This window comes from Lissotriton vulgaris, chromosome 2_1 (genome assembly GCF_964263255.1).
Source record: "Lissotriton vulgaris chromosome 2_1, aLisVul1.2, whole genome shotgun sequence".
Lineage (NCBI taxonomy): Eukaryota > Metazoa > Chordata > Amphibia > Caudata > Salamandridae > Lissotriton > Lissotriton vulgaris.
In genome coordinates this window covers 15,081,401-15,225,579 of record NC_141687.1, presented here as the reverse complement: position 1 = coordinate 15,225,579, position 144,179 = coordinate 15,081,401, and the positions used below count along the sequence as shown (strand labels likewise).

Below are 144,179 nucleotides of genomic sequence, written 5' to 3'. Positions count from 1 at the left end.
CCCATAGTCCTTTGGAGGCTGTTATTTCAAGCACACTGCAAAGATATTTGGATGAGTGAAACACAACTCTCAATATGTATCAATGTTTCTGATGGTATCACTAGATAGTGCACATTAGAATCCTAAACTAATCTTTCTTTTTCTCCAGTGCCAATCATCTATTGACCTGATCATCACAGAATACCTCTGCAACACCATCTGGGGAAGAGTGGTGGTCACTCTATGATTTATTCCCCACAGTTTTAGATGATAATTATCTGTGAGCACGTACTATAGTCCTCCAGGTGTTGTTTTCTGGAAGTGTGTGGAACATTCGTCTTCGCTCCTGTGGAATTGGTGGCGCCCGACAATACCTCAACAAACGGCTCACCTTCTACACCCCGAACTGCCAGCTCTGCTTCGCCGACCTCGCCACCGTCCCCAGCATCAGGAAAGGGACTGCCGGCAGCAGCTCATTCTCCTACCTCACCGCCAAGTCCTGGAACACCCTCCCCATTCTCCTACAACAGACCGAAGACCAACTAACCTTCTGGAGGCTACTCAAGACCTGGCTGTTCGAGTTGTATCAGCACCCCCCCCCTTAACCCCCCCCAATCGTGCTTTACAAATGTCCTGATTGATTGCTTGAGCCAGAAGTTCATCAACAACCACAGGTTCATCCGCACCTGGTTTTACGTACTGGCCCATTTTGGCCAAATCTTGCTGACTGATAATGTTTCTCCCTCTGAGGCCAACATATACTTGGCTGGCTGTATGCCTGCCTAAATATTGTGATCTGGAATGAAAATACCCAAGCATATCAATCTTCCTCTCCCCAAATGCTTCCAGGCTGACATCAGATTGCGTGAGAACAATACCACTCTTCCAATTTTGATGTAAGGTAACATCTGACAAAATGGTTATTGAAGAGCCTGATTCAGCCATAACCTGAATAGCGACATCCCCAAAAATCATCTCGCACCAGGTCCTTTGACCTTGCATACATGAACCGAATTGCACTCATAGTCAGAACATTACTAAGTTTTTCAGAACAACTGTTTATGTCTTCTGGGACATCAATGCCGTTGACCTTTGTGAATTTTTTCCCAGCATCTGCAAATGGCCAATTTTCTTACAGGACATGCATCTTATGCCAACTGCAGAACAATTGGAAACACTGCTAATGTGGCTTTAAGAACCATAACTGAAGCACACCAGAGACTTTCTAATAGGCTGCTTGGAAGACTAGTTGCCAATGTTGACTGGCAGAGATTCATCCTCAACCATGTGTGCACTATGAAGTGTTTGACCTTCATGAAGGGCTCTAAAGAAATCATGGCACCTTCAAATCTTGTAGCTATGTCAATAGTTTCTATTTCAGGGTTCCTGCAGCTGAGCTACCGTTCTTGAATTGTCATCGAGAACAAGAAAAAAGACAAATTAGTCTCGAATGCAAATGTCTGTGGTTGCGCCACAATCACAACGCAGCTAAAATCCTCAGAGCTGCAATATTTCCCTCCACACCCTCATCAGCTCTTTCTTTACATTTGAAAAGTTGTGGCGCTCAAGCACAATGGCGGGTTCTTCAGCGCGCTGAGGCTTCTTTGTAAGAAGTCCAGATCCACTGTACAAAATGACACCTTTGGTGCTGGTGGAAATGTCACCGCATCCACTGCAACAAGATCGTTTTCAAAGATCTTTACCACTGATGCCACTTAATTAAAAGTTTGCCAGGCAGGGGCGCAACTAGGTCTTAATTTCGGGGGGGGGGGCTAACATGGCAGATGAAGGGGCGTGGCTAATGTAAATCAATGGGGCGGAGCTAAAATGGCAGATAATCAGGATCGGTTATTGCTCAGGTCAAGCTGAGAAAAAAATGTGGTGAATTCTGCATTTGAAACTGGACAACAATTAAAGCACACATTTTTGTTAGTTTGGTGCATTGCCCCCCAAAACCCATACTCACCCTGATTCTTAAAATTACCCCTGGCACACCAAAACACATACCCACGCTGAACCCTAAAATTACCCCCCTCACACCCTAAAACCCATACCCGCCCTGAAATCTATAATTACCCCTGGCACCCCAAAACCCATACCCATCCTATCCCTAAAATTATCCCTCCCCGCCACCCCAAAACCCATACCCACCCAACACCCTAAAATTACCCCCTGGCACCCCAAAACCCAATACCACCCTGAACCCTAAAATCACCCCCCTGGAGCCCCAAAACCGATACCCGCCCTGAACCTTAAATTACCCCTGGTACCCCAAAAACCATACCCATGCTGAACCATAAATTCCCCCTTGCCCCCCAAAACCCTAACCCACCCTGAACCTTAAAATTACCCCAGGCACCCCAAAACCCATACCCATGCTGAACCATAAATTCCCATCTGGCACCCCATAACCCATAACCACCATGAACCGTAAAATAGCCCCCTGACATCCCAAACCCACACCTGCCCTAAACCCTAAAATTACCCCTGGCACTATAAAACACATACCCACGCTGAACCCTAAAATTAATCCCATGGCACCTCAAAACCCACACCCACCCTGAACCTTAAAATTACCCCTGCGACCCCAAACCCCATACCCATGCTGAACCATAAAATTGCCCCTGGCACACCAAAACACATACCCACGCTGAACCCTAAAATGTCCCTTGGCACCCCATAACCCATACCCACCCTGAACCCTAAAGTAGCCCCCTGACATCCCAAAACCCACACCTGACCTAAACCCTAAAATTACCCCTGGCACTATAAAACACATACCCATGCTGAACCCTAAAATTAATCCCATGGCACCCCAAAACCCACACCCACCCTGAACCATAAATTCCCCGCTGGCACCCCATAACCCATACCCACCCTCAACCCTAAAATTGCCTCCTGACACCCCAAAACCCACACCTGCCCTGAAACCTAAAATTACCCCTGGCACACCAAAACACATACCCACGCTGAACCCTAAATTCCCCCGGCACCCCATAACCCATGCCCACACTGAACCATAAATTCCCCCCTGGCACCCCATAACCCATACCCACCGTGAACTCTAAAATTACCCACTAGCACCCCAAAAAAAATGAACACTACAAACTTACACTACATTTGCATATTTGGAGGGGACTGTCCTCTTTGAGGTTTCTATGTATGTAAGTCAAGAACAACATTCACAGTAACCTAGATATGCAGGCAGTAGGTAATGCTGTGCTGAAAAATGCATTAAAGTTACTGGAACTTACACAAAAAACTGCTGCCTGCTCTTCTGATACTATACTGTGGAGTCTGGCTGATCAGCAGCACTGCGTCCTGGCATCTAGCCCCTCCCGAAGCTCTCACTGTGAAGATCAATGTGGGTCAAATTCACAGACAGCAGGGGGAAAGGGATGGCCAGTGCAGGTGAAGCTTTTCCTTTGTAAATTAATTCCTGCTGGCGCCATAGCCCGGGGTTTGCTGTCTGTGCACTTGTATGGAATACACATCTATACAAGTGCGCAGACAGCACACCCTGGGTTAAGATGGCAGCAGAAATTCCTTTACAAAGGAAAAGCATCACCTTAACTGGCCATGCCTTCCCCCTGCTGTGCACATCTTCACACCCCATGCTGACAACCCATCAAGTGCTTAGGGGAAATCCCTGCCTTCAGGCAAGGATTTCACCTCTGCGCCTCTCTAAAGGAAACACAAGAGGTCAGGGCAGGGGGTTCACTCGCTGAAACTATTCAGAGGCTGGCTGTCTGGCTCGGGCTGCTGGGCCTCTCAAAAATCATTAAAACAATCACATTCTAGGGGCGTGGCTTGGATGGCAACGAAGGCGGTCGCCTAAGTTCGAGAGCTCCGCAACCCCGGGGAGAAGAACGGCGAGATAACCAGCGATAGCCCTCGGTCTCCCACACGAAACGGAGGAAAGTGTGGGGGAATACTTAGAGCAGCGGAAGAGAAGAGCCTGAGTGAGCGATACAACGGCAAAATTAACAAAAACCCTACAATCGGGAAAGCGAAGTGAAAGCCCAAGATGGCGGTGCAATAAAGAGTGCAAGGAGAAGCCACAACGATTTGAGGAACATAAGGCGTATCCGGAACCAGGCTAAACGCGGTGGATACGGGTGGAGGACAATCCACAGCAGAGGCAGCGTACGGCTTGCACAGGAGAACAGAAGGCCGGACTCGCGCACAAAAGAAACAAACATGACCCGAAGATAAACAAAGGCGGCCATCTTGACCACAACAAGGAGGTGCAACAAACGGGGACAAGCCCAGCGAAGCTCCCCACCTGAAGGTCCACAACCGTGAGAACGCGTAAGAGCGGAGCAAGCGGCCATACACGGAGGCGGGAGAGGTGGTGCGGTAAAGCGGGAGTGAGGCGGGAGCTGGGGACAAAGCTGTACAGCGAAACACGCCCCTGCAACGGAAGCACGAGAGCAGTTCCCGGTTGGCGCAAGGGAAGCGGCACAAAACGAAGCTATGCCTGTCCCGTTTCACGCGGCGAGGCGCCAGTGAAGCGACCGGTAACACTGAGGCGGCGTCCATTTGGAACCGGAGGGAACTAACGGCGGCGGCCATCTTGGAAGGGGCAAGGTACACCGCTGCGGAAGCGTGCCCAAGCCCAGCCGACGCAAGGCAGGCAGGGGGAAAACGAAGCACTGCTGGTCTTCTTTGCGAGCGCCGTCCATCGAAACCGGGGAGCACCAAGGCAGCAGCCGGCAGACAGAGAAGTGCCCATCCAGAAAAGAGGTGAGCAAAAGGCGGCGGCCATCTTGGAAGGGGCAGAGCACACCAGGTCACACCACAGCAGACTGAGGCGCGGCTGTACAAACCAACGCAAGCACACCGCAACAAAAGGTAGCGCTAGCCGGGTATGCGCCAAAGCTTTGAGCACGAATAGGCACATGCGAGAAACGGACGAGCGACTCAAGGCGCAAGAAAGGGGTGGCTGAAGTGAGGCTGTGGACAAAGGCAGCCATCTTAGAAAGGTGTAAACCGGCGGGGGACACCATAAGAGAGGCTACCCACAGGCAGGCAAGCGGAGATAGCGGAACTTTCAGCCTCGGTGCGAGGGACAACTGGAGCGCAACCAAGCACCGGAACGCGCCACCGCAGCCTCCTAGGCATACAGGGAGGTATTCACCCGGCAACGTTCTGGCCACACCCTGCCACTGCCTTTGCGAGTAACAACGAAGCGGGCGGCAACAGAAGGGAAAGAGCGCTGAGACCAAAGACCAGGGATCAGCACCTGGCTCTGGACGGTAGCCCTGGCGTCCGGAAAAACCAGAACCAGGTTGATAAAGTGGCCAAGCAGGTTCACCTTCGGCAGCACTGTAAAGGCTGACACAGCCACGAGCACCAAAAACATCCCACCAAAGGGAGCACATCAGTCCAACCTGCAAAAGAAGGAGAGACTGTCCATATATCAAGGAAGAAGAGGTCTAGAGATGATGAACAGTGACACCAAAAAAATTAGGAAAGACCTGGAATCACCGATCAAAATGAAAAACCTGCAAAACACAGAGACTGCGATGGACATGCTCGTCAAAAAAATAACCGAAGCCAACGACCTGGCCAAGGCCACAAAGATCTCCATGGACAACGTCCAGCTAGAACTTACAGCCATACGTGCAGACCAGAACAAAATAGCAAGTAGAGTAGCGGAGACAGAGAGAAGGATCAGTGACATAGAAGATAAATCAGGCATCATGGACAAAGACATATGCTACATCTCCAAGGTCTCCAGCGACATGCAGAGAAGGCTCGCAGAGCAAGAGGATAAAAACCGGAAAGGGAACATCAGGATCCTAGGCATACCAGAAGACGAGGAGGAGGGGGCAGGCTCATGCGCGGCACTACTTGAGACACTGATACCCAAGCTGACCGGCATAAAATTTGAAAGAGCTTTGGAGATCGACAAAGCCTACAGAATCCCCGCCACAAAACAAGTGCACATGAAAGGACCAAGAACGATCATCTGCAAACCCCTAAGATCTAGCCACACCGATGCCATTTTCGCCTTCGCACGCAAAGGCCAAACCCCCATCTGGAAAGGCAAGAAGATAATCTTCACCCAAGACCTTTCAAGAGGCATGGTGGAAGCAAGGAAAGGGTTCCTCGCGCTAAGAGACACTATGAAGAGAGCAAGGATAACGTTCAGCTTTGTAGGTCCAGCAAGAATGAGGATAACAGACGGGCAGGACACACGTATGTTCGATGACCCAGCTGAGCTACGTAGGTACCTCAGGAAGCCAGAGCAGGAGGAGATGGAACAAACAAGTCCCGGAACGGCAAAAAGAAGAGCCTCATCAGACAGCTCAGAGACGGAAGAGAAGGGAGCAGCAGGCGGCAGATAATAATCTACCTCGGAAGAACAATATCTACCTCAATGGAAAAGAGACCTACCTCATCGGAAGAAGGAACTACCTCAACAATGGGAATAAGAACCTTGGACACTTTAAGAACACAGAACTTTCCTACCTTGCAGGGTAACACCGTTCTCATCGGTAAGATGGACTACCTCACATAGGGAACACAGGACCTTGGACACTTGAAAACCAATATCCTTTGCCTAAAATGCGCAGCACGGGAGGGTGGCTGAGATGGTCTCTTCTTGCTTTCTTAAGACCCGGGGGGGCGGAGGGCGGGAACCGTTGCTGTCGCACGTTTACAGTACGTTGACAGGGGGGAGGGGGGCGGGGGGCGGAGGGGGGGAGAGGGCCGGGGGGGAGGCCATGCAGCACGGACAATCATAGCCTGGTGGAAGCACTCTTTTTCCTTTCTCTTCTTTCCTATATCAACACACAACCCCTCATCCCATCCCACACCCCAGGGGGGCACCAATGACTGGTGGCAGTTAGCAAGCAAGCAAAGAACAAAGAGAAGCAACATAGATCCCTCTCTAAGGTATAGCGACAGAACTATCACACCATGACGACACCTGACACTATGGGCCAAGCACAGATAGCCTCGGACATAAAAATAGTGTCACTTAACGTCAAGGGCCTCAACCACCCCGTCAAGCGACGGAAAACACTAGACTACCTAAATAGACTGAAGGCTGATATATACGTCCTCCAAGAAACTAGAGTGTCCTTAGAGGACGCTAACAGGCTCAAAGCCAACTGGATAAGCGAGGTGCTATGCTCACCTGCAGTCAACAAAAAGGGAGGAGTCATCACCATAATCAGTAAGAAAGGGAAGTTCCAGGTTCACAACAATGTCGCAGACACTAAAGGGAGGAGGCTGCTCACATCTATCAAAAGAGGCGACGAAACAATACACATAGCAAACATCTACGGGCCAAACGCGGTGGACAAAAAATTCTGGGAGGACCTAGAGAGTGAACTAAGTAAGATCCCACTGGGCGAACTACTAATCACGGCAGGAGACATGAACCAGGCGATGGATAATGCACACAGACAGACATCCACACAGACCCAGCCACACCTCACAAGAAGAGAACACACTCAAAAACCTATGCACCAAACTTGCACTAGCAGACCCGTGGAGGCTACAAAACCCTAGTGCCAGAGAATACACCTTCTATTCGCACCCCCACAACTCATACAGCAGGATAGACTACATACTCACGTCCGACACACACACCTGACAGACACAACTGAAATAGGACCCATAACAGTCTCGGACCACGCACACATACCCCTCTCCTTAAGTGGCAAACATAACGAAACACCAAGCAGGAGGTGGCGCCTCAACAGTGATATACTCGAGAGCCCCGCCAACATTACCGAAATAGAGGTAGCGATCAAAGAATATCTCCAGTATAACGACACAGCAGACACAGAGGCTGCTACACTTTGGGACGCGCTTAAAGCAACAATAAGAGGGAAACTCATGAATATTAAGGCACGCATGAACAGGGGCAGGAACAAAAAAATTAAAGAACTGGAGGAGCAGATTAAGGAGTTAGAAAGGAATCACACGGCCAACTTAATGGACAGGAATACACTCACAACACTAACAAAGAAAAAATATGAGCTAAACAGAATCCTAAGCGAGAGAGCATCCACATGGATCAACAAATATAAATCCATAAACTTATGCTCGGCCAATAAAGCAGGGAAAGCCTTGGCTGGTTACCTGAAAGCCAAGCAAAGGCAGCACTCAGTCGCGGCAATCACAGACGCTGACAACAAGACACACACAGCGAATAAACAAATCCTCGAAACATTCAGGAAGTTCTACAAAGACCTATACACTGCCGACACATCGCTGGAGGCAGACGGCGGGGCAAGCCTGCTAGAGAAGCTCGACTTACCCAGAATAAGCGACGACCAGAGAGATGCCCTAGATCAAAACATAACCAAAGCGGAAGTAGGGAGGGCCATAGACTCACTAAAACCAAACAAGGCCCCAGGCCCGGACGGCTTCACAGCTACCTTCTATAAACAATTCCAACCGTTACTCAAAGACACACTAGTCAGAATATTCCAAGCGTGTGCGGAAAAAGGCAATATGACAGACTCAATGGCAGAGGCAAACATTATTGTTATCCCCAAGGAAGGGAAAGACCCCCAGTTCCCACACAACTACAGGCCAATTTCCTTAATTAACGTGGACTGCAAAATCTATGCTACAATCATAGCAGCAAGACTAAACGCACATCTCCCCTCTCTCATACACAAATCTCAGGTGGGATACCTGAAAAACAGACTCTCGCAGGACAACACCAGACTGCTATGCCATCTAATCAATCGCACGGCCAACAGTGCGGAAAAGGCTGTCATGATCGCATTGGATGCAGAAAAAGCCTTCGATAGAGTCTCATGGCCCTTCCTTAACCAATGCATGCTCAAGTTTGGACTTGGCGAGAAGTACAGAGGCATGGTCATGGCCCTCTACAAAAACCCCCGGGCTCGAGTGGTGGTAAACGCAGCTACATCGGACACACTCACACTAGGTAGAGGGACAAGGCAGGGCTGCCCCCTCTCACCGGGGCTATTCCTGCTGGCCCTAGAACCACTCCTCCACATGATCAGGTCAAACCCCCGGATCACGGGGGTGCAGATAGAAGGTCAAGCTTTCAAGCTAGCTGCATACGCGGATGACATTCTGATCACAACAAACAATCCACAAGAGTCAATTGAGGCACTCGTGCAAACAATAGAAGATTATGCACCTGTCTCAGGGTACAAACTCAATAGGGAGAAATCCAAATGCAAACCTATGAACTGCCACACCACCAAGGCTGTCCTAGGCACGTCCGGCCTGGCATGGCAAACGAAACCCCTGAAATATCTAGGCCTCCTCTTCGGAAGGGACCTAAGATCAACACTAGACCACAATGAGGAGGCGGTCGATGTACTTCTGACGGCTGCGGTGAAAACGATCTTGGGTAACTGGAAGGACACCAGCAAAGCCACCTTCAAACGCTGGTTCAATTGGGTAACCTTCCTCAGGGGGGCAGACAACATCACTGCCAAGCAAAAGACAGCAAATCATACTGCCAAAGATAACATGTGGGAAGCTCTCGACGCCTATCTGGAGCAGTGACCCCCCCCCTCCTTTTCTTTCTCTCTTCCTTTCTTCTCTCTCTCTAGGCTCCACCAGGCCGCAACATTGCAAGAACAGTACAAGTATTACGAATGTTTTGCTTTTGTATATGAAAAATTTACTTTCAATAAAATATTTTGAAATCAAAAAAAAAAAACAATCACATTCTCGGATCGGATGCCTGCACCATTTCAGTGCGTGTCATCTTAGCCCGGGCAGAGGAGGCGACGGAGGGGGGGGGGGGGTGGGGGGGGGCTGAAGCCCGGCGAGCCCAATGGGTGTTGCGCGCCTGTTGCCAGGTGTTTGTAAAAATGGAGGAGGCTGTTGCAACTGTCGCGTGGAAGACATTTCAAAAACGAACATAAACACTTCGTATAAAAGGAACTTGAAGAAGAGAAGGCTCTGGAAACAACTTATTTTCAAAGCACATGCCCTGGACAAAGGTAAACAGTAGACAAAACCACAGCACTGTACATGAAACGCGGGCCTGAAGGGTTTTTCCTGAGAAGAAAATGAGTCGGCAAGCCATAGCAGTCTCGAGGTCATGGAAACCTCCACAAATAAATTGAGAGCCGCGCAGGGGGGGGGGGGTCTCAGCTCAAACGTTTGAGCCATAAACCCATCCCAGAGTCACTGTGAAGGCGAAGCCAGAGGCGCCGGCTCCAGCACGCGCAGCTCAGGGAAAGAGGGGCCCAGAACAGCAACTTTAATTGAAGCAGCCCCCAGTCTGACCAGGACACAGGCTCCGAGGGGACAAAACCGCAAACAAGTAGGAGTGTGAAACAAGAAATGTCAGCGTGAAATGGGAAGCAGCTGGAATATCCAATCTTTGGTGGCGGGAGCATCAAGAATCTAAGCAAGAGGAAAGCGGACAGGAGGCTAGAAAGGTGGGTCTATTTCCAAACGTGAATTGCGCCCCTGACCGGAAACATCCCGCATCTGCGAGTGTCGTCTGCATCTCAATAGCACTGCGAGGAGCCTCGCGGCGCTTGTTCCTGCCCGAGCGAGAAACACAACTTGAACAAACACAAGTGCATGTAGGCAAGAACCAGTGTGGTCACGCGAGACCATTAATAATACAATGGGAGACAAAAGTGAGACCACTTTTAAATACACTACAGTTATATTTCAATCTTTGAACTTTTTCAGTTAATGTCTGTTTTTTTTTTAAGTAAGGTAAAGTTTAATTACCATACACAGAGCCAAGCGTCAGCAGATCATGGCCTACAGGCGAGCGCTGCAGAGGGATGTCCGAAGGCAGGGCCAGCAGCAAAAGGTCCACAGGCAGCCAACCCCACACTGCGCACAGCCTTTGGCTATCCACAGCTGGGGCTGGTCAGAGAGCCTGGCTGCAGCCAATCTCACCGCAGACAGCCACCGCATCATGCACACGACCTTTCGGGGACTCCATCTCCTGGGACTAAAAACTATTTAAAAAGGGGAGGAGTCGGGGGGGCCTCCCCCCAATCCTTTATGGGCCATGAGACCCCATCCTCCAGGCCCGCGCCTTATGTAAAAGTGGATGGGAGCTCTGCGGCCCCTTCCCCAAACCTTTACTAGGCCAGGGGTCCCTATCCCCCTTAGCCATGTGTTGTTTTGCAAAGAGAAGGGGGGGGGGGCAACACAGCCATCTCTCCGAGCCTTCTCAGGCTTCAGGGGCCCCATCGCCAACCCAATCTTTTTCTTTTAAAGGGAAGGGGCTGTGCAGCCTGAGCCTCGCTCCCGGAGCCTCATGAGGCCCTAGGGACCCCGTCCCCAAAGCTTGTATTTATCTTAAAGGGGAGAGGGGCCATGCCCTCTTCCTGAGACTCATTAGGCCCTGGCGACCCCACCCCAGGGCCTAATGAGGCAAGAAGGGGGCCGTGTGGTCCCACTACCCAAACTTATTATGGCACCCGGTAACCCATCCTTTGGGGCCTGCCTTTATTACAAGTGGCTGCCCCGATGCCCACACAGGGATCCCACCATGCACACGTTGGAGACTGCTGGAGGAGCCTGAGGGCCCATGCGGCCCAACCCACTTCAGGGAGCAGCTGTTTATGCTGCCCCTTCCGGGTGGGAGAAATAAGTTGCTCTGTTTCCCTGTTTCCCAGCTGGCAGGAGCATTTTTAAAGCGCCTACCCGCTGGGCACAGACTTTGCGTTTGCTCCAGTTTGGCAGGTGATTCAAAAATGTTCCTTCCAAAGAGACACATGTTTCTCTGCTAGTGGGCTGAGCTCTGCAGGGACACAGCAGTTGAGCTGGCCCTGGGAAATGGGATCCCTGGGGCCATTAACCCCTTGGCCACGGGGGTACGGTAGCACTGTGCTCATGACGAGCTGAGCTCGTCATGACCAGGCCCGTTTCTTTAGAACGCTCAGCACAACAGGGGAATTATCCCCGCGTGTGAGCGCCTGGCGAGTCATGGCGAGCTGAGCTCGTCATGAGCACAGCACAACTGTGGCTCATGACGAGCTGAGCTCATCATGAGCATGGGAGGGGTTACCGGCTTGGGTAGAATTGCCATGCGCCCCACTCCCGTTAGTTGAAGAATACGGCCCAAGCCACCATTTTGTTTTAAGTTACCTTATGATAGCGGCAAACATTGCCTTTTTACATTTCTTTACAATTTGGGGTTGGGAGTGGTCCCTCTGGGTCACCCCATGGAACCTTGGGGGCAGGCTAGCCCTAGATAGATACATAGGTAGATGGAGCACAGAGCCACCACTGAGCCAGAGGATAGATACAGAGAACACATACAGCACAGAGCGAGCTCTGAACCAGAGAGATACAGAGAACACACACAGCACAGAGCGAGCTCTGAACCAGAGGAGAGATACAGAGAACACACACAGCACAGAGCGAGCTCTGAACCAGAGGAGAGATACAGAGAACAGATACAGCACAGAGCGAGCTCTGAACCAGAGGAGAGATACAGAAAACACACACAGCACAGAGCGAGCTCTGAACCAGAGGAGAGATACAGAGAACACATACAGCACAGAGCGAGCTCTGAACCAGAGGAGAGATACAGAGAACACATACAGCACAGAGCGAGCTCTGAACCAGAGGAGAGATACAGAGAAAACACACAGCACAGAGCGAGCTCTGAACCAGAGGAGAGATACAGAGAACACATACAGCACAGAGCGAGCTCTGAACCAGAGGAGAGATACAGAGAACACATACAGCACAGGAGAGATACAGAGAACACATACAGCACAGAGCGAGCTCTGAACCAGAGGAGAGATACAGAGAACACATACAGCACAGAGCGAGCTCTGCACCAGAGAAGAGATACAGAGAACACACGCAGCACAGAGCGAGCTCTGAACCAGAGGAGAGATACAGAGAACACACGCAGCACAGAGCGAGCTCTGAACCAGAGGAGAGATACAGAGAACACATACAGCACAGAGCGAGCTCTGCACCAGAGGAGAGATACAGAGAACACACGCAGCACAGAGCGAGCTCTGAACCAGAGGAGAGATACAGAGAACACACGCAGCACAGAGCGAGCTCTGCACCAGAGGAGAGATACAGAGAACACATGCAGCACAGAGCGAGCTCTGAACCAGAGGAGAGATACAGAGAACACACGCAGCACAGAGCGAGCTCTGCACCAGAGGAGAGATACAGAGAACACACGCAGCACAGAGCGAGCTCTGAACCAGAGGAGAGATACAGAGAACACACACAGCACAGAGCGAGCTCTGAACCAGAGGAGAGATACAGAGAACACACGCAGCACAGAGCAAACTCTGAACCAGAGGAGAGATACAGAGAACACACACAGCACAGAGCTAGCTCTGAACCAGAGGAGAGATACAGAGAACACACGCAGCACAGAGCGAGCTCTGAACCAGAGGAGAGATATAGAGAACACACTCAGCACAGAGCGAGCTCTGAACCATAGGAGAGATACAGAGAACACATACAGCACAGAGCGAGCTCTGAACCAGAGGAGAGATACAGAGAACACACGCAGCACAGAGCGAGCTCTGAACCAGAGGAGAGATATAGAGAACACACTCAGCACAGAGCGAGCTCTGAACCATAGGAGAGATACAGAGAACACATACAGCACAGAGCGAGCTCTGAACCAGAGGAGAGATACAGAGAACACATGCAGCACAGAGCGAGCTCTGAACCAGAGGAGAGATACAGAGAACACATACAGCACAGAGCGAGCTCTGAACCAGAGGAGAGATACAGAGAACACACGCAGCACAGAGCGAGCTCTGAACCAGAGGAGAGATACAGAGAACACATGCAGCACAGAGCGAGCTCTGCACCAGAGGAGAGATACAGAGAACACACGCAGCACAGAGCGAGCTCTGAACCAGAGGAGAGATACAGAGAACACACGCAGCACAGAGCGAGCTCTGAACCAGAGGAGAGATACAGAGAACACATACAGCACAGAGCGAGCTCTGAACCAGAGGAGAGATACAGAGAACACACGTAGCACAGAGCGAGCTCTGCACCAGAGGAGAGATACAGAGAACACATGCAGCACAGAGCGAGCTCTGAACCAGAGGAGAGATACAGAGAACACACGCAGCACAGAGCGAGCTCTGCACCAGAGGAGAGATACAGAGAACACACGCAGCACAGAGCGAGCTCTGAACCAGAGGAGAGATACAGAGAACACATGCAGCACAGAGCGAGCTCTGAACCAGAGGAGAGATACAGAGAACACACACAGCACAGAGCGAGCTCTGAACCAGAGGAGAGATACAGAGAACAGATACAGCACAGAGCGAGCTCTGAACCAGAGGAGAGATACAGAGAACACACACAGCACAGAGCGAGCTCTGAACCAGAGGAGAGATGCAGAGAACACATACAGCACAGAGCAAACTCTGAACCAGAGGAGAGATACAGAGAACACATAGCGAGCTCTGAACCAGAGGAGAGATACAGAGAACACACACAGCACAGAGCGAGCTCTGAACCAGAGGAGAGATACAGAGAACACATACAGCACAGAGCGAGCTCTGAACCAGAGGAGAGATACAGAGAACACATACAGCACAGAGCGAGCTCTGAACCAGAGGAGAGATACAGAGAACACATACAGCACAGAGCGAGCTCTGAACCAGAGGAGAGATACAGAGAACACATACAGCACAGAGCGAGCTCTGAACTAGAGGAGAGATGCAGAGAACACATACAGCACAGAGCAAACTCTGAACCAGAGGAGAGATACAGAGAACACATACAGCACAGGAGAGATACAGAGAACACATACAGCACAGAGCGAGCTCTGAACCAGAGGAGAGATACAGAGAACACATACAGCACAGAGCAACTCTGCACCAGAGGAGAGATACAGAGAACACACGCAGCACAGAGCGAGCTTTGAACCAGAGGAGCGATACAGAGAACACACGCAGCACAGAGCGAGCTCTGAACCAGAGGAGAGATACAGAGAACACATACAGCACAGAGCGAGCTCTGAACCAGAGGAGAGATACAGAGAACACACGCAGCACAGAGCGAGCTCTGTACCAGAGGAGAGATACAGAGAACACACACAGCACAGAGCGAGCTCTGAACCAGAGCAGAGATACAGAGAACACATACAGCACAGAGCGAGCTCTGAACCAGAGGAGAGATACAGAGAACACACACAGCACAGAGCGAGCTCTGAACCAGAGGAGAGATACAGAGAACACACGCAGCACAGAGCGAGCTCTGCACCAGAGGAGAGATACAGAGAACACACACAGCACAGAGCGAGCTCTGAACCAGAGGAGAGATACAGAGAACACATGCAGCACAGAGCCAGCTCTGAACCAGAGGAGAGATACAGAGAACACATACAGCACAGAGCGAGCTCTGAACCAGAGGACAGATACAGAGAACACACACAGCACAGAGCGAACTCTGAACCAGAGGAGAGATACAGAGAACACATACAGCACAGAGCGAGCTCTGAACCAGAGGACAGATACAGAGAACACATACAGCACAGAGCGAGCTCTGAACCAGAGGAGAGATACAGAGAACACACACAGCACAGAGCGAGCTCTGAACCAGAGGAGAGATACAGAGAACACACACAGCACAGAGCCAGCTCTGAACCAGAGGAGAGATACAGAGAACACATACAGCACAGAGCGAGCTCTGAACCAGAGGAGAGATACAGTTAACAGATACAGCACAGAGCGAGCTCTGAACCAGAGCAGAGATACAGAGAACACACACAGCACAGAGCGAGCTCTGAACATGAGGAGAGATACAGAGAACACACACAGCACAGAGCGGGCTCTGAACCAGAGGAGAGATACAGAGAACACATACAGCACAGAGCGAGCTCTGAACCAGAGGAGAGATACAGTGAACAGATACAGCACAGAGCGAGCTCTGAACCAGAGCAGAGATACAGAGAACACATACAGCACAGAGCGAGCTCTGAACCAGAGGAGAGATACAGAGAACAGATACAGCACAGAGCGAACTCTGAACCAGAGGAGAGATACAGAGAACACATACAGCACAGAGCGAGCTCTGAACCAGAGGAGAGATACAGAGAACACACACAGCACAGAGCGAACTCTGAACCAGAGGAGAGATACAGAGAACACATACAGCACAGAGCGAGCTCTGAACCAGAGGAGAGATACAGAGAACACACACAGCACAGAGCGAGCTCTGAACCAGAGGAGAGATACAGAGAACACACACAGCTCAGAGCGAGCTCTGAACCAGAGGAGAGATACAGAGAACACACACAGCACAGAGCGAGCTCTGAACCAGAGCAGAGATACAGAGAACACATACAGCACAGAGCAAGCTCTGAACCAGAGGAGAGATACAGAGAACAGACACAGCACAGAGCGAGCTCTGAACCAGAGGAGAGATACAGAGAACACATACAGCAAAGAGCAAGCTCTGAACCAGAGGAGAGATACAGAGAACACACACAGCACAGAGCAAGCTCTGAACCAGAGCAGAGATACAGAGAACACACACAGCACAGAGCGAGCTCTGAACCAGAGGAGAGATACAGAGAACAGATACAGCACAGAGCGAGCTCTGAACCAGAGGAGAGATACAGAGAACACACACAGCACAGAGCGAACTCTGAACCAGAGGAGAGATACAGAGAACACATACAACACAGAGCGAGCTCTGAACCAGAGGAGAGCTACAGAGAACACATACAGCACAGAGCGAGCTCTGAACCAGAGCAGAGATACAGAGAACACATACAGCACAGAGCGAGCTCTGAACCAGAGGATAAATAGAGAGAACAGCTACATCAGCGAGTCAGTGCTGAACCAAAAGAGAGATTGAGAAAGCAGCAACAGCAACGATCCAACACATACAGCACAGAGCGAGCTCTGAACCAGAGGAGAGATACAGAGAACACATACAGCACAGAGCAAGCTCTGAACCAGAGGAGAGATATAGAGAACACACACAGCACAGAGCGAGCTCTGAACCAGAGGAGAGATACAGAGAACACATACAGCACAGAGCATGCTCTGAACCAGAGGAGAGATACAGAGAACACACACAGCACAGAGCGAGCTCTGAAGCAGAGCAGAGATACAGAGAACACATACAGCACAGAGCGAGCTCTGAACCAGAGGAGAGATACAGAGAACAGATACAGCACAGAGCTAGCTCTGAACCAGAGGAGAGATACAGAGAACACACACAGCACAGAGCGAACTCTGAACCAGAGGAGAGATACAGAGAACACATACAGCACAGAGCGAGCTCTGTACCAGAGGAGAGATACAGAGAACACACACAGCACAGAGCGAGCTCTGAACCAGAGGAGAGATACAGAGAACACATACAGCACAGAGCAAGCTCTGAACCAGAGGAGAGATACAGAGAACAGATACAGCACAGAGCGAGCTCTGAACCAGAGCAGAGATACAGAGAACACATACAGCACAGAGCGAGCTCTGAACCAGAGGAGAGATACAGAGAACAGATACAGCACAGAGCGAGCTCTGAACCAGAGGAGAGATATAGAGAACACACACAGCACAGAGCGAACTCTGAACCAGAGGAAAGATACAGAGAACACACACAGCACAGAGCGAGCTCTGAACCAGAGGAGAGATACAGAGAACAGATACAGCACAGAGCGAGCTCTGAACCAGAGGAGAGATACAGAGAACACACACAGCACAGAGCGAACTCTGAACCAGAGGAGAGATACAGAGAACAGATACAGCACAGAGCGAGCTCTGAACCAGAGGAGAGATACAGAGAACACACACAGCACAGAGCGAACTCTGAACCAGAGGAGAGATACTGAGAACAGATACAGCACAGAGCGAGCTCTGAACCAGAGCAGAGATACAGAGAACACATACACCACAGAGCGAGCTCTGAACCAGAGGAGAGATACAGAGAACAGGTACAGCACAGAGCGAGCTCTGAACCAGAGGAGAGATATAGAGAACACACACAGCACAGAGCAAACTCTGAACCAGAGGAGAGATACAGAGAACAGATACAGCACAGAGCTAGCTCTGAACCAGAGGACAGATACAGAGAACACATACAGCACAGAGCGAGCTCTGAACCAGAGGAGAGATACAGAGAACAGATACAGCACAGAGCGAGCTCTGAACCAGAGCAGAGATACAGAGAACACATACAGCACAGAGCGAACTCTGAACCAGAGGAGAGATACAGAGAACACATACAGCACAGAGCTAGCTCTGAACCAGAGGAGAGATACAGAGAACACATACAGCACAGAGCGAGCTCTGAACCAGAGGAGAGATACAGAGAACACACACAGCACAGAGCGAGCTCTGAACCAGAGGAGAGATACAGAGAACACACACAGCACAGAGCGAGCTCTGAACCAGAGCAGAGATACAGAGAACACACACAGCACAGAGCGAACTCTGAACCAGAGGAGAGATACTGAGAACAGATACAGCACAGAGCGAGCTCTGAACCAGAGCAGAGATACAGAGAACACATACAGCACAGAGCGAGCTCTGAACCAGAGGAGAGATACAGAGAACAGGTACAGCACAGAGCGAGCTCTGAACCAGAGGAGAGATATAGAGAACACACACAGCACAGAGCAAACTCTGAACCAGAGGAGAGATACAGAGAACAGATACAGCACAGAGCGAGCTCTGAACCAGAGGACAGATACAGAGAACACATACAGCACAGAGCGAGCTCTGAACCAGAGGAGAGATACAGAGAACAGATACAGCACAGAGCGAGCTCTGAACCAGAGCAGAGATACAGAGAACACATACAGCACAGAGCGAACTCTGAACCAGAGGAGAGATACAGAGAACACATACAGCACAGAGCTAGCTCTGAACCAGAGGAGAGATACAGAGAACACATACAGCACAGAGCGAGCTCTGAACCAGAGGAGAGATACAGAGAACACACACAGCACAGAGCGAGCTCTGAACCAGAGGAGAGATACAGAGAACACACACAGCACAGAGCGAGCTCTGAACCAGAGCAGAGATACAGAGAACACACACAGCACAGAGCGAACTCTGAACCAGAGGAGAGATACAGAGAACAGATACAGCACAGAGCGAGCTCTGAACCAGAGGAGAGATACAGAGAACACACACAGCACAGAGCGAACTCTGAACCAGAGGAGAGATACAGAGAACAGATACAGCACAGAGCGAGCTCTGAACCAGAGGAGAGATACATAGAACACACACAGCACAGAGCGAACTCTGAACCAGAGGAGAGATACAGAGAACACAAACAGCACAGAGTTAGCTCTGAACCAGAGGAGAGATACAGAGAACACATACAGCACAGAGCGAGCTCTGAACCAGAGGAGAGATACAGAGAACACACACAGCACAGAGCGAGCTCTGAACCAGAGGAGAGATACAGAGAACACACACAGCACAGAGCAAGCTCTGAACCAGAGGAGAGATACAGAGAACAGATACAGCACAGAGCGAGCTCTGAACCAGAGCAGAGATACAGAGAACAGATACAGCACAGAGCGAGCTCTGAACCAGAGCAGAGATACAGAGAACACATACAGCACAGAGCGAGCTCTGAACCAGAGGAGAGATACAGAGAACAGATACAGCACAGAGCGAGCTCTGAACCAGAGGAGAGATACAGAGAACACACACAGCACAGAGCGAACTCTGAACCAGAGGAGAGATACAGAGAATACACACAGCACAGAGCTAGCTCTGAACCAGAGGAGAGATACAGAGAACACACACAGCACAGAGCGAGCTCTGAACCAGAGGAGAGATACAGAGAACACACATAGCACAGAGCGAGCTCTGAACCAGAGGAGAGATACAGAGAACACATACAGCACAGAGCGAGCTCTGAACCAGAGGAGAGATACAGAGAACACATACAGCACAGAGCGAGCTCTGAACCAGAGGAGAGATACAGAGAACACACACAGCACAGAGCGAGCTCTGAACCAGAGGAGAGATACAGAGAACACATACAGCACAGAGCAAGCTCTGAACCAGAGGAGAGATACAGAGAACACACACAGCACAGAGCAAGCGCTGAACCAGAGCAGAGATACAGAGAACACATACAGCACAGAGCGAGCTCTGAACCAGAGGAGAGATACAGAGAACAGATACAGCACAGAGCGAGCTCTGAACCAGAGGAGAGATACAGAGAACACACACAGCACAGAGCGAACTCTGAACCAGAGGAGAGATACAGAGAACACATACAGCACAGAGCGAGCTCTGAACCAGAGGAGAGCTACAGAGAACACATACAGCACAGAGCGAGCTCTGAACCAGAGCAGAGATACAGAGAACACATACAGCACAGAGCGAGCTCTGAACCAGAGGATAAATAGAGATAACAGCTACATCAGCGAGTCAGTACTGAACCAAAAGAGAGATTGAGAAAGCAGCAACAGCAGAGATCCAACACATACAGCACAGAGCGAGCGCTGAACCAGAGGAGAGATACAGAGAACACATACAGCACAGAGCAAGCTCTGAACCAGAGGAGAGATATAGAGAACACACACAGCACAGAGCGAGCTCTGAACCAGCGGAGAGATACAGAGAACACATACAGCACAGAGCAAGCTCTGAACCAGAGGAGAGATACAGAGAACACACACAGCACAGAGCGAGCTCTGAACCAGAGCAGAGATACAGAGAACACATACAGCACAGAGCGAGCTCTGAACCAGAGGAGAGATACAGAGAACAGATACAGCACAGAGCTAGCTCTGAACCAGAGGAGAGATACAGAGAACACATACAGCACAGAGCGAGCTCTGCACCAGAGGAGAGATACAGAGAACACACACAGCACAGAGCGAGCTCTGAACCAGAGGAGAGATACAGAGAACACACACAGCACAGAGCGAGCTCTGAACCCGAGGAGAGATACAGAGAACACATACAGCACAGAGCGAGCTCTGAACCAGAGGAGAGATACAGAGAACACATACAGCACAGAGCGAGCTCTGAACCAGAGGAGAGATACAGAGAACACATACAGCACAGAGCGAGCTCTGCACCAGAGGAGAGATACAGAGAACACACACAGCACAGAGCGAGCTCTGAACCAGAGGAGAGATACAGAGAACACACACAGCACAGAGTGAGCTCTGAACCAGAGGAGAGATACAGAGAACACACACAGCACAGAGCGAGCTCTGAACCAGAGCAGAGATACAGAGAACACATACAGCACAGAGCGAGCTCTGAACCAGAGGAGAGATACAGAGAACAGCTACATCAGCGAGTCAGTGCTGAACCAAAAGAGAGATTGAGAAAGCAGCAACAGCAGAGATCCAACACTTACAGCACAGAGCGAGCTCTGAACCAGAGGAGAGATACAGAGAACACATACAGCACAGAGCAAGCTCTGAACCAGAGGAGAGATACAGAGAACAGACACAGCACAGAGCGAGCTCTGAACCAGAGGAGAGATACAGAGAACACATACAGCACAGAGCAAGCTCTGAACCAGAGGAGAGATACAGAGAACACACACAGCACAGAGCGAGCTCTGAACCAGAGCAGAGATACAGAGAACACATACAGCACAGAGCGAGCTCTGAACCAGAGGAGAGATACAGAGAACAGATACAGCACAGAGCGAGATCTGAACCAGAGGAGAGATACAGAGAACACACACAGCACAGAGCGAACTCTGAACCAGAGGAGAGATACAGAGAACACATACAGCACAGAGCGAGCTCTGAACCAGAGGAGAGCTACAGAGAACACATACAGCACAGAGCGAGCTCTGAACCAGAGCAGAGATACAGAGAACACATACAGCACAGAGCGAGCTCTGAACCAGAGGAGAAATAGAGAGAACAGCTACATCAGCGAGTCAGTGCTGAACCAAAAGAGAGATTGAGAAAGCAGCAACAGCAGAGATCCAACACATACAGCACAGAGCGAGCGCTGAACCAGAGGAGAGATACAGAGAACACATACAGCACAGAGCGAGCTCTGAACCAGAGGAGAGATACAGAGAACACATACAGCACAGAGCAAGCTCTGAACCAGAGGAGAGATATAGAGAACACACACAGCACAGAGCGAGCTCTGAACCAGAGGAGAGATACAGAGAACACATACAGCACAGAGCAAGCTCTGAACCAGAGGAGAGATACAGAGAACACACACAGCACAGAGCGAGCTCTGAACCAGAGCAGAGATACAGAGAACACATACTGCACAGAGCGAGCTCTGAACCAGAGGAGAGATACAGAGAACAGATACAGCACAGAGCTAGCTCTGAACCAGAGGAGAGATACAGAGAACACACACAGCACAGAGCGAACTCTGAACCAGAGGAGAGATACAGAGAACACATACAGCACAGAGCGAGCTCTGTACCAGAGGAGAGATACAGAGAACACACACAGCACAGAGCGAGCTCTGAACCAGAGGAGAGATACAGAGAACACATACAGCACAGAGCAAGCTCTGAACCAGAGGAGAGATACAGAGAACAGATACAGCACAGAGCGAGCTCTGAACCAGAGCAGAGATACAGAGAACACATACAGCACAGAGCGAGCTCTGAACCAGAGGAGAGAGACAGAGAACAGATACAGCACAGAGCGAGCTCTGAACCAGAGGAGAGATATAGAGAACACACACAGCACAGAGCGAACTCTGAACCAGAGGTGAGATACAGAGAACACATACAGCACAGAGCTAGCTCTGAACCAGAGGACAGATACAGAGAACACATACAGCACAGAGCGAGCTCTGAACCAGAGGAGAGATACAGAGAACAGATACAGCACAGAGCGAGCTCTGAACCAGAGCAGAGATACAGAGAACACATACAGCACAGAGCGAACTCTGAACCAGAGGAGAGATACAGAGAACACATACAGCACAGAGCTAGCTCTGAACCAGAGGAGAGATACAGAGAACACATACAGCACAGAGCGAGCTCTGAACTAGAGGAGAGATACAGAGAACACACACAGCACAGAGCGAGCTCTGAACCAGAGGAGAGATACAGAGAACACACACAGCACAGAGCGAGCTCTGAACCAGAGCAGAGATACAGAGAACACATACAGCACAGAGCGAGCTCTGAACCAGAGGAGAGATACAGAGAACAGATACAGCACAGAGGGAGCTCTGAACCAGAGGAGAGATACAGAGAACACACACAGCACAGAGCGAACTCTGAACCAGAGGAGAGATACAGAGAACACATACAGCACAGAGCTAGCTCTGAACCAGAGGACAGATACAGAGAACACATACAGCACAGAGCGAGCTCTGAACCAGAGGAGAGATACAGAGAACACACACAGCATAGAGCGAGCTCTGAACCAGAGGAGAGATACAGAGAACACATACAGCACAGAGCAAGCTCTGAACCAGAGGAGAGATACAGAGAACAGATACAGCACCGAGCGAGCTCTGAACCAGAGCAGAGATACAGAGAACACATACAGCACAGAGCGAGCTCTGAACCAGAGGAGAGATACAGAGAACAGATACAGCACAGAGCGATCTCTGAACCAGAGGAGAGATACAGAGAACACACACAGCACAGAGCGAACTCTGAACCAGAGGAGAGATACAGAGAACACATACAGCACAGAGCTAGCTCTGAACCAGAGGACAGATATAGAGAACACATACAGCACAGAGCGAGCTCTGAACCAGAGGAGAGATACAGAGAACACACACAGCACAGAGCGAGCTCTGAACCAGAGGAGAGATACAGAGAACACATACAGCACAGAGCTAGCTCTGAACCAGAGGAGAGATACAGAGAACACATACAGCACAGAGCGAGCTCTGTACCAGAGGAGAGATACAGAGAACACACACAGCACAGAGCGAGCTCTGAACCAGAGCAGAGATACAGAGAACACATACTGCACAGAGCGAGCTCTGAACCAGAGGAGAGATACAGAGAACAGATACAGCACAGAGCTAGCTCTGAACCAGAGGAGAGATACAGAGAACACACACAGCACAGAGCGAACTCTGAACCAGAGGAGAGATACAGAGAACACATACAGCACAGAGCGAGCTCTGTACCAGAGGAGAGATACAGAGAACACACACAGCACAGAGCGAGCTCTGAACCAGAGGAGAGATACAGAGAACACATACAGCACAGAGCAAGCTCTGAACCAGAGGAGAGATACAGAGAACAGATACAGCACAGAGCGAGCTCTGAACCAGAGCAGAGATACAGAGAACACATACAGCACAGAGCGAGCTCTGAACCAGAGGAGAGATACAGAGAACAGATACAGCACAGAGCGAGCTCTGAACCAGAGGAGAGATATAGAGAACACACACAGCACAGAGCGAACTCTGAACCAGAGGTGAGATACAGAGAACACATACAGCACAGAGCTAGCTCTGAACCAGAGGACAGATACAGAGAACACATACAGCACAGAGCGAGCTCTGAACCAGAGGAGAGATACAGAGAACAGATACAGCACAGAGCGAGCTCTGAACCAGAGCAGAGATACAGAGAACACATACAGCACAGAGCGAACTCTGAACCAGAGGAGAGATACAGAGAACACATACAGCACAGAGCTAGCTCTGAACCAGAGGAGAGATACAGAGAACACATACAGCACAGAGCGAGCTCTGAACTAAAGGAGAGATACAGAGAACACACACAGCACAGAGCGAGCTCTGAACCAGAGGAGAGATACAGAGAACACACACAGCACAGAGCGAGCTCTGAACCAGAGCAGAGATACAGAGAACACATACAGCACAGAGCGAGCTCTGAACCAGAGGAGAGATACAGAGAACAGATACAGCACAGAGGGAGCTCTGAACCAGAGGAGAGATACAGAGAACACACACAGCACAGAGCGAACTCTGAACCAGAGGAGAGATACAGAGAACACATACAGCACAGAGCTAGCTCTGAACCAGAGGACAGATACAGAGAACACATACAGCACAGAGCGAGCTCTGAACCAGAGGAGAGATACAGAGAACACACACAGCATAGAGCGAGCTCTGAACCAGAGGAGAGATACAGAGAACACATACAGCACAGAGCAAGCTCTGAACCAGAGGAGAGATACAGAGAACAGATACAGCACAGAGCGAGCTCTGAACCAGAGCAGAGATACAGAGAACACATACAGCACAGAGCGAGCTCTGAACCAGAGGAGAGATACAGAGAACAGATACAGCACAGAGCGATCTCTGAACCAGAGGAGAGATACAGAGAACACACACAGCACAGAGCGAACTCTGAACCAGAGGAGAGATACAGAGAACACATACAGCACAGAGCTAGCTCTGAACCAGAGGACAGATATAGAGAACACATACAGCACAGAGCGAGCTCTGAACCAGAGGAGAGATACAGAGAACACACACAGCACAGAGCGAGCTCTGAACCAGAAGAGAGATACAGAGAACACATACAGCACAGAGCTAGCTCTGAACCAGAGGAGAGATACAGAGAACACATACAGCACAGAGCGAGCTCTGTACCAGAGGAGAGATACAGAGAACACACACAGCACAGAGCGAGCTCTGAACCAGAGGAGAGATACAGAGAACACACACAGCACAGAGCAAGCTCTGAACCAGAGGAGAGATACAGAGAACACATACAGCACAGAGCGAGCTCTGAACCAGAGCAGAGATATAGAGATACAGAGAACACATACAGCACAGAGCGAGCTCTGAACGAGAGGAGAGATACAGAGAACACATACAGCACAGAGCGAGCTCTGAACCAGAGGAGAGATACAGAGAACACATACAGCACAGAGCGAGCTCTGAACCAGAGGAGAGATACAGAGAACACATACAGCACAGAGTGAGCTCTGCACCAGAGGAGAGATACAGAGAAAACATACAGCACAGAGCGAGCTCTGAACCAGAGGAGAGATACAGAGAACACACACAGCACAGAGCGAGCTCTGAACCAGAGGAGAGATACAGAGAACACACACAGCACAGAGGGAGCTCTGAACCAGAGGAGAGATACAGAGAACACACACAGCACAGAGCGAGCTCTGAACCAGAGGAGAGATACAGAGAACAGATACAGCACAGAGCGAGCTCTGAACCAGAGGAGAGATACAGAGAACACACACAGCACAGAGCGAGCTCTGAACCAGAGGAGAGATACAGAGAACACACACAGCACAGAGCGAGCTCTGAACCAGAGGAGAGATACAGAGAACACATACAGCACAGAGCTAGCTCTGAACTAGAGGAGAGATACAGAGAACACATACAGCACAGAGCGAGCTCTGAACCAGAGGAGAGATACAGAGAACACACACAGCACAGAGCGAGCTCAGAACCAGAGGAGAGATACAGAGAGCAGAGAACCATGACCATAACCAAACAAGAGATGGCAAAAACTCAAAAATGTGAGGCCCATATTAAATTAAAGGAGAGTTACCAAGAGTGGAGAGTCACAGAGAGCAAATACAGCAGAAAGCCAGTACTGAATCAAAAGAGAAAACCAAGCATGATAGAGAAAAGCAGGCCCTGAATTAAAGAACACAATATCAAGAGTATGCACCGAAAAGAACAACCCTGAACCAAAGAAGATATAACAAGAACATAGCCACTTGGGAATGTAAATAGGAACCTGTGATAGGATTGTGTCGAGGAGCTCTTGAACAATACACTGTTGGAATATAAAATTATATAAACGTGATTGTCCAACTATGCACCATGTAACCGCATACACGTATTCATGATTGAGAATAAAACATTATTGTACGATGACCTAATGATAGGATATAGAATGTCGTTCTGTCCAATTAATGTAGTTAGGACTACTTAGTATTATCTCCCTTCGTCTATCTTTAAGAGTTTTGATACTTCATGGTATAACACAGAATACGAAAAAAAACAGGTTAAACCGTTTAAGTCTGCCTCTCTTTCTTTTAGAACATGGCTCAGGGAAACCCAAGGTCATACTTGCTCTTCTCGTAGGACGCATACATTATGGCGGGGTCCGTTTCTGTACTCCACGGGTCCAAGATAGACTAGAAGGGCACCTCACTGACCTACCCTTGGAATAGCTTTTAGCTTAGCTATTGACAAATGTGTAAGAACCTTAAATGGGTGTTCCGGTAGACTAACGGACAACTTGTGTATTTCCTTTCTTGGTGTTAACCAGAATATGTAAAACGTATATATACTTTGTGGTATGTGTATTTCGTTAGTCTCCTCTGCGCACCTCCATGGGTCGTGTAGACAGAGGCTGCCCTGTAAGGGCTTGTATTTTGATTCAATAAACGATTCAACCTTCTCCATTGCCGACTGCTTGGTTATTCCTTGATTGTATATATATTGATATATATATATATCCTTGGACTATTAGTAAGTATAGTCCGACTTTAAGAAATTTGAATCCTCCAGTTGGCGACTCCGCCGGGACTCCGCGTTAGGGTCGTCCCCTCCTGTAAACAGGAGTAGAAGGGACAGGGAGGAGTTCTGGCCGAGTGGGTGGACAAGAAGTTTTTATTTAAAGACCCCAATAGCAGAAAGTCCACCTTCTAACCCAGTATCCCTCCCGGTGGCTGAAGACCCTATACCGGAGTCCTATGGGCTTAACCCGAGAGAAACACAGACTGTGTCAGTCTGTCTAGAAATCGGCAGTGGAGAAGTCGGGATCGACCTGAGTGCACCAGGTGAGTGAATCTTCTGAATGGAATCAGACACTTAAAAGAAGTGTCTATTTGGAAATTGTGTGTTTTACGGTGGCCGGGGAAGCCAGACCACGAGGGGATTAAAAAAAAAAAAGGGTTCTGACGTTGCGGTGCAGGGGCTGCACGTGCAGACGCCTTTAGGATTTGTATTTACGTTGTGAAATTGCGCTTGGTGCCTTGCGAAGCACGGGGTGTTCGCTCGGCCAAACTCACTTAGGAGAGGCCCTCGGAGCAGCTGGGTAAGCCAGGATTCTGGAGCCTTGGGCCCCGAAACACCAGCCCAACCAGAATGCGACCAAGGGATATCTAACAATTGAGTTTGTGGTCTTCCTACCAAGGGGTTTTATTGTGATTTTGGAATTCTTAGGAAATTGATTCCCCGAACAGGAGTCGACGGGCTCTGTTCCTATTACGAGACATGTCATTGGAATTGGAACTTGTATAAGAGCTCATTTTTGGAACCCTGCGGCCTTTGCGGCATCTTGCATGGAAACGATCGTAAGAATATGAGAGAGTGAATGGTGAAGTGGGCGCGCCCGCATGAAAGAAGCGACTTGACAAAATTGTAACATTTGTAACGTTATTGTTAACATGCCTTCTTTTAGTAAACTATGTTTTGGGTGCTGCTGTGGGAGAGGTACTCGGCTGGAAGAAAGACAGCCTGCCCCTCCCGAAGGGAGCCCCAGTTTTGATATGTATGTTAAGCATGGTCTCACTCCAATTTTATTTAACACATTATGGATTAGGTATACCAGAGATAATACCGAATTGCAATGGCCCCTTACAGGGTCATTTGATGAAAACAAAATAACGTATTTGCAAAATAAAATGTTTATGAAGAAAAGCCGCCAGTCTATGTTTGACTCCTTGAACCTATGGTTAAAAGAGGCTAAAAGTCGGCGAATAAGGGAAGAGAAATTAGGAAGAATTAAAGCTGGACAAACTATAACTCAAAAGGCGGTAGCTTATGATAGGGGGAAATTAGAGGAAAATATTGCTCAAATGGATAGACAGTACAGTTTAGAAACAGACAAAAGCTATGTAACCCGACCCGATACGGGAGATGAGTTAGAAGGGTTATTAGAAGCCCGTCCGCCTCCTCCTTATGTCCCACAGGGACTATATCCAGCAGTGCCGATTGCTCATCAAGCGCCTGTGCCTGCACCTCCGCCGGTGCCCCCACTTCCCCCAGCACCTCCCATACAAAATCTTGTAGGAGCAATGGCTACGGCCCCATTAGACGGGTCTGTACGGGATGCGCTGCTTCCTCCTCCTTCACTCCGACCCTCTACTTCTCCCCTGGTTACATTACAACCGGATTCGGTTGTACTGTCTATGTCAAGTCCAATATTTATCTCCCCTCCGGTTCAAAGTGTTATAGATCCTCGAGCTTTGGCTACCTTAGATACAACCCCTAAACGTTTGAGATCGGATCTGAGTGACCCACAGATTTATACTAGGTCTGCGATGGGAATGGAAGAAAGACAAACCATAGTAAATCAGGCATCCCAATGGATGCGGAATTCTGTTTATACACTGGAAGATATTTGGAGTACCATGAAGGATTACCAGCCTCTTGCCCAACAATTAGCTTTAGAAAATATGGCGATTCGTTTGATTTCGCTGTGGGAACAGTGTTTTGAGGAAGGATATTCACCACAGATAATAAAAGATATTAGAGACAGAGCCCATAAATTCCATCTACAGGCCGATGAAGTATATCAGAACATGGCAACTCTCTTGCAATATCGTGAGCGAATGCATCGGAGATGTACTGATTGGGGAACACAGAATCCTATGAGAGAAGTACACCCTCTTTTTGTCCCAGAATTACCTGAAATTAGGGATGCCGGGGGCAACGTAACTAGAGCTAGGGAGGACGCTAAGCTTCAGGAACAATGGGTTTATATCCCTTGGAAACAAAGTGAGGTCCTTGCATTAAAAGCTCAGCTCCCTGACCCGTGTAAAAATCCCACCGCTTATTACAAAGAACTAGGCGAGGCTGTCAATTCTGCGATCATAACTATAGCAGATATTGAGCTGTTCTTTGGCCTTTTGATTCCGGTCGATATCTGGAGACAGATACATGATACAGATCATATTCTTGAGTTAGGAGCAGCATGGGATCAATTAAAAGATTGGGATAAAGAACGGAAACCTGGAGAGAAACCCAGAGATGAAATATTGGCAGTACCAGCTAAAATAATTACGTACATGCAAACACTCCTGCCTCCTAAAAAGATAGATTGGGATAAGTTAGCTGCGTGTAAACAGAAGAAGGACGAGAGTGTCTCGGATTTCTTCACTAGATTCGAGAAAACATTCATAGATTTTAGTGGGCAGGATTTATCCACGGATGGGGGAATACGATTGTTTGTAAATAGATTTGTGACGAATTTGTTACCAGAGATTATGACGCGCCTTCAGGCGGCCGAAAGTACATGGACTACGTCCACCCCATCTGTGATCCTTAGTATGGCTCAGTACTATGAGCATCGAGAAAATGAAAATAAGGAAAGGTCGGAGAAGAAAACGAAGGATTTGAAGACTAGAGTTTTGCTACAACAAGTCAGTAGAGGACAGAATTCAGGGCGAAGTGGGTGCGGTTCTTTCCCAAGAAGGACCGGCAGAGGACGAGGAGGCCCCCCGATTCATGGTCTAAATCAATGCTCGCATTGTAGAGAGGAGGGGCATTGGAGAGCGGATTGTCCGTTGATCATGGCTAGAATGTTCCCAGTAGGGGACGAGGCCGGGGCTGGGGAAACATTGACCAAAATAGCATGAGAAGAGAAGATGGTGATTCTCGGAAAAATTATTTCGATAATCCACAGAAGCGGCAGTACTATAATGAGACTTTCGTAGATGACAACTACGGTGAGCAGGATTTTGCATGAGACAGCCAAAGACAGGGAGGGTTCCACATTACAGTACCAATCGACCAAGAGGGACCTTATGTACAGGGGAAACTGTTGGGTGCATCAGGAAAATTCTTAGTGGATACTGGAGCAATGAATAGTTCTATTGCTCATGCCATGGTCCCAGAGGCGGCTCCGGCCATAAAAATGTATCAGTAGGGTTCTCTGGAATACCAGTGGTAAGCCCTATTTCCAAGCCTCTGCCCTTCACTATAGGACCTATTTCTATACAGTTGCCCTTTTTGCTAACATCTAACTGTGGGAAGAATCTTTTGGGTTTAGATATCTTGAAAAAATTACATGCTCGGATTTACTGCTCACCAGATGGTTTATATTTGACTATGCAGAAACCTTCCTTGAAGGATTCACAATATTTTGCGAGAAACGAGCATTTACCCCCTGAATTTTCTACCATTCCTCAGACTTTGTGGACGACAGGGGACACTGATGTAGGCCTGTTAAAGATAGCAAAAAACACACAGTTGATGGACAGAATGTAGAACAATGTCATACATTCACCCCAGTACAAGGATCTGGGCCTAAATCCATCGTTGTTTTGCACTCCACACCACCCTGGGTTAGACGCTGGCTATATGCAAATCAGCTCTGACCCTGTGCCTCATGGAAACAGTCCAGTCCGAACTACCAAGCCATGTCTTTCCCAGACCGGAATCAAGCATCCAAGGACCGGTTTCTGGCTATCAGCCTTCATCAGCCTGGATAGCTTAACTCCAGTGGTGTGGAGAGCCTGGGACTCACGTCTGAGTATACCCAGCACACTCGGGGTGAAAATTGCAAAAAACACAGTTGATGGACAGAATGTAGAACAATGTCATACATTCACCCCAGTACAAGGATCTGGGCCTAAATCCATCGTTTTTTTGCACTTCACACCACCCTGGGTTAGACACTGGCTATATGCAAATCAGCTCTGACCCTGTGCCTCATGGGAACAGTCCAGTCCGAACTACCAAGCCATGTCTTTCCCAGACTGGAATCAAGCATCCAAGGACCGGTTTCTGGCTATCAGCCTTCATCAGCCTGGATAGCTTGACTCCAGTGGTTTGGAGAGCCTGGGACTCACGTCTGAGTATACCCAGCACACTCGGGGTGAAAATTGCAAAAAACACAGATAGCCCCCGTATCCATTACTCTGAAACCTAATGCGCAGCTGCCTCGCATTCCACAATATAAAATTTTACCAGAAGGTGAACGGGCTATGTTAGAAAGAATTTGGGATCTTATTCAGAAAGGGGTGGTAGAAGAAACGTCAGCTAATATTTGTAATAGCCTGATTTTGCCGATTTTGAAGAAGGCACCAGTTGATGGCGCTCTAGATTATAAAAATACTTATCGTTTTGTAATTGACCTACGTGCAGTTAATAAAATAGTGGTTCCACAGTATCCCGTGGTACCGGATATAACAGCTATTTTAACAATGATTCCTCCCACGGCCAAATACTTTTCGGTAATAGATCTGAAGAATGCCTTCTTTAGCATCCCAATTCATCCAGATAGTAGGCATATCTTCGGATTCTCATTGGCTGGCCGAAGTTTCAGATTTACACGAGGTCCCCAAGGCTATACTGAAAGTCCCAGTATCTATAGTCAGGCTTTAACCGCAGTCCTAGATGTATTAATTTTGCCTGCCGGAAATTCTATTATTCAGTATGTGGATGATATATTGGTGGCCTCCGATACTAAGGAGGGGTGCAAGGAGGCCACAGTGAAATTGTTACAACATTTGGCCGAGAAAGGAAATAAAGTGTCCCTTTCCAAATTTCAATATTGTCGACAAGAAGTGACATATCTAGGTCATTTTCTGTCGAAAGCGGGGAGACGATTGACTCCAGAGCGAATATCTGTAATAACTAACATGTCTGTTCCTCGTACGCAACGTGATGTTCGTGCTTTTCTTGGTATAACCTCTTACTGTCGTCAGTGGATTCCTAACTATTCCCTTCTCTCTAAACCCCTGTTGCAATTGACAACCAAAGATGTGCATGAACCCTTTCCCTGGATGGATGAATGTCAAGAAGCCTTTGTATCTTTAAAGTCTGCTCTGTGTTCTGCACCTGTGTTGGGAACCCCAGATTACCGAAAACCTTTTTCACTTTATGTACATGAGGTGGACGGTTGTTCATTATCAGTGTTGACACAGACATTTGGGGAGAAACAGAGGCCTTGTGCATATTTCTCTTCAATTTTAGACACTGTAGCACGAGCCCTCCCAAGCTGTCTGAGGGCCACTGCTGCAGTAGCACTGGCCATCCGGCAGTCAGAAGGAATAGTCCTTAACACTGATCTTACAGTCATGGTACCGCATGCTGTGGATATTCTTTTAAATAGGACCAAAACACAACACCTTACGAGTGCTAGATTGACAGGATATGAATTGACATTGTTTGCCCCCGATATTACGATTTAGAAATGCATTACTTTGAATCCTGCTACATTATTACCTCTCCCTGACAAAGATGAAAAAGTTGATGTCCATGATTGTGTGTTCAGAACAGAGGAAGAAACAAAAGGACATATAGATTTAACTGACACCCCTTTACTGGAGCCAGCGGGAGAGTTATACGTTGATGGCTCTTGCTTCAAGTTGTCAGATGGCACTACGACAGCTGCATATGCAATCACAACTTTAAAGACCGTAGTGGAAACCGCAAGAATTCCACATCATTCAGCTCAGGCAGCTGAACTAATAGCCTTGTTAAGAGCCTGTGAAATATGTGAAGGTCGAGAAGTAAATATTTTAACAGACAGTCAGTACGCCTTTGGCGTCGCCCATAGTTTCGGGAGGCTTTGGAGGGAGCTGGGCTTCTTTACCACTCATGGCCAGAAAATACAGCATGGTCCTTTAATTGATCGATTGTTATTTGCCTTAACATTACCAAAAAAGTTAGCCATCATTAAGTGGAGTGCACATAAGAAGATTGTAGACTCGATAGGAAAAGGGAATGCTTTTGCCGATTCAGTAGCAAAGGAAACTGCTCAGAGTAAAGGAAGTCCTATGTTTTCTAGTGCATCTACCCGATGGCCCATTGAAACATCTCTATTTGATAATACCCTTGAAAGTGTAAAACAATTACAGAACGAAGCAACTCCAGAAGAGATACAGAAGTGGGAACAGGACATTGGGAAACTAGATGAGAATGGGTGCTGGATAGATCGATCTGAAAAACAGCGATGGTTGCTTCCAAATGCAATGGTGTATGCAGTAGTTATGATGGCACATGGCCCGGCCCATATCAGTGCGAAAGGAATTAGCACAGTACTAGATCCAGTGTGGTACAACACTAATATTGTAAAAACAACAACCCACATTGTGAAATATTGTCCGGTGTGTTTATGACATAATCCTGGAGGTAGAGAATCTGTTTTGAGTGGCAACTTTGCTCCGCCATCCTTACCATTTGAAGTTTTACAGATAGATTTCATACAAATGGAACGTGTAAATACTTAAAAATATGTCTTGGTGGTGGTGTGTGCTTTCATTAGGTGGGTTGAAGCCTACCCCACCAAGGATGCAACTGCCATTACCACCGCAAAAGTACTGATTAAAGAATTCTTTCCTCTGTACTGTTTGCCTCGAATTATTTGGTCAGACAATGGACCGCATTTTAATTCTACTCTTGTACAATGTGTTTGTGATGGCCTGCAGATTAAGCAGAAGTTTCATGCCGCGAGGCACCCGCAATCTGCGGGACTGGTTGAGAAATGTAACGGCATATTGAAACTCAAAATGGCCAAAGTCTGTGCAGACACTAGACTAAAGTGGCCTGATGCCCTCCCAATAGCTTGGCTATCACTTAGAACAACTCCCCATTCAAGGACGGGCCTGTCCCCTTATGAAATTACATTCGGTCATCCGGCAAACGTATGGGGAGTCCCCAGACCTAGATCCTTTAGAGATATTGATTACCCATTGATGACAGATTATCTGTATGAGTTGACTAAAGATCTGCGTTCTATTCATCAACAGGTATCGGACACATTTCAGCCACTACCGGAGGGTCCTGGACATCGATTGGAGCCTGGCCAGTGGATACTGGTGAAAAACTATCAGCGAACATCGATCTTAGAGCCCAGGTGGTGTGGGCCTTACCAAGTGTTGCTGGTGACGAGGACGGCAGGAAAGTGCATGGCCGCAAGCATTGGATCCATGCCACTCACGTCAAGAGCCTCCCGTTAGTGGAGGAGTGTGGCTCACTGATTAGAGCTTAGCTGAGGAACAACAAGGGCACCCAATGAGTCAGCACAGGACCTCGGGTAACATAATTTATATCTAACAACAGTGGTCCTATGCAAGATTAGGAATGAAAAATATAATAATATAGACTAAAAGTCACCAGATACGTTCTGGTCTGTGTTCCTTAACTGAATGATTTTAATTTTCTTTTCCCCTAGGCTATTGTGTAGAACAGTTTTTAGGCATAATACTTTGTGTCCTGATGATGATTCCTTGCATTTTGGTTATGGAATCGAAACGTCGTCGACCTCTTGTCACACCATATATGAATATGTATATTGATTGAGATATGCTATTAATGGTGTTTATGAATTTCTGTCATTTCTTCAATTAACAGAAATCGCTCACTTTCTGCCTAAATATCTTTCTCTTTCCCTATCCTTTCACTTTGCCAATCTGTAAGCGTGAAGGCACAGGCTTGTGTCTCACTCTTTGTTGAATGTAAGGGAATTTTTCCTTGTTCATTTTGTTTATAGTAAAGATTTTTGTGATCACTGTCCGGCTGGACAAATCACTTCAACCAATATAGTTCCACTGTGTCTATATTATTATATTTTTCATTCCTAATCTTGCATAGGACCACTGTTGTTAGATATAAATCACTGATTAGAGCGGCAGACCCTGATGCAGAGGTCTGGCCCAGGACCAGGGTTCAATTCCCGACGCGGCAGGGTCCTGAGCCCAAAAATGTCCACGGACTCGATAATTCTCGCTTCGGTGCCTACTCTAATCATGGGGTCCCACGCTGCAACTCTGGGCAATAGCTTGCTTAATCTTCACTACGGCGGCCCACCCGCTGCGGGATGCCTGGCTTTCACCTTGGGGATGCTCAGTAGGGGTTATTTCACAGGGAAAAAGCCAGGACGGGTTCCCAAGGCAAGCGCCTTGATGCCTTCGGGTGATACGTGCGCTATATAAGTCGCAATACATACATACCACTGCCCTCTGAGCGACAGAACAAAGACGGAGTGCCGAGTCAGGAAGGAGAACTGATTCGGAGTTTTGTGCCTTTTTTGGATGCTCAGGAGAAAGAGCAGTCAAGCGTTGTGCTGCCTGAAGGGGAAGGTGAAATAGCTGAGTCGAGAGCAACTACTAATCCCGAGGCAGCATGTGAGTAGGCCAGGCCTGTCATCCATGCTACTAATTTGTTCTTTGACCAGGAGCAACCTGGCCGTTGTCGCTACGATCTGCGGCCCTGAAAACAGCACGGTACCCCACTCGCTAAGGAAGGAAAATAAAATGAGACATTGTTGTCTAAGATATCGAGCAGAGTGATTGGGGTGCTGAGCGAGACACTGGACTGAACTCGTAGAGAGCTAGGAACTTTGTGTAAAAAGCTCTGTTCAGAAAGAAGAACCGAGAAAAGGGCCGCGATTGTACTTTTTGAACTTGAAAACTTGCTTTTCCTTGGATAAATGGATAAGAGCCTGCCTGTGAGGCTCTAAGGGAAGAAAAACGGACTCAGGGAGAAGATCCCTCAAGGGGAAGAAGAAACCCTCTGGTGGTTGGCGTGCTTTGTGGATACAAAGTTTAGTTGTGGACTTTTAGCAAGTGACCGAGATAGATTTGGACTTTTAGAGAGCATGTTTCCCTTTGGTCTAATTATGATGGAGGATGAAAGACCACTGGCCCCTCGGCGCCAGATTCGTGATATGCAATTGTTTTCCGCATGGCCCACCAGAGTGAAGGTGGCATTCGTTGTTTTAATTGCTTTAGTTACCGTAATTATGATGTGTGTATTTGTATATTTAGAATTTCAATATCCAGTTCGCGAATTATTGAAGACCACTTCTGCTCCCGAAGAACATCAATTTTATTCTCTACCCCCGCATAAGGCAAGGCATAGGGAGACTTATTCGAAAAATTTGTTTATAGAGATGTTACACCAGACACACAGTACCACCAACAAGACGAATTGCTGGGTTTGTGGGTTATTGCCATCAGTTATGCATCAACATGAATTATTTATATCTCTCCCTCTATCGTATTTAGCTAGTTGTGAGGCATGGTGGCAACTGTTATCATTGATGTATTCTCATTATGTTGTGAATCCCAAGATATATTCGGAAAGAGATTATGAAGCTATTTTGAAATATATAGAGAGACACCAAGGATTTGATGCAGAAGGAGATAAAGGTCGGGATTCTTCAGATCCAAATGCCTGCATGAATGTGTATACAGATTCCGAAAATGATGCCTCGTTACAAGAAGAGATGCAAGACTTTGAGCTTTTCAATTCCACTTTGTATTTTCAACATTTTAAGGAACGTAATGTTACAAATGATAGAGCACTGCCTGTCCCCATTATAAATTCTACTTCTTTGTTTTACATTAGGGGGCGAGGTCACATTAAGGTAGGGAGTAGTACCTGTAATTATACCTATACGTTGCAAACTGATAGTACTCCTCCGATGATCACTCCCCCTAATGTGTATTTTGTCTGTGGGGAAAATGCTTATACTTGGCTTCCCCGGGGATGGGCAGGACGGGGTTATCTGTCCTTTCTTTACCCTCCTGTATATGTTGCCCCTTCCAATTACCATAAGACTCATCAGCTGATAAAAAGAGACTTAGAAGCTAATAGGACTATAAGAAGCTATAATACTGATAAGACTGACCAGACGGATACCTCAATACAACAATTTGAAGATATTTCGAAGGGACTGGTTCCATTTTGGGGACCAATTTTCAACAGTCGTAACATAAGACGACTGTCTATAATTGTGGAAAATGTGGTCCAAACAACGACTGAAATATTAGCTAATATTACTGTAGAGCTGCAGGCTACGAGACTTGTTTCCCTTCAAAATCGGATGGTGTTAGACGTCATCCTGGCAGATAGGGGCGGAGCTTGCCGTGTGATCGGCAGCTCATGTTGTGTCTACATACCTGATTTGGCCCCTACTATACATCTAGCCATTAAAAAACTGCACTTGTTAGCTAATGAATTCCATGAAGAAAATGGTACCTGGTCCCTCAGTGGGTGGTTCTGGAGTCTTTTAGCTACATGGGGATGGAAGGTATTTATGATTATAGTAGGAATATTTGGAATCATTTTCACTTGTTGCTTATGCCTTCATTGTGGTCCAGCGTGTTATACTTTCTGTGCAACCAAAATAACGTCTTCTTTGACTCAGGCCCAACAAAAGAAGATGGAAAAACAAGTGATTCAGAAGGAAGTAGCGGATCTCATGCAGATAGATGAAGGGGTATTTGTAGAGTAGAGTAACATCGTTATACTGGCCATAGTGGGCCAAAAGTGCCGTCTGTTGGAATATAAAATTATATAAACGTGATTGTCCCACTATGCACCATATAACCGCATACACGTATTCATGATTGAGAATAAAACATTATTGTACGATGACCTAATGATAGGATATAGAATCTCGTTCTGTCCTATTAATGTAGTTAGGACTACTTAGTATTATCTCCCTTCGTCTATCTTTAAGAGTTTTGATACTTCATGCTGGACAAGGTACTTCTTACAAACGCAGCACGGAGCCTTGAGGACTCGCTTGCGGTGCAAATAGACAGCGTTAGACGCGCTTTTTAAAAATTGTTGGCTAATCTTTAAAAACTGTATTTTTATTTTCTTGACATATAGCGCTTACCCGCATTTTGATTTTGGTAACTCACCGCTGCTTTGAGCGGGTCACTTAGGACTGCAACACACCTTCTCTCCTTTGCAACCATCTTGGGTGAGGCAGGGATTTACCGCGGCGCCATTTCGGTCAGCGCCCTAGTCTTTTCGCCAGGATTACACGCCCCTATTTAAACCTCCCAATGACGACGTGCAGTGGAGACGCGCAGCGGGACAGCCGGACTCACGCCGGAGTCCAGCCAGAGTCCTGCCCGTCTGGGCTCGTCCGGGCTCAGACGGGCCTAGGGCCTGGCACTATGCTTAATAATTTGGCATCCAGACTTACGTACTCCCGGGAGGAGCTCATCGCTTTGCGCTACCTTTATCCCGCGGACCGCTACCCGGTTGACAATGGACTGTTCTTACCACCACTCGGCAGGGTGGCTCCTCCGCAGATAGGTAAGAATACCTTGCTGTTGGGTTTGCTGAACTGCAGATCTCTCCCGAGGTATTCAGTTGAAGTCAATCTTCTTATACAAGATCAGGACATAGATATCCTGTTCCTATCGGAAACCTGGATAACAGCCAGTTCCGACGCCGACATCGTCCAAGCCCTCCCGCCTGGCTTTCTGCTGTTTCATCTGGACAGACCTGAGGGGCGTGGGGGTGGCATTGCTATCCTATATAGAGAGACTTACGTATGTAGGGCCCAGAAGGGCTTAGTTGCTGACTGTGAGAGCTGCCATTTCTCCCTACAGATATCTCCCACAGTAACACTGTCAGGCTTACTGATTTACCGGCCCCCAGGTGACTTGGGCAACTTCGTAAGTTCCGTAATGGAAACTGTGACGACGCTGGCCTCATCGACAACTAATTTTATCGTGTTGGGAGATCTTAATCTCCATTTTAATGATACCACAGATTTAATAGCCCGAGACCTTCAAGGTGACCTGAAAGCATGTGAGCTGCCTTTAATTAATACAGGAGCCACGCATGATAAGGGTCACTCATTAGACCCAATGTTTTCTAGTATCCCTCGTCTCACGGCCAGGTCAGCATATCCTCTCCCGTGGTCTGATCACTTTTTGGTTTCGGCTGAATGGCAAGTCGAGTTACCCCCAACACCTGCCCATCAGGTGTTCCTGGTGGACAGAGCCTGGTCCAGATTATCGATCAATGACTGGACCTCCAAACTGGTAGACTCGCTACCTCCGCCCGAGTCAGACCCGATTAAAGGAGATGCGAATTTTAACCAATGGTTGACCGCCTCGCTGGATGCCCTCATCCCCAATAAAAGAGTACAAAAGAGGGAGAAAAGAATCGGTTCCGCTCCATGGTACACTGCCGAGCTTCGCTTGCTTAAGAAAGGATGTAAAAAATTGGAGAGGGTATGGAGAAAGAAATCAGAGGCAAATAGGCGAGAGGAATATCGTGTAGCTATGAGGGGTTATAAAGCTGCCCTCCGACTGGCAAAAGCCCATTTTTTTGAGGAACGCATAAGATCGGCCTCAAATTCATCCAGGGAAACTTTTAAAGTGGTGCAAGAACTCCTTAAAGTTCCCGAACCGGTGACTACACATGACAAACAGAAGTGTAAGGAGCTGGCAGACTTCTTTTACACAAAAATAGAAAAGAAAATTAGTTCCCTGCCTCAGAGTATACGACCTCAGCAAACTCAGGAAAAGAACTCCTTAACCCAGCCTAGAGAGCTATTTACCTTTCTAGATACTTTCGGCCCAGTTTCAGAGGCCGAAGTACTGAAAGTCCTTAGATCTATGAAAAGTGGCTCCCCTATGGATCCGGTCCCTATGAAATTTTTAAAGCAAGTAGCATCCTCCATCGTGACTCCTATCACTGATTTGATGAACGCTTCTTTCTCCCAGGGCTTGGTGCCACCAAGCTGGAAAACAGCAGTGGTCAAGGCACTGTTAAAAAAGCCTAACTTGGACACGGCGGAATTGGCACATTTTAGGCCCATATCTCTGCTGCCAGGCCTCGGCAAAATTGCCGAGAGGCTAGCGAATCATCAATTGTCAGGTTTCTTGGAGTCGAATGGACTGCTCCGAGACTCGCAGACCGGATTTCGTCCAGGCCAGGGTACTGACACTGCCCTCCTGGCAGTCGTAGAAGAATCCAGACGCATTATGGACTCAGGAGGATCAGTGGCAGTGATCCTCCTGGACCTTAGTGCGGCGTTTGACACAGTTAATCATCAGGTGCTGATTCAGCGACTGTCAGAGGTGGGTGTGGCAGGGGCCGCCTTGAAGTGGCTTAGGTCATTTCTTGACGGTCGCTCATATCAGGTTTGGGAAGGCAGCAATCTGACTACATCTATCCCCCTCCAGTGGGGGGTGCCACAGGGCTCCTCCCTTAGCCCGACATTGTTTAATGTATATATGGCCCCCCTGGAGGATGTGGTGGCCCCTTATAACATCAAGATCATCAGCTATGCTGATGATACTCAGTTAGTGGTCGCCCTCTCACAACTGGTAGAGAATCCTGATTTGCTGTACTCATGCCTGTCGGAAGTCCACACCTGGATGGACGAATCAGCCCTTAAGCTGAACGGCTTTAAGACAGAGATAATGCTGCTAGGGAATAAAGCCCCCTCATTCCCATTGACCAGCTGGCCTAGCTGTATGGGCGATCTCCCCAGTATGAAAGAGGAGATTAAGAGCTTGGGGGTCTGGTTGGAACAAGATCTTCCGTTCAGGACCCAAGCTAAAAAAAACGGCAGGAGTTTGTTTCGCCCTGTTACGTTCAGCTCGCAAAATCTTCCCTCTTCTTTCTTTTCCATCTAGGAAGTTGTTGATTCAGGGGCTTATAACATCGCGACTCGATTATAGCAATGCCCTCTTTCTGGGTGCCCCTGAATCCACCTTTAATAAATTACAGCAGATCCAAAATGCGGCAGCTAGACTGCTCATGGGCACTCCCAGAACCGAGTCAGCTAGACCTGCCCTAAAGGCATTGCACTGGCTTCCAGTGCGGGAAAGAGTAAAATTTAAGGCACTCTGTACAGCCCACAAAAATTTCCAGGGGATAGGACCCCCTATTTTGAGAAATCTAGCAGTCCCATACAAAGCGAATAGAACGCTGCGCTCTGACCAGAAACATCTCCTCCTAGTCCCCAGAGTAAAGAGCACGGGCGGGAGAAGATTCTCGGTGAACACAGCGACGCTTTGGAACTCCCTACATTTAAAACTGCGCGCTGAGACCTGCACTTTGCGCTTTCGCAAATGTCTGAAAACACATCTGTTCCCTGTTTGATTGCACCTGACTGACTGTTTTTAACTGTTGGTGTCCTGTTAAGCGCTGGGATGCCCTAGGGTAACTGCGCGCTATATAACATTTTAAATAATAATAATAATAATAATAATAATGGTATAACACAGAATACGAAAACAGGTTAAACCGTTTAAGTCTGCCTCTCTTTCTTTTAGAACATAGCTCAGGGAAACCCAAGGTCATACTTGCTCTTCTCGTAGGACGCATACATTATGGCGGGGTCCGTTTCTGTACTCCACGGGTCCAAGATAGACTAGAAGGGCACCTCACTGACCTACCCTTGGAATAGCTTTTAGCTTAGCTATTGACAAATGTGTAAGAACCTTAAATGGTTGTTCCGGTAGAGTAACGGACAACTTGTGTATTTCCTTTCTTGGTGTTAACCAGAATATGTAAAACGTATATATACTTTGTGTTATGTGTATTTCGTTAGTCTCCTCTGCGCACCTCCATGGGTCGTGTAGACAGAGGCTCCCCTGTCACGGCTTGTATTTTGATTCAATAAACGATTCGACCTTCTCCATTGCCGACTGCTTGGTTATTCCTTGATTGTATATATATTGATATATATATCCTTGGACTATTAGTAAGTGTAGTCCGACTTTAAGAAATTTGAATCCTTCAACATAGCCCCATGTTCTGCTTTAAATAAAATAATCATTAGGAGTGAGATACCAAGGTGAGAGACAGTGTCCATTCAGGGTATTCATACCAAAAGAAATTCTTTATATTTTATTGATCTGTTTGATAGAAAATGGGCTCTTGAAAGAAATGTTTATGGAAATCCAAGTGTGAACATTATATCATCATTATTATAGCAAGGAAAATATGTTTGGCCTTGTTCTCAACTTGGAATTGAATTCAGAGACTGTGACTATACAAATTACTGCCAAGAACAAATTATGTAATTTTTAACGAATAAACAGAACAAAACATGAGTAACAAAGAGTAACAAATATTTATCTGTCTAACAAAAGCATGAGACCTACTGAACGCCAATGTTCAACTTAAAAACAGAAATAATTTACAAACTGAACAACATAGCATCAAAAAAAAATGTAAAGAGAAAAAGTGAGAGAAATTGAGGGATGAAGCGAGAAATGGGGTTTCGGAAAGCAAGCAAGAGTAACTGACAAAGAGCTTGAGAGGGAGGGGGCAAGTGGTAGATGAAGACGAGGGGGGAGGTGCGGAGAGAGCATCGTTGAAGATGGCAAGGATAAAAGACAAGAGAGCAGAGGGATGCAGGAAAGTCAACAATTCTATTTACGTAAAAACAATAGTCTCAGCATCAAAAACAACAGCCACAATTTCACGCTCAGCACCTCTTCTCCAGGGTCAAAGCTCTACTCAAAATACACAGACACCAACCCCCCAATCCCCCAAGTGGTGGGAATCACCCTCATGTTTACCTCTCTTTTGTATATTTATGAAATGAAAAACCCATAAATAATGGAAAAGTGCTGTCAGTCTATAGCATATAAAGTGCTTGTAACACAAATGTACATAAATCATCAGTTCATCCTTTTCTCTCAGAGTCTGGGCTATCTGCCCAGAGGAATGATTTCTGGCTTTCTGTCATTATTTTGCCATCTAAATGGTGCTCAGGCTCACAGGCCCTTAGTCTGCTTGATGAGTCCTTCGCACATCTTCAGAGGATTCAACAGTCTCTGAAGTGTCTCCCATGACACCCAGTATGAGCTGCAGCTGATGTCGAAAGCACCAGTCAATGTCACCATGTGGACGCTGCACTCTGGAAAAGGGCAGGTTTGTTTTGGACTGCCCCTGGGAAGTTCTAATCCATAGTTTGGGCTTGATACAACTGCAGGATGATGAAGATGAGAGAGGAGGTGTAGATGGCCGGAACATCCTCTTCAGGCGAAATCTTTATGGATAAAGTGTCCATGAGTACAACATTTCACAGCTCCAAGTGCTACACAGCAAACTCCTAGAGCTACGCCGAGAATGTCCATCTAAAAACAATCAAGTAAATATGTCTGCTGCATCCTGAGGCTGATTTCTTCCCTGGGGCGGTACAAAAGGGGGTGTCTATTACCACCCCCTTTTGTACCGCTTTTGGCCGCCATAAATTGGCAGGGTATGCTCAGACGTGAGTCCCTTGCTCACTTTGCCACTGGATTCAAGCAAGCCGGGCTGAAGACGGCTGGAATGCCAGAAACCGGTCCTCAGAAGCTTGTTTCCGGTCCAGGGAAGGCATGGCTTGGCAGTTCGGGCTGGACTGTTCCCATGAGGCACAGCGTCAGACGGATTTGCATATAGCCATGTCTGAACTGGCGTGGCAGAGTGGGCTAAAGAACGGTGATGGATTAAACCCAGATCTTTTGACTGGGTGTGAGTGTTTGATTGGTTCAGATGCTCCGTCCATCACCACCCCCTTTTGTACCGCTTTTGGCCGCCATAAGTGTGGCAGGGTATGCTCAGACGTGAGTCCCTTGCTCACTTTGCCACTGGATTCAAGCAAGCCGGGCTGAAGACGGCTGGAATGCCAGAAACCGGTCCTCGGAAGCTTGTTCCTGGTCCAGGGAAGGCATGGCTTGGCAGTTCGGGCTGGACTGTTCCCATGAGGCACAGCGTCAGACGGATTTTCATATAGCCATGTCTGAACTGGGGTGGCAGAGTGGGCTAAAGAACGGTGATGGATTAAACCCAGATCTTTTGACTGGGTGTGAGTGTTTGATTGGTTCAGATGCTCTGTCCATTACCACCCCCTTTTGTACCAATTTCTTCCCTGGGGCACAACGGGTATCCCTGAAATATCCAGAACAAACACATGCTTTCTACTAAGGATGGTACCCGGTGTGACTGAGGAAATGTGCAGTGTGCGGAGTCCCCAAAACCACCATTCAGTAGAGATTGTAGGACAGGATGCTAAAGTTTCCATCCATTCTGATTGTCCTTTCTGCACAACAAGGAAGCACAGACCTGAAACCTACAGTACTTGGTGCAAAATGCAGCAAATTATACTTTTCTGTATTATTTCATAGAATCAGATTTTTAAGCATTTTGATATTAAAGGACAAAATATTTAATGATTGTGTTTGTCGCAATTTGACTGCATCGCAAAAGTTCTACAACATTCCCCAATCACTGCTGGATCTGAAAAAGGATCCCACTTGATTTTGTTGGATATATTAGCAAAATCAAAACTTTTCATTTTGAATTTGCACAAAATTATTTTCTATTTACTTTATTGTACAGAGATTGAAAATAAAACTTTATTATTACTGCTCGGTCCACAGAAAGAATTCATATTCAACACATATGTTACAATAGTTTCGTTCATTTTTGGCCCTCTGGGTGAACTCACCTGTAATGCTCACTGATGGAAAAATGCCTGATTATCAGTTCACCTGCAAACAATTCTGGGAACTACCCGGAAGTGTGCCACTGATACCGCTCACTTAATCCTAATTTCCCAAATTAACTATGATGTCCTTAACAGCCATTTACGTCCAGCATAGATTTTCAGTCATAATTTTACAAAAACAAATGTCTCTGGTAGTTTTTCAATAAAACAACTTTTAAATATATTGCAACGTTTCTCCCGGCAATGTCAACTTCTGTTGCCCTTTCCAACATAATTTAAATAAAAACCATGAATGAGGCCTTAGGTCTGCAACTGAAGTTATGCCACACTTCTTACAGATCCTCTTCCTACCAACTTCTTAGTATCCCTGCCTGTTTTTACAGATCCGCTGCTATCCCAGATCTCAGGATCGCTGCCTCTTATTACAGATCCTCTGCTATCCCAGATCTCAGGATCGCTGTCACTCTTATTACAGACCCTCTGCTATCCCAGATCTCAGGATCGCTGTCACTCTTATTACAGATCCTCTGCTATCCCAGATCTCATGATCGCTGTCACTCTTATTACAGATCCTCTGCTATCCCAGATCTCAGGATCGCTGCCTCTTATTACAGATCCTCTGCTATCCCAGATCTCAGGATCGCTGCTGCTTATTACAGATCCTCTGCTATCCCAGATCTCAGGATCGCTGCTGCTTATTACAGATCCGCTGCTATCCCAGATCTCAGGATCGCTGCCTCTTATTACAGATCCTCTGCTATCCCAGATCTCAGGATCGCTGTCACTCTTATTACAGACCCTCTGCTATCCCAGATCTCAGGATCGCTGTCACTCTTATTACAGATCCTCTGCTATCCCAGATCTCAGGATCGCTGTCACTCTTATTACAGATCCTCTGCTATCCCAGATCTCAGGATCGCTGCCTCTTATTACAGATCCTCTGCTATCCCAGATCTCAGGATCGCTGCTGCTTATTACAGATCCTCTGCTATCCCAGATCTCAGGATCGCTGCTGCTTATTACAGATCCTCTGCTATCCCAGATCTCAGGATCGCTGCCTCTTATTACAGATCCTCTGCTATCCCAGATCTCAGGATCGCTGCTGCTTATTACAGATCCTCTGCTATCCCAGATCTCAGGATCGCTGCCTATTACAGATCCTCTGCTATCCCAGATCTCAGGATCGCTGCCACTTATTACACATCCTCTGCTATCCCAGATCTCAGGATCGCTGTCACTCTTATTACAGACCCTCTGCTATCCCAGATCTCAGGATCGCTGCCTCTTATTACAGATCCGCTGCTATCCCAGATCTCAGGATCGCTGCCTCTTATTACAGATCCTCTGCTATCCCAGATCTCAGGATCGTTGCCACTTATTACGGATCCTCTGCTATCCCAGATCTCAGGATCGCTGTCACTCTTATTACAGACCCTCTGCTATCCCAGATCTCAGGATCGCTGTCACTCTTATTACAGATCCTCTGCTATCACTGATCTCAGGATCGCTGCTGCTTATTACAGATCCTCTGCTATCCCAGATCTCAGGATCGCTGCCTCTTATTACAGATCCTCTGCTATCCCAGATCTCAGGATCGCTGCCACTTATTACAAATCCTCTGCAATCCCTGATCTCAGGATCGCTGCTGCTTATTACAGATCTTCTGCTATCCCAGATCTCAGGATCGCTGCTGCTTATTACAGATCCTCTGCTATCCCAGATCTCAGGATCGCTGCTGCTTATTACAGATCCTCTGCTATCCCAGATCTCAGGATCGCTGCTGCTTATTACAGATCCTCTGCTATCCTACATCTCAGGATCGCTGCCTCTTATTACAGATCCTCTGCTATCCCAGATCTCAGGATCGCTGCTGCTTATTACAGATCCTCTGCTATCCCAGATCTCAGGATCGCTGCCTCTTATTACAGATCCTCTGCTATCCCAGATCTCAGGATCGCTGCCACTTATTACAGATCCTCTGCTATCCCAGATCTCAGGATCGCTGTCACTCTTATTACAGACCCTCTGCTATCCCAGATCTCAGGATCGCTGCCTCTTATTACAGATCCGCTGCTATCCCAGATCTCAGGATCGCTGCCTCTTATTACAGATCCTCTGCTATCCCAGATCTCAGGATCGTTGCCACTTATTACAGATCCTCTGCAATCCCAGATCTCAGGATCGCTGTCACTCTTATTACAGACCCTCTGCTATCCCAGATCTCAGGATCGCTGCCTCTTATTACAGATCCTCTGCTATCCCAGATCTCAGGATCGCTGCCACTTATTACAGATCCTCTGCTATCCCAGATCTCAGGATCGCTGTCACTCTCATTACAGACCCTCTGCTATCCAGGATCTCAGGATCGCTGCCACTTATTACAGATCCTCTGCAATCCCTGATCTCAGGATCGCTGTCACTCTTATTACAGATCCCCTGCTATCCCAGATCTCAGGATCGCTGCCTCTTATTACAGATCCTCTGCTATCCCAGATCTCAGGATCGCTGCTGCTTATTACAGATCCTCTATCCCAGATCTCAGGATCGCTGTCACTCTTATTACAGATCCTCTGCTATCCCAGATCTCAGGATCGCTGCCTCTTATTTCAGATCCTCTGCTATCCCAGATCTCAGGATCGCTGCTGCTTATTACAGATCCGCTGCTATCCCAGATCTCAGGATCACTGCTGCTTATTACAGATCCTCTGCTATCACTGATCTCAGGATCGCTGCCTTCTATTACAGATCCTCAGCTATTGCAGTTCTCAGGATCGCTGCTACTAATACATTACTTGGCAAGAAGTAAGTTCATTTTTTTACAGATATGCAGTTGTTAAATGAAATTATACCCTCCATTCTAGCTGGTGGAGGGTATAAAATCCCATTCTGAGTAAAGAACATTCTAACCTTAGACTAGTGGTCTGGATTGTTCAGAACAACTTATTTGTACCACTTAACTACTGTGATTAATGCACTTCTTCTGCAGCTGTTGTGGGGCTGTCAATAGGGCTTATGATGGGTTAAAACTACAAAGATATCAACCCAATAAATATCCTAATGGTGTCTATTATACCACATTAAAAAGGTTTTATATTTGTATTAGCCATTTTACAATACTACAATGTCTGGTTCCATTTATTGCTTTTTATCAATACATTATTTGAGTACAAGCCGAGTTGTATCTCTCCAGGATGCATCTGTTACAGTCTTTTAACCTGCTGCGGACGGCTCATTATAGCCATTAAACCTCCACCCCAGCATTAAAGGCCTGAAGCAAAAGTGAGTGTCCATAAAGAAGGAATCAAGACTTTAATGGATGGAATAAAGAACTACTGACTCTGTGAAGCTGTTAGATTATTCTAGTCATCAGTGCAGATTGTCCTAATAAAGCTCATGAGAGACACAGATGGTCACAAAAGCCAGCAGCCCAACAGTGTGTGCCTCCGTTCACATCCCCCATTACTGCCATGCACCTGTCCACCGCAGTAAATGTCAATCATGTACAGCAGGAGGTCTCAAAGGATGGATGAGCCCTCAAGATTAGGGAAACTGTGAAGGATTCAAACCCTGGTCTCACCCTATCTGCAAATCAGTGATACTGTGAGGTGGGCTGGGCTCATTGTTTAGTGGTACTAATCTGCGTACTCACACTGCACCAAAGATGGCCTTCTCCTGGGTTCCTTTATATCCCTTTCAAATGTAGTGTTAATTTTTCCTAGCTCTGAAATTAAAGATACATTATACTGCAAACCTGACACAATGACAGTAACCTCCATGGACTTTGAAGCTCAACTTTCACTCAAAGCCATTTCATTTGGATTTACCCTGCCAGTAGCCTCAATCTCAAATAAAACCAAGACAGCCTAGTACCAGAAAAATAAATTGAAACCGCTTGTCACAGAAAGTAGTTCCAGAATAGCTTTTCAAGCCCTAATCCACACCTCCCAGACTCCACACGCCTCCCTTTAAAAGCATCCTGGATGCCACAACAGGATTCAGAAGGACACAAAGAAATAGGACCACAAAACCTCAACGTGCACGATGTACAATACCAACTGCACCATCCACAACCCAGAACAATTGGCACCCTGTCTATCTTGCTGACACGTTCACCATGCCCTGTGGCTCGGAGCACACTGGCAGCCAGGACATCGTTACACTTCTCTATTTAAGCACAGGATCAGGAACATCCTTCCTGCATCCCTCAGAACCACCCCTACCCTGCTACAATTTAGGAATTAACAGAAGACACATATTTTCGAAGAGCACTAAACCCAACGAAGTAACAGTCCACCTCTACACTCAGAGCCAAGGTACCTCTTCAGTTACTCACTGACTTTATCTTTGCTTATGCCTCCCCGTAGAGCACTTTGCTACCTTTAGGCTACATTGGCACCATATAATTACTATATATAAAACTACAATCACACAGGCCTTAACAAGAATGAACCTCTTTCCAAAGTCATAATATGTTTAAATAATACACAACAATCTCTCAAATGTATTATAAATCATATTTTCCCTACTCATATCATGCTGAAGGTGACCATACATGGTTACCTATTTTTTTTATGCACGAGAGATGCAAACTATGACTGCATATGCTTTTCAATGAAATGCAATGCAGTTTTTATTTTGCCTGCAACAGTCCATTACTCAAGCACAAAGCTCTTTCATTTGCAGAAGTATGCGTCTGCAGCTGTGGGTCTACGGGAGGGTCATCCATGGGAGGAGCCAAAGAGGATCATCTGTGGGAGGCGCCAAGGATGGGAGGGGTTGTCGAAGGACATACCACGTCCAATGCAGGGAGTGTGCTGGATGCTGGGCTTTTGGCTATGGTTGTGTTTTGGAGGGGAAGCTGAAAGGCATTGCAACCTCCAGCTAGAGCCCAGTCCCAGAGGGGTGCTGGTCATTGACTTCCCGCCTCACCTGTGATAGCTGTGTCAATTAGGGAAGAGGAGGTGGCCTAATGTCTAGGGCGTTAGACCTCGAATCTGGGGAACCAGGTTCGGGTCTCAGCTAGGACGTGCAACATCCTGTGATTCTGGGCAAATCACTTAATCTCCCCGTGCCTAACAAAAATTAATGTGTCCTCATGTAATGCAACTGGTGCTCATGAAGAGCGCTCTGATACCGAATACCTACGGGTAAAGTTTGTGCTATATAAAACTCCGTAAAAAAAAAACGTGTTGGTCCTCTTGTGTGCGTGGTAATACTGTGAACTGAGTTTGTGTAGTCCCATAAAGTTAATATGGCTCTTTTCCTTTGGCTCCGATGAAGCACTGGGAAAGAATATGCAATCAAAATAACAATCATTGGCTTTTACACTGAACTATTTACCATTTTGGCAAAACGTGGATTTACTCTTTTATCACCTGGGTGCCAAAAATTTGTCAATATTAGCATCTCAATTTTCCTGTGCCGTTCTGGTTCTGCTACATCATTGTGATTTTTTTTCCTTATTTGCTTATGTTATTAACTTGGGCTTTCCCTTCACAAAACAGAGCAATTGGCTGAAACTGATAATTATAGAAACTTATGAGCCTCTGTTATTATAACATACTGGTTTATCAATAACAATCTTTCTATCAGATGGGTTACAATACTCCATTTTAGTGGAACATCTTGCTTTTCTTAAATATCTGACTGGTTCTACGTCCGGAGGTTGGTCTGGTACTGAGATGATCTAATGTGAATGAGGCTGTTGGTGCCGATGTAGCTATGAAGATTGATTACAGCAACCACAATCACTGTACCGGTCTAATTGTTTCCCTTCTGTGAAGTCGGCGGTGCACATTTAGACTAGCTACTCGTTTAAAACCCTTGCCACACTCATTGCACCTGTATGGTTTTTCCCCAGTGTGTATTCTCTGATGCACCCCAAGACTGGATGGCAGTTTAAAGCCCTTCCCACATTCGCTGCATCTATACGGTCTTTCCTCTGTGTGAATACGCTGATGTGCACTCAGATAGGCTGGGACTTTAAAGCTCTTCCCACATTCACTGCACATGTATGGTTTTTCTCCTGTGTGTATAAACTGATGTGTCCTCAGTTTTGAAGACTGGTCAAAGCTCTTCCCACACTCACTGCACCTGTATTTTTTTTCACGTGCATGTTCTTGTCGGTGGTATTTTAGGATTGTTGAGTCACTGAAACTTATACCACACTTAAAGCACCTATACAGCTTTTCTCCCCTATGTATTCGCTGATGATGTAGTAGGCTTGAAGATCGACTAAAGCTCTTCCCACATTCGTTGCATATGTATCGCTTTTCTCCTGTGTGTACACGCTGATGAGCTTTAAGATGTGATAAGCATCCAAATGCCTTCTTACATTCACTGCATATGTGGGTTTTTTCTTCTGTGTGTGTTCTCTGATGAGCCTTCAGATAGGATGGCTGACTGAAGCTCTTCCCACATTCGCTGCATCTGTATGGTTTTTCTCCTGTGTGTATATACTGATGCAGTCTCAATTTTGAAGGAAGATCAAAGGTCTTCTCACACTCACCGCACCTATATTTATTTTCTTGTGCATGTGTTTGTCGATGGCACTTTAGTGTTATCGAGTCACTGAAACCTAGCCCACACTTAAAGCACCAGTAAAGTTCTTCTCCACTATGTACTCGCTGATGGTGCAATAGGCTCGAAGACCGACTAAAGCCCTTTCCACATTCGCCGCATACGTAACGCTTTTCTCCAGTATGTACTCGCTGATGAACTTTAAGATGTGATAAAGACCTAAATGCCTTATTACATTCATGGCATATATGGGGCTTGTCTTCTGTGTGTCTTCGCTGGTGTGCCTTCAGATACGATGGTTGATTAAATCTCTTCCCACAATCACTGCAACTGTATGGTTTTTCTCCGGTATGTGTGTCCTGGTGGCGTTTTAGATTTGATGGACACCCAAATCTCTTGCTGCATTCACTACAGGCGTATGGCTTTTCTTTTGGAAGTAGAACCTTGTGGTCGAGTATGTCTTTGTATACATCCCAGGGCTCTGTTTGCTGATGGACCATCAAGGTTGGTGAAACGTGGAAAATATTTTCCCATTCGCTGCACGTGCCTGCCATTTTATGATGTGTTTTCAGTAACTTAACATTACTGGTTAATAGTCACTCAAATTCTTACCAAACCCATGTCATGTGAGCAATGAAGGAATTTGCTGCAGAGCCAGTGCATGCAAGGCTATTATTATGCGTGGTAAATGTAGCCAGGCATAGGGTTATGAATATTTTTAGAAATTAGCACTTTCTAAAGATCTTGGGACCAAGATTGGTGTTGGGCAACTTCTCATACTGCATGAACCCATCCACGTTATTGCCTTGCTTGTATTGTGCAGGTCTTTCACAAGTACAAGGGATGCTGTACTCCGACTCCTATAGCCATTATATTGTTTTTCCTTGCTTCCAGCTGGGGTCTCCTCCTCGAATGGAAATGTTTTGATGTCAAAAGAGTCTTCAGCTTCTCACAGCTGAATGTGTTGTCCTTACTTGTTCCTGTAGATGTCTGATAGGTTTGATTCATAATTCACCATTGGTAGAAATATTCATGGGTCCACTCTGTTGGATGGAAAGAGATGAAAAATCAATCATTTAGTATTTAGATACAAGTGGTCGCGCAGTGAAAGAAGTGATAAAAAACAACTTACAGTCTTGCCTACTACTGAAAAACAAATCATTAGTTCTCAAACTTTCTTTAGCTGTTAAAAAAAAAAGAGACGCTATAAAGTCCTAGAAAATTAGCAAGAATACATATTTGACAATGGAGATGCGGGGTTGGTACTGTGGTGGACATAAGAACAAGGGGCCACTCAAAAAAGCACATTTTCTCATTACATCTCCCATATGAGCTTCACTCTGCTACAGAAAAAAACATCAAACTTGGCATAAAACTAGAACTTTCCTCAAAGGAGTGCCTTTGCCTGGTTTCGTGTAAGTCCACTCAGTAGTTTATGAGAAGTTATCATTACAAAAAATATGTTGGATGGGCTTCAAAGGAATAAAAGGTAGAGCTCTCTTGAAATTGAAAAGGTTTGTTCTTTGTTTTCACACACAATTTGCTGATAATTAACATGTTTATCTTAAGCTTGGTATACTTAAATTTGTACAGCTCCATCAAAGGAGGGCATAGATAAATAAGCATTTGCAATGCAATAGGTTTCACATTTGCGAGAGTTTAAGTAGTATTGGCTTTTAAAATCCAAAACATAAATATAATGCATTGCAATTTACAATGCTAATATCTCAAACTTGCGTAAATGTGAGAACTATTGCATTGCAAATGTTTGTTTTGTTTGGGGTGGATATATGTGGTTTGTATTGGATGGCACCTCTATAGGAAAACAAAATGGATGGATGCACACTAATAGTTCCCGAGAAGGGTGGACAACCATAGTTATAGGGGTTCTGCAACACACTAGAGCCCACTAGAAGGGGCCCATGTGAAAGAGCGCTACTTGAAAAGGGAATGAGCAACTCTAAGGCGGGACGATAGGTGAAACTGGCAAATTAAGAAGTGTTGAAAGTTCACATCGGAAAAGGGTTGTAGAAAACATTAGAAAGAAGCAGCACAGAAGAGACTTGATGAAGGCGTGCCGATTAGGGGGGACAGGAAGGCAAGAACTAACCCTGCCTCTAAAGCTCGACTGCAGGTCTGGGAACAGGAGTTTGTTCCACACTGGAAGCTGCGTGCCAGAAGGACATCATTAATAATCAATCAATCAAAGCATTTATATAGCGCACTACTCACCCAGAGGGTCTCAAGGCGCTAGGGGAGGGGGGTCCGCTACTGCTCGAACAGCCAGGTCTTGAGTTGCTTCCTGAAGGCGAGGTGGTCCTGGGTCAGGCGGAGGTGAGTCGGGAGGGAGTTCCAAGTCTTGGCGGCGAGGTAGGGGAAGGACCGTCCCCCTGTGGTGGCTCTTCGGATGCGGGGGACGGCGGCGAGGGCGTGGCCGGTCGATCGAAGCTGGCGTTTGGGAGCGTAGAAGTTGAGGCGGCTGTTGAGGTATCCTGGGCCTTGGTTGTGTAGAGCTTTATGTGCGTGGGTGAGGAGACGGAAGGTGATTCTCTTGTTGACAGGGAGCCAGTGCAGGTCTCTCAGGTGTCCGGTAGCTTGTCTCCTTTCTGGTAAAGAATTGGCTTGGTAGTTTAGTCTGCACTGTTCCCATGATGCACTGGGCCAGGGACAGACTGATTTGCATATAGCCAGGTTCTGAGCTGGGATGGGGCAGTGAGATAAATAACGGTGATGGATCAAGCCCTGATCTTTGGACTGGGTAAGAGTGGTCTGCTCAATTCAGACACTCTGTTCATCACCACCCCCTTTTGTAAATCGATTTTGGCCACTATAGGTGTGGCAGGGTATACTCAGACATGAGTCCCTTTCTCACTGCTCCATCAGGATTCAAGCAAGCCGGGCCGAAGAGGCTGAAATGCCAGAAACCGGTCCCCGGTAGCTTGTCTCCTTTCTGGTAAAGAATTGGCTTGGTAGTTTAGTCTGCCCTGTTCCCATGATGCACTGGGCCAGGGACAGACTGATTTGCATATAGCCAGGTTCTGAGCTGGGATGGGGCAGTGAGATAAATAACGGTGATGGATCAAGCCCTGATCTTTGGACGGGGTAAGAGTGGTCTGCTCAATTCAGACACTCTGTTCATCACCCCCCCCCTTTTGTAAATCGATTTTGGCCACTATAGGTGTGGCAGGGTATACTCAGACATGAGTCCCTTTCTCACTGCTCCATCAGGATTCAAGCAAGCCGGGCCGAAGAGGCTGAAATGCCAGAAACCGGTCCCCGGTAGCTTGTCTCCTTTCTGGTAAAGAATTGGCTTGGTAGTTTAGTCTGCCCTGTTCCCATGATGCACTGGGCCAGGGACAGACTGATTTGCATATAGCCAGGTTCTGAGCTGGGATGGGGCAGTGAGATAAATAACGGTGATGGATCAAGCCCTGATCTTTGGACTGGGTAAGAGTGGTCTGCTCAATTCAGACACTCTGTTCATCACCACCCCCTTTTGTAAATCGATTTTGGCCACTATAGGTGTGGCAGGGTATACTCAGACATGAGTCCCTTTCTCACTGCTCCATCAGGATTCAAGCAAGCCGGGCCGAAGAGGCTGAAATGCCAGAAACCGGTCCCCGGTAGCTTGTCTCCTTTCTGGTAAAGAATTGGCTTGGTAGTTTAGTCTGCCCTGTTCCCATGATGCACTGGGCCAGGGACAGACTGATTTGCATATAGCCAGGTTCTGAGCTGGGATGGGGCAGTGAGATAAATAACGGTGATGGATCAAGCCCTGATCTTTGGACTGGGTAAGAGTGGTCTGCTCAATTCAGACACTCTGTTCATCACCACCCCCTTTTGTAAATCGATTTTGGCCACTATAGGTGTGGCAGGGTATACTCAGACATGAGTCCCTTTCTCACTGCTCCATCAGGATTCAAGCAAGCCGGGCCGAAGAGGCTGAAATGCCAGAAACCGGTCCCCGGTAGCTTGTCTCCTTTCTGGTAAAGAATTGGCTTGGTAGTTTAGTCTGCCCTGTTCCCATGATGCACTGGGCCAGGGACAGACTGATTTGCATATAGCCAGGTTCTGAGCTGGGATGGGGCAGTGAGATAAATAACGGTGATGGATCAAGCCCTGATCTTTGGACTGGGTAAGAGTGGTCTGCTCAATTCAGACACTCTGTTCATCACCACCCCCTTTTGTAAATCGATTTTGGCCACTATAGGTGTGGCAGGGTATACTCAGACATGAGTCCCTTTCTCACTGCTCCATCAGGATTCAAGCAAGCCGGGCCGAAGAGGCTGAAATGCCAGAAACCGGTCCCCGGTAGCTTGTCTCCTTTCTGGTAAAGAATTGGCTTGGTAGTTTAGTCTGCCCTGTTCCCATGATGCACTGGGCCAGGGACAGACTGATTTGCATATAGCCAGGTTCTGAGCTGGGATGGGGCAGTGAGATAAATAACGGTGATGGATCAAGCCCTGATCTTTGGACTGGGTAAGAGTGGTCTGCTCAATTCAGACACTCTGTTCATCACCACCCCCTTTTGTAAATCGATTTTGGCCACTATAGGTGTGGCAGGGTATACTCAGACATGAGTCCCTTTCTCACTGCTCCATCAGGATTCAAGCAAGCCGGGCCGAAGAGGCTGAAATGCCAGAAACCGGTCCCCGGTAGCTTGTCTCCTTTCTGGTAAAGAATTGGCTTGGTAGTTTAGTCTGCCCTGTTCCCATGATGCACTGGGCCAGGGACAGACTGATTTGCATATAGCCAGGTTCTGAGCTGGGATGGGGCAGTGAGATAAATAACGGTGATGGATCAAGCCCTGATCTTTGCACTGGGTAAGAGTGGTCTGCTCAATTCAGACACTCTGTTCATCACCACCCCCTTTTGTAAATCGATTTTGGCCACTATAGGTGTGGCAGGGTATACTCAGACATGAGTCCCTTTCTCACTGCTCCATCAGGATTCAAGCAAGCCGGGCCGAAGAGGCTGAAATGCCAGAAACCGGTCCCCGGTAGCTTGTCTCCTTTCTGGTAAAGAATTGGCTTGGTAGTTTAGTCTGCCCTGTTCCCATGATGCACTGGGCTAGGGACAGACTGATTTGCATATAGCCAGGTTCTGAGCTGGGATGGGGCAGTGAGATAAATAACGGTGATGGATCAAGCCCTGATCTTTGGACTGGGTAAGAGTGGTCTGCTCAATTCAGACACTCTGTTCATCACCACCCCCTTTTGTAAATCGGAGATGTGGCTGCGGCGGGGGATGTCCAGGATGAGTCGTGCTGAGGCGTTCTGGATCCGCTGGAGTCTTTTCTGGAGTTTGACGGTGGTTCCGGCGAAGAGGGAGTTGCCGTAGTCCAGACGGCTGGTGACGAGTGCCTGGGTGACCGTCTTCCTGGTCTCGGTGGGGATCCAGCGGAAGATCTTACGTAGCATGCGCAGGATGTTGAAGCACGACGAGGAGACGGCGTTGACTCTTCTGGTCATGGAGAGGGAGGAGTCCAGGATGAAGCCCAGGTTGCGTGCGTGGTCTGTTGGTTTGGGTGCGCTGCCTAGGGCGGGGGCCACCAGGAGTCATCCCAGGCGGAGGGTGAGGATCCCAGGATGAGGACTTCCGTCTTGTCCGAGTTCAGTTTCAGGAGGCTGTTCTTCATCCATTCGGCTACCTCTTTCATCCCTTCGTGAAGGTTGGCTCTGGCGGTGGTGGGGTCGTTGGTGAGGGAGAGGATCAGCTGGGTGTCGTCGGCGTAGGAGACGATGTTGAGGTTGTGCTGGCGTGCGATGTTTGCGAGGGGGCTCATATAGACGTTGAAGAGGGTTGGACTGAGCGAGGAGCCTTGAGGAACGCCGCAGATGACTTCGGTGGCTTCTGATCTGAACGGGGGGAGGCGGACTCTCTGTGTTCTTGCGGCGAGGAAGGAGGTGATCCACTCTAGTGCCTTCTCCTGGATTCCGACATTGCTGAGGCGCTGTACTAGTGTACGGTGGCAGACAGTGTCGAAGGCCGCGGAGAGGTCCAGGAGGATGAGGGCCGCCGTTTCTCCGTTGTCGAGCAGGGCTCGGATGTCATCGGTGGCTGCGATCAGGGCGGTCTCGGTGCTATGGTTGGCCCGGAAGCCAGACTGCGAGAGGTCGAGGGATCCGTTCGTCACGAGGAAGGCGGCCAGTTGCTTGTTGACGGTCTTCTCAATGACTTTTGCAGGGAACGGGAGCAGCGAGATGGGGCGGTAGTTCTTGAGGTCGGTGGGGTCGGCTGATGGCTTCTTTAGTAGAGCGCTGAGTTTGGCGTGCTTCCAGCTCTCCGGGAAGGTGGCGGTGTCGAAGGAGGTGTTGATGATGTCCCGCAGGTGGGGTGCGATGACAGCGTCGGCCTTGTTGAAGACGTGGTGTGGGCACGGGGCGGTCGGAGATCCGGAGTGGATGGAGTTCATCGTGCGGACGGTGTCTTCGGTGCTGATCGGGGTCCAGGTGCGGAAGGTGGTGATGGGGGGCGGTGGTTCGGTCGTGGCGTGAGTCGGTTGAGTGCTGAAGCTGTTGTGTATGTCCGCGATCTTGTTGTGGAAGTAGGCGGCGAGGGAGTTGCAGAGGTCTTGCGAAGGGGTGATGTCATTGTTTCCGGCGTTGGGGTTGGAGAGCTCTTTAATGATGTTGAAGAGTTCCTTGTTTTTGTGTGCGTTGTTGTCCAGTCGTTCCTTGAATGCAGTTTTCTTGGTGGCGTGGATCAGTTGGTGGTGTTTTCGGGTGGCGAGCTTGAGGGCAGTCATGTTGTCCGGTGTTGGGTCTCTGCGCCAGGCTCTCTCGAGGGCTCGGCAGTTCTTCTTGAAGCTCTTGAGTTCGTCGGTGAACCATGGGTCTATCTTGCTGCAGGGTCTGCTAGGCGGGGTCCTCAGGGGGGCGAGGTCGTCTGCGCAGTCGCTGATCCACTTCGTGAGGTTGGTGGCCGCTTGGCTAGGGTTCGTTGCGCTGGTGGGTGGGTTCTTGCTCAGGGAGGTCACGAGCTGGTCGGCTGTGATCTTGTTCCAGCTTCTGCGTGCAACCTGTTGCTGGTGGTGGTGGATCGTGGTCCTTTTGAAGCTGAAGTGGACGCAGCTGTGGTCCGTCCAGTGGAGTCCGGTGGCGTGGCTGAAGGTGATGTCCTTGCTGGATGAGGAGACGAGGTCGAGTGTGTGTCCGGCGTAGTGGGTGGGGGTGGTCACCAGCTGCTTGAGTCCGAGGTTTGCAAGGTTGTCCATTAGGGTGGTGGTGTTGCGGTCGTTGTTGTTCTCCAGGTGGAAGTTGAGGTCCCCGAGGAGGATGTCGTCAGCGGAGGGGAGGGCGTGCGGGCTGACGAAGTCGGCAATGTCCTTGCTGAATTGTGTGCGTGGTCCCGGGGGTCTGTAGATGAGGGTGCCTCTGAGGGTGGTCTTGGGGTTGATGTGGACTTGGAAGTGCAGGTGCTCGGCGGGTGCGAGGGTGTCGCCGGTGTTGGTCGTGATGCGGATGGTGTTCTTGTGGATGATGGCGATGCCTCCTCCAGACTGGTTGATGCGGTCCCTCCGGATGATCTTGTAGCCGTCTGGGATGGCGATGGCGATGTCGGGCGCTGAAGAGGCGTTCATCCAGGTTTCCGTGAGGAAGGCAACGTCTGGGGCTCTGGTGTCGAGCAGGTTCCAGAGCTCGACGGCGTGTCTGTGGACGGAGCGGGTGATGAGCAGGATGCATTTCAGGTGGTTGCTGCTGTTGCTCGTCTTGGTCTTAGTCGGTGCTGGGGTAGTGCAGGTCCGGATGCAGGTGAACTTGCAGGAGTGGCAGCAGAAGGGTCCGTGGGTGCTTCTCGGGGTGGCTCGATAGCATCCCGGGATTCAGCCGGCGTTGAGTGCGTAGAGTTCGGTGGCGTTGTAGGTCCGGCGGGTGGGCTGGTGTCTGCGGGAGCCAGGGGTCCTGGCACTGGGCGCGATCCAGGCGCGGACAGGCGCAGACGGGCTTACCTTTGGCGCACCTTCGGCGCTCAGTCGGTGCTCCCGCTGCGCGGGTCCGCTGTGCGGTCGCTCTGGGGGCGACATAAGAAGGGGGACGGGAGGGCGGGTCAGCTGGGCGGCGGTAGCGGGTCTGCCAATGGGCCGGTGGTGGGTGGGGCCGCAGGGGGTCAGCGGCGGGAAAACTGTCAGGCGCGCGGCTCAGCTGTGGCTGGGCCGCTCGGGGGGCAAGGGAGGGGGGGGGGGAAATCGGCGGCGGTCAGGAGCTAGGTGGGCAGGAACTCTGACGAAGCAGGAGCAGGAATCGGCAGGAGCAAGGGGGTGACCCGGCCTGGTGAGAGGCGCTGTGGTCACTAAATGTTAAGGAGGTGCTAACAGGAGCTGATCAAATTGATTTACTCCGATCTGGTCAAACAACCATTTAAAGAGGGGGAGAGGAAGTGACCGTTCTGTGCCTCTCAGAAGCGGTCGCTCCCCTCACCTCCTCTCCCGGTATCGTATCATTCTGCTGATTTGTGCCTCGCCATTGATATTATCTAAATACCAAACTGTACCGCGCTCTGCAACGCTTCTGTGCCTGCATTAATTACGCTTGTCCTTTGATCATGGTGCGCTTAGAGAATTGCTTTGTATAGCGCTTTGTGGCTTTAACTGGTGTAGTGCTTTACCGCCGCTAGCCTGAAACAATCTTACCCCATAGCGCTCCATTATTAATACAGCTCCTGTTGTTGGGACCCTAGCAAAATTTGTTTGTTTACTTTACTGCCATTTTGTTTGTGTGTTTAGGCCCGTCCCAGACCCTCCCCGCACCTCGCTCCTGCCTCCCAGCTGACCCTCCCACACTCCGCCCCCTCCACTATCCATTTATGACAGATGTCCCAACGCGCAGCGGTCGCGCCGAAGGTGCGCCAAAGGTAAGCCCGTCTACGCCCCTCCGTGCCTGGACCGCGCCCAGCGCCAGATCCCTTGGTCCCCGCATCACCCACTCCTCCCGCATTACATACGACGCCTCTACCCTATTAGCACTTAACCCCGGCCGACTCCCTAACTGCGCCCAAGCCGCACCGGGACACACCCATGGACCCTTCACCTGCCACTCCTGCAAATTCAACTGCATCAAGACCCACACCAAATCAACAAACACCAAACAGAGATCCGACACCAACCATCTTAAATGCATCCTTCTCAACACGCCATCGACCTTTGGAATCTACTCGTCACCATTTCTCCGGACATCGCCTTCCTAACAGAAACCTGGATGAATGCCTCATCAGCTCCAGACGTCATCATAGCCATCCCGGACGGCTACAAGATCATCCGAAAGGACCGCACCAACCAAACAGGAGGAGGCATTGCTATCGTCCATAAGAACACCATCCGTGTCTCAACCAGCTCAGAAGACAACCTCGCTATTGCCGAACACCTTCACTTCCAGATCCACACCGACCCCAAGACAACACTCAGAGGCACCCTCCTCTACAGGCCACCAGGACCCCGTACACAATTCAGCGAAGACATCACTGACTTCATCACCCCACACGCCCTCCCCTCCGAAGAATACATTCTACTGGGAGACCTCAATTTCCATCTGGAAAAGAGCAACAACAGTAACACTACCACCCTTCTGGACAATCTCGCCAATCTCGGACTCAAACAACTTATTAACACCGCCACACACTACGCAGGACACACACTTTATCTTCACCTCCAGCAAGCATATCTCCTTCACTCACACCACAGCCCTCCACTGGACGGACCACAGTTGCATCCACTTCATTTACAATAAGACCACGATCCACAAACACCCTCAACCAACTTTGCGGAGAAATTGGAACAAAATCACCATCGACCAGATCTCCACATCGCTTCTTCAAAAAAACCCTGCCTATTCATCGAACCCTAACCAAGCCGCCATCAACCTCACACAATGGTTAACCCAAACCGCCGACAAACTGGCACCCTTGAAAAAACATCAAATCAAGCAAGGAAGCAAGAACGCCCCCTGGTTCAACGATGACCTTAAGAAATCCAAGAAGCTCTGTCGTTCCCTTGAGAAAACCTGGAAAAAAGACCCAAACACTATCACACAAGCCGCCTTCAAAAACACCACCCGCAAACACCACCAACTAATCCGGACACCCAAGAAATCAGCACTCAAAGACCGACTAGACAACAACGCCTACAACAGCAAGGAACTTTTCAACATCATCAAAGAGTTCACCAACCCCACCGCCAGCTCCAACGACATCACCCCCTCTCAAGTCCTCTGCTACTCCCTCGCCTCATTCTTCCATGACAAAATCGCCGACATTCATAACAGCTTTGACAACCAACCCGTAAACCAGTCCACCCCACTCACCTCCGAACCTGTACCCCCTCCGAATAACCTCTTCGACTGGAACCCAATCACCAATGAAGACACCATTCGCCTGATGAACTCCATCCACTCAGGATCCCCTACAGACCCATGCCCCCATCACATCTTCAACAAAGCAGACTCCATTATCGCACCCCATCTACGAGACGTCATCAACTGCTCCCTCAACTCCGCCACATTCCCAGATAGCTGGAAACACGCCGAACTCAGCGCCCTTCTGAAGAAACCCACAGCTGACCCCACCGAACTCAAAAACTACCGCCCCATCTCGCTCCTCCCATACCCTGCCAAAGTCATTGAGAAAGCCGTCAACAATCAGCTCGCCGCCTTCCTCGAAACCAACAAATCCCTCGACTCCTCACAGTCTGGCTTCCGAGCCAAACACAGCACCGAGACCCCCCTCATCGCAGCAACAGACGACATTCGAACACTACTGGACAACGGAGACACAGTCGCCCTCATCCTCCTTGACCTCTCTGCAGCCTCCGACACAGTCTGTCATAGCACCCTGATACAACGCCTCAACAACATCGGAATTCAAGGAAAAGCATTGGACTGGATCATCTCGTTCCTCGCTGGAAGAACTCAGAGAGTCCGCCTCCCCCCTTTTAAATCAGAGGCCACCGAAGTCATCTGCGGCATCCCGCAAGGATCATCACTCAGCCCCACCCTCTTCAACGTCTACATGAGTCCCCTCGCAACCATCGCACGTCAACACAACCTCAACATCATCTCCTACGCTGATGACACTTAGCTGATCCTCTCACTCACCAAAGACCCAAACACCGCCAAAACCAACCTACATGAAGGGATGAAAGAAGTAGCCGAGTGGATGAAGCAAAGCCGTCTGAAACTGAACTCGGACAAAACGGAAGTCCTCATCTAGGTGCATCCCCTTCCGCCTGGGACGACTCTTGGTGGCCAACGGCCCTAGGAAAAGCTCCCATACCGACGGACCACGCACAGAACCTGGGCATCATCCTGGATTCCTCACTCTCGATGTCCAGACAAGTCAACGCCGTCACATCATCATGCTTCAACATCCTACGCATGCTCAAAAAAACATTTCTCTGGATCCCCACCGAAACAAGAAAAACGATCACCCACGCACTGGTTACAAGCCGTGTGGACTACGGAAACACCCTGTATGCCGGTACCACCGCAAAACTGCAGAAAAAACTGCAACGCATCCAAAATGCTTCAGCCAGACTCATACTAGACATCCCCCGCACAGACCACATTTACGTTCACCTGAAAGACCTTCACTGGCTCCCCGTCAACAAGAGGATAACGTTCCGTCTCCTCACCCACGCACACAAAGCCCTCTACGAACTTGGACCCGATTGTCTCAACACGCGCCTTTCCTTTTACATCCCCACCTGCCAGCTGCGTTCGGCCAACCAAGCCCTCGCCTCTGTTCCACGCATCCACAAAGCCACCATGGGGGGACGATCCATCTCCTACTTAGCGGCCAAAACCTGGAATTCCCTTCCCATCCACCTCCGCCTTACCCAAAACCACCTAGCCTTCAGAAAACAGCTTAAAACCTGGATATTCGATAAGTAAACCTCCCCCCCCCTTCCTCAAGCGCCTTGAGACCCTCTGGGTATGTAGTGCGCTATATAAATTTTTACTTGACTTGACTTGAAGTGTTTAGCGCCAAAGTAAACAACTGAATCTGTACAACATCTCTGCAATTATTTAAAGCATTTTTTCTCTCGCCTTACTACCCCGACTTTTAAAAAGTGGATCAGGCAGATGTTTCCAAAATATTTACAACGCTTTCAAAAAACGTTTGTCTACAACTTTGTTATGATGCACAGAACATTTAAAACCTGAAAGTCCGAATTCAGAGGGCTACAGGGTGGGGGCAGAGGAAAACAGCTTGCTAATAACTTCATAAGTTGGCTCAAATGTACTGTAACAAACTTTATTTTGTCGATCCCTGCCTTAAATGTCAAGATATGTTCAAGGAAATATTTAAAGATCAGAAACACCAAAAAGCAATACACAAACACAAGTTCTGGACATTAGATGCATCGTTCGTAAAGGCAGTTTTCAAACTATTGTTGCTACATTTGCAATAGAAAGTCAGACCGTCCTTGACTTGCATTCTTACATATTTATTGTTCCTTATTTATGTAACATTTGAGGAGACCCCCGGGACGAAGGGAGGCGGTCGACCAGAGCAGCAAATACAGCAGAGGGGAAGGTTTGAGTATGTGCCAAGAGGGGGGAGGGCTCTTAAGGCGAAGCGGGAGGAGTAAACTAACAAAAGGCATTCCAATAAGGAGAGAGGCACCTGAGGAGGTTGGCAATCTGGTGGTAAAGAGAAAAATAAGACAGTACTTTGCATTTGAAAGATGTTGCTTAGTCGAGTGAATTCAGCAAATTTGTACATTTTGAAATGTTCAAAGGGACGAGGAACCAGAGTTGTACTCACAGGGAGTGAAAGGAAGGTTGAACTGCCCCTGGCAAGCTAACATATGCGTAAAACTTACAACCAGCACAAAGGTCAAATATAAGTCCAACACAGGGACAAACACTTGTTCGCTCTCAAACCTATGGGTCCCTCACCTGCTCATGATGTGGCGCCTAGGGTGACTGCTCTGCGCATCAATGACATGGGCCGCAGAGAGCATCTCCGCCTGAGCCTCCTGCTTCTGTTGCCGCTGTAGGGTGACTGCTCAGTCCATCGATAGCAGGGGCAGAAGAGAGCAGCTTCGCCGAAGCATCCTGCTTCTGTTGCTGCTTTCAGGGCCACACCGCCAGCGCAGAACGGAGCAGATCAATGGCGAGCAGAAGCTACAAGTTATGATGGGCCCTTGATCCATGACGTGCCGTGGGACCTGCCGGGTGGCACTGGGGGGCTCAGTAAAATGGGTGCCATGGTTATAATAAAAAGAATAACAATGAAATAAGGGGCTGCAATCAAATATGAAGCGCGACACCCGGTCATGTTTCACTTATGTGCATGGCGTCCTGTGAAGCTGGCCCCATGGTGAAAAACAAGGAGTGAGGGGGATTGAGAGCGAAGAGCAAGGTGGAGAAAACAATGAAACCATTATCAGCACGGCGCTCGTAAAAGGGCGCTGTGCTGATTATGTATGCATGTGTGTGTGTGTGTGATCCTCGACCTAAAAATACAACAAACTTCAAGCGCTGCTGGAAAAGGGAAGGTTGCGCGTACATGTTAATGAGCACTATTTAAAAAAAAAATACAATGATGCTCGACCTAAAAAGACAACAAGCTTCAAGCGCTGCTGGAAAGGGGAAGGACACTTAAGTTAGACGGTGCTGCTTCCGGAATAAACGGAAGTGACACATCGTATGCACAGCCAGTAATAAGCATGGTAACAAAAGAAATGCCTGAGTTAACTAATCCCAAGCGGCGGGACAAATTACCCGGCAATAGGTGGAGTTTCTCCCAGTTTTACAGATTACTTTATGTCTTTGAGAGACAGCGCATGCGCGCTGCCTAGGCGAGACCTAAAAAGGGGGTGGGAGGAGTCACTAAAGTGTTCGCTTGCTGATAAGTTTGACAAAGTTTGATGAATCGGCATCGAATTTTGCAGACCGTTAGCAAGTTAAACCCAGTGCTGGGATTTTAGGTTTCAAGGAGACATGAGAAATGCTTCTAAATTGAAGGAAAGCCATGAAGAAGAAGGTGGCAAAAGCACAATAGAACCAGCAAGCAACAAAATAATTAACTTGTTTCAGTGAGTTTGGACAAAGAGCAAAGATAAAGCAATCCACCTATGTTTGAGTTCTGCCCAAGGAATAATATGGACTGTGTAACCAAGAAGGTACATTGTTTTTAAACTTTATTTTGGCCATATTTTGCATACTTCTGCAGGGAGGTACAAAAGGGGGTGGTGATGGACGGAGCATCTGAATCAATCAAATATTCACACCCAGTCAAAAGATCTGGGTTTAATCCATCACCGTTCTTTAGCCCACTCTGCCACCCCAGTTCAGACATGGCTATATGCAAATTAGTCTGACCCTGTGCCTCATGGGAACAGTCCAGCCCGAACTGCCAAGCCATGTCTTCCCTGGACCGGAAACAAGCTTCCGAGGACCGGTTTCTGAAATTCCAGCTGTCTTCAGCCCGGCTTGCTTGAATCCAGTGGCAAAGTGAGCAAGGGACTCACGTCTGAGCATACCCTGCCACACTTATGGCGGCCAAAAGCGGTACAAAAGGGGGTGGTGATGGACGGAGCATCTGAATCAATCAAACACTCACACCCAGTCAAAAGATCTGGGTTTAATCCATCACCGTTCTTTAGCCCACTCTGCCACCCCAGTTCAGACATGGCTATGTGCAAATCAGTCTGACCCTGTGCCTCATGGGAACAGTCCAGCCCGAACTGCCAAGCCATGTCTTCCCTGGACCGGAAACAAGCTTCCGAGGACCGGTTTCTGGCATTCCAGCCGTCTTCAGCCCGGCTTGCTTGAATCCAGTGGCAAAGTGAGCAAGGGACTCACGTCTGAGCATACCCTGCCACACTTATGGCGGCCAAAAGCGGTACAAAAGCGGGTGGTGATGGACAGAGCACCCGAATCAATCAAACACTCACACCCAGTCAAAAGATCTGGGTTTAATCCATCACCGTTCTTTAGCCCACTCTGCTACCCCAGTTCAGACATGGCAATGTGCAAATCAGTCTGACCCTGTGCCTCATGGGAACAGTCCAGCCCGAGCTGCCAAGCCATGTCTTCCCTGGACCGGAAACAAGCTTCCGAGGACCGGTTTCTGGCATTCCAGCCGTCTTTAACCCGGCTTGCTTGAATCCAGTGGCAAAGATGGTAAGGGACTCACGTCTGAGCATACCCTGCCACACTTATGGCGGCCAAAAGCGGTAAAAAAGGGGGTGGTGATGGACGGAGCATCTGAATCAATCAAACGCTCACACCCAGTCAAAAGATCTGGGTTTAATCCATCACCGTTCTTTAGCCCACTCTGCCACCCCCGTTCAGACATGGCTATATGCAAAGCAGTCTGACCCTGTGCCTCATGGGAACAGTCCAGCCCGAACTGCCAAGCCATGTCTTCCCTGGACCGGAAACAAGCTTCCGAGGACCGGTTTCTGAAATTCCAGCCGTCTTCAACCCGGCTTGCTTGAATCCAGTGGCAAAGTGAGCAAGGGACTCACGTCTGAGCATACCCGGCCACACTTATGGCGGACAAAAGCGGTACAAAAGGGGGTGGTGATGGACGGAGCATCTGAATCAATCAAACACTCACACCCAGTCAAAAGATCTGGGTTTAATCCATCACCGTTCTTTAGCCCACTCTGCCACCCCAGTTCAGACATGGCTATATGCAAATCAGTCTGACCCTGTGCCTCATGGGAACAGTCCAGCCCGAACTGCCAAGCCATGTCTTCCCTGGACCGGAAACAAGCTTCCGAGGACCGGTTTCTGGCATTCCAGCCGTCTTCAGCCCGGCTTGCTTGAATCCAGCGGCAAAGTGAGCAAGGGACTACGTCTGAGCATACTCTGCCACACTTATGGCGGCCAAAAGCGGTACAAAAGGGGGTGGTGATAGACGGAGCATCTGAATCAATCAAACACTCACACCCAGTCAAAAGATCTGGGTTTAATGTATGACATTGTTCTGCATTCTGTCCATCAACTGTGGTTTTTGCATTTGTCACCCCAGCGGGATGGGTATGCTCAGACGTGAGTCCCATGCTCTCCACACCACTGGAGTCAAGCTATCCTGGCTGAGGATGGCTCATAGCCAGAAACCGGTCCTAGGATGCTTGATTCCGGTCGATGAAAGACATGGCTTGGCAGTTCGGGCTGGACTGTTCCCATGAGGCACAGTGTCAAGGCTGATTTGCAAATGGCCATGTCTGACCTGGGCTGGTGTGGAGTGCAAAAAAACGATGGATTTAGGCCCAGATCTCTGTACTGGGGTGTAAGACATTGTTCTGCATTCTGTCCATCAACTGTGATTTTTGCATACTTTTGAGGGAGCCAGCTCGTTCACTACCTACTGTAGAGCCATCATCTCGCACAAAGGCTGTATCTGCACTGCAGCAACAAAAGGATATATGAAAAAGAACTTAAGCCGGTTCTAGGCCTTTGAGCGAGAATTCAGATGCCCTATCGACTAAAAGAGTTTAAAAGTCAGACCCAAACCCCCACGTTTTGCTCCAGTTACATTTCTTCTCAGAACAGAGACCGCTTTGATCTCTGCCCAGAAGAATCTCAGAAAAGACTTTGATGTAGTTACCACCAACTGTCTCATTTTACTTGACCTGTTTGCCACATTTCATACAGTCGATCGCTATACTGTAGCCAACCAAATCAAAGATGTGGATATTTCAAGAATTGCCCGAGCCTGTGTCACACCTTTTCCCTCAGACAGAAAACAGTCCCTTTTTTCATCCTCTTTATTGTTCTAAACCATTCCAGGTTCACTGGTTTAGGATTCCTCAGTTTAATATGTATTTCCTAACATCTGTATTGGCCCTCTTGTGAACATTAAAAAAGTTTCAGAGTACTATCTTATGCGCTTGATACTCATGTGCACCTAAGGCTTTGATGCAGCAAACGCCCTGTTCCTGATGGAAACCTGGCTCAACTCCAGATCAGCACCCACATTCACTACAGGAATCCCAGTGGGCTACAGGATTGCACAAGCCAGTAGGAGGAGGACTCACAGTCATCTACAAAGACTCTGTCAAGTACTCTGCGTCCACAAAACGAGCCACCCCATTCATGGAGCATCTGCAAATCTTCAAAAACTTTACCCTGAACGGAACCTTCATCTTCTAACCACCAGGACCTCAAGCTACTTTTACTAGCCTCATCATGGATTTCATCACATGGATCGACCACTTCATCATTCACTTTCAAATCAACACACCGCAAGTAAAAAAAAAACACAAGTGTCAGCCTACCCAGCCGCAGCAGGTGCAAAATCTCTGAAGCATGCTGTCTCAATGCCCTCAGCACGAATCAACCTAACCCCACAGACCACCTCAACGAGGACATCACCAACTTCATCAACTGCATCAAGAACTGTGCAGACATTCTCGCACCCATCAAACCCAACAGACAAAGAAGAAGAAGCAACACGTAGGGCAGCTAGTACTCAGAGGAACTTTTAGTCTCCAAACAACACTGCAAACAGCTATCAAGAAAATTGAGAGCAAGCCACAAAACCACTGACAGAACCACCAACAAGGCTACTGGTTCACCCCAAACTTTTTGCCTTTTACCCTCCACATTTTACTAAACTTATTTTGATCGGTCTTAGGACTTGGCGCACTTCACCAGTGGTATAGTGTTTGTGCTCACGCCAATAAACTTGGTTTGATTGACATATACCTAATTGGCATATTTAATTTACTTGTAAGTCCCTTGTAGAGCAGCATACCATATGCCCATGGTTTGTAAATTAAATAGTACCAGTAGACCTGCAGCACTTATAGTGCCACCCACTTAAGCAGCACCTTAAAACATGTCCCAGGCTTACCACTGCAGCCTGAATGCAGTTTTAAATAACCCTGGGCAAAGGACTTCGCTCTGCCCACTGAGTGGGCGTAGTGTTGCCTACTTCGTGCTTCACAAAGTAGGCGTAGTAGGCGACACTACGCCCACTCCGCAAGAAATGCGCATGCGCGGGTGCCCGCGCATGCGCATTCCTCTGAAGAAGTCAATGTGTCAACAGGAAGAGGGAGCCCCGGGACGCCGCATCCAGGTAAGTGCTTTTTCTTTTCTTTTACTGGCTTTAATAGTAAAAAATATGGTTCTAGAAGAGGGCGGGAGGGAGGCGGCCGGCGCGTAGTGGGACTACGTGAAGTGTGTGGGTGGGCGAAGCGCCCACCCCACTTCGCAGAGCTTCGCAGAGCTTCGCGGAGCCCCACTACGCGCACTACGCCCACCCTTAGTTTTAAACTGCCATGTCGACTTGGCATGACAATCACCATGTAAAGCCTTAAACTCCCCTTTTATTACATATAGCACCCTAAGGGTAGGCCCGAGGTTGCCCGTAGGGCAGAGTGCAGTGTAATTAAAAGGTTGGACGTGTGCTTTCAAGTTTTACATGTCGTGGCAGTGAATAACTCCTTAATTCATTTTTCACCACAGTGAGACCTACCCCTCCAATTGGGGATTCCTTTTTAAATTAAAATAAGCTGTAATTCCCAATTGGGAGATGGTAGCGGTCATGTTTGGGGTCTTTGGAATTGTGGTGAGAAGCAATATTTAATAGTACAGCCTGGTTATTTATCACAATTATAAAAATGCCACCAGAGTCAAGCTAGCCTGGCTGATGAGGGCTGTTATCCCGAAACCGGTCCTAGGATGCTTGTTTCTGCTCCAGGGAAGACCTGGCTTGGCAGTTTGGGCTGGACTGTTCCTATTGGGCGCAGGGTCAAGATTGATTTGCATATGGCTGGGTCTAAACTGGAATTGCGTGGCGTGCAAAAAATGATGGATTTAAACCAGATCTGTGACTGGGGTTGAATGTTTGATTAATTCAGCATTCCGTCCATCATCTGTTCTTTTAGCACTTTTAGAAAGTTGGCATTTTTCTGCCCTTCACCCTTTTGTGCCCATAGCCTGACTTGGCCACGTGACTAAGTGTAGCTGACAGACTGTGCAAATTCCTCCCAGTCACACAATATGGGGGTTCGCCGTGCCTCAACGGGCCGCCTGCATAGGAACGATCAAAGAGCCCTTCCCACTAACAGGTCATTCTTATTTTTGTCATAATCAATGAACGGCCCGATTTAGATGTTGGTGGACGGGTTACTCCGTCACAACGGTGATGTATATCCCGTCCGCCCACATGTAAATCCCTTAGGATATAATGGGATTTATATTTAATGGAATAATAATAATCCACATTTGTAAAGCGCACAATCACCCGTAAGGGTCTCTAGGCGCTGGGGGCCGTCGGGAAGATTAAGCGAGCTATTGCCCAGAGTCACATGGTGCTGGGCTGATCTGCCGCCGGTGCCGGGGATCGAACCGTGATCCCCAGATTCCGGAGTCAGTCGCCCTAGCCGCGCCGCCACACCTAGAAATATCCATCCCCGTTGTGACGGAATAACCCATCTCCCAGATCTAAATCAGCCCTAAATTTGAGTGGAGCTCTTCTGCCTCCACCACAGGGGTTTCCTTTACATAACCGATGCTTCTAACCATAGGTGCTCCATGATATGGACGGATTTTCAAACAGACTCATTCGTAGCCGTCATTACAGAGAAAGGTGAGTGCCTGTCCTCAGATTAACATTGCCTACATTTGTCAAAGATGCTAAAAAACATAATCCCTGCAGCACCGTTTTTGTTTTGTAGTAAGCTCAGGACTAACTCAAGACATTTAGGCTCAATACCGGTACCGGTAGAAGGGTATCCGGCTAAGTAAGGATATGCTCTTTGAAAAACTGCGAGACCATATAAAGTGGTAAGATGGTTTTTCCACTAATTAGTTCTAATATGCAAATCAACACAGACCTCAGCCTACATCCCACCTTCAGTTAACATTAGCAAGAAAGGCTTTCTATTGCCTTATTTACCAGGACCGTACTTTCCCATGCCTGCATTCTGGCTTCTTTTTCTTTGCTTTTTGACAGATTCTTATACTCATTTCACAATGTTCTTTAGTGTAGTAATGTACTGGAGGAATCCCAATGTAAATACTTCTAAGGGCTTGCAGGAGTTGCCGCCTTTTACGACAGCGCCCTTTGCCACATAAGGTTCATCTTAATTTCAAATGTTCCTGAGACCAGTGTTCAGATAACTGGAAAATAATAGAAGGTAAGGGGAAATGTCTCCATTATCTCTGACAGAAATTCCTTCAGTGAACTGGTCCCTATGTGGAGAGATACACACATTAATGAATACATTCCTGAGTTGTACCAAAAATAGCTTTATATGCCGGTGATTGCTACTCGCAGTTGTAAGAGTTTGAGCCATTGGCAGAGTAAATGGCAATGCCTTTTCTTTACAAGTTGGTTTTTAAAACATAAATGAAAGGCATTGTCATTTACAATGCCAATAGCTTAAACTCTCGCAAATGTGAGACCAATTGCATTGCAAATGCTTGTTACTTTTGGGACCCTGAAGTGTTGTATTTAAAGGCATATGATTAAGACACACTGTCTTGTCTTCAGTCTGTTTGACAGGGCACTCCCTCTCCCCTTTACGTCTGTAGTGATAGACAGCATGTGGTGAAAGTCAGACGTGAGGTCAACTAATGGCGCTCCTGCCCGCTTCTTGCTCTGTGCATGTTTCGGGTGTGTGATAGTCAGTTCGACTCCCCCATCCCTCCCATCTCCGTGGTTCTCTCTGAATACAGTGAGTGGGATACTGCAACGGTTTACGGTGTTCCCGACGTACTATCACACCCCCAAACCACAGCCTCTCCAAATGTCAGTTTTCCATGACTGTCGCCTGCCCCTAAAATAATCTCTTTCTTTTCGTAATCAGCATGGCTTCTAAATCAATTACAGCTTAATCTCTGCATCACAAAACCACCTGTAAATCATCACGGTAGCATTAAAGCATCATTTCCGGTGCTTTGGAAGTGCTGGAGCCGAGTCTTCTAGGGCTCTGCACCATTATATTGCATTAAACGGAGAGTGTGAGCTAGATTGTTGGGACCTGAAGTTCAAGATCGTATGTGGGCTGACCGACTTGTCCCCGCAGGGGACCCTCATAAGAGGGCGGCCCCCTTAGTGCCACAGGATGGCACACGGAGCAGCCTAGAGTTCCGAGACCCCCGTAGAGTCCTGCTCGTCACTTCCGGCCGGGGTGGGGGTCGGGGAGAAGTATAAATTCCTCCCCCACCCACCAGGTGCTCTCTTTGTCCCCTCACCCTGACGGTGTTTCTATGCCCTCTGGTCGCTCCATCCAGAGGCCTGGTCTGGCATCGGTGTGCTGTTTTTCCTAAGGTCGCTGGGTGGTTTCTCTTGCGGTGACTCGTCCCCTCTCGGGGATGGGTTTTGATTTCATCGCGAGGGGACAGTGGGGGTGCAGAGGCCAAGTCGCGGTTTGTATGCGCTAAGCCCCTGCCCTGCACCCAGGGAGGTACTCCGGTGCACTGCCCCGGTAATGTTTGGGGGCAGGTGGGGTCGCATGAGTTGATCCGCTTTTGTTGTACTGAGGGCCCTTATGGACTTGGGTCCTCAGAGAGGCCGTGAATGGAGGGATGTGGCGTGCCGCTTATCAGGAGAGCACAGGCAATCAGGGTCGCATGCGCAAAGCCCCAGCACCCCCCCATTGAGGTCCCCACGCCAGCTTCCCGGGAGTGATTTGAGGCATGTGTGACCACTGGAGGTTAAAGAATTTCAGCTTCTGGCATAGCTCGGGGAGGCGGCGATCGCGGGACTGCTGCCCTTGACTCTGCTTCACGTGCGAGAGGAGCAGAGGCAGGCTGTTTCTGTGGTTGTGGATGGGAATAGTTTGGACGCTTAAGGTTCTCGCATCATTTATTTGTGTTGTGGTGCCACAAAATCTGTGTTAAGTGGTTTAAATCGTGTAATACCTTAAGAAGAGGGATAAACACAAGAAACTCCTCAAGGAGTACAAGATGGAGATCATTAGAGTGAAGCAAGAGTACTCTGCTAACCTGACAATGGCTCTTTCCTCTCCCAGGGATCTTTTCAAAATAGTGGACTCACTCTGCACGTTACAGATGCCGGACCCTGTAGTAAGCACCCAGGAATTCTGTGATAAAATCGCAGGATTCTTCCACTTGAAGATTGCGGACATCTATTCGAATCTTGAATCACAAAGATCCGTCACCCCTTCTCATCCCGTCCCCTCTTTTCTGCTCTCGAAGGAGGTTTTCCCTACCACCTCTATGAGCTTGTCCGAGTTTCCGCCTCTATCTTGTCAGGAGCTTGACCTGCTCTTAAATAAGACAAGGTCGGGGTCCCCATTGGACCCATGCCCCCTTAAAGTCCGGAAGGAGTGCAGAGACTCATTACTGCCCTTATTGCTGGACATCATGAATAGGGCTATGAGAGAGGGCACTTTTCCATCTCAATGGAAGAGTGCGGTGGTCAAGCCCCTCCTAAAGAAGCCTACACTAGATCCCGAGGTGCTTAAGAATTATCGCCCCATTTCTTTGCTTCCAGCTCCGGCAAAGATGCTGGAGACTCACCTCAATCAACACCTGGCGGCATTTCTTGACTCCTCGGGTCTCTTAGATCAATCTCAACACGGCTTCAGGAGGCACCATACTACCGAGTCAGCCCTTACGGTCGTACTGAATAACATCCGCATGGAGGTAGACCAGGGACATACCACCGTCCTGGTCCTTTTGGACCTGACAGCCGCCTTCGATACCCTATCCCCTTCGGTCTTAACATCTCACCTGAGGGAGATAGGGGTGGAAGGGGCGGCTCTGAGTCTGCTGGCCTCCGTTCTGGACCAGAGGGAACAGAGGGTTAAGCTAGGAGAGTTCCTATCTCCATCCCTACCTGTGCAATGTGGGGTCCCACAGGGGTCGGCATTAAGTCCGACCCTGTTTAACATCTACGTGACCCCGCTTGCCAGGCTGGTTAGATCTTTTGGGATCGAGGTAGTATCTTATGCTGATGACACACAGGTCTTGGTGTCCCTCTCCCATCTGGGTAACTCATCACCGTTCAACTTCAGGAACTGCATGGAAGCAGTGTCCCAGTGGATGATCTACAATTCACTAAAGTTGAACGGTGAGAAGACTGAGATCTTGGTGTTTGGCCCAAACAATAACATCTGGTCACGTAAATGGTGGCCGCCTTCGTTGGGGACCTGTCCTACTACTACGGAGTCGGCACGGAACTTGGGAGTATTGATTGAACCCGCCCTCTCCATGACATTGCAGGTTAACAGAACTGTTGCTATTTGCTGGGGTATCATTAAAATACTCCGAAAAATAAAACATTACCTGTCTCCTCAGGCGCGGAAGCAAGTGGTGGTAGCACTTGTCGCTTTGCGACTTGATTATTGTAACGCCTTATACACCGGCATGAATAAGAGCCTGACACAGCGTCTTCAGACTGCCCAAAATGCGGCAGCCAAATTTGTTCTGGACGCTCCTAGATTAGCGTCAGCAACGGCAGCCAGGAAGGCCTTACACTGGCTTCCTATTGAATCGAGGATCATCTTTAAAACGCTCTGCCTGACCTACAGTGCTCTCTCTGGTAAGGGTGCGGGGGTGTCAAGAAACTGCTGCTACCCTATGTATCCGGCAGAGACTTACGCTCCTCCTCAAAGAACCTGCTGGTGGTACCTCGCTTCCGTAGGAGTAAATGGGGCGGTAGGGCTTTTTCTTCAATTGCCCCTAAGTTGTGGAATACCCTTCCTTGTGAAATTAAAACTCAGTCTTCCGTTTTGCTTTTTCGGAAAGCAGTGAAAACATGGCTGTTTGCAAGGGCGTACCCGTAGTTACTGTTCATTTGTTCCTATGGTTTTGCTGTTAGGCGCCTTGATGCCTTCGGGCTTAGTTGTGCGATACAAGATTCTTTTCATAATATGTGGGTAAGGGTACACAACTCACCCCATCGGATTAACCGGCATTGCTGACTTTTGGGGGGTATGCCTGTAAGAGGCACATAGCGTGTGGAAGGCCCCGGGCCCCAGCCGCCTGTATCCCTAGCAAATTTGCATGCGTTCAGGGGGCAGGGCTGATGCGGTCATGGGTTTGACCGAGGACGAGAGTCGGGGTAATGAGCACCGCTGCCTTGTGAAGGATGAGGTCACAGGCTGAATTACGGGGACTGCTGCTTGCAATCCTGTGAGAGATGAATGTAGAAGCAACCAATGCACATGTAAAGCGCTCCAAGAACTTCGGGCGAGTTCGCGCTATACACATTTTTGGAATGATAATTATAGTGCCCAAAAAAGCTCAGTGCGGAGAGCGTTAACCTAATGATCTAAAGGTTCCCAGTTCGATCCTGGGTTTCGGCAGTAGCCGTTTAGGGACTAAATATTCATCCCTGACACGCTTAGAAAGCGTGAATAATAAAACAAAAGAAAGCGTGAATAATAAAATAAAATACACTTTTCTCCCGCGCCTGAAGGTGCAGGCAACGGGTGCTTATGTAAAGCGCTCCAAGGACTTCCAGTCTAGTTTGCGCCATTTAAATAGGGAATTAACTGAATGTAAATAACGTAATACCCGCGTGCCTTAAGGTATAAGCAACCAGTGCTCATGTAAAGCGCGCCAAGACCTTCGGGTCGAGCTCGTGCTATATAATTACACAATATTTGGAAGCTAATTAGAGTGCCCGAGATAGCTCCTTTCAGAGAGCGCTAGACTAAACATCTAGATGTTCCCGGTTCTATCCTGGGTTTGGCAGAAGCCGGTTATTGACCAAATATTCACCCCCAATACCTTAGAAACGTGGAAAATAAAACAAAATACACTTTTTTCCGTGCCACAAGGAGATATAAATAATTAAATTGATAAATGGAATATGTGGAATGAAAGCAAGTATATAACTTACACGTCGGCAGTTAAGATTCTTCATCGGCACAGGCTCTCCCCCCACCTTGGCCCCCCCCCCCCCCCCCCCTATGTGCCTCAGAATAGTCAAGTTAGCACAGGGTCTGCGGGCCATAAATAGAGAGAGGCCGGGGGTTAGATTCACTTCACGGGCAACGCTCCCTTTGCTCTCGCAGTCCAAAAGAGTCTGTGAGCAATGTTCAGGAAAGAGTCTCTTCGCTTCACTTGTCTCAGTTTCTATGCAATTATTGACCTTCTTCAATGCCGAGTAATTTGCAAACGTGGATTCCGTTCGTACAACGGCTTCAGTGCAACCAACTGCGTCAAAAAGGTTGCAGTGTTGGCTCACTGAGGAAGAAGTATGAAATAATGAAAACAAAGATTGTTCTCTGCTAATGGTTTGGTTGATTAGTTTAGTAAGCAGTTAGCATGGTGGTAATTGTAATCTTTCATACGATACGTTGTAGGGTTGTTCGATTTATAAATATCAAATAGCTGCGGCGTCTGGCAGACTTGGAGATTTTCTGGCTAAGTCCGTGCGTGGGAACTTCATGGATGGCCTAAGGGACCCTTATTCTGCCATTTGTTGGAGCCTGCTGGAAGGAGCATCTGAAAACACAGCGAAGACTTGCCTACCTCTTGCGGAACCCGCTGCGCGGGTCCCGCTTCGTGTGGGGCGATCCACAAGGAACTGCTGGGAAGTACGACGGTGTCCCTGAGAAGGCGAGTGACAGGCGGGGCTGCGAGCGAGAGCAGGCGCTGGACCGGGACTACAGTTCCCAGGAGCGCTTGCCAGACCCAACTCTCAACACCTGGGCCGCTCTCCTTGTCTGCTCCTCCCCTTCCCCTGCGCTTAAAGACTCTGGCGCTTGTGAAGCACTTGGGACCCTTATTCTGCCATTTGTTGGAGCCTGCTGGAAGGAGCATCTGAAAACACAGCGAAGACTTGCCTACCTCTCGCAGAACCCGCTGCGCGGGTCCCGCTTCGTGTGGGGCGATCCACAAGGAACTGCTGGGAAGTACGACGGTGTCCCTGAGAAGGCGAGTGACAGGCGGGGCTGCGAGCGAGAGCAGGCGCTGGACCGGGACTACAGTTCCCAGGAGCGCTTGCCAGACCCAACTCTCAACACCTGGGCCGCTCTCCTTGTCTGCTCCTCCCCTTCCCCTGCGCTTATAAATTGATACTGCCTATACCGCTGCGCGGTAGCGCCGGGAGAAGCCCGGGACAAGGGCGGGACCGTCTGTGGCCGTCAGGGGCCGAAGGAGGCCGGGCTGGGCCATATCCCTTACCTTTTACTTCCAACTACCACTCTGATTAAGGCGATGCCCTCGCCGACACCACGCGAAACTCCATTAAGGGATGGAGGCAGCAACATAGGGACACTGGACAATTACTTTAAATCTGCCAAGGCAGATGCGGGGAAAGAAAACTCTCTAGAGAGACGCAGGGCAGAGCGGCGGCGCTCCATTGAGTCTATGAAGAGCAGACCCTTGACTGAGATCATCCCGTATCCTATTTCCCAAGAGGAAGGTACGCCCCCCAATAGTTTAAATCCCCCGACCCTTGAGGATTTCCCCCTCTTACTTCGGGAAATTCCTAGCGACCCTGGGTTGGTGCCCGGAAAGTCTATTGATACAACTCCTCCCATGACTTGTGTCACCCCTGTTAATTTGGTTACCCAAACTCCCCCTTTGCATGTCACTAAGAAAAATAAGCCAAAACAAAGTGTTGTGGTGGAGTTGCATAGGCCTCCACCTAGCAAACGGAGTAGGAAGTCAATGGGGGGGCGGGGGAAAACCAAAGTATCCCATCTAGATTTTGGTAAGAAACATATAAACGCACTCCAATCTGGGAAGGACAATGAGATCGTGACTATCGCTCCTCCCTCTAAGGCCCCAAGTTCCAACATAGCTGATACCAACAACGACCTAGTAGCCAATATATCCAATACAACTCCCCCTCTTACATCTACAGGGAGTATAGAATTCCTACTTCGTTCCCTTCTGCAGCCTATTAGCGATAGCCTCAAAAAAGTTGAGATTAGGCTTACTCTATTAGAGACATCTCTTACTACCTTGAACACCTTAGTTAGTAAGCAATCCAAAAATGTGGGTCCTCACCCCCCGCAGGAAACCCTCCTAAAATAGGAGCCCCACAGGGTGACAACAAAGTCCCCCCACAGAGTGTGCCTACTGCCCCCCCCCTGCAGCCATTAATGGCTGTTTCAGTCCAGGCACCGCGCAGTAATTCAACCAATAGGCCTTTACAACCATTAGACCCTGTCCCTCAAAGCTCCCACATAGGGATTACCGATGACCACCAAGAAGCTTGCAGCGCCCCTTTACTCTCCCCGGGCCGCCCAGCCCAAAGACCACGGAGACCAGATCTGCCCCCAGAAGCTAATAGTCTAACGGTGGTCCTAGCAGGTGCCCCCCATCTAAGATCAGGGGAAAATGAAGACTACCAATCCCTAAAGAAAAAGGTCATTTATTTATTTATTTATTTAGAAAGTTTTGTATAGCGCGGACAAGATCCTTGCGGATATCAGAGCGCTTTACAAGAGAAGTACCTGGGGGAGCATAGACAGACAGGTGGAACAATAGGTCACATAGTATGAGACAGCATTCGATGTCCAGTGCCCTCCTCCGACCATCGCATTTCAATAATGAGATTATTATGGTTAGAAGGGTCCCTTGGCTAGGGAAGACCAGAAAAACAATAATAGGGGATTGTATTTTGCTAACTTTTAAAGATCCGGGCACTGTTCTGCACATCTGTGAAGGAAGAAATAGATCACTGGACTCCACTATTCAGACCCTTCCAGTATCCTTCTTTTTCCCCCCTACTCGCATGCATTATGCTCCACCACATGATGAATGGACAAGGGTGGAACGTAGACGCAGACACAAGGATTATGCACAACGCCCAAATCTTCATTTGCCGGACACACCCTATTTTCATTTCAACCGTTTCAATTGCCTGAATGGCTTGGATGGGGTCGATTGACTTTCCACTCACAAGCCAGTGACCCGGGATTGCGGTTCCTGCAGACTCTTTGAGCCATCTATCCCGATTGTTGGTAAAACCCTTGGCCCACTGAATGATCCAGTGCCTCTGGATATTGGCACCAGCAGACTTTCTGATCTATCTGCCCACAATGTTGACAACGCCTCTGGAATACTGAATATGACAATACCTGTGGAGAACGGCTCCTGTAGACTTTCTGAGCCATCTGCCTCTACTGTTGGTAATGTGTCAAAACTTCCGTCTGCAGCAGAGTCTGGAACCATCTCTTCCAACCCTCCTGGCGCGGCAACTGACACCTCTGAACATTTGAGGATAATCTGCTGGAATGTTGCTGGACTGGCCAATAAACTGGGTGATCCGGACTGGGCAAATTATATCGAGACTGGAGATGTATGTATGTTCCAGGAAACCTGGGCCAGAGAGGACTATGGTCACCAAGGCTACATGTCATTCTTCATTCCAGCGAGGTGGGAAGGCAAAGGCCGTCCGTCAGGGGGGCTTACGACTTGGGTTGCATCTCACCTGGGCTGCGTGGCCACACGGTTGTCGGCTAACTCTGAAGATATCCTTGTGGTTTCATTATTATGGCCCAACCAAGTCAAACTTTTGATTATTAACATCTATTCTAGGCCAACGGGAATGGCAAAGGAATCACTGACTATAGATGAACTCTCCAACTATATATCTGATTTACCAAGTGATTCTTTTTATGTAGTGGGAGGGGATTTTAATTCTCATTTCGAGCCACTCCCCGGCCTTCTGGACGGGTTATCATCGGAAGAAGAGGCCAGATGGGCAGTGCCCCTAGTGGAAGCTCCACCCCCGAAGGCTTGGACCCCACTAGCACTACAAATTACAGCCCTCACCTTAAAGTTCGGAATCAGAGCTTGCAACGGGCGAATGAAATCCGACATACCTAGTAAAACCACCTACAATAGACCGGGAAGAGAGTCCCGTCTGGACTATGTCTTGGCCCAAATGGTGAAGTGGCCGACAATCCAGGACTTTAGGGTGAGGGACAGGAACGACAGTGACCACAATGCACTTGAGCTTGACCTTGCTCACCCTGGCCCCCAAGCTCCCGTGACCAACACGGAAGGGAATAATCCTGCGCTTCTCCTGGCCAATAGCAGGAGAAGAATCAGGTGGGAGCACTTGGTTACAAGCAAGAATAAACTCCCCATGCTCTATGAAGGGATAACTCCCATCTTGGAAATTGTGGGGAGCTTGGATACCGAGGCAAATAGCAATGACTCCCAGGACAAACTGCACAAGGCGCATGAGAACCTTATAAAAGCTGCGGCACCTCATTTCACCTGTAGTTCACGGAAGCCAAGAGGGGGGCGGCAAGGCAAAACATCATGGTATAACCCAGCATGCAGACGGGCAAAAACAGAACTCCTCAGATTAATCAAGGAGGGCTCAGGGGGGGATAGCCTTAAGCAAAGCAGGCGAGCTTACAAGAAACTCGTTGCCCATGCTAAAGCCGAATGGGAGGAAAACCAGTGGGAAGAACTCACCAAGGCCCTAGCGATCCAAAACCAACGCCTGTTTTGGAGGATAGTGAACGGGGGATCAGGGAATTTACAATCGGCATTAGAGCCCAACATTGCCCCAGGGGTGTGGCAGGCTCACTTCCAGTCCCTATACAGCTCTGAGCCGGGAGAATCTCCTGCTGACACTGAGGTGGGCTGGCCGGGTTATGAAGGGGAGCCAATAACGTTGGGCGAGGTCACTGCTGCCATTTCAGGTCTGGCCTCCGGAAAGGCGCCAGGACTGGATGGTTTACCAGGGGATATGTTTAAACAGGAGCCCATTGTCTGGGCCCCTTACCTTGCCGCACTTTTCAATGGAGTGCTTGGCGGCATGGAAATCCCTAGTACTTGGCTGGGGGCAGAGGTAGTCCCCATCTTTAAAAAGGACTCGCCTCTCCTCCCAGCCAACTACAGACCTATCAGTTTAATAGACGTGGCACAGAAACTGTTTGGTAGGGTTTTGTTGAACCGGCTCCAGGACTGGATGGAGGAAGTGGGTGCCCTTAGTCCTTACCAGGCTGGATTCAGGAAGGGGGTATCCACAGTGGACCAGGTTTTCAGATTAAACCTTATCTATTGGAGGGCAGCAAAATTCGAGGGCGGTAGTCTGTACACAATTTTTGTGGACTTACGGGCCGCCTTCGACCTAGTGCCCAGGGGGAAACTTTGGAGCGTCCTGGCAGAGATGGGCGTTCCCCCGGACATCCTATTGATCTTACAGAGGCTGCACCACAATAATTACACCCGAGTGAGGTGCGGGAGGTCGGGGGAACTGACCGATAGATTCCCCGTTGGCCGGGGGTTAAGGCAGGGTTTTGTGCTGGCACCGACCCTGTTTTGTCTCTTTGTCAACGGGGTAATCGCCCACCTGAACGCCACTGACTATACTGACGCCCCCAAATTAAATGGCAGCAGGGTGCCCGCAATTATGTTTGCGGACGACACCCTGCTGCTATCTAAAACCCCCATGGGTATACAGAGGATTTTGGATTCCTTTGTGGCCTTCTGTACTGATAGGGGGCTAGAAATTAATGCGGCAAAAACCAAATTCATGGTCTTGAATCCGAGCCAAAAATTGCGGCCAAATCCGCAATTGGGAGCTGCACGGCTCGAGAGAGTAGCCACCTTTGAATACCTGGGTGTGACTCCCAACGAAACCATGACTTGGGGATCCCATCAGAGTAGGGCTAACCTCAAACTCATTCAAACCACTGGAGGTATCGCCCGGATGATGACCGGTTCAACATACCGTCCATTGGGGGCACTAATCCAGATATATAAGGCCCAGGCTAGGGGAGCGATCATGTATGGAGCGGAACTGTGGGGTCACACACCTTGTCGGAGTCTGCCACTAACTGAAAACAAGTTTATAAGACAGATAGCCGCACTCCCGACCAGCACCCCGCTCCTCCCCTTGAGGCTCAACTTGGGTTTACGACCGCTAGCAGATGAAATAAGCCTGAGACCCATAGCCTTCTGGCGCAGGCTGTGGAGCAGCACTGATCTTGCAGAATACAGGGCGGAACTGGTCGAACTTTTGAATCACCCAAAAGCGCTCAAAATCCCCTGGATCAAAAACATCCAAATCACTTGCATGGAATTAGGACTCCCTGACTTATGGACTGAGCCGGCGAATGCCGCACTAAACATCTCCAAAAGGTCCCTGGCTAACGTATACCACAATCACAAATTTGCCAGGGCCCAAGCTACCCAGGTAGAAGGGTCCTTATCCTCCGTATTTTTGCAAAGCAAGGATCTGTATAGGTTTGAGAAGGTATTGGATCCTAGCTCCCCTGTACTTGCCAGAAAGCTGTTTCTCCAATGGAGATACGGCACACTGCCCTTCCGGTCCTTTACAAGCGCCTGGTCATCGGCTCCCACCACAAAGCAGTGTCCGGTATGTGATGCAACGGAGGAAACCGACTTGCATGTGGCTTTTTTCTGCCCAGCCTACAAGGTAGCAAGAAAATACTGGCTTCTCCCGTTGATAAGGAATATGGGCTGCAGGGAATACGCTCCTATGTACAGGATTTTAAAATCTGATATTTCTGGCCCAACTGTTTTTGCTTTAACAAAATTTCTAACCAATGTTTGGCATACGCGTAACCGCATTTTAAAGGTGTTGGGTCCCTCTTAAAAATTTTTTTTTTTTTTAGATGCATAGTTTGTATAGCATTTTTTAGCACATGTACCCCAATGGCTTTTATCCTTTTACGAAATGATTATCTGTGATTGTATATGTGCATTGTGTATCTTTTATGGCCAAATGGCCGAAATAAAGATTGGAAAATGAAAATGGATGGCCTAAGTGAGTCACTGGCCTCATGGGCTGGGGGCTGGGAAAGCGAAGTTTGTATTGTCTTGGTGTCGCAGCAGGGCACTGCAGCCAGTTTCAGGCGTAGTGGTGGTTGTGCGGGCAACACAGGCTTCGTGGGAGTGCGTGGTTTTGGGCGTGCACGGGGCCTTCGTTAGCTACGTTTTTTGTTCATCCCAGCGAATTGTTCATCTAGCATAGAACCGTTTTGCCATCATAACTGCTTTGGACAATGCAGGAAAGATTTCAAAATTAAGGAACTGGCCATATTTAAGATACATGGAAGTATGTCTAACTGTATTTAAGGAATATCGATCGAGATCAGCATCTACTTTCTACCTAATATCGGGGGGCTGCGGGCAATTTGCAAGGGCTCCACGGGAAAAGGTGTTGCAGCCAATGTGCACATAGACCTGTGGCGGAGGCCACCATGTTTTGGGGATTCTATGCATGCCTCGGCTCAGACTGTGATGCGCCGTGGAAATGCTGTTCAGGTTTGTTATGCAAAGGCAATGGGCTTCGTTCATTTGCGGGTTAGCTTTGCCCACTTGACATGCAGCGTGGGGGGAACGGACCTCAGTTTGAGGCTGGCGTGTCCACATGACCATCTTTTCAAGTACAAATTAGGTATGCAGAGAAAACAAAACGAACAAAAAAAAAAGTCTACAATTCCCCGTTGGTGAAGGTTGTGTCATGTGCGCCAAGCTATCCCGGGCAATTTGCATTTTCCGGGACTGGCAATAGTATGCTTTGTGGGGGGGACAATTGGGCAACTTGTGTGTATAGGCAGGGTCGAGGCTTTCCAGTGATTTTAAAGCAGTGGCCCGCCAGGCGCCTTCTTTTAGCCAGTGCGGCTTATCGACCTCGTCCAGAAATTGCATTGTCCACCACAAGTTGCTTGCGCATAGGTGGAACATGGTTGCGTCTAGAAGGAGGCCCCGCGCTCGGGACGCTTCTTGGAGATCCTAGTCTGTTTATAGTGAGCCTTCGGCACGATGCGACACATTGTGCGCGTTTGCACATCACTGTGGGGGCACAGGTGGATGATAACAATCACGCCTTCATCCCCAGGTGTCATTGTTGCACGTGTAATGTTTCATATACCTCTACGAATTATAGCTATGTAAGTGAAGCGAATAGCTCTCAATGTATTCACGGTTTGTCAGTGGGTACCTCGCACGCTGCTCGTGGAGTCGCACAGGCGCAGAGCACAGACACACAGGCCATGGGTTCTATACCCGCCTATGCTTTAGGTATATTTATGGGAGAACGGTTAGCCCAGTCTGGAGAGCATGAGACAGTTATATCAGGGTCATGGGCTCAAAAACGAATAATTTGGCACAAGCAGAGCCAGTCTTGCTGTATCTTTTTACATCGAGGGTCACCGTTTTCTGGTCAGACCAGCGTGATGTAAGCATCGGCTGGGTCAGCAGGTTCAGAGGCGAGGATGGGCTGGTGCCTTAGCAGGGTGCAGCGAGTGAGCCTGAATTTTGGAGGCAGGCAGGCCTGCCGATAATTTGGGAAGTTCCCCAGGGACTGAGAAAATCCATTGTGTAGAGGCCATCACACAGTGGACAATGTTTTATCGTTCCCACTGCAGCTCCAGCTGGTGTGGGGCCATGTCTCAGCACGTTTATTCAGAGTGAACGTTATCTACACTACATTGTTGAGCCATCTAGTCAGCACAGGCAGTGTTGTGGAGTATTCAATTCAATTCAAAGATAGCTTTATTCGGTGTTTGTAAAAAAAAACATAAAAGCACATGGAAATATAAAAACATATCATGCATTATATACATTTGTTCAATTTGATGCACTGATTTACGTGACAATCACTTAAAAAATAGATAAATATCGAGAACACGTTAAAAAGCAATTCATACAATACGTTAAATAAAAGGACCTAGGAAAAAGTTGTAATGTACTATTGAATGTAATAATGTACAATATAGTACAGTCATACAAATCATTTGTCGTTAGACCATCGTCCCTCTGCATCTTACAGCGTATTTCAGGAATTTAACAGCTGCATTTATTGTGGGTTCGTCTTGCAACATATACAGTCTGATCAAAGCTGGTTTGCATTGCCTCAGACCCCACAGCTTTAGGATGGGTAACATGTGCCTCTTTCTGCCCCACTCGTAATATTTGCAGGAAAAGATGCAATGGGTGTTAGACTGAGTGGATAAATCGTCACAAGGGCAATTTATTAGTTTGGCAGACCAGTCATTTGGGGCGGGGAATGATATCAACCTGTAGAAACAATCAGTCCTCATCCGTGTGAGTAGCATTCTATAGTAACTGGAAAAAGCCTGAGTCAGATAGGGATGTAAACCAGGACCATGAAGAATGCGACGGTGAGAAATGATTGTGGACTTATTTCCATCCAGGTACCACCGCCTATCTTCTAGTAACTCCAGACATGCTTCTTTTAGGGCTTTTTTAGTCATTAGTGCACATGAGCTGGGGGTTAGGTAAAATTCTGGATGACCAATAGAGTACAATTTTTTTTTAACATAAGTTAGCCATGCAAACTTACTAACAGCTGATTGATTCATACAGTCAAGGATTACTTCCCTGCTGAAAGCTGTGTCCTTAGAGGTCCAAATCTTTTGCCACAGCATAACAGGGGTTATCTTTATTATGTCAGTAATATGAATTCTGTCTAATTCTTTATGACATATAGTAGTGGAGATTGATCTTGGGACTGTTAGCAAGAACCTTGAAAAAGCATTTTCCACTAATTGTATTTGTGTGCAATCTGCCATCCCCCAAATACCAGCACCATATGTCGCAGTAGAGACACATTTAGCTGCATAGATCTTGAGCAGAATATCGATGGGTTTTCCGCCCAGTCTCCTTGCAAATTGTTTTACTGCGCCTATGGTGCAGGAAAAGGCCAGATTGCGGGTAGTGATGGCTGTGGTCCATGTTCCTCTAGTGTTAAAATTAATTCCTAAATATGAAAAGGTTTTAGTCAAGCCTATCTTTGTTTGATTAACAAAGGTTTTGCAGTCTATTTTGGGATTATTTTTTGAGGTACAACACATGGTGAAAGTTTTTCCCACGTTGATCTTCAGTCCTCTAGTACTCATGAAGGTCGAGAATCCAGTTAGGGCCTTCTGGAGGCCCATCTGGGTTCGTGCCATGATCACGGCATCGTCGGCGTATAGTAGTAGTGGCACCGACGAGCCGTTTATTTTAGGATAGTCGACTTCCAGATCAGTTAAAAAGTCTGCCACTTCGTTGATGTATAAATTAAAAAGAAAAGGGGCGAGGATACAGCCCTGTCGGACACCCTTTCCTATGGGAAATTTTTTAGTACGTTCTCCGTTTTTACCATATCTAACCGTTGCTCCTGCATCTCTATAGAGTTCTTTTATAAAAGTTAAAATATGTGGGTCTATCCTCATTTTAGTCAGAGTGTTCCATAACACTTTGTGATCCAAGCAATCGAAAGCCGAGCTTAGATCGACAAACGTCAGAAACAGGTTCCCTTTTTTTGCTACCATGTATTTATTCATTATTAGTGTCAAATTGAGTCCCTGCTCGACTGTGCCCAGGCCACTCTTGAATCCATATTGGAATTTGGAGAGGACCCCATTATATTTGGCCCAGACTTGCAACTTTGTGAGTAGGACTCTACCTGCGACTTTCATCAAGGTATCAAGCAAGGAAATGGGTCGATAGCATTTTGGGTCCTGCCTGTCGCCTTTTTTGAAAATAGGGATTACGATTGCTTCATGCCATGTGTCAGAGAAACCTAGTTGGCTGTAAGCATTTAATACATTTGTGAGGAGTGGGGCCCAAAGTTCAATGTTTTCTTTATATAGGTCGATGGGAATTCCATCCAGCCCTGGGGCTTTTGAGTTGGCGCTCTCACGGATAGCTTGCTCAACCTCTTGTGGGGAAAAAACTATATTGAGTGGAAAGCTATCCAGGGTAGGTATGGCTTCACACTGCAAAGCAGTGTCACCATGTTGAAGGGTCACACAGGGATTTGACATTTCTAGAACATCATTTTTATACAGGGACGTGAAGTAGCTAACCCACACTTCTTCTGCTATAGCAACTTCCATAGAATCCATCTTGCTCTCAGAAAAAAAGGGGGCATTTACTTCTCTCCAGAATGAGATGTTGTCCCGGAGGGCACTGGCCTTAATTAGGGCCTCCCATGCAAGATTCTTGAGTTATTCCTTCCTATCTTGTAAGGCCTGTTTGTAGGTTCGCCTGGCGGCTCTGACCAGGCCAGTATCTTTCGGCAGGGACTTTATAGCCTGTATAAGAGCTTTATGGGCTTTAGTGCAGGCTGAATAAAACCAGCCAGTTGATCTTATTTTCTCGCCATCTTTTTGTTTCCTAGTCAGTTTATTATTTATAGTGGCAACTATCTTACCGTATGCCGTTCTAATCAAGTGAGGATTAGGATCTTGTTCCAGACATGTTGTGAATTGTTCACACTCTTTCTGAATTACCTCCTCTAGGAATTTTTTGGGGTCCACCTTGGCCCACTTAATGGCGTACCCATTTTTTCTAGACAGGGAAATAGAATGGCGATACAGTCTTTCAGATGTACTTATTACATGACTGTCATGATTTCCCAGGTCTATATTGACGCTTATTGGGAAATGGTCGCTCATTGCTAATTCTTCGGTATCAAAACCCTCTATGGAACCCTGGTTGTTGTTAGACACTAGTATAAAGTCTATTACAGTACCTGCCCCTCGGCCATGGAAAGTTGGTTGAAATGCAACCAAGGGCTCACAGAGTTCATTTGCGAATCCTATGTCCCAGTCGTTCATTAGTTGATTTAACATGTTGCCAAATACGGTGTGTTCAAAATGCGTGCTAGGTTCCCCTTTTAAATTTGTTATGCCGCAAATATTTGAATCACTGTGTGGGCATAGGTGACAATTAAAGTCTCCAGCTATTAAGACGCAGTCTGCTTTCCCCCCGCCTTTATTAAGAATAAATGTCAGCTCGTCTATAAGTGCTTTGGCGTCTTCTTTCTTCACATTATTATATATATTGATCAAATGGAGACTCCGCCCTTTCCCTTTTATGGAAAATCCCGGAAGGGATTTGCACATCCTATTTTTAGACCCTTCCATCTCATGTCTAATCATTGTCAAATTGGCCAGATTGGAGGCAAAAATGCACATGCCGCCAGAACCCCTGCCTCGATTACCCTGTATGGAAGGGGTAAAGAAAGTACTAAACCCTCGATGTGGGTCTCCTCCTGGTCCCAACATTCCTGAAGGCATGTTACATCACAATTTTCTATAAAGTTAGAAATGTTTGATCCCCTGACTTTTTGGAGAGGCCCGCAATGTTCCATGATGTTATCTTCAGGCTAGCTCTCCCCTCATATTGTGATGAGCCTTTAGTTTGTTGGAGTAAACTTGCAGTAATGGCTGCGTTGTGTCCTATTGAGTTTAAAGTGTCTGCGATTGTTATCTCGCCAGCGCTTGTGTCAAATTCCTCATTTGTATTTAAAACAACGGGTCCCTCAGATGATAATCCCATGGCTGGCTGGTATAAAGGGGGCTGGGCCTGCGACACTGACTCCCGCCTAGAGGCTGGAACAATATTTGTCAATGCCAGACTAGTGTAACAGGGATTGTGTGTGTTGTTATACGGTTGGAATACTCTCTCTGGAATTGGGAGAACGGGGCGAGAACTGAGTGCCTGGTGAGCCCTGTTTTCCCCATTGAAATGCCCTATTGGTCAATCGACCATATCTAGGCAGTCAAACCTATTTCTTATGGGGAAACCCCTCCAACCATCCAGATTGGGCTGATCTCTTCTTGGGAACCAGGGCCGGGAGTCCCAGTGTCTGGTCCAATTTCTATTTCTATTTTTGTTCCAGTGGCCCACCTGGTTCCAAGACCAGTCCTGGCCATCCTCCCAGCTAGGAGCTTCTCCATAGTCAAAAATATTAGATGGTGGGTAGAAAAAAGAGAGACGATGTACATCAATCCCTCTCCTTTTCTCCAGAGCTGGCCAGGATCAAATATAGTCAACTGTGGAAGGATCATCACAGTTGACTATAATGCAGTCACCCTGTATGCTTTTTTTTGTCTCGCCAAACCAAAACACTCTTTGTACCGAAGAAATTCTGCCAGAATTTGATGGTTGAAGGGGTCTGTTTTGGCTTAGCCATTGTAATACCTTATTTCGGAGGGACCAAGGAGGTTCGTCAGTGTTGTCCGACAACTCAGGGACCCCAGTGAGAATGGCAGTATATGGGGTCGCCTCAGAAGGTAAATGTGTCCGGCGCCTGAACTTTACTCCTTTCCTTCCTTCACCCTGGGGTTGTGGGGCAGACCCTTTTAGAGGTATGGATGGGGTCGCTTTCGACTTGATTGACTGGGTTGGGCCTTTAGATAGTCCCGTAGTTACTTGAGGGGTATCTGGGATTTGATTAGGTTTTGCCTTCCCATCTCTTGTTTTGGGCAGGGGAGTGTCTTGTGCGAGATTCTGCTCAGGTTGAATATTTACAGTTTTTTGGGCAAGTGCTAGCTTTGCTCGGGTATCACATTGGGGCGGTTGTACTGGTTTGCTAACGACTTTGGGCTCCACCCCCCCTGTAGTAGGTGGGCCTAGTGTTTTCTGTGAGAACACTGGTGTGTTTAGTTTTGCTAATTGTTTTTCAATGTTCATGAGGCTTTTTTCGACTGGCTGTAAATAGCGTTTGAGGAGCTCCCCCACACTATTTAAGAGGAGTTGGTTGGTCGATGCACATGAATTGCATGTATTACATGTACCCCCCACTGCTCCCAGACTATTTAAGTTCTCGGGTGAACCTGTGATATTGATAGAAGGGGTGTTACTAACATTTATGGGGGCATGGGTAATCTGGTTTAGTGCAGGTGTATGAGTATTTATAGGTGGTAAGGGTTTGTTTGAAGTAGAGATGTTCTTGTTCTTCTTCACCCTTTTTGCTATCGCGCCCTCGCTCTTGCCCATAGCATTTTTCTCCGTCGAATCAGCGTGGGAGTGGGATAGTTGTAGGTCAGGTGTTTTCTCTAAATCATCACTCAGGTGTGAGTCAAGGGACAATTGAGTTGCGGGGAGATCCACTGTATTTGGTACAGTGTGAATCACAGCAATAGTTGTTTCAGATGGAGGGAGCAAGGGGGTAATCGTTCCCTGGTGGGTCGGTGTTTGGACAGAAGCAAGAGGCCCCATAGAGGATCTTCTCGCTATTTCCAGTTCATGAGATACTCGGCGCTCCAACATAGATATACTCTGCTCAATCACCTCGTTTGTCCTGGTGATGAACAGATCTATTGGGCCTGTTATCTGTGCGGCGTTTAACGCCGTTTTGCTTCTAGTGCCTCTATTCATGGCTGAGCAACGAGATGTAGTATAAGACAGGAACTAAAGCTCAACAATGGTCAACAGAGAACATAAAATTTGGTCAGTTACAAGCAATAAAAGTCTGGGAAACTGAAGACAAATAACGTGGCCCAGTCCAGTCTTACCCGGTCTTGAACGGGCTTAAACGGGCTTAAACGGGCCCGCCCTTGGCCCGGGCTTTGCCCGGCGTCCCGCGAGACGGAAGCAGTGTCAGGTGACGCGGCAGACCGCTAGGGCTTCTGGGGTTTGTAGTCCGCCCCTCGCTCGTCTCCGCTCGGCGGCCTCGCTCCAGGTGGTCAGAGAGCGTGAGGTGGCGGGAGACAAGCGGGCGGGTCCGCGCAGCGTTAGCAAGGGTCACCAAGGATTTCCTGAGTCTTTACAGCGGGCAGCAGCAAACGGCAGGGGGCCTAGCAAGACTTCAAGGGCACTTATACTTTCATTTCACTGCAGTATAATTTCAGGGTCCACCCATACGGTTACGCCACGCTACAGCTGTTTTATATTGTTAGATGTGCATAAGAAGTGAAAAAAGGATCTTTGCCTTTGGCAACAAGCCTAGGGTTGGCAAGGTACAAGTTGACACTTATTGCTGTGCTTAGAGGCTTTGTGGGGGGCGCAACAATTTTTTGGAATGTTCCAATGTGGGGGGAACGGTCGCTATATGCATAAGTAAAAAATGTTATAGCAAGGGAAGTATGCGGGAGAGGTTTGCTCCCCCCTTCAGCCGTTCATCCTCTGGGGTCGCTAAAATGAGCAGCTTCAAGCTGGGTAGCAATAAGTGCCTGTTATCAGGCCAGGAGAGCCTGGCACATATTGTCAGAGGCTGAACAATTGTATGAGTGTTTCACATAAGGGGGCCGAACTAACACATTTTGTGCACATTCCTTTTGACATGTACTAATGGTTAGTTCATGTATACAAGTGGCAAAACTATCTCAAGCATAGGTTACTAGCAGGCTATGTGTATGCACCCACTTTATAGTGCTCGTGGGAATGCATTACGTTACTAAGTGCAACTAGTAGATTTGTTTTACTTAGCCATTAGAATTGTTTTACTAAGGCTATGTTGAACCCCATTTCACCTGTTGTGCAGAAATGCACCCGGACATACAGAAAATTCTGACCCTCAGGCAATGCCTCGGAAGTTTTCCACAGCAGCGGGGTTTTCTAATTTTGATAGATTTATAAACTCATGGGCAGACTGCAACTTGGCTGGTTCTCAGCGAAGGCTCAGAACGGGTCAGTGCACAGGTGCTGGACATAAAAACCACCGGATTTAACGGTGCTCACATTAACTCAAGTGGTATCACAACATCACTTTTTGCCTAGACTCAGGGTCACTGGCATTATGGGGAGGCAGCGGCAAGTTGCACAAACCTTGGGGCCTGCAGGAGCCTCCCATGTACCTCCTCCTTTCTGGCCCACACTTAGTTCTTTCGGCTATGACTGCAATGTGGTTCTGGCGGATGCATCAAAGCCGTTGGGTGTTTAAATTGCTTTGGATTGAACGGTTTGTTTTAATTTCTGTTTCCCAGAATAACTTGCAGAAAGTAGACACTGTTTACATCTTTCTGTTATAGCAATACTCCTGTGTCGCACTAGGGGGAGGGGCCCTTACAATTTTACCCGCCTAGTTAGTTACGGGGTACACACTTGTCAAATTGGTAAAGGTTTTAGCACCACAAGGGGAGAAAGTCAAGCTGGACTCCTGGTAGTGCAGCGATGGCCCGCCACTGCTAATCTCAGCATCAAGTTCACCGGTGCTCATTTGTCAGGGGGTTTTTTTCTGGTGCGCGGCGCAGAACGGAGCAGCATAGAGTCACCCGGTGAGTGGGGTTGAACAGGAAGCATGCAGTAGATTGCTTGGGTTGCGAGGACAGAAGGGGGACAGGGGATTCACACGGAGCGGCACGTTCACCTTTCCAGTCCGGCCTGTGTGTGCTCATCTCCTGTCTTCCTTGGGAGGCAAGACAGCGACAAAAGATCTCGCTGGCGACAGCGCTATCACGTTGCATAGCCAGGCAAGACCTAAAAACATTAAAATGTATGATTTAATAAGCAAACACCCACACATCTGCCTACAAATATTCTATCAGGAGGATTCATTTACTACTAACTAAAGTTCACCTTTAAAACTATCACTTAACATTAACTTCTCAAAACAGTCCTCAAACATCTTCCGCCCACTAAAACTCACCAGATGGGTCTGCATTGTTGAGACAGTTCAGCGTGGGGGATGGTTCTAAAATCATGTATTCTTGTATTTTGATTTTAAAATCTTTGTGTGTAGATCTTCAACCAGAAGAATCAGCACCTGTGAGAAATCTACCCTCAGTTCATCCACACAACTGAATCGTAAGCTGAATTATTTTTACATTTTACCTTAATATTATAAAATTAATCGATGTAGAACACTTCATATTGTTGTTTGGATTCTGAAAAATATCAATCAAAACTACCAACACATTCACAGGAATTCCTGAGCACTATTTTAGGCTCCTATTATCAAAGTGAGACACTTGGCCGTCTCTTCCGCCTAGAGCTAGCAGGCTGCCAGAAACAGCCAAACCCTGATATTTCTGGCTCGTTACACTTCCAGTTCTCCTAAGGCATTAAAACAGATTGGCCTGAAAAGACTGTTACTTGCACTGGCAGTTTATGCAACAATATGCAAATAAATCTAGAAGAAATCATTGAAACCATGACTTTTGGAGGTTGGATTCATGTGACTTCAAGGGACTGGTAGCCTAATGATGTCAAAGTGAAGTTTGTTTAGAGTATCATCTTGAGGTCACATCTGTGAGCACTCTTTCCTCTAATGTTCATAGATGACTAGAGCTGATTCTAATAGAGTGGATCGATTACATTTCTCTAGGCAGGTGTCACATCGCATTGCTAGTCGGGGTGTATGCCTCCAAGATTCCAGTGGTGGTGTTATACGGTCTTGAACGTCAGTGAAAGATATTCTATAGACCGTGAGTATCGGGAGGGCCGACTTCAAAAAAGTCGATTTAGCACCACAGCGAGGTGCTTAGACTGAGAACATACTTTGCGCTCGGGTTGATGGGCATAAAAGTTAAAAGATGCATAACGATAATATGATAATTGATTACCCTTAATCCCACCCCTTTGTGATGGTTAAAAGTGATTATCTCCCTAATTCTTATACAGGATACAGAAGATATATTGCATTTTCCCAAATGTTGCAGTTTGCTCACCAAACGTTGGATATTTCTAAATCTAATGTCTTATCAATGACTACTAAAGACTCAGGTAAAACGCAATACGAGGGTCCTGAGCTAAGAATCTGAAATAGCACATTACACAAGTTTACACAGTTGACTAATGTATGTTGTTCATCCCTGCATGAGAGGAACGTTTATCTTACAGCAAATTTACCCCCTGATGAATGTTGTTTTTATGGTAGCTTCAGAATAGGGGATTACTAACTGGAGAAATAACTGACTTATCTCTATGTGGTATTATTTAAGACAAAGGTTACAAATTATGTTCCTGTCTTTTTCCTGATTTAATATACTTTGTAGTCCTTTCTCCAACTTTCTGTCATTTTTGGAAATTGCTGTTAAGCCCTTTCTTTATCAAACGAAAAATGAATCCTATTTCTGTAGCCAGTTATTTATTGTATCAGCTAATTCCATAATAAAATAATATAAAAAGTACATGAAATAATAAAATATATAAAAATATACTAACAAGCACAGAGTGGCCACCCAAACTTGCATAAAAGACCCTTTTGAAACTCTCATTAGAAATAATACCCACAAAAGATAGGTGCTTCCAATCAACATAACACAAGCCAAAGAATTCTAATTGTTTTGAAGAATGAAAAAGAAACATAAAAAATTATTCCCGCCTTCTCTCCGGCAGAACCCAAAGCGTCCGCCTCCCCCGTTCCGAAGTCTCCGAGATCATTTGCAGCGTTCCCCAAGGATCCTCCCTCAGCCCAACTCTGTTCAACATTTACATGGCTCCGCTTGCACACGTCGCCCGACAGCACGACCTCAACATAATCTCCTAGGCCGACGACACTCAACTGATCCTCTCCCTCACCCTCACCAAGGACCCCATCACCGCCAAAGTCAACCTCCATGAAGAAATGAAAGCCGTCACCGACTGGATGAAGATCAGCTGTCTGAAGGTGAACTCGGGCAAGACGGAGGTCCTCATCCTCGGCTCCAACCCATCAGCCTGGGACGACTCCTGGTGGCCAACAGCACTGGGGGCATCACCGACCCCTACCGACCATGCATGCAACCTGGGAATCATCCTCGACTTAAGAGTCTTAATGACCAAACAAGTCAACGCCGTCTCCTCCTCCTGCTTCAACACCCCCCACATTCTCCGCAAGATCTACAGATGGATCCCAACAGATACAAAAAAGACCCCAGGCCCTCGTCAGCAGCAGACTCGACTAAGGAAACGCCCTCTACGCGGCAGCCCCGACCAAGCTCATCAATCGACTACAACGCATATAAAACGCCTCGGCACAACTGATCCTCGATGTACCACAACACTGCCACATGACCCCTCACCTTGTTGCGTGCTTATCTAGGTTCCTGATCGATACTGTGACCTTATGCCCCTATTCGGCTATAAATCCATTTATTCCCTATATTGGCATAACCGTTCAAGTGCGATTTTCTGAAAAGTCATCTCTGGCCTCACACGAACAGAGCCACGTTCCAGCATGACTCTCTGCTACTTCCTTTGCGACCAATTAGTGCAATGACAGAGCAGCAGTCACTATCTGATATTCCTAGATAACACTCCGAGTTCTTCAACAAGATAAAAACTTAGCAAACCTGGAAATCCCCGCTTGCTATGTTTTGATTAGTAATGGAACTCTAATGAGCAACTGATAACTGTCACTTCCTAGTGACATCTTTAATTGACGTCTTATGTTCAGCAAACTTGCGTCAAACCTGGCACCTGTCAGGTATAAATATTACCAACGTTGCATTAAGCAATGCGAGTTCGTTGCCTGTTGCTGATGCCAGCTGCCTGCATGACCCTGTGTTGGTAAATCTAGCACTCTGTCGCTGCAGCCTGCTATCCTGTGGTGGTGAAGCTGCTGATTACCATTATCGCCGCTAAAGCGCGACCTATGGTGCAGTACGCTTAAGGAGCTGAACAGCCGTCCTCTGCGAAGACATCCAGCAGATTCCAGCTGCCCGCGGACGCTGTCACCCCTCCTTCCTCGACGCGCTGAAGAGAAGCCGCTGCATTTCTCGTGCAGAGAAATCCAGTCCCGGCGCTTCCGGTTTACCCTCGCGGGTGACTGGGATATCGAGAGAGACCCCTGAAGGAGATACCAATCCTCCATCATTCTATTCAGAGGTATGGTGTTGACTAAACCCTTAGACGAGAATTCTTGAAACAAACCTTGGCAAAACCAACTTAACTTAAAGCTACTTACTTACTCCCCTTTCACGTGTTAGGCTTAGGTCAGGCACACTGGGGTAGGCTTAGTTAGAAGCACCAGTTGAGTATGTTAGCCTAATGTATATATGACTGTATATATGTTTTATTACTTTTAAATCATTGTATGGCTAAGAAACCATATCAATGCTTTTACAGTTCTATTTCGCAATACTTATCTTACTGTACGTACTTTTTATAATAACAATTATTGCAATTGTGGCAATACATTTCTCTTGTACGAGAAGAAAGACTGTTCAATAAATGATAACCTTTTATTGATACACGCCCGTCTCTCTATTCTCTACATACTGTGAAAGTAAACTGCACTAGACTGACTGAGTGAAATCTATGTCTATTGTTTCACACGACCCTAGAGATTGACTCTTGATCTGAGGAGCAAAGTTGTCATGTTGCACGGTTGTTGGAAAGCTGAATCCCTTCTTGTCTGTGCCAAGGAAGCTGATCACTTCCTATGCAGAGAAGAAAGTTTCCAGTGACCTCTGAGCTAGTTGGTAACACAACCCAATTAAGTTTAGCATAGTCAGTGGAGGCCTGGAATATCCGCAGTTCCACGTCGATACTACTGTTTATGTTATTCCAATGCGCAGGGCCTAGTGGGAAACTAGGAACTACACTACATGGCGCCCAAACGTTTGGTAAGGCGATAAACTAACGCAAGACTTGTAGAGTAACTCAGTCGTGCATATTTCACACCCCTTTCTCCCGTAAATACTCCAATAGACGTCTGGAGTGGGTGAAAGGTTAAAATCCGCCCGACCTTAGTAGGAAGAGATTCCTATGTAAAGCTCTGGTTTATTCAACGTTGAAGGATACAGTGTTCCAAAATATTGTGCACCTAATCTTTGTCTCCTTGGAGACCTACTCTGCAAAACCTGCATTTACACAATGTCAGTAGAAAATAACGGAACCACTGGGGGCGCAGCAGATGTGACTCAGCAAGGTCGCGAAGACACAGACCCGGATGCTATTATCATCCCGGTCCACTTAAGAAGATCTATAACGTTAAAACTTATAGAAAACGGACTGACACCTCTAGGTGGTACAGTAATTTTCGTGATAGAGGCTCACGAGTATCGGCAGACAGAGGTATTCTATTCATGGATAAACTTTCCAGCGGTAAACGCTATAACAAAAGAGTTTCACTATTACAAAATAGAGGAACCTCCGGGAGAGTACGCTCCTTTCGAGGAGATTGAAATCCCACTTAAATTTCAAGAGCACCTGCTCTGGTTTAATGGCGCCCTAAAACACACTGATCAAATAACTAGGCTCGGTCCACTAGGTAGACCAGGAGCCACGTGGCCGGTTCTAGCCAGCTACACACCACATCCTGACATTGCAAAAATGTCTAAGGAAGAGCTGTTAGCACAGCTAAAAACACTAATAAAAATACATAGGCAATTAGTCCAATATGTAATGCGGACTGCAACAGTCCAGCCAGCTGTTAATACACCACAGCTGACCCCTCATCAGGGGAACACAAATAAAATTACACCACAGAACATACAGTCATGTCTTGGTAAAACACCCGTAAAACGGGAACAAATTCCTTTCTGGTTAGCACAGAAAATCACTCAAATAGAGGCAGTATTTCCTGATACTACCCCTATTGAGAAACACAGAATCTTGACCATCTGCCTTCCTATGGGAATCGCACCACACGTGGAGGACTGTGACACTTGGGGTACAGTCTTTGCTTCCATTTACACAAAAACACACGGTGTTCCGTCTATGGCGGTAATACCAGAAGTGCTAAAACAGATTCAAAATGAATTCGGTCCAGAGCCCGCTTTAAATCTAGGTATGAAATTACTGAAAGATTTCAAGCAGGTCACGGCTATATTATTAGCCAACATAAAGGGAGAAGCAGCATCTGTGGCGATCCGCCAGAAGTTGAGGGAAACAGATATAAAAGATCCTGTTGAGCTTGCAAAAATCATCGAAAAATGTTATGAAGAATTAGGTAGAGACAGCTTGGGTGGAAAACCAGTTAAGCCCCAACTGCTCGAAAATCCTGAAAAATTATTTATTAAAAATAATTTAAATACTCCTAAAAAGAGCTGGGATGGAAATAAACAACCCACTCCCAAGGAAAAAGTTTTCCAGTCCAGAGGAAGGTCTCCTCGACGGAGGGAAAGAACTCCGACTCGAGAACGCCAGTCTCCCCAGAGGGAGCCCTCTGAGAAAAGATATAACCTTAGAAATAGGGATAATCTGAAAAAACCTGATAGATATCAAAGTATTGATACACGTCCCTCTCGATCTTTTCCACAGAATTCGGAAAGAAGAGGACGGTCAGACCCAGGAGAGCACACCAAGTCCAAAGACAAGGAACCTGCTCAAAATAAGAAATCTCAATTTCAGAAAAAGAAGGTAGCCAGTATTAGAGTAATCAACCATGCCGAGAATACTGAGGACACAGTTGAAAAACGGGGAGTGGGCATTGACAATGTTGGACAGTGCAGCAGAAATCAGTATAGCGCGCAAGATCTTGATGAGTCATCTGGAGACAGTGGACACGAATGAATACATTCAGGTTGAAACTGCCGACGCCAGACTTAGCGAGCCCCATAAAATATACGAAATAACATTGCGTATAGAGGGTGATAAGACTAGGAAAATTAAGGGTCTATTTTGGGATAAGCTCTCAAAAGGCTATGATATTCTGTTAGCTGAAAAAGATTGGCCCCCGGAGTTTGTCAGGGAGTGCCCTCGTGGCGAAGAAGTGATTATGCCTGCCTTCTCGAATCACATACCGATTCACAAAAAATATACATATGCAAGGAAATGGGCAGTGGCCCAGGCACCGGCATTATATAAAAATCATGTAGGATGGGATGAGGATTCACCGCCTCACAAAATCCAACTAAAAAGTGAACCAACTGCCCAACGGCAGTATTCCATAAAACAAGAAGCTAAAAAACAGGTCAGGGAGATCTTAGATCAACTTGAGTACCAGGGGGTGATTGAAACATGCACCTCTCAAATGAACAATCCTTTGTTTCCTGTCTCCAAGCCAGACAATTCATATCGTCTAGTTTTGGACTACAGACACCTTAATACATGTTGCAAAACCTTTGCAGTACAAAACTCGCATAGTGCAGCCCTAATGAATAACATAGTTAGGAAAAAATACAAAACGACATTAGACATATCTAATGGTTTCTTTTGTCAAAACATTGCACCAGAAAGCAGATATTTGACCGCTTTCTCCGCATTTGGGTCACAGAAAAAATTCTGTCGACTCCCACAGGGGTTCAAGAACAGCCCAGGACTATTCTCAGCTAGGGTAACAGAGTTACTACAAATCTATGATGATGAAGCATTGTCTTACGTAGATGATATTTATCTCACAGACGACGACTTGGATACTCACTTGAAAAGAGTGAACACCATTATACTTGGGTTCGCAGCAGAGGGTTACAAATTCAACTTTAAAAAGTCCCGAATTGCCCATCTGACAGTACTGTTTTTAGGGTACGAATTATCAAGTGAAGGGAAAAGCCTAGCGGACAACTTCTTAGAGAAGTGCGCTGTACTCCAAGCTCCAAAAACGCTGAAGAATTTACAATCAATACTAGGTTTTCTGAATTTCGGAAGAACTTACATCCTAAATTACGCAGAGAGGGTTAAACCTCTCTACGAACTAATTAAACCTGATTTAAAACAAATCAATTGGACTCAAAAACACACAGAAATTTTGAGATCACTGCAAACAGACATGTTAGCAAAAACAAAATTAGATACACGTGACAACACGATCGATCTTGTAATCCGAGTCATCCCAGGAAGATGCGGATTCACGTACCTAACCTCTAATGAGGGAGAAAAGGTACCAATTTCAATTAAATCTCACTTGTACACACAAGCAGAAAAAGCATTCAGTCGCACAGAAAGAACTGTGAACACAGTGCAAATCGCATTAGCAAATGAAAGAGAACTAGCACACGGCAAACGGATTAATATCCTTACAGCGGAATCCGCCTTCGAAGCGCTATTCAGCCCAGTAAACCTGCCTACAGTGTCACTGGATCCGAAGTGGATACAGTGCATAGATTCTCTAGGAGCGGAAGACGTGAAATACTATTTCGCCCCGCAATACAAAGAACTGAATGATTTAGAGTATGAAGAAGAATATCCTCTGCCAATCGAAATTCTGCCTCTCCCACAATACGCCTGTATAATCTACACAGATAGCTTTGTACAGCATTTCAACGTAGAGAGAAAATCCTACGATGCAGCATGTGCGATCATTAAAGGTCGTTGGCTGTGCGGTAAATTCAGACCGAAAATAACAAAAACTGAATCTGTAAGAAACTGTTCGGTTCAAAGAACTGAAATCAGATCTTTAAAGATGGCGCTAGAAAATGCAGAACGTGAATTCCCGACACTTATCGTGTGCGATTCTCATTTTTGCGTCAACTCTTACAATAACAGACTGCAGAGTTAGATCGAAAACGACTACAAAGATGACACAGGTGCCACAATAAAGCATAAATTGCTCTGGAACGAGGTAGCTCTTTTAAGTAAAGAACTACAAAAGACTCACGTGATTCACGCACAGAGTCTTCAACGTGATGGCGTTCACGTTGCAGGGAATTCATTGGCTAATACAGCCAAAGCGGAAGCAACTAACCCGGCTTCCGTAGCCACAGAAAAGCGTACAGATAAGTACATAGACGGGGAAACCATGCTAGCAGTAAAAACGACCGTAAAAGGCGACTGTGCAGCACTACCCGTAAACTATCCACTCAATTATGCATACATAATCGATGCAAACTCCGTTCCTTTTGCTCGAATCCCTGGAGTGGGGGACAGAGTAATTCCAAACAGGAGCCGGAGGGGCTTCCTATTACTGGAAGCGCACATGGGGTTGGGTCTGAGACACCAAACAATCAAAGCCTCTCTGAAAGAATTGCAATCAGAGTACTGGTGGCCGGACATGAGTGAAGGAATTCATGACTTCGCAAAAAACTGTCAAGACTGCAACAGAGATCGCAGTGATGAACCGGCAAGTATAGTTTCAGAAATCCTGATAGACTGCATAACGCGATCTATCTGCGCAATCAAAGAAGAGAAGCGCGTCCCAGTGTACACCATTAAGACGAAAAGCACTTAAAAAATGAGGTCCCCAGCGCTCGGCTGACGCTAGAACGGTTATAAAAGATTTGCGAGTCTTTATCGGCACATACGCAATTACCACGTTCCATTCTGACCAGGGTCCTGCTTTCAGCTCTCGAGCCTATAAGGAGGCCATGGCTAGCATGGGAATTGGGTTGCGGTATTCTTGTCCGTCGCACCCCGAAGGGAATAGTGTGGTAGAAAGAAAAAACCGTGACATAAAGCAATCTATAACAGCGAAGGTATTAGGTTCAGGCGCTGGGTGGGTCAAACATTTAATAAGTGTCCAGACTAGTCTTAACAACATGCCAAGAAATTCTCTAAAAGGTTTCAGCCCATACGAACTATTGTTCGGAATTAGAATGAGAGTTCAGGACCTCGATAGTCAGATGTCAGTGGTACAAGAAGAACCAACGCACTTTGATGTAAAAGACCGTTTGGCTGTTTTACAGGAACTGAATGAAACAAGAAAATCATTAAGCAACATAAAGTTAAAGCAACAGCCAAGTACCACTGGCGAGGCACCACCCGCAACAGCCCCAGCAAGGCCTGTCTGGATTCCAAAGATTGGGGATCTAGTCAGAGAAAAGATCGCGGTGAAGAAGGAATTTGGGCCTTCTTACAGAAAAGCAGTACCTGTCTTAGCAGTCACCGGAACAAGATCAGTTGTGCTACCGCCCCTTGCTGGTAAAAAGGAGAACAGAGTTGTGTCTATCGATCTGGTAAAACCACAAGCATGTGGCCTATAATCAACAGTAGGCCCAGTGGACTCCCAAGAAACAACAGAATACCCAAACTTGCAACAATCCAAGAGGTTCAAACTGAAAGACTAATCACATTCGATCAGCCTGCAGTGCACAATGAAGGACTATGCAATAATGCCATGGAACTCGTGCCTCTTGAAACACAGATTGAAACAGTTCGTCAAGAAACAACACCAGTCTACAATGATGTGGCATCAGAAAGTGCTACCGAGAGACAGATTGAAAGAACAATCCCATCAATTGACAGAACTGCCTCTGGTTATTTCATCAACTTCGACAACTTCTCTGAAGATTTAAATGATCCCGAAGTGATGCCAGAAACAAAAAAGTCTTTTAAAGAAAAAGCAACGGAACTCTTTCATCAATTGAAGGAAATCTACCTTATTTCCCCTTGGCTAGAGTTCTGGTTCGGTCTAGGTGTATTTTTCCTCCTGCTTTGGCTCATCATGGTACTGTGTTTGGGAAAATTCATTGAAGGAAAATATATTACAATGGACACAGCAAGTCAGAACATCAACCTAGTCCTGAAACCACACAGATCATCCCACGTGAACAAAAGAGAACTGTCAACAGTAAATGTCACAGCAATTCCAATACCTGGTGGGGTAGTATGGGAGAAAACAGACTATGAGATCTATGGTCCGGTCGAAATCCTGAAGTATCCTCATCAACTAAAGGTTTCCTTAAGTGACTTTGTGACACCAAGTACATTCTCTGATGATTGGGACTTTAACAGTATTAATGACATGATGTCTGATTTAGTAATGTCAGCTAGATTCACAGATCATGATTATTTACAAGGTTCATCTAGTTATGAGCAGTTATTCTGTTATACCCACTATGGGGATCATTACTTGCATAAATCTGCACAGCCTAGAAATGTTTTTATGTATAATCAATGGGAACATTGTGCTACACCACCTAAAAGCAGTTCTAAAGCATTTTTTGAGAAATTCAAATACTTCTCAGGGTTTAACACCAGTGATGAAGAAACGTTTTATTATAAACTGTTAGATAAAACAGGAATGAAAACAATGCTGACAAATTCTAAATTGATATATTCAGAAGCATTTTATGACAAAATGATGACATTTGGTTTTGATTATTGGAAAAATAATATTGAAACAAAAACAATTTGGGGTACAAAAGATTGGCAGGTGCAAGGCATTGAAGCACTATTTAGAACCTGCATGATACCAGAACAAATGTTATTTTTAAATGACACAATATACCAAACATCTTGTCTTGGCCTAGCTAAGAACAAAGACCTTAAAACACCGTCTATACCAAAGCCAATACCTGAAAATATAACTGCAGATATTGAGTTAGACGTGTCACAAATTTTACATTTCAACAGAACACATCCTGATTGGAAAAAGTGGTTAATCTGGCCTACAGACACAAATAGCTGTCAAGATAGATTCCTGAATAAAACACAGGGGTTAAAAATGACCAGATTAGACCCTAGATACTCCCAGAGACAACATCCAGGGATTATAACAACATACAGTGTAGGGAAACTCTGCCTTGAATGGCTAACTTCGTCCACACTGGCTGAAATTAAGCAACACTTGTCTTTATTAAAAGATGGTGCTGATTTGCGCGACTTCATTCTTGGACCACGCAAACAGCGTCAAAAGCGTTTCATAGCGACCAGTATCTATGCTGCTTACAACGAGGCTTGGAAAGTAAAGCAAATTGAAACTGCTGAAAAAATACGAGAAATTGATCGTATTAATTTGGAGAAATCACTTTCAGTGGTAGACAATGGGTTAACGACTCTGTCTTCCAGAATATATTCTTTGGACAATATTGTATCCTCTGCCTTTGATGTGATAGACAGAGATTTGCTAATGTTACAACATGGCCAATCTCAATTACGCTCTATTATAGAACTAGGCTGGACGCTGCAAAATCTTCGTTCAGGCTATGTGCCTTGGCGTTTAATCAACACGACGTCATTATTTTCCAGTTTTAACCTTACTGATAAACAGATCAGTTTGGCACAGACAGGAGCAGACTATACAATCCTGAGCATCGAAAAACTCGAGAGATTACCATTGACAATGTCAGAGAGTCCTGTCATTGAATGGATAATACACGGAATTATCACAATTCCGATAACAACTTTCCGATTTAAAAAGTGCCTTGAGTACATACCTGCTGGCCAGTATGAACAATTGGGTAAGGGATATGTAAAATCCGAATGGAAATTACCATACACTCATTCTTGCTATAGTGACAGCGACAAAAATGTATTTCTTAGTGGTGACAACTGTAAACACTCACTAAGCGGTATACTTTTGTGTCAGGGTATTAATTTACACGGAGCATGTGATGGAAATTCAAACAACCTTTCATGCCACCAGCTAGTCACACCTGCAACTCAGATAGAGCCCTTCTTTATGCAACTCGCAAACGGGAGTTACATTCTTAGAACGGATCACAGATGTTGTGGCCTGACGCCAGGGAAAAGTTATCTAATACAAGTTACGTCCATGGTCAAATGTTGTATGCAAGCATTGTTCCCGAGCGGGCCTCCAGACATAGTGACTCCCCTCTGGCCTCGTCTGAATCTCTATTCTATACGAATTGATACATTAAGCAAAATGAAATCTGTGCTTTTACAGACAACAGTGCCTATAACGTCATCTAAAGAGACGTATGATCTTCTAGTCGCAAGGACGGCTACTGAGGTTCATGACCTTTTATCAACAAATTGCCCCGTGCATTTCGTAGAAATGTTCAGCCAACTCCTTAACATGTCTAGTGCAACAAGCATCCCAGGCATATTTAAGACAGTCTTTACGGGACTGCTAACACCCTTCCAGGCAATTTTGGGAATCTTTCCTAATTTTGTGCACTCCATTTTTGGCGGTATACCACTATTTTTGGGACTCGTTGCAGGGATTCTATTTTTGACCCTCCTGCTACGTTATGGCAAGCCTCGGCTCAGACATAGCTCCCATGGGAATGGAAGAGACAATCCTAGCAATGCGCTACAGGGACAGGATAACTAACGTCCTCGGATTGGCCAGGCTGAGAGATCTAAACATGACCTGGTTCCTTTCATTCAGACCGATATGGCAAAATTGCATTTTACCTGTGCTACGGTGTATGCTTTGCGGCGATGAATGCGTGTTGGACATCTGTCTTTCACTTCCATCAGCAGTACCAATGGACGTCGATACTTTGCTCAGTCCAATAACGGCTCACGCATTGTGTTGTCCCCAGCGGCTACCAATCCTGATGACGGCATTCGTGGAGACTCCTGTACTACAGCCAAGTGGTAACAGTGGAGCGAGTGACAAAAGCAACATCATCCAGGTACAACGTTCTGTGAGCATTGCTGGTCCTGCCTTCGATGACAGCAATCATTCTCACACCTGCCAAGTTACAGCGCTATCTAATTTGGTTGAACTATCACCTGAATTTGTAGACCAATTCTTTGAGAGCCTGTCTGATACGATGTTCTCACCCACAGAGTAACAATAACTTTTGAGAAGCTTTCCGACACACAGCGTTCCCATGAACTCTGAATTCGGCCTTCAGTTTTGATCAACAAAGACTGCAATAAGCTTTGGAACTCTATGTTTCCCCGTTCAAGCATTAAAATTTTTTTTTTGAATTGGACATTTTTAATAATTCACCTTTTTTGGCACGAATAATTCTTTGCTTAACGTAAAAACTATTCATAGAGAACAGAAGCTTCACACTTCTATTTCTAAACACATCTAGAGACATAACAACATAACACCAGCCTCTAGCACACATGTTATTACAATGCATTTTTATGTGATGATTTATCTCGCCTTTCTTCTGTCAGAGATACTTCATGTGTAATTCCTTTTGCATAATCGTTCATTGATTTCATATGCAATAATTTTTTTAATGATTACTATGCTTTAAAAAACGTACAGTACCTAAATTCCATGTATTACAAGTACGCCTATTTCGAATGCATTTATGTATTTTGGGGTGGGCAATGTTACACATGCATCTTATTGCTTAGTTTTAGTAATTTTGATGGACATGAAAACGTGGAGTGGGTGTTGCGTGCTTATCTAGGTTCCTGATCGATACTGTGACCTTATGCCCCTATTCGGCTATAAATCCATTTATTCCCTATATTGGCATAACCGTTCAAGTGCGATTTTCTGAAAAGTCATCTCTGGCCTCACACGAACAGAGCCACATTCCAGCATGACTCTCTGCTACTTCCTTTGCGACCAATTAGTGCAATGACAGAGCAGCAGTCACTATCTGATATTCCTAGATAACACTCCGAGTTCTTCAACAAGATAAAAACTTAGCAAACCTGGAAATCCCCGCTTGCTATGTTTTGATTAGTAATGGAACTCTAATGAGCAACTGATAACTGTCACTTCCCAGTGACATCTTTAATTGACGTCTTATGTTCAGCAAACTTGCGTCAAACCCGGCACCTGTCAGGTATAAATATTACCAACGTTGCATTAAGCAATGCGAGTTCGTTGCCTGTTGCTGATGCCAGCTGCCTGCATGACCCTGTGTTGGTAAATCTAGCACTCTGTCGCTGCAGCCTGCTATCCTGTGGTGGTGAAGCTGCTGATTACCATTATCGCCGCTAAAGCGCGACCTATGGTGCAGTTCGCTTAAGGAGCTGAACAGCCGTCCTCTGCGAAGACATCCAGCAGATTCCAGCTGCCCGCGGACGCTGTCACCCCTCCTTCCTCGACGCGCTGAAGAGAAGCCGCTGCATTTCTCGTGCAGAGAAATCCAGTCCCGGCGCTTCCGGTTTACCCTCGCGGGTGACTGGGATATCGAGAGAGACCCCTGAAGGAGATACCAATCCTCCATCATTCTATTCAGAGGTATGGTGTTGACTAAACCCTTAGACGAGAATTCTTGAAACAAACCTTGGCAAAACCAACTTAACTTAAAGCTACTTACTTACTCCCCTTTCACGTGTTAGGCTTAGGTCAGGCACACTGGGGTAGGCTTAGTTAGAAGCACCAGTTGAGTATGTTAGCCTAATGTATATATGACTGTATATATGTTTTATTACTTTTAAATCATTGTATGGCTAAGAAACCATATCAATGCTTTTACAGTTCTATTTCGCAATACTTATCTTACTGTACGTACTTTTTATAATAACAATTATTGCAATTGTGGCAATACATTTCTCTTGTACGAGAAGAAAGACTGTTCAATAAATGTTAACCTTTTATTGATACACGCCCGTCTCTCTATTCTCTACATACTGTGAAAGTAAACTGCACTAGACTGACTGAGTGAAATCTATGTCTATTGTTTCACACGACCCTAGAGATTGACTCTTGATCTGAGGAGCAAAGTTGTCATGTTGCACGGTTGTTGGAAAGCTGAATCCCTTCTTGTCTGTGCCAAGGAAGCTGATCACTTCCTATGCAGAGAAGAAAGTTTCCAGTGACCTCTGAGCTAGTTGGTAACACAACCCAATTAAGTTTAGCATAGTCAGTGGAGGCCTGGAATATCCGCAGTTCCACGTCGATACTACTGTTTATGTTATTCCAATGCGCAGGGCCTAGTGGGAAACTAGGAACTACACTACAACCTGAGAAACCTGCACTGGCTCCCCGTCAACAAGCGGATATCCTTCAAGCTCCTCATCCACGCACACAAGGCACTCCACAAAACCTGCCCAGCCTACCTCAACAGACGGCTCTCCTTCTACACCCCCAACCGCCAGCTACGCTCCGCCGACCTCTCACTCCCCAGCATCCCAGGCATCCGAAGAACAACCACCGGCGGGAGATCCTTCTCCCACCTCGCTGCCAAGACATGGAACACCCTCCCACTGAGCCTACGACAGACCCAAGACCTGCTGACCTTCAGGAGGACACTAAAGACCTGGCTGTTCGACCAGTAGCAGCCCCCACCCCGCCCCCCACCCCCCCCCAGCGCCTTGAGACCCTCACGGGTACGTAGTGCGCTTAGCAAATGACTGATTGATTGATTGATTGCTGTTAACACCTGCATGTGGGATACATAAGGGTCTCATTTTACATAAGGGTCTCATTAAGCAACGGTTGCATCTGGGTTAAAATAGTATTGTCGCTTGTGATGTTGTTGCATTTGAAACAACCCCAAAGAGGAATCTAAGGAAGATGCAACTTCCACAACACATGGCCCACAGTTACAAGACGCATGGGTCCACGGAGAGTATTACAATAAGCAAATACATAGCAGACTAAACGGGGGCACACTATGAGGTAAAGAAGAGCAGCATCTAATGATGGTTCAGTGGTTGTAGTGTCAATGTTCTTGAGCAGGTGAACCTAGCCCAATTAATGTAGGAATTTGTTCATTAAGAATCTTTTGGCTTCCAGTTTGAAAGCAGTCGCAGAGGATATTCTGCGTATTTTCGGTGGAAGAGAGTTCCATATCTTTGGGGCGGCGCCAGAGAAGGCTCGCTGGCAAATTCTTTTTCCTAAATATTTTTGGAATCAGGAGGAAAGTGTTAGCGACTCTTGAGGCTTTATCCCCGCAGGATAGTTTACGTTTTTGTGCAAGGTACCAGGGAGTTTTCAAGTGGAGGGCTTTGTGCGCCAGAACAGCAATCTTTAACTGGATTTGAGCTTCATAGGGCAAGATATTTTAGTACTGGGGATATGTGCACATTTTGTTTGGTACCTGTAACCAGTCTGGCCGCAGCATTCAGAGAGGCCCTTAGTGGAGCCTGGGCGTACTTGGGAAGGCCACAGAGCGTGGCACTGCCATAGTCTAATCTCGGTAAGATGAGCGCTTGAACCACTTGTTTGAACTCAGTTTGTGGAAGGAATGGTTTGATATTTCTAAGTGTTCTCATCAAGTGATTTGTTCCTCTACACACGCTGCGGATATGCTTAATTCATGTTCAGGTGCTTGTCCAGGGTGATTCCGAGAGATTATAATGAAGGGGGTGCAGTTGAAAGCCATGAGGTGATTCAACCATAGGTCTAGCTTGGGGATGTGGTTCGGAGGAGAGATGAGAAGAAATTCCGTTTTGGAGGTGTTGAGCATGAGATGGTTCTCAGTTAGCCAATTTTAGATAGACGATAGGGTAGAGTTGAGTAAGATGATGTTATCCGGGGAGGAGATTTTTAAATAGAGTTCCGTATCGTTCGCATACATATCGAAGAAAATGTTTGTGGAGTATAATAAGTTAGCTAATGGTTCCAGGAAAAAATTGAAGAGTATAGGAGATAGGGAGGACCCTTGGGGTACACCCATGAGAACTGGGGAGGGTTGGGAGAGAGAGTAGTTTGCTGTAACTCTTTGTGATCTGTGGTGGAGGAAGGACGAGAACCATTGCTACACCCGACACAAGAAACCCATCCTGTTATTCAGAATGGATAGGAGGTTGTCGTGATTGACCGTGTCAAAAGCGGAAGAAAGGTCAAGTAGGAGTAGGAGGCAGGATTCATTCTGGTCAAGCATTTTGAAAATGTCATCCATAACGTGAGTGAGAGCCGGTTCAGTGCTGTGCCCCTTCTGAAAGCCAGATTGGTGCTGGTCCAGGAGTTGGAAATTCTCAATGTGAGCGCAAAGTTGGGATTGTATGTATTTTTCTAGGAGTTTGGCTAGGGTGGGGATGATGGAGATAGTGCGTAAATTATTGAGGTCAGCTTTATCTGCGTTAGGTTTTTTTAGTATCGGTGATACCAGAGCTGCTTTTAGATGAGAAACAACCTTTACAACGCAGTCATTACATTGCACTACCTTTACATAGTAGTCATTACATCGCAACATCCTTTACATAGCAAGTCATTACAACGCAGCCATTACATCGCATATCACTACAACGCATGTCATTGCATTGCAAGTCATTACAACGCATATCATTACAACGCATAGTACCCTTACACTATCCAACACTCACCCTAATGTTGCACTCACTGGAGTTAGAATAGTACTTATTACCCCTATACTATCCAACACTTATCTTAAATGCGATGTAATGGTATGCATTGTAATGGTATGCGTTGTAAAAGGTAGTTTCTGAAAATGCAATGTAATGGCACGCAATGTAAAAGAATGCGTTGTAAAGGATGTTGCGAAGTAAAAACTGTGTTGTAAAGGCATGCGTTGTAAATGTATGCGTTGTCACGTCATACATTCCTTTTAGGCAATCTGGGATCGCACCTTGAGACAGTGAAGCATTTACAATTCAGGTGGGGTGAGGACCGGGGGCAAGGGGGTCGCTGAAATGATTAGAAGGGTTGATGGTTGAAGAATCATGTCTCTTTCACTGAAAGGGGTAAAGGTGACCCATGATGCACTGTTCTCGGTGTTCAGGTTTGCAGTTTTCTAAGAGGTTAAGGGGTGATGCGGGCCCGGAGGATGGCAGAAGCGCCTTCTTAGAAGAGTGTTCAATGTTGAGGTGTCATGATTTCTCTTTGAAGAAAGCAGCCAATTTGTCACATGAGGGTAGGCTGCCTCCGGAAACCAAGCTGTTTGGAGCTACCATTGATTGCTGTTTAACCAATTCGAAAAGTTTCTTGGGCCGGTTTGCAGCTTGATCAAGTTGGTGTCTGAAGTAGTCTGCCTTAGCACTCTTGATTTGTTTGTTGTAGAAGCTCCTAACCTCTCTGAGGAATTTTAAATGGTCCAAGGAGGGTTTGGATCTCCAGGCAAGTTCAGCTGCCCTAAGGTTGCAGAGTTCCATGTTTAAATTGTCGTTGTACCATGGTTTGGATATTTTTGTTGAGATTTTTTTTGTTGGAATGGTGCAATATCATCCATGATGTTGGAGATGGTACAGTAGTATGAATCGGTGCGTAAACTGAACCTCGCCCAGGTCAGCATGGGAGGAAAGGGCTGATTTACAGTGGGCTGCTAGTTCATCTGCATTTATTGATCCGAGGTCCCTTTTCCAGAACTTCTAAATCTTCCTACAACAAATCACTCTGTTGAGGATGTATTTAGGAACTTATGAATGCCTGTTATCAATCTCTGAAGTGCTCTGGAAAAGCCCCATACTTTATTATCATGACACATTTAGCCTTTGTTTTTACTCATCGCACTAAGCTGAACGGTTTACTGACTGAACATGTTCACAAGGCGTCTCCAGGAGGTGATGCTTTAATAACGCATCAGTACCAAATATCCAAATTTACAATGATTTACTTTACTCATGTGCACTTAAACAAGTGTGACATGTCACACTGCCTGCTGCACAATAATAAGAGTGATTGGTTTTACACTTCTCAGGACAACCTAACAGTTGAATCAGTCTTGACCAAACTAAGACCATTCACCCAAGTGTAGCTAGTCATAAGATTTCTGATAACCACACCACAACCCACGATGTTGATGCTGTTAATTATATCCGTCTTGCACATCCTCAAACCACAGGCCTCTACAAGAACTCACAAAATCGAGTGCTGCGTATAGTCACATCACCACACATACTCTCAACTTCACAATTCACAAATCATTGGTGCCCTCACTTAAAACCGGCAGTTTCCTTGTCTGGCACCCTACCCTAAATACTAAAGAAGCCTGGGGCTATATGTACCTTAGCCCCAACGAGGTCATTGCTTCTCTCGGGGAACGGACCATCTCCTTTGTCTGCAACAAGCACCCATCTTCGCTCACCACCTCGACTCTCAGAGCTCTCCAGTACACTCCACAGCCATCAATGAGACATGATAGAAATCAAAGACCCCGTCACACTAGAAGCTCCTAACACTGATATATATACCACCCTCTAAGGCACACACCTTGCATTAACGAGCAATGTGGAGGACAAAAATTCTTCTCAACAAATCACTCACAGCCATCCCTACTCCAATACGAACCACCTCCCCACCTCCATTCGAATAGCAACATATGTCACCACGCCATCAAAACTAACACTGTAGACCTCTATCGTACCAGACACCATCCTTGATGCCCTTGAAAATGTCCTTGAACCTTCTGCTCTTCTCGTCCACCTTCACAAACTTTAGTCTGAGCCTCAATAGCTAACTAAACAAAAACAGCTCTTCTCTGGTCTTTCATAGCTCAACACTCACTGCAGAGAATCATGGGAAACCCTAGACCTTTACTAAAACCTAACATGCTAACCCATTGTGCTCTATTATTGACCCCCTGTCTTACTCAGACAATGCCAGCAGACCAATTCTGGCCAACATCCATGACTTGTTCAGCCCTCAAACGTGTATCTCCTTGACAGCTCCTTTTCAGCTGTGAGGGACTCCTAAGCTATTCCCATTTACTCCACTACTAGTTGAATTCCCGTCACATCAGTTCTGGATCCGTTTTTTTTTCTCTCTGTACCACTTCACTCAACATAGCACCTCTTTATTTCTGTCAAAAGCTTTAAACACATTATATGCCAGACCTCTTCTCTTCCGCACCCTGCTCCAGACTTCAAATTACAAATTTCCTACTGCCTGGCTGCTATTCATTACTCAATGTATTTATGTTCTCTCAAGAGAAACTTCCAAAAAAAAATAGGTCCTTCATCGCTACGTATCTGCCTGCGTTGCTCAACGTACAATGGACCACGCTGCCACATCTAGACTAGTCCTTCACTTCACAACTTTAAATAAATCCTACAGCAACATACATAGCCAACTACATGGCAAGGAGTCATTATGGGTCCAGACAGGCCTAATTGTTGTAAATGTGTAAGTTTTTGGTGAGTATAGCAATTTAATTATGATTGTTTTTAACCATTAATTGTACACAAACCTATTCATCTTACAGCAATCACTCACTTTGGTCTATGTTAACCATCCACTTTTTGTATCATTCTGCATACTTTTGTTGTCCTTTTGTACAACATTTCAGTTTCAAATGTTACTGCAAATAAAGATATTGTGAGAAATATGGTTGTTGAATAAGGTGTACAGGTGCCATACAGATCCCCTGCTTGAGGGAATCAAAGGCTTTATGGCAGGCCTCTGCAAAGATTACTTTTTTGGTTTACTTCCTGGAGGTCAGCTCAGTAAATGGTGTCATGTCTCTTAAAAAACCTCCTGTAGTATCCATTGGGGCCCATGAATTCTGTTTGGGTTTTGGTGGGGGTTCTAGGTAGGGATATTTTATATCTGCAGGGCCTGCACCTTTTACCCACCCACAAGGTGTCCGAAGTACACCACAGAGCCCTGCCCTATCTGGCACTTGCTGGCCTGACTGTTGCAGAGCCTGAAGGACTGAAGGTGAAACAAGTAGACCTCCAAGCTGTCAGGATGCGACGTGTGCCTGCCTGAAAATAGCGGTGAACTACATCTCCCAGAATTCCTGTGGGCGGAAGCAAAGGGGAGAGGCCATAAATGTACGTGAATCACCGGGAGCGGTGCTCGTGATTTTGTCCTTTTGGAATTAGTTGTTGGGACGTGGGTTTCTCTGCGCTCCTGAGCAAAGAAGAGATTTCTGTCTACACGGAGGTAGTTCCGCGGCTGCGGGATTACTGGAAGGTTGACCCTTGGCCTCTGTATCCTGAGTGTGGCCAGAACGGGAGACGCTGGATGTGTACCTCCCCGGGTTTGAAGACTAGTGTACTGATTATTGTTCTGAGGTGAGACACGCCTGGATTCCCCCTCTCACGTCGGAGTGTGTTTACTGCCAATTAGAGAGACGCAGGATTGCACCCTCTCGACTGGTGGTTGTTTTCCCGCTGATGTGAAGTGGGTTAGGTCAGAAAGAGAGACGCAGAATTGCACCCTCTCCACTGGTGGTTGTTTTCCCGCTGATGTGAAGTGGGTTAGGTCAGAAAGAGAGACGCTGGATTGCACCCTCTCGTTGACCGGTTTCATTCTCACTCTAGGATTGCTATTTTGGGGTGTGTTCTGGTAGGAAGAAGCAGGATTGCCCCCTTCCGTGGCCAGAACGGTGAAGTGGAAACGCCAGTGACTGAGTCTGGTAAGAGAGCATCGTTCCTATTGTTACTACCTTGAGTAGTTCTGCCATCCTGTTTTCGTGACTATTGGATCTTGTGAACCGTAGTTAGACATTCATACAGAGGTCGAAGGAGACGGTCTCTTACATGCTAATCTTGTTGAATCCTACGAACTGGGTGGATACACTTGCATTTAGTTTCTTTTCTTTTCTTTACTGCACCTTTTGGTTACATGAAGGACTAGCTTGGTTCTTCGTTCTTCAGTTATACACAAGGGAGCGAGACTGCATGGTATGTATGTGTGGAAGTGAGGTGTCTCGTACTGGTAGGATAGGAAGGGATAGCATAATCAGAGGGTTTTGTTGTTCTTTCAGGAATCCCGATCCACATATGAGAGAAGTCATCTCATCTTAGCAGGTTGAAAATACAGAAGGGAGCTAAAGTCTGAGGAGCATCAGGTAGGGGACGCTCTAATCGAGAGATAGATAGGAGAAGTGTGAGGCGCTGGTTTTAACGTATGGTTTTTGTTTCAACAGGCAGCCCTTCTCCAGCGGTTCCAGCCCCCGGCATTATTCCCTCACCTGCTTACTACCGTGCTCTGAGTGTTGTACAATCGGAGCGCGGGGAAAGCTGGAGGTGGACCCCTATTAGCATCGCCCTGATCCCGAGGAGCCGTTGGACCGTGACATAAGCTGCTGCTATATACAACTATGCCATCTAAGTAAGCTGCACTGAAGGCCTCCATCCCAGCTAAGATTTGGTTCACCAAACTCTGGAAGGTGGCAGGGGCATTCTTCTGCCCAAAAGGCATCACTCAGAACTGAAAGTGGCCCTCTGGGGAGGGAATGCTGACCTCTATTTTGCCCCCTCAGTTAGGACTATCGGCCAGTACCCTGAAGTGAGGTCAAAACTACTTCGGGACTTGGCAGACCCCAACCAGTTTTTAAGCTCATCAGCTCGGATATGGGGCGAGCATCAGCCTCGGTGACTGAGTTGAGCTCCCCTGTAGTCCACACAGAACCGGAGTTCTAGGGCGGTGACTGGTGGGGCGGGTTTGGGCTGAACCATGGGATACCGGAGTGCTCAATCACTCCTAACTCCAACATCTTGGGGACTTCCTCCTTAATGCTGGTCCTTATTTTATCTGACAGCCTGTAGATTTCATTTTTGACAGGAAGGTGCCACCAGTGTCTTTATCATGGGTACACAATGTGTTTAAGCCCAAGAGTGAGGGAGAAAAAGAAGGTAAACTGTCCCAATAACTGATTAAAGCCCTTGTGCTGTTCTGAGGGTAGGGTAAGAGAGAGATTGACATATTTCACTGACCTATCTTTTACCTTGGATTATATGAAGTTGGAGATGGTTTGCCCTCCTCCTCCACTCCAACATCTGTCATCAACAGCATAGTGACATCAGACCTCATAGTGGGGTTGATCCGATTCACATGGAGTACCCTTAAGGGATTTCTTGGGGTCTTGAAGTCCACCAAATAAGTGGACTCCCCCTTCTATTCTTCACCTCATAGGTCCCTGTCCAACGGGTCTTGCAGGGCCTCGGGCTCCACTGACTCCTTCACCTACACTTGCTGGCAAAGCAGAAACTCCACCAGAGTGGCCCTCTGGTCACACCAGAGTTTCATGACCTCCTGCCAGCCTTCTAAATTCCCAATCCCCTTTTTCCAGAACTTCTGCATTTGGTTTCTGAAGACAGCATATGGCTAACCGTTTCCTGGGGGGGGGGGTGGGAGGTGGATGAGGGGTGGTAGGGTTCTTGGGAGCGTGCTCTCATTCCTTCTTGACTAGACTGAGAAGTCCTCTAACAGGGGGTCAATACAGGAGTTCAAAGGGGCTGAATCCAACTCCTGTCTTTGGTACCTCCCTGTGGACAAAGAGTAGGCATGGTAAGGGGAAGGCACACTTCCACCTTATGGGCTCAGGCAGGCCCATAATCATGCCTTTTATTGTCTTGTTAAATCCCTCAACGTGCCCATTGGTTTGGGGATGGTAGGGTTTGGAGAACTTGTCAGTTACCCCACACTCTTCCCACATCTACTTCATGTATGTTGACATGATGTTGGTGCCCCATCAGACACCACTTCTTTGAGGCACCACACCTGGGTGAAATTCACATCAAGTCCCCAGCCACAGCAGGTGCAGTTACAGTCCTCAGAGGGTTGACATCTAGGTACCTAATGGCACAGTCCACCAAACGCAGGATGAATCTGTTGCCTAAATCAGTTTTGGGGTCCAAACAATGACAATGCCCATCCTTTCAAAGGGGGTGCCAAGGACAAGTAAAGGATTTGGAGAGCCTTAAGCCACTTCCCTGTTTTCCCACTGGCCAGGTAGGTGAGACTAGTCCTGCAGAAAGTATCTGAGGATGTCTTCATTCGAGGCCAGTAAAAGGGGGAGACAAGCCTGGCAAAGGTCTTGGTGCCTCTGATATCCTGCTAGGGGAATTTGATGAGCCAACCACAGTAGGAAGGATCTGTGCCATTAGTGGTCCACAACACACGTATTGCCTTCTGCACATGTAGTTTGGGCCCACTCTACAGGAGGTCATTCTCCCAATACAATAGGTTATCTCCAGAGGTGTCACCAGCTACCTGTACTTCAGTTGCCACCTCACATACTCTAGGGTTGGGAACTCTCCCTACACCTTAATGAATTCCTCCCTAGTTTGCCCACTCCCAACTTGCCATCAAGCAAGCTCAGACAGGTTTCCCAGGGCAGCAATATTCTCTCCTGTAGGTTCTGGGACATCTGGCTCAGGCTCCCCATCATCCTGTTCCGTGGGAGTTCTAGGAATGGCTTCCCACATCCTTTGCTTTTCCCTTTCTTGACAGCTGCCTGGCTGTTTTTCCAGGCTCCTTTGACTCTCTTCCTTGGCCACCATGGACCGTGTGGTCATGCATGCCCACTTGGGTAACCCCAACATCTCCAGATGCGACCGGAGCTCCACTTCCTTCCAGGTAGTGTGCCCTATGTCATGGCCTCACAGACACTCAACAGGCATGGCAGGGCTCACAGCTACCTTAAGAGAACCCACAACCCTCCCCTCACTCAAAGGGAACCCGAGTCACTGGATAATGACTCTTACGGTCGTCCAGATTGGGTATTACCTGCTTCGAGGATGCCCGATGACACCTTACTGTAACCATGCTGGCTCCTGTGTCTCTCAGAGCCTCCACCCTCTGCCCATTGATGGTGATCCACTGCCTATACTTGAAGTATTGGAAGGCTTGTGGACTTTGGCACTATCTCTCTTGTCACCCAGGGACACTAGGGTAACTTCAGTTGTCTCCCTCATACTAACTGGGAACTCTCTTCCTCTCCAAGTACTATACTGGCCAACCCATACGTTTGTCCACCACTGGGGGGCTGTGCCTTTTTAGGGCACCTGGGATCACCCTTTGAGTGCCCAAACGTCTAGCACTCATAGTAAAAACTTTTCAGTACCCTTCTTCCAAGCCCAGTTTGCTTATAGTCAGATTAGGGCTGGCACACTTAACTTTGATAACCATTTTGGGGGCCTTGAGAGAACTCATTTTTCTTTTTATATCCCCCTCCTTATTCTGGTGGGAACCCTAACCACCCTCATGGAGTTACCCCCACCCCCACCCCCCCCCGCCCTCCAGATCCCTTCTTGTGAAGCCTAGTGCTGAGCCAGCAGTTCGCCTCCTTAGCATGCTCCCTGGGGTCAAATATCTTACAATCCACCAGGTGTGGGTGCAGCACTGTAAAACAAAGGCTGAACATGTGCGCCTTGGTAATCAAATTGTATAGCTCCTTGTAATCACGGACATCACTTCCCTTCACCATCCAGTGCCTAACAAAAGTGGATTTGCCTGGTTTCGAGCTCCAGCTCCTTCATGCTTATCTCATGCTCCAGCAGTAGTTTCTTTTCAGTATAGGCCCTGTCAGCCTTGTTCTTGGCCAGGGGTCTCTTTGTCTCAGAACTCCTCTCTCCTAGGGTTCTCTCTGCATCAGCCCTCTCTGTACTCGGCTTCCGGTTTCATCTTGGCCAGCTGTACATTTGGCCAGCTGTCCATTGAGCTCCCTCTCTGCCCTTTTGTCCTCTAGCACCTCTGGGGGCAGACCACGGACAGACACACTGATTGCTCTCCTTCCTGACAAACAGAACCTCTACTAGGAGTGAGCTGTTCTCTTCCTTTGGGTGCTACAGCTCCAGACCTGTGCCCAAGGCTGTGTCCTCTGGCTCCCCTATTGCCCCCTCCTTATTCTCTGATGTACCTCAAAGGCTCTGAGGGTTTTCTGGAGCTCCTCCGCCTTGTAGCTTCTCTTGGATGGAAGCATCCTGTCCATGTAGAATCTCCTAAGCTCAGCTGCAGCATGGCACCCTAGGTTGCTGATCTCTGGCCCGTGCTTGCAGGTAGGGACACAGGCGCAGTCAGTTAGGGAGAATGAGATTGAGTTTGGAAAAGCAAAATGTAGTCAATCAGGGAGAATTTAAAGAGGTTGACTATGTTATCAAGTTACTTATATGGCATTTTAGTGTTACATAAAATCACGGCATGGTTCTGCACAAACACAAATCCTGTATCCCACCGCTGCCACCAATGTGGGAAATTGGTTTTTTTGATGGGGAGGGTGTGAGCCCTTCTCAAGCAACAGCCACAATCCCCGTCAGGATGAACCACTAAAAGTCACTAAATTGACCAGTGCTTTATTAGCTTGGGACAAAAGGAGCCTGCTTAACTTAGAGGCAGTGTGAAAAGCATGCATGCAGCACGCAAACAGTAATAGAGTGAAAACACAACATGAGAATAATTCCACAACTTTTTTTAAAACGTAGTAAATTTTTATAAATTACTCAACACCAAAAAAATCCAATCTTTGGCACCTCTGTGCTTCTGCCCCGAGTGGTCGCTCCTCTGCCTCTCCACCGTGTAGCGGTATCGTTAACCCACGCTGCTTCTGCCTTTATTTAATTATTGGACCCACGCTGCTTCTGCCTTTATTTAATTATTGGACCCACGCTGCTTCTGGCTTTATTTAATTATTGGACCCACGCTGCTTGTGCCATCTATTTAATTGTCTGACCCACGCTGCTTCTGCCTTTTAATTAACTGCTTTAAACGTCGCTGGCATATTTGTTTGTACTGCCATTCATTTACTTGTTGTATGCTCGCTAGCTTATTTGCACTGCCATTTAACGTAATTTATTGTTCAACCTCGCCGCTTGCCTGCCGGTTTCATTGAACTGAGCTGCATTACTTCACTGTGCCTTTACCGCATTGTGTGATCCTCGCCTGCTTGCACCATCGTTTTCTTGCCAAAGTCATAGCGCGATACCCCCCAGCGCCCTGCTCGACTCCCCCCTCCATTTTGTAGCTGTTGTTGTTGTGCTTCGTGTTGACCCGAGCACGCCCCGCCTCCCAGCCGAGCCGCCCTCGCCCCTCCCCCTTCCCACCATCCACATATGACAGCAGCCCAAACGTGCAGCGTTCACGCGCAGCGACCGCGCCCAACCCGCGCCGAAGGTGCGCCAAAGGTAAGCCCGTCTACGCCCGTCCGCGCCTGGACCGCGCCCAGCGCTAGACCCCCTGTCCCACGCGCTGCCCAGCCCCCCCGCGTCACCTACGATGCCGCCACCCTCCTAGCCCTAAACCCCGGCCGCTCCACCAACTGCGTCCAAGCCGCTCCTGGACACACCCATGGACCTTTCTCTTGCTACTCCTGCAAATTCAGCAGCACCGTCAACATCTCCGCCACGACCACACCACAGATCCCCGACCCCAACCACCTACAATGCATCCTTCTCAACACCCGATCAGTCCACAGACATGCCATCGACCTATGGAATCTACTAGACACCATCTCTCCAGACGTCGCCTTCCTAACAGAAACATGGATGAACGCTTCCTCCGCACCAGACATCACCATTGCCATCCCTGAAGACTATAAGATCACTCGCAAAGACCGTACCAGCCACACAGGAGGAGGAATCGCTATCGTCCATAAGAAATCAATCCGCATCTCAACCAGCTCTGACGCCAACCTCGCCAACTCCGAACACCTCCACTTCCAAATACACATCGACCCCAAGACCACACTCAGAGGCACCCTACTCTACAGACCTCCAGGACCCCGAGCTAAATTCAGTGAAGACATCACGGACTTCATCACCCCACACGCGCTCCCCTCCAAAGACTACATCCTTCTGGGAGACCTCAACTTTCACCTTGAAAAGAGCAACGACCGCAACACCACCACCCTCTTGGACAACCTCGCCAACCTCGGACTTAAACAACTGGTCACTTCCCCCACCCACATCGCAGGTCACACACTCGACCCTATCTTCACCTCCAGCAACCATGTCTCCTTCAGCCACACCACGGACCTCCTCTGGACTGACCACAGCTGCGTTCACTTCACCTACAACAAACCAAAACCCAACATACTCCTCCAACCTACCCTGCAAAGAAACTGGAACAAAATCACCTCGGACCAAATCTCCGCATCGCTCCTTCGAAACCCCCCAGCCCTATCTTCTGACACCAACGAAGCCGCCGCCAACCTCACCCTATGGTTATCCAACACCGCCGACACCTTAGCACCACTGAAAAAACGTCCAAGCAAACCTGGCAGCAAGAAGGCCTCATGGTTCAACGATGATCTCAAGAAGTCCAAGAAACTCTGCCGTTCCCTTGAAAAGACTTGGAAAAAAGACCCAACCACCAACACCAAGGACGCCTTCAAAAGCGCCACCCGCACTCACCACCAACTGATCCGAAAAGCCAAGAAAACAGCATTCAAAGATCGACTTGACAACAACGCCCACAACAGCAAGGAACTTTTCAACATCGTCAAGGAATTTTCCAATCCCTCGGCCAACTCCAACGACATCACCCCATCCCATGCCCTCTGCGACTCCCTAGCCTCATTTTTCCACAACAAGATTGCAGACATCCACAACAGCTTTGACAACCAACCCGGAAACCAACCCACCCTACCATTTGCTGATCATCCTCCCCCCGTGAACACCCTTAACAACTGGAACCCAATCTCCACTGAGGACACCATCCGGCTGATGAATTCCATCCACTCAGGATCCCCCACAGACCCATGTCCTCACCACATATTCAACAAAGCAGACTCCGTGATAGCACCACACCTCCGAGACGTCATCAACTGCTCCCTCAGCTCCGCCACCTTCCCGGAAGACTGGAAACACGCTGAACTCACCGCCCTTCTGAAAAAACCAACAGCAGACCCCACCGAACTCAAAAATTACCGCCCCATCTCGCTTCTTCCATTCCCGGCCAAAGTCATCGAAAAGGCTGTCAACAACCAGCTCGCCGCCTTCCTCGAAGCCAACAAATCCCTCGACTCCTCACAATCTGGCTTCCGAGCTAAACACAGCACTGAGACCGCCCTCATCGCAGCAACAGACGACATTCGAACTCTACTGGACAATGGAGACACAGTCGCCCTCATCCTCCTTGACCTCTCTGCAGCTTTCGACACAGTCTGCCACAGCACCCTTTTACAACGCCTCAATAACATCGGAATCCAAGGAAAAGCACTTGAATGGATCACCTCGTTCCTCACCGGAAGAACCCAGAGAGTCCGCCTTCCTCCATTCAAGTCCGAGGCCTCTGAAGTCATCTGCGGCGTACCACAAGGATCCTCACTCAGTCCCACCCTCTTCAACGTATACATGAGCCCCCTCGCGGCCATCGCACGCCAACACAACCTCAACATCATCTCTTACGCGGACGACACTCAACTGATCCTCTCCCTCACCAATGACCCCAGCACCGCCAAAACTAACCTACACGAAGGAATGAAAGAAGTTGCCGAATGGATGAAACAAAGCTGTCTGAAACTGAACTCGGACAAAACAGAAGTCCTCATCTTAGGTACATCCCCCTCTGCTTGGGACGACTCCTGGTGGCCAGAAGCCCTCGGAAAAGCACCCATCCCGACAGACCACGCACGAAACCTAGGCGTCATCCTGGATTCTTCACTCTCAATGAACAGACAAGTCAGCGCCGTATCCTCGTCCTGCTTCAACATTCTTCGCATGCTCAGGAAAACATTTCGCTGGATCCCCTCCGAAACGAGGAAAACAGTCACCCACGCTCTGGTCACGAGCCGACTGGACTACGGAAACACCCTCTACGCAGGCACTACCGCAAAACTCCAGAAGAAGCTCCAACGAATCCAAAACGCCTCAGCCAGGCTCATACTAGACATCCCACGCAACGAACACATCTCCGGTCACCTTAAAGACCTCCACTGGCTACCCGTCAATAAGAGGATCACTTTCCGTCTGCTTACCCACGCACACAAATCACTCTACGACATCGGACCAGATTGCCTCAACTCACGACTGTCCTTCTACACCCCCTCCCGCCAACTTTGCTCCTCCAGCCAAGCCCTCGCCACTGTACCTCGCATCAACAAGACCACCATGGGAGGCAGATCCTTTTCATACCTGGCTGCCAAAACATGGAACTCACTCCCTGCGTACCTTCGCCTTACCCAAAACCACCTAGCATTCAGAAAACAACTTAAAACATGGATATTTGACAAATAACCCTCCTCCCCTTCCTAAGCGCCTTGAAACCCTCTGGGTATGTAGTGCGCTATATAAATTCCATGACTTGACTTGACTTGACTAATTTGCACCAACTGTTTGTATCTGGACGCACCAGACCAAGACAAAGGCACAAATTCAGGCCGACTGCTATGGAGCATGAGCCGGATACATGGACCAGGTTAGGTCCACTGAGAATTTTACCTTATGTTGTTGTTGTGAGGCCTTGTGCTGCACAGCGTCACTTTCGATTAGCAATGAGGTATCCCAAGTTGAATTGCATCACTCTGCATTGGTTCCAAGGAGGAGCTGTAAGGCGAGATATGCATCGAGTTGAGCTGCGTCAGCTCAGACGGGGGCAGTGAGGGCCACGATGCAAGGTTCTGCATCGGGTTTCATAGCACTGCATCAATTCTAATGGGAACCACAATTCAGCTGGCAGAGCACCTTTTACAGGTAGGGAAGCAGAGCCGTAGAGCAGCTGAGCAGACCTTCCTGCAGCAGGGCAGCAGAGCAGTCCTCCTATGTCTTACACAGGTCCAGAAGTGTTCTGAAGTGTGGCTCTGAGGATCCTATTTTTATACCAGGTGCCACCTATGAAGTAGGAGAAGCTTCTGAAGTTTCCCCCTACAGAGGTGTCTGGAATTGCCTGCCTCCCTATCCTGGCGCAAGTCTGTCTGGGGACACAATAGGCCCAAAGTACCCAGATTATTAAATTGTCCGGAGACACCAGGTACAAGTGCATTTCAATGTTTATTAAATTCAATTATTAATTTCCTTAATGCAGACATGCATTTCAGAGATTATTCTGCTTCCTCATGGCTTCAAATCAACGAAGCAGCCAGTGAATGCACGGTGACTACATCAAGCTGCAATTCATTGAAATAAGCTGTGTCATATCAGCTGAACTGTGTTCTTATCTATAGTTGAAAGTTCAAGCTCCAATAAAACATTTGTGTCCACTATATTTTAATGCCAAAGTGGTAATCAAATAATTGGCATTTTGCCTTTTGCAATACTGAAATGAATCTTTTATGCTACCTCGCCACATACTTAAATACCACCTTTAAAATCTAATATTCATGTACTTATTTTTTAAACAATTATTATTTAAAACCATCTGAATCACTTTTTAGAGGATGTGAGAACAGGTTGCATTATAATAATAATTTTTATGGTACAGCTAATTTCGGTTGCAAAATCTCACAACTGGTGCCACTGGGATTCTTTTAGATATAAACATTTTCCTTCTCCTTTTTAGATCTTGGTTAGACAGCACATGCGCTGTCTCTTCAAGATATGTTTACAGTTAGTGGGCTACAGCCCACCCATATGAAATGAAATGAAATTAATTTGTACTTGTAAAGCGCACTTATACCCCAACCGGGGTTTTCTGGCGCTGTACGCATAACGCTGTGGAACCCTTCCTGGCTTCTCCCTGTGAAATGTCCACTCCTGGGCACCCCCAAGGTGAAGCCAGGCATCCAAGCGCTGTTGGGGCCGTTGTGGAGATTTAGCGAGCTATTGCCCAGAGTTGCATAGTGGGACTCCATGATTGGAATAGGCACCGAGGCGAGAATTATCAGGTCCGAGGAAATTGAGCCCAAGACCCGCCGAGGCGGGAATTGAACCCCGATCCCGGGCCAGACCTCTGCATCCGGGTCTGCCGCTCTAACCATTGAGCCACACTTCTCCACAACTCAAATCTAACTCAACATACCATAGCATACCAACATACCAACATGCCACAGCCTACCATACGTTCGCTTCTACTTTGTTCTCATTTCCTTTGTTGCAGTTTGTGATTGCATGCATGTGTCATGCCTCTTCTTGTGTTTGGCCCTCCCCTAGAGCAAGGACCAAGCACCTGTGTCCAAACACTGCTCCCATTTTTGGAGCTACGTTTTAAATTGCTTTCAGCTCTCTTTATGAATGCTCGTGTTTTGATTCGCTCCTTTGCCTTCCCAATAGCCCCTATTCCTGCTGCTTCTTTTCCCCTCCCACCCCATCCCTGTTGCTCCTTTTCTGTCTCACCCTTTTAACCCCATCTGTTTTTTCTTGACCTCTCTCACCCCCGCCAACCCTTTAATTGTGTTTAAGCACTGCATACGTTTTTGCTACTTAGGTTCCATTCCTTTTTCTTTTACAATAACAAGCAAATGCCACTGACTCAGTATTCTGTGTTGCTCCCCACACCCTTTGTTCTTGAGAGAGCACCAACGGGAGAAGCGTTCTGCAGGCGGACCGTGAGCAACAGCAAAATCGGTCAGAACAGACTATAAAGCCCTAATCTAAAAAGATTTCAAATGAGAGTGATTTTGAAATCTAGGGTCCACTGCCCATGCACTCTGTGCTGCCTACTGGCAACTTTAAAACATATCGCTGGTGTGGCTAAAAGAAAACAAGCATTTGCAATGCAATAGGTCTCGCATTAGGAAAGTTTGAGCTATTGGTATTGTAAATTACAATTTTTTTTATTTATGTGTTGGTTTTGAAAATAGCGAAATTAATACCTTTGTCATTTACAATGCCAATAGTTATAACTTTCGCAAATGTGACACCTATAGCATTTGTAGTGCAATATATGTTGTATTTACGTGACTTACATATATTGATATTACAAATAACAATGGCTTTTAATTTGTTTTAATAATTAATACTTAAATAAAAGTTATTGTAATTTATAATGGCAATAGCTTAAACTTTTGTAAATAACTTTTGTGAAGATTATGTTCAGTGTACTTTATTGTGACGAAAATCCAAGAACAGAAGTTAAATATTAACATCTTTTTGTGACATTGTAATAAAGCTTGAAACATTGAGAGAACATATTTGAACCAGTTGTTATTAAATGGTTGAACAGATTGATGCTGTGGTGGCGCTGAGTGATGTTGTGGTGGTGGACGAGTTATGCTGTGGTGTTCAGTGATGCTGTGGTAGCGCATTGTGATGTTGTGGTGCCCCTGAGTGATTCTGTGGTGGTGCTGAGTGATGCTGTATGCTACGCTATGTTTTGTTTTGCTAACCTGTGTTTTGTTTTGTTATGCTATGCTATGCTATGCTATGTTTTGCTATCCTATGCTTTGATTTGTTATTCTATGCTATGCTGTGTTTTGTTATGCTATGCTATGTTTTGTTATGCTATGTTATGTTTTGGTATGCTATGCTATGTTTTGCTATGCTATGCTTTGTTATGCTATGCTATGCTTTGTTATGCTATGTTTTGTTATGTTATGCTATGCTTTGTTTTGTTATGCTATGCGGATTTGTTGTGTTTTGTTATACTAGGTTTTGTTGCGTTTTGTTATGCTATACTATGTTTTGTTATGCTATGCTGTTTTGCTTTGCTATGCTATGTTTTGCTATCCTGGTGTGTGGTTGTGTGTGGTTGTGGTTCTGGTTGTGTGTGTGTGTTGGGTTGTGTGTGTGGGGGGTTGTGTGTGCGGGGTTGTGGTTGTGCATGTGTGGGCAGTTGTGGTTGTGTGTTGGGGGTTGTGTGGTGTGGGGTTGTGTGTGGGCGGTTTTTGGTTGTGTGTGGGGGGTTGTGTGTGTGGGGGTGTATGTGTGTGTGGGCGGTTTTTGGTTGTGTGTGGGGGGTTGTGTGTGTGGGGGTGTATGTGTGTGTGGGGTTGTGTGTGGGGGTTGTGTGTGTGGAGGGTTGTGTGTGTGGGGGGTTGTGTGTGTGGGGGGTTGTGTGTGGGGGTGGGGTTGTGTGTGTGTGTGGGGGGTTGTGTTTGTATGTGTGGGGGGTTGTGTGTGTGGTTGTGGGTGTCGGGTGTGTGGGGGGTCTGTGTGTGTGTGGGGTTGTGTGTGTGTGGGGGGGTTTGTGTATGTGTGTGTGTGTGGGGTGTTGTGTGTCTGTGTGTGTGTGTGGGTTGTGTGTGTGCGTGGTTGTGTGTGTGGGGTAGCATAGAAAGTACAGCAAAAGTTGGCCTGGCAGAGTGTAAATTAGACCGTGAGCAGTAAAGTTTTGGTTACACCTGAAACCCCATCAGCGGCGACAATAAATCATTATTAAACTGAACCGAAAGTGTGGGAGAGAAGGAACGTGAGAAGCAGGGGCACAGAACAAAGATCTAGGGCGAGAAGAGGAGAAGGAACAGAGGAGCAGAGAAGTGACAGAATGAGACGAAGGGATAAAGAAGAAAATGCAATTTCACGGCGAATGAAGGAGAGAGGGGAGCATGTAAATGGGTCTAAAGGGACGTTAGTAAGAGAGGCAGAGAACAACAGAAGTGAGTGGAAGGCAGAATGTTGAGAGGAGGAGAGAAAATAGAGAAATATGAGGTATTAAAGGGAGATGGGAGGGGACAGCAAGGCAGAAAGAAGGAAAGAGGAATAACAAGGAACATTGCGTTTTTGTTCAATAGAAAATCACACATAGAACATACCCCCTTACCCTTCTACGTTCAAGTTATCCCATCTCCTATGCTCTTTAAATGTTTTACTAGTAACTTATGTAACCTGTTAACTGATGTAATTTTGTAACATTGCGGTACCTTATGTAAAGCGCTCTCTGATACCTTCGGGTCTAGCCAGCGCTATATAAAACTAATTTAATAAATAAATAAACAGAGATGCTGGAAGCATCGCCAAAAGACATTGGCAAAGCAGATGGGTCCCAAAGACAAGATTTATTGACTTCAGCAATATTTTGGTTTCTTTCTTTGTTACAAAAGTTAAACAGTGAAGACCTAATGTCATAATTGACACTCGGTTGTGGAATAGATCTATGATGACTTGGTTTGTGGTGGTGGTCACCTATTCCTATTACTGAAAAGTAAGATATGAAATTCTGACCCGCTCCCCCCTCCCACACCCAATATGGCTAGACAATCCGATCCTTCTTTTTGTTTATGTCTTCATAACGCCAACTTTATTTTATATAAGAGCAACTTGTTGAAACCGTGATGCATTATGGCACAAAGAAGTTAAGCTTTTTTTTAGCCAACAATGCAAGCTTCCTGTCTCTTCTAAAAAATGTAATAACAGTGTTTTGCTGATATTACAAAAACGTAAGTGGAGATTTAACTGGTACAGAGTTTAGTTTACACGGCAAACTGCGCATTAACAGTCTTTGCAAGGAAACTGTCCTCGGCGGGAACCCTGCATCCTTTTTCCAGAAACCAAGATATGTATGCATTAGTCTAATAAAATTATCATCCATGTGTGTGAGCGAGGCGCGTGGGAATCCGTGCTGTATTCCGGTTGTCTTGCGAGACACAATGCAGTAAACGCCAGCATCAGAAACGTCAGTCACAGTTGTCAGTCAGTCACTCTGACCGTGATATCTGCCTGAAATTCAATCCTCTCCTCAGTGGGCTATCCCACGGCGGGGGGACACAGAACCAGGCGCCCTCACCACAGTTCCGTCGAGTAGAACAACATCCCGTGAACGGGCTGCACACTGCAGGCTGTTAGATAAGAGGAAATGCCGAGGTACAAAAAATGCTTTCTTTATGGCAAAGCTGCTGAGGAAATTGCGTGAAAAGGTAAAGCCCAGGCGCAGGGGCTGGCTTATGGTGAACTCTGGTAAAAAAGACCGTTAGCTTTGAAGTGAAAGCGTGATTCAGAAAATGAGTCATGTTGGCAATTAGATAGTGGTTGTCGAAGGCGCTGTTTTCATTTTGGGGCGGTGGGAAGTGGCCTCCGGAGGGGGCTCGCTAGTGTGGGTGTCGATAAACTGCGCACGCTGAGGGGGAAGTGCGAGCGAGAGGTAAAGTGTGAAGTTTTTATTCCCCTGGCGGAAGCGCGGAGCCAGAGGTTCATTAAGGGGGTGGGGACCTCCGTGCGAGCTGCCAGTAGCAGGGGTGAGGAACAGGAGCTAATGATGCCTGCCTCGCACTTCGTCCCAGCCCCGACTGATCGGCCTGTCCCCTCTACTGAACTCAGTTGACATTCCCCCCCAGCAGGACCACGAAAAAGCAACAAGCTCCAGGTGGCTCCCCAGTGCTGTACTGTCCCCCCCCCCCCCCCCCCCCCCCCCCCCCCAAAAAAACTAAAAAACATCATTTTGGTGCAAAATAATAGGGCACCCTACGAGGGAAGGAAGAGGGGGGTCGTGATTTTGGGTAGGAATGAGCTGGCTGTCCGTGCTGGTGGGTAGGGACATGGAGAAGCGAGCGCCTAGAAGCTAATATCAGAGAGAGGCTGGGGTGTTCAGCTCTATGAGCTAGGGAGCTGTAGGCCAGCTCTCGCGCTCACACTGCTCCTCCTGGTCTGCACAGCAGAGACCCTCCGCCCTAAACTTGGGGTCTGCTAGTCTGCAGGGGAAAACAGCTCAGCACTCTGAGACTGTGGGCTGCCTTGCTGCCTTGCTTTAGAAGAGAGACCTCCACCTCATGAGGCTGGACGCTTTTGCTCTGCCCAGCACGTGCCCGCCCTCTTCTGTTCTTCTGGAGAGGAGAGACCTCTCTGCACCTCTGAAACTGGAGACTGTTGGTCTGCAAAGCAGAGGTCTCAGAGCCCTGCGAGACAGGGGTCCGTCTGTTGATCTGCATGACAGAGATCTCAGCAGTCCTTTGAGACTAGGGGCCGCTGCACTGCAGAGGAGAGACTGTCCCGTCTCTGACACAGGGGCTGTTGCATTTCAGAATAGAGCACTCTCAGCCTTCAAAGATTTGGAGCTGCCAGACTGCAGGGAAACCGCTCTGTCATTCTTTCCAGACAGGAGGATGTTGGGCTGCGAGAAGAGACCTTTCACCCAAGAGACCCTGGGTTGCTGACTAACACCTACTCAGCCTCGAGAGACTGGAGGCGCTGGTCTCCCGTAGAGACCGCTGAGTTTGTGGACTGTTAGTCTGAAGGAAAGAGACGTCTCCGCCGACTGGGGCTCTGGTCTACAGTGCAGGCAGAGATATCTCAGCGGCTGGTCTGGCGGACCCTGGGTCTATGGTGCAGAGACCTCTCGGGCCCTGAGACTCGACTATCCCTGGGTGGACGGAGATCTCGCAGGGTCCCTGTGACGGGGTCTCTCAGGCCTTGGGATCGGGACTGCTCGTGTTTGTGACAGAGATCTGTTGGTCCCTGAGAGGGGGGCAGTGGTGATCTCCTGAACCCCTGAGAGTGGAACTGTTCGTGACTAGGACGGAGATCTTTCCCGCCCCCTGAGACTTTGATTGGCCGTGTTTGGGAGAGAGATCTTTCAGCTTTCTGAGACTGTGACTGTTGGTGTTTGGGACAGGTATGTCTCGCCCCCAGAGACTGGAACAGTTGATATTTAGGACATAGATATCTCACCTCCCGAGACAGACTGTTCGTGCTTGAGGCAGAGAATGTATCTTCCCCTCTGACTGGGTCTGCTCGTGTTTGGGAAACAGATCTCGCCGCCCCCCCCCCCACACCTCCCCGAGACTGTCACCGTTTGTACGTGAGTCAGAGATCTCCTGTCGCCTGAAACGGGACTGTGTGCGTTTGGGACAGATTTCTCGCCCCGTAGGAGGGGGTGGGTGTTTGGGACGGAGATCTCTCGCCCCCTGAAACCGCGGCCGTTCGTGTGTGGGTCAGAGATCTCTCGCACCACCGATTGGTGCTCCTGATCTGCGATCAGCTTCTCTCAGCTCCTGTGATGCCGCCCAGAAGGAATTCTTCTCTCGTGCCAGGGTTTCAGATGTCCACCGCTGCTTGACCCCACTGACCACCAGAGGCACACCCCACCTGTGGCTCCTAATCACCGAGCATTACAAGTCAAGGCTCCCAACCTGTTTACAGGCAGGCGTTACAGGCAGGCGGAAACAAGCATTGGCTGCGCAGCAGTAAAGCTGCACGGCCGTGAAAGGATCATTTGCACATTAAAAAAAAGCCGCGAGCGTGCACTCTTCCGAACTTCCGGTCTCGGGATGTGCACGCTCACGGCAGTCGTGGGGCGGGACTTCCGACTTTGCGAGAAGCCCGCGCCCTCAGAGTGGATGGCAGCAGAAGTCAGGAGAGGCGGCTGAGGCGGTAAGTGGGGCTTGGCACCTGTGTGTGAGGTGTGTATGGTGTGTGCGTATGGTGTGTGGTGTGTGCGTGTGTGTGTGTGTGTGTGCGCGCTTCTGTGAGTGTGGCTGTGTGCGTGATTGTGAGAGGCTGCCGCTGTGAATGTGGAATGTGGAGCAAAAGATGTGCACGGCGGGGGGGCGGGGCATGATGCGCGTCCACGATGTGCAATCGGCGCTCGTGCACCAATCTACGTCCCTTGAGGAGCAACTTGGCCACAATAGGTCGAGAGAGCTCGACCTAAAAAGGAGGAAGCAGCTTAAACCAGCAATTAGAGCCAATGGTAAGTATGGGCACGCAAATGACCCGGGAATGTCTCTCGACATTGCGGTTACGGACTAATAAGAAATGAAGCTTAATTGTAGTGAAACCGAATCTGCCAATATTGCAGTTGTTCATCTGGAGCAACACAAATGTATTCAAAACAAAAAAATACACAAAATGAATACGTTTTATTAAAAAATACCTCTATTTAAAACAGCTGCCAAGCATCTGAAACTGGACAGGTGGGTTTTTCTAAGTGTACCAGCAATGGGATGGTAAACATCACTTACAACGCAAGCATTACAACGCACTACCATTACATCGCAACCATTACAACGCAAACCATTACAACACATTGCGCTGGGGGGCGCTCTAGGATAGGGAATATATTTAATTTACTATCCAACACCTTCCCTACTATCCACGGGGACTGGAGTTGGAATAGTAAATTAAATAATTCACTATCCAGCGCCTAAAAGCACTATGCGTTGTAATGGTATGCGATGTAAAAAACGCGTTGTAACAGCAGGCATTGTAATAGCCTGCGTTGTAACGTCATAGATCCCAATGGGATAGATGTGTCCTGCACCGGAAAAGTTTTTTTTTTCACTTTTCAAAACACATTGGCTGCCCAGCTTTTGATAATAGAGTGGAACGTACATTTAATCGTGAATAAGCTCCCATTGCCTCATGGCACTGCTGCCCCTCCCTTTTCATCACACTACTGCTCATCCATCTCCATGGCATGGTTTCTCAACTTCCCCACATGTTACTGCTCCCCTTCTTCATCACATTGCAATCCATCCCACTCCAATCTACCCCATCTAACCCACTCCAATCTACCCCACTACAATTTACCACACTCCAATCTACCTCAACATACCCCACAACAATTTACTCAAATCTACCCCACTTCAATCTAATCCAATCTACCCGAATCTCCCATTCCAATATACTTCAATCTACTCCAACCTACCCCACTCTAATTTACCCCAATCTATCCCACACCAATCTACTCCACCCCAATCGACCTCACTCAAATATACCCCAACCTACCAGACCTAACCCCATACTAATCTACTCCACCACAACCTACCCCACTCCTAGCTAGCCTAAACTACTCCACTCCAAATACCATAATCTACCCCTGTCGTAAATTGACAGCAATGGGTTAGTATTTAGCTGAAGCCATCTTGTATTTAGAAGTTATCTTATCTGCTTTGTAAAAGCCATTTTGTATTTCTGGCAGCCATTTTGTTTGCCATGTGCTCACCATGTGCTATGTCCTCCCTCAGTATTAACTACTCTTGAAATCTGCCTAGAGTCAAACTATACTCAGCCTCTTCCACTTCGCACATGCCCAGAAGGGCCTAGCTAGTAGAATGCACCTGCCTCTCTAGTTTAACTGTCAGGCTATTGTTGCTGCTGTATGGAGAAGTAACTCTCCTCCCACTTTGTTGAGCAAGTAGATCTTTTATGCCCATCTTAGTCATTTTGCATGCTTACATGAGCCAGGACTGCCCCTTGGTTTTATGCCGAGTACGTAACCCTAAGCATATATAAAGCGTCTGTCTTCTGTACTACTTAGACTGCCTCATTCAGTTGCTAAGGCTTCTGTGTGACGTAGTCTCACCTCATGTAAGGTTAATAAATATGATCCTTTATATTTCAGTTTCTGTGCCAATTTCTTCTTTGTTGGTTTAAAAGGACTAAGTATCAGTGAGACCCCTGGAAGGATTTTTGATTACTTCACCCCCACCAATTTATCAAACTCAAATCTACCTCAGCATACCCTACTCTAATCTACCTAATCTACTCCATGACACCCTACTCCACTACAATGTACCCAACTGCAATCTACCCCATCCAACCTATCCCATTCTACCCTACTTCAATCTAAGCACCCCAATCAGCCCCACCCCAATGTACCCTGTCCTAATTTGCAATAATCTAACCCATCCCAAACTGCCCAACTCAATCTACCCTAACTTACCCCACCACAACCTACCCCACTCCAATCCACCTTAACCCAATGTACCACACTCCAAACTTCCTCTTTCGACCCCACCCCAATCTATCCCAATCTACCCCAACCCACCCTACACCACTCACTTTTAGCCATCCTAATAAGCAGCCACACTGGTGTACAACATGGCAAAAACACATTACCAAAGCCAGTAGCTCTAGCTTAGGCTTAACCAATTGGTTTTGCCAATGCTTCTTGACTGTGGACCAGGGTAGAACATTCGCCTAGGGACAGAGAGGGACAGTTCTCCTTGCATTGTGCAGGGTGCACACAAGCAATGACTCCTCTGCCTGCCCCTACAGCAAAGCAACATATTTATTGGCCAGACAGCACATTGGGACCAGCACATGCATGTGTTTTCATGCTGAATCATGGCTTGCTCATCTATTCTGAACAAACAGACTTACTTAGGAAGAATGGTTCATGAGCAGCAAACACAGGAGCCATCAGTCTCCAAGGGCTTTGGAACAGCACTTGAGGTTAGAGACCACAGAGAAAAACAAACCTAAACAGGCGATGGCTCAGCAGCTCACACAAAGGAGCTCACTCAAAAACTGCAAGTTCCTTCCAATAATGGCCCGTCCAATGGTATCCCAGCCTAGCAAGGGATGTGAATTGCAAGGAAGCCCCATGATAATCACAGGCTAAAGCCCACTGCATGAGTTTAAAATCGAAAGACTACAAGTGTGACTAATTGTCATTTTAACACTTCTGCTCAGGTATTGAGTACGTCGAATTCATCCCAGAAGATTGCTCTAACTATATGATCCAATAGTGAAGATTCTTGCTTAATTCAGACACAGGTACAGATAATCACCCTGCCTTCCATGCACAATGAAAACACAGGTATAGTTAACGTCCCTGCCTCCCCTGCACAGTGCAGACACAGATGCAGTTAATGTCCCTGTCTCTCATGCACAGTGCAGACCCCGGTACAGATAATCCCCGTCTTCTATGCACTTGTGATAACGTCCCTGTCTTCTATACACTGTGCAAACGCAGGTGCAGATAATGACACATAACGTCCCTGCCTTCCATGCACACTGCAGACAAAGGTACAGATAACGTCCCTGTCATCCATGCACAATGGGGACACAAGTACATGTAATGCCCTCCACACCTCGCTCCCAGTCTCCTATGCTTGAGTTCTAAGGGGCAGTTCTTTAAGGGGGATAAAAATAGTGGGTAGGGGATCTCCAAAAGAGGTGTGGCCAAAAAACATATTTAGGAACCCTATCCAAGAGGTGAAGTCAATGTATTTAGGCATGTGTCATACAATATGTAAACTAAAATCCTGTGCTTCACACAGCGTGCAGGCTGGATATATTTGGGAACCTCTCTGTGAGTTTTCTATTATTACACCCAGACACTGTCACACAACACATATACCTAAAACAACCTAACTCTATTGGCTTTGCTTCGGCTTATGAGCTGTATGAGATAAATGAATAACAATGTCATCCTTACTAGGCTTTGAGGAAGGAGTGTGGGCCCTTTAGAGGGTTGCAGACAACAGTGAAGCCAAAGAAGCCTTGGCAAATTTGGTCAGTCCAGCCTCGTACGGTGCATAGTGAGTGCAGGGAGCAAGCCTGACCACTACAAGGAGGGTTTGGGGACCCAACAGAAAATATGGGCATAAAGGGCACAATCTACAGCACATTTTTCATTATATATTCATTGTATTAGCTGTTAAAGCATAGTAAATGATGACCCGACAGTGCAGCAGAATTCAACTACCGTATTTTCCGGCGTATAAGACGACTTTTTAACCCCTTAAAATGTTCTTGAAAGTCGGGGGTCGTCTTATACGCCGGGTACCAAAATTGACCGTATGTTTTACATAGCGCGGACTTCACCCGAAGGTGTCAGACCGCTTCTTAATTGAAATGGGTGCCGCTTAGGGAACTCCAGCACAGAACGAAGAACGTAGGCGGTCTTGAAAATAAATTACTGTTACGGTACCACAGGCTGCTAATGAGCAGAGCAGAAGTACGAACGTTACATAGGCGATGGTGGCACTGTGCAACACGATATCAGCCCCTCGCCAGCCAGAGGCAACTCAAACACTGCGCAAGTTTTAAAAGAAAACAAATGGCGCTGTGAGCCCTACCTAGACTGCAGCTGCACATCCCCAGGCAGACGAGGCGCTCCTCCACGTGTGCTGATCTCTCTCTCCTTCCGTAATTCTTACGCTCATCGGAAGGAGAGGAGCGTCAGTACCACATGATCTCCTCAGTCCATGGAGATAGAAAGGGGACTGTAGGATGCTAGGAAGTGGGGGTAGTCTTATACGGCGAATATAGCACGAAACCTACATTTTGTCAAGGAAAGTAGGGGGTCGTCTTATACGCCGGAAAATACGGTATCTTTGTTAGGGCTCTTCAATTATTCCCTCGCTAGCACACTCCAACGGTGTCCCTCAGTTCTCCATAGCCCATCTCTCACATGTATTTCATTTATTTTATAGCGCCACTCATACCAGTGTAGGGTGTCAGAGTACTTTACATTACACACAAATATAGAGCCAATGATGTATATGTGTCTAAATCAGTGTATAATAAATGTTACATAAGACAAGATTTAGGAGTGATTGTTCTGGAGAAGCACAAACGTCAAAATTCCGAATGTTACAGTGGTTATAAACAAACTCTTAGCAACATTGGGATAATGAAAAACTCTGAAAAACATAACTTTCCAACATGCACCATGTAGTTTGCATGCAGCTCTTTAATGGCACTCCGTGCTTGAAAAGGAAAAATAGAAGTGCAGGTACTCTGTACCAGCGAACCTGTTTGTTTATGAGAAGTGCCGGTACTCTCCAATTAAAAGTATTACGATTCCCTTGAGAAGTGCCGCTACTCTCCCTCTCAAAATAAAAAAGTGCCAGTATTCAGTAACGGACAGTACCGGCTCATATAAAGCACTGATGACACTTCATAGCTCATTGTGCTAAATTATTATTGTAACTTATGATGTGCACACTAACAGAAGGGTCTTTGTCACAAAGCAGTAACCCACAAAGCTGTGCACATTATGTGATCTGCATGGTACATGTCCTTTGCACCAGGCATATTGATACTCTGTGCTACCTTAGATGAGTCAAAACTGCCACTAGACAAGCATGTACATTAATCACCAGAGTTATCATGACACTTTTATGGTTGCCGGAAAACTACAGGATATACAAGGAACTCTGTAGTGGGTGCTTTTAAAACTGCTGCACTGCTACAAAAATTGTAACAAAACTGCCCTCCCCCACACACACACCCTTCCAGCCTCCTGGGAGGCTCCTACAGCCTCTCTGTTACACAGACATGCCATTGTCTCAAACTCTTTCCCACAACTGCTGTTAGCACATATGCAACTATCACTCTGTGCACTTTGCAGAGGCCGAAGACTGTATGTGCATATGGTTTGTACTCCTCTATGACCAACTGACACATTAAAGAATCTCACACTATATTTTTGTCAGTTCTCAATTGTGGCCCTTTATACAAATGTACCCAGAATCTGAACTCACACAGACACCTGGAGGCCGCCCAGTTTAAAGAATGTTGCAAAGAAAACGAAATAAATAAAACATCTTGAATAAAAATGGAATGCAAGATGAAATAAAAGGTGAAATGTAAACAGAGAGTGCCCCACTGGGAGGCCAGGCCTCAAGAGTGGGTGCAGTCACTGTAGTGCACCCCATCAGTCCTCTGCCAGTAGAGGAGGCCACAGGGCCCGTTTCACAGTCTCTGTTGCCCCCTGTCGGCCCCCCAGGGCCTGCTGGTCTCATGCACAGACCGCTGTTACCTGCTCTGCAGCCCCGGGAGGGATGCACTGCTCTCTGCCCCTCCAGGCTGTAGCGCCTCCTGCTGGCGGCCGCTGGCAGCGCCTCGAGCCGCAGGGGTCAGTGTCAATGAGCGCCGCCAGGGGTGACGGCACAAAGGATGCTCGCGCACGCGCCGCGCGCCCCGGGCCAAAGAGCACCTCTCCGCAGCATCAGGACCGCGCGCCATTGGTGGGTGAAAACGAGGCTGACGTCACGGCGTCCGGAAGCGCCAACGGCGTCTGCAGGTGTCAGGACAGACTCTCCGTTTGATTTGAGGCTGGCAGTTCCGTGCGTGGTTCGTTTCAGTTCATTCCACTCCCCGCACGCGAGGACACCAGTTCTGGTGAAGCCACGAGCCCCCTCGAGCGCCGCCTGAGGCCTATAGGGAGCAGTGCATATCCCAATCAAACATGGCCGCCGCGAGGACACCTCGGCCCCACTGCCAGCTGTGTCTGTGATCGCGCATGCGCGAACTGTAATAGCACTTCTCTTTTCCTCTCCCTTACTTTTGTAAACCTGAAACATTATAGAGAGCGCTTGTATGGATTTCACTCCAAACTGCTCCCACCAGCCCTCTCTCTACTGGGCAGAACCCCTGCAGGAGGGGGCCACCGGGCCATTTTTACTACTTTCATCAGTATTTTAACACACATGGGAACATTTTAAAGCTGCAAAGAGGGAGAGCCAGGAAAAAAATGGTAGAAATTTAATTTCCCATTGACTTGTGAGGTAGTAGATGCAGTTTTAGGTGGGAGACAGCTAAAATAAAGTCGTTTGTTACTTTAGAAATCAGTGGTAGCCAGCACTCATCGAAGGCAGGGGGTGGGGGCAGAGGCGGGAGGGGGAAGGACATGGGGGAAGCGGGCATAAAAAAAACAAACACGTCTCTCCTCCGTAGTCCTCCCTAGCTGACCTGAACAACAGGAAGCACACCCAGGCTACCAGTCACCCATTCACAACGCTGCCTTAGCAGCATTGTGATTGGTCTGGGCACCGTGTTTCGGTGCTCAGATGCTGACTGGGAGCCTGGGCATGTTCTCCATGCAGGCTGTAATGCAGCCTGCATGGAGAACATGTGGAGTGTGCAACACTGTTTTAGGCAACCCGAGAGGGCCAAGCAAGCAGTTATTACGCATTTAGGAGGGTGCTACCACTCTTCCCCTGCCCCCACCCCCTCACACAAAGCTACAGAAGTAGAAAATAAAATGATAATAATGCAAGTTTTTTTCTCTATTTCACTACTAAAAATTAGTGGGGCAATGCTCCTCCGCCTTAGAGAAGGAGCTGCCACTGTTAAAAATCAAGAGTCTTCTGCATGAATCGGGTCGTTGGTTTGGGTGGAATCTGCCCCACTGGCACAGCAAAGGGAATGGGCTTGCAAAGTATGATGCTGCAGGATCGGATGTCAGGCTGGCAAAATATATTTTGTTCTTGCCTTACCTGCCTGGGGCACAGAGGCAGCGCTATAGCAGGCTGAGAGCGTGACATAATGGTTTCACACAAGGCTGCAGAAGCAGGTCACTGGCAGTTAATACTCCGAGTCAGTCAAGACCATTTCCGAGCTCGTGCTGCCTTGTCACCATAGATAATTTGTCAATGAGGTTTCAACATGCAGGACTCGGGAGGCGGGAGATTAGCTTTGAAATCGGTAGTCTCCCGTCTGAATCAGGAGGGTTGGCATGTATGATTTTAACGCCTTAACTGCGGCTATTATTTTGGCGCAGTGTGGGCGTTCTAAAAGGTGGGCGGGGCCGCGTCGGGCGTTGGCCGATGGCAGCACTAGCGAGGTAGTACTGCCGTCGGCCAACGGCCGATGGCAGCACGCAACGGGTTAATGTCCTGGCCGGTAAACAAATAAGGAATATCACCAGATGGCATTATTTTTTCTTCTTACGAGTATGTAATGGTTTCAGCCTGTTGGGAGGTTCCCCGCCCCTTCTCTTTGTGATAAATCAGTGACGCTGGAGCCAATATTTTTTTTGAGGGGTTCTAATTTTGTTTTATTTTCAGTTATCAGATACCCCTATTTAAATAAAGTTATGTACAAGAAAAAACATAAATATAAGAGAAGAAACTAAAGTCCTTTTCCTCGGGGTCCAGTTGATTCTGTAGCTCGTCTGTAGTCCTGGGATGTCTGGCCGGGGCTGAATGACTCCAGGGGGCGATCAGGATGTAGAAAAACAAAAAAAAGGAAACAGAAAGAGAGAGGGCCTTTAGACACCTGTCCTCTTTATACCGAGAAGTGAAATAGGGCTGTGCACACCACCAGTGACCCTAGCTGTGCAGTGCCAGGGGTGAGGGATATTTAAATGTAGCATAAGATGGCAGCCGTCTTTATGCTAAGTCTCTGGCTGAGGTGACTTGCCAATGGGGTGAAGTAACTGCATCCAAGTTGCCTTTTGGTCGAGTCCAGTGTTCTGGAGGCAAAGATCAGTGTTGCATGGATTGAGTTTGGGCAAAAGGATGCTATGCACAATACTTGGATTTAGAGACATTTTTTATTACTTACATTTCCTTGCTACTTGAGCACATTGACATGGATGTTCTTCTATTCCTTCGGGGAAAGAAGTAACTGTGTAGTGGTTGTGTTCAAGGCTCATATCACAACCTTGCTGCTCCTTATCATCTATATGCACATTTGTTTTGATTACGCATTTTTTGTTTGAAGAATGATTCTGCATATCATTTTTGATTTCTTTGATTATTGTTTGCGAGGTATGTATGAAACCAAGTATGATTCAAACGTTTAAATTGTTTATGGTAGTATATGTGTGGTGACTAATGACTTCTTGTTTTCTGGTTTCGAGGATGGATTATGTAGTATTGGGGCACTTGCATTGCGGTGTGAAAGAAGTGAGAGAACACCGTAATCTTGGCGAAGGTATGTGGGGTTCCCTTATTTAGCCAGAATTACTGAGAGTAGTTTTTTTTCATGCGTTGAACCCTTTCTCACTCTCTTCTTTCAGGTTTCTCCTCTTCCCAGCTGTTCCCTTCCAATTCCTTCCCCTGCTTGATCACCCTAATATTTTGCTTCACATATCTGAATTGGGGGTATCAAGAGGTGGACCCATTTGAGCATCATTCAGATCCTGAGAAGTTCCTTCTTTCACCCTTGCCCCTTGCTGCTGCTACCTGACGGAGGAGGACGTTGTACTGCAGGTGGATATAGGAACCAGGGGATGCCTTAGCTCACTTTATTAAGAGTGCCTAAGCAGAAGGTTTAATACCCCTTTTCTTACAACAAGCCTACAATAGATAGCCAGACTAAACCTACATTTTCCACTACCCTGGTTCCAGCTCTCTTTGGATCAACATCCATATTCTTGATGATATTTACAAGTACAATATTGAAATACCTTTCCAAGAGAATTTTGGCAGTACAGACTACAAATAGATATATACTGCCGAATAATAAGAACGGCTCGGACAGACGAGATTCCTCCACAGAGAAGTTTTTGTTCAACAGGATGCCCTATCGAGCATGACAAATCGTTACAGATATTTCCACGCACCCTGATAGTCACGGGAGAAGACATAAGGACACTATCCTATTTTTCACTTCGCCCTGAAGAAGTCCCAAGAGGACGAAACGCGTCGGCTGTAGCTCCTGTGTGTGATTTGTTACTTACAACTGAACTCAATTAAAGAACTCTTAAAGAACAAAAATAACAACTAATGTGATTATTGCTGTTAACCTCATCAAAGTTATCAGTTCATGCAAACTCTGAAGTGGTGCACCTTGACCTTGTTTAAAGTAATTCTCAGTTCATGTTTTGAACCAACATTGTAACGGTGGGTGTTATTGAAGTGTGCACACATATTGTCCCATGTATTATAGTGTGGGTCTAAACTAATTTTGGGAGAATATTTGACCAGGTGCTGTTCTGGTGGGAATCCTCCACCGTTGCTCTTTTTCCAAATCCTTCTTTCACCCTTGCCAGGTGGAAGCCGTGATGGAGCAAGGACTAATAAAAAAGAGACTTGTTCGGACGCAATTCTCTCATATAATCCTGTAACGAAGTATTAACTATGTATGTTATACTAATTTGCACCACATTTAATATATTTTTAGAATAGAGGAAGCTTGTCAATGTGTTATACTAACAAATAGCCCGAGTGTGATTCAAAATGGCTGCTAACCCGGGAAATTATATTGCACATGCGTCAGCTGCATGACGTATTTACGCTTGGAAGGAAAATTCTGCTTCCGCGCAATAGCATCTAATATGGCCGCTTGAAAACTCACGTGCTAAGCATCTGCTTTGTTGAAACTAAATCGAGTTATATACGAAATGCTATTGCATGAAGAGTCTTTATAAATAAATGGGGTTAGAGAAGAGATAGCTGGTATACAGTGAAATCATTCTACTTTGAATTTAATATTTTTTCTTTTGACCTCTCTTTTAGTTCGTATTTGGGCCTCTGAACGATGGTAAAGTCGGACACCCACGTGGTTCCTTCCACATGCGCAAAGATGACAACTCAGAAACAGTGAGGTCAAGTCTTGAAACTCATCCAAGGACATTCTCCATACATGTCCTGGGAATCAGCTGAACATCCTGAAGATTCAATGGACAACTGTGAACTGTATACATTGTTCTTGATAAAGTTTGCAAATATGGGTGGGAAATAAAGCGTGGGAGAACAAATTAATGAGCTGGAACTTAAAACAATGAACTAAAGAAAATGTAGCTTGGTGTGATGGTCATCCCCTCTGCTCGTCCTATCAGAAATAGGAGTTTCATAAAGTTGAAACATTTAGGGATGGTACATGCCATTAAGAAAGTTTAATTGGGGTAGTTAGTTAGATTAGTTAAAGCAGTCGCAGCAAGAAATGCTGAGAGACCGAGATGCTGTCCGAATGCTGATCGAATACCTGAAGAAGCAGACTTAGAATTTCAAAGAAAATAGAATTAGAAGAAGATCACGGAAAAATTGAGGAGGTAATAGAATTAGAAGAAGATCGTGGAAGAACCAAGCAGGAAGTTAGTGTCAGAGAGGGGTGAGACACAGGCGTCGAATCCAGAAGAGGTCATCTATCCTGTCCTGAAGTAGCTGTCACTTGAACTTTCCAAGGGGCCCATTAACTCTTGGTCAGAAGAGTCTGATTTTCACACCATTCTAGGTAAATATAACTCTGTGTATTGTGTCAATGGGCTTTTCTCTCTCTATCCTCTCTTTCCTGACGTTTTGTTGTTGTGAAATCTTATTATTAAATTAGATAAACCAACCTTACTTCCTCGGAGAGATGGAGTTAACACTGTCATTTGTTTTGCTCATATGATTAATTGGATAAACATTTTTAAACTTTCCTGAGTCTGTTATTATTTAATAAATAATAGAACTTAGGTCACATCATCAATTACTTCTCAACTAAAATAGATCCATTGATATGAGAAAGGGATTCGGATCAGTAATAGAGTAGAGAATTGATAAGCAAATGAATCTACAATTTTAGCCCTATAAAATTGACCCCCAGCGGTGTTCACCGGCCTATATGAGTGAGTGTGTTTATGGGCCCAGATAAGTACTAAGTGATAGAGGTACGCAGGTTGGTAGCCCTCTGGATCAGCAGTGACAGAGACTTTGGGCCATATGTGGTTGGCCCAATACCGGTCAGTAACGTTGAAATTCGTTAAATTTCACCGTTACCAAGCGGTATTTAGGCATTTGAGATGTAGGGAGGATTCAGTATTAAGGAATCGGTAAATACCGATTCCTTAATACTGATTCCTTATGGCCTTGCATTTAAGGAATCTTTAATACAGATTTCTTAAATGTAATGTAGATAGCACATAAAACAGTGCACCTCTGCCTTAAAGAATCTCTATTTACCACCAACTACAAGTTGGTGGTAAAAATCGATTTCCTTTCAAAAAGCACTTTTTTTGCTTTTTGAAATGTGCCATGTGGCACACATCAGTGCCCTTAGGGCATACATGTGTGCCTCATGTACACACATGCACATTTCAGGGGTGCAACAGGGTGTCCTTTGGACACCCTGGCACCCTTGAAAAACCTCCCGGTATTACCGATTCGGTAATACCAAATAGGTAATACAGAATGTCTTCACATTCATTCCTATGGGCCTCCAGGCCCATAGGAATGAAGGGGTAGGTATTTGTTATTACCAAATCTCAATTACCGTAATAACGAATATTAAGAATTCTGTATTTTTTACTGAATTCTTACCTACATCTGAAATATTGATTCCTAAATAACAAACTGGTAAAATTCGGTATTTAGGAATCAGTATTTCCAAGTTACCTACATCTAGCCCTAAGTATGCTAAGCTGATCACCAAATTGGGAAGGGATGTAATGGCCACCTAGCACCTCCCACAAGGTGTCGGTTCGCTCTATAAGCGCACTATGTAAATCCTCTGGCCATGCGTGGCGTGAGGTTATATAAAGAATGGGCGGAGACCACTACAGGTTTTGCAACCAACAAAGTGTGCAATATTTGTGTGTTTTTCTTTGGGTCCCTGAATTGCTTAGGTCCTCCTGTTTGCTGACGCTGCTGCCCCCATGACAGCTTCACCTCCTAGACAGAACAGGTTGTGACCTGTTGAGCTAAATGAGCTTTCTTAACATCTATTAAGTGCAGAGAAAGTTCTTCCTGAAAGGAAGGAGAAGGAAACAATGACAGAACCACCACCTTTTGCAACTTGTGAAAAGTAGAACTAACCTTGGGTAAAAAAGAAGGGTCTGGCCTCAACATTACTCCATCTTCGAAGAATTTGAAGAAGGGAGGTCAAGGTGTGGAATAAAAGAAGCCTTTGTAGGGGCTCACTGATGCACTGGTCCTTAAACCAACAAAGAAGAGATTGGAACGGGAGCAGTAATATTAAAGAGAATAAATTTATTAACCTCACATGAGGGAGCCTGCATCAATACAGTACCCTTAGGGCACTGTATGAGACAGTCCAAGGAGTACAGACACCAAGGTCTTTTATGGCCAGTTTATTGCTGAGTTAGCATGAAGACTCAAAAAGAGGCGGTATAAGTATACACAAGAATAGCGATTACACATATATGGACTAACAGAAAATACTTAGTCAACAAAGTAGGAGGAGTAACAGAGTTGCTGACATTAGTTAAAGTAGCCTGACAGTTACTCTAAGAGCAAGTGCATTCTGACAGCTACAGGCCTTTCTGAGCATGTGCAGTGCTCTGGCTCAGTGCTGAAGAAGTTACCTGTAACTGATGACTCAAGCAGAATACAAGGGCAGGCAACAGTGAAGAGGGAGCAAGCACATGGCTAACTAAAATGGCTGCCAAAAACAAAATGGCTTCAGCTGATGCTAACTGCGATTTCAGCTAGTTTCCATAGATGGCCATTTTAGCATTAGCTGAAGACATTCGAACATTTCGATTCAGCAAGTTTCCACAAAGGGGCATGGTCACAATGGCGGCCGCAATAGTTGTGCTATTCTGCACCACTACAAAATTCTCCATTAACCTTTGCAAATCAGCCCATCAACGCCTGTCTCCGTTATGTGCGCTCCCTCCCAGTAAGCCTTGACAAAGCCTTGACAAAAGCTGACGAGAATGATGATTCTCCAATTATCATACAGAGAGAATCCTGATTTCATTAAAGAGAACGGAGGCTAACATTATGCAATAATACTTGTATTGCTACACCACATGCAGCCCTTTAAAGAACACATTACATCATGAATAAAAACATTCTAGACAACAATATATAACGTCATGGTAACTAGGCATCATCCTCTTACAGCTGCGACGGACAGCCATACATTCTTTAAAATTACTTCTACTCTGCATAGATAATGAAGTGATTCTCACAA

At 47.2% G+C, this 144,179-nt stretch overlaps 1 protein-coding gene across 1 annotated transcript; it reads right to left on the bottom strand.

Annotated features, from left to right (window-relative positions):
- Positions 1–48,069: 48,069 nt before the first annotated feature.
- LOC147729465 (uncharacterized) lies at positions 48,070–136,495 on the bottom strand. Its single transcript, XM_086954334.1, has 2 exons — positions 136,351–136,495; positions 48,070–52,547 (listed from the first exon to the last, which is right to left on the bottom strand). The coding sequence occupies exon 2, from the start codon at positions 52,056–52,058 to the stop codon at positions 50,733–50,735; it is 1,326 nt and encodes a 441-aa protein (XP_086810460.1). The 5' UTR covers positions 52,059–52,547; positions 136,351–136,495; the 3' UTR covers positions 48,070–50,732.
- Positions 136,496–144,179: the final 7,684 nt, after the last annotated feature.

Bases quoted from the DNA above. Each gene is read 5' to 3' on its own strand.
- LOC147729465 (XM_086954334.1), bottom strand. From the start codon at position 52,058: ATGGCAGGCACGTGCAGCGAATGGGAAAATATTTTCCACGTTTCACCA.